This window comes from Adiantum capillus-veneris, chromosome 24 (genome assembly GCF_014529385.1).
Source record: "Adiantum capillus-veneris isolate H3 chromosome 24, ASM1452938v2, whole genome shotgun sequence".
In the NCBI taxonomy this organism is placed as follows: Eukaryota; Viridiplantae; Streptophyta; class Polypodiopsida; order Polypodiales; family Pteridaceae; genus Adiantum; species Adiantum capillus-veneris.
Window position 1 is genome coordinate 114,123,700 of NC_140954.1, and position 144,179 is coordinate 114,267,878.

A 144,179-nucleotide genomic window follows, 5' to 3' on the forward strand; every position below is an offset into this window, starting at 1 on the left:
GTATTAGTAGGGTCTCCTTCAAGTTCTATGGTGTTTTGAGATTGTTTGATGGGTGTTCAACTCTAGAAAGCGTTGTACGAAGTTTCCTCTTATGCACTCTTGAAGGCTGTGACTTAGACAATTGGTAGAGACCTTTGTAGGAATTAGTTAGGAGTCGATCGAGTGTAGGTTGACACCTTATGCTTGCTTCCACGCGCCTGCGGGTCGAGCTTCGTCCTTAGCTGACATTACATGTAGGTGAGTTCTCGTTGTGCTGATGTCTGTCGCGGCGTATCCGTCCAACATCTAGGAACCTTGGAAACCACAAAATGTCAAAAATAAGCTCTCTAGCTAACAGGGGATAATAATCACAAAGTTAATATCTACTAAGTCAAAAAGCATAATTTTTCACTTTTGTTGATCCCCACTATTTAAGTGTGTGTTCAATAAACTCATGATAGTGTTTTACAATCTTTGGGCAAGTTTAGCTCAGTCTCCCAACAATTTCTATGTTTGTAGTTTTAGAAGCAATTCAAGCAAAGGATGCGCAAGAGGAGAAGCGTTGTAGGTGAGATTAGGGAGGTGAGAGTGTAGGTGAGAGGAGACAACACTGGATATATATATATATATATATATATATATATATATATATATATATATATATATATATATATATATATATATATATATATATATATATATATATATATATATATATATATATATATATATATATAGAGAGAGAGAGAGAGAGAGAGAGAGAGAGAGAGAGAGAGAGAGAGAGCTTGTAAGATTTTGGAAATGAGCTCACGATTTTTAATTTTTGGGACTATCCTTATATTATGTACAATTGAGATGAATTTTCATTTAAGTGCCCGTTCACATGGGCGGGCATCGATGGACACATGCATAAATGCCTTTTATTCCCAACAGAGCGATCACGACCCTTTTGATTTTGGAACCTCTCCTTCTATCCTCTTATTTCCACTGACAATGCAACACTTGATGATTCACATGTGCTTCTTCTTCACGTTTCCTCGCTTGGGAGAACACCCACAACATCATCAAACTTAAGAGTATTTGTGCTAGCGATAGAGGTACTTACAACCATCACAAGGTTGTCCCAACTATCCAATAAAGAAGTTAGTATAAGGAGAGCTCGCACTTTGTTATTAAAGTCGACCTTCATAGATCAAAGTTAACTTATGTTGGTGCTGAAGTCATTTACGTGTTGTGTAACCGAACCACTCTCTACCATTTTTAGATTGAATAACCGCTTCATGAGAAATACCTTATTGGATGTCAATGGTTTCTCGTAGAGGCCGTCAAACAATTTCATTAAGTCCTCCATGGTCTTCATCTCTGAAACTTTGAAGGCCACCATTGATCCCAAGCATAGCCGGATTGTTCCTAATCCGTTTTGGTCAAGGACAATCCACACTTCATCTGCAATCATTGCGGGCTTCTTTTCAAGATCGCCTAGTAGCAAATAAAGATCCTTTTGATAGAGGTAGTCTTCAAGCTGCATCTTCCAATGTTCGTATTTTTTGCCGTTGAACTTCTCGATCTTGAGCATACGTTTCTTTGCCATTACTCCCACTTAATTCAAAAAATCCTTTCCTTAAGATATTTCAGCTATGAGCAAATCTTCCCCTTATAGTAGTTGTTAGGAATAAAGGAGTAGCTAAGTAGAGTTAGAGTGGTTTACTAAATAGAGAGAGATAATTTTCATACACAAAGAGAGAGAGAGAGAGAGAGAGAGAGAGAGAGAGAGAGAGAGAGAGAGAGAGAACACATGATATACATGGTTCATCCAATGTGGGCAACGTCCATGTGAAAGCAACCACTCAATGGCTTTGCACTTCAAACTTGAAGTAGGTCACAAAGGGATTATACCCTTAATGGAACTCCCGCTTTGCTTCACTCTCACCAACTCATGCACACACTTTGCTTCATCAACTCCACACTACACTTTGTTTGTAGAAGAGGCCTTCTTTTAAAGGCCAAAAGTGTTGTCCTCTCTCATTAGAGACACCCGTGTGTGTAACCACCATTGTGTAAAAAAGTCCAAGTTGAACTCTCTCATGTGCCCATGTGTGCCTTCCTTGAGTAGACAAGTTCACCTAGAAATTGGCCACTCGTCCATGTGTGGCCATAGACAAGTCCGCCTGAAACTCATCCATCGGCCATTGAATTCGGCCATCGGTCAAAAACTTCCGACTACTGACCACTGGCCATTGACTATACTGGTGGCGATCGAACACCGTTTTTCGACCACTTTTTGATCACCGTTCGGCCACAATAGTCTGATGAAAAGGAATATTTTGGTCGGGTGTGAATTTTTGGTTTTTTGCCGAGTGATTTTTTCTCACGCGTGCTGACTTCTCCTCATAACAAAGGCCTTACAAATGTTCGTTTTTTACACTAAAAATTATAAGGGGTGAATCAAGTTCCATACTTAACAATGCTATGACTTATCAGATCAACCGCCCGACAAAATTTTCTATAGATTTTATGCTAGAGTGATGTTCTTGCCATCTTACTACATGCAAAAGTTTAAAGAAGCCTTCTACATGGGGTTCTTCACTTTCAATATAAAACCTTTGGACCCACGGTGGAAAACCTTCATGTTAGGTTTGTTGGAGACATCAATGGAGCTTAACACTCCTATTGATTTATAGTTCCTGGACAAAGTTGACAAAAAACTACGCATCAAATACTATGATGCTTAGGATGCATTGAAGACGCAAATGAAAGCACGCTAGTCAGACCATTACCCGATCCCCTAAAGCTCTGTCTTGAACAAACCAAACTATGAGGGGGGGAAATGTTAGCACATAGCTAACATCGAAGCCTACATATATCCACCCTATGATGTAAGTTTTCACTTTTTTGATCAATCTAGACATCTGTAGTCCTAAGCATTTGTAATTCTTTGATTTTTGGATTTATTTTGTAAATAATTATGTGATTATGAGCCAGACAAAGTGGGGCTAAATGCTTCCAGATTGTATCAATGGAATCCTAGGCTGCAAAGATTTAGAATGGTTTCTCATTTTTTGAACCCAAAACCTTTGGCTAAGGTATAAAAGACAATTTTTGTAAAACATGAAGGAGTCTTTTTGGATAATAAGTGGTACAATTGTTTCTCAGAGCACTGTGTGCTTTCTTCTCAAACTCATAACTCCCTAGTGAAGTGTCAGTTTGAAGTGCCGTCTACCTCATCGCGTTCACAGGTGAAAGATTTTTGTGACATTGTGCTTTTCTTGTCGTAAAACTGTATTTTTGTTGTTCCTCACCTACTCCTTAATCTGCTCATAACTTACATAACAAAATTGCATCTTATGCATTGGAGGGGTGTAGGGGCATAATTGGTAAGCTGTAGGGTGCATTCGAGATTAAAAATGGTTAGATCAATCTACCCTGTAGATAAGAAGTGCAATTTTGGCAAGTGGTTGAAAGGGGGATTTGAGGACTCAAGCATAAGTTTTTAGGTGGTACCCTTCCTATAAGTTTCATCTTGATGGGACTTTGTTTGCTTTGTAAACTGTTGAGATTTGTCGACGGTGTTGTAGATAGCTAGTACTGCATGACATGCAGTAGAGTATAGATTTGAGTAAGATATGCATTGAGTGTGTTTTTTAGAGAGTGAAAACCTCTCATAGCTCCATGAACTAGTCAAGTTGAGTCCGCCCCACGTTATGACATTTATGTTCGTGGTTCTCACTGTCACTACAATAAGATAGCGAGGCTTGGCATTCTGGGAGCCCCACACATGAGCACTCTCTTCCCTCCATAAAATTATTAGGCTCTCCATTAAACACCATGCCAATTGATTTTCTATTTGCTCCAACCTCATGGGCCATGAATCCTCTAAAATCAGTAGGACGGTTTTTGTTACAGCAACACGACTTTCATCATTTCCTAGAACATAATTTGTGCATGCATGTCTTCCTCTTTCATCTCACATACTATAATGGTTTGCATTTCTTGAATTTTGCACAAGCATAGGGTTTTTCAATAGCTCAATTGAATGGAAAATGACTCATAGCTTGCTTCCAAAAGACTCATGTAGGATTGTACACATGTGCAACCATTGTTATCTAGCTCACAAACCTCTGTACATGATCAAAGCCAACCCAAATTCTTTGCAAGCCTCCATTCCGATCTTGTCTCATTCTATTAACTAGCTCGCCATCAAGGCCGTTGATCAACATTTTGAACACGTAACATCTTTTATTTGGATTTGTGCATTGTCTTGGAGACAACATGCCATGAAAAAACGTACACTTGCACATGTTATTGAGCCTAATCAAGTGAGACTCCACTCCTGCTTCGATCCTTGTAGCAGTGGCTTCTCTCAGCATGTGATTCGTGCATTTGCAAGAACAACTTCACCTTCTGTTTCTTGTGAGTTCTCAATCTTCTACAAGCGTTGCTTGAGAGCCACATTTTCTACCATGAGCTCATGGATTTGGGCCTCAAGAACCGAGATTTGTGCTTCTTGACGAACAACATGATCATTCTTGGGTGCAATTGCCATGGCAAGAAAGCTCTTTCATGGACAAGGGGCTGGCGTGCTAGGGGTGGATATGGTGTCAGGGCTCAAGAGGACCGTTGACAGCCAATCACTTCAAGAGAGACCAACAAGCTTGTGTGAACTGCCTCCTATAGGCCTATAAAAATGATGAAGCCAGTGAGCTGTGCCGAGTGACTCAAATGATGAGTGCACCTAATACAAAAGCCTCAATGATATGCCCGTTGATGTCGAAGGACTGACTGTGCCTTGGGGCGACATAACTGCAGGCAAGGCTGAGTGGGTTGAGGATTGATGTAGGAGGGCTGAGTGGGTCGAGGGGCAACATAGTTGCAGGTAAGGCTCCTAGTGATGTAAGCTTGGTGAGGGGCAGGGATGCACTTGACACCCCCCCACATGGCTGCCCTCACCCAGTGGGAGATAGAGTGGGAGAGTAGGGTTCGTTGAGAGAGAGAGAGAGAGAGAGAGAGAGGTGGAGGGGGTGAGATAGAGAGGGAATGCAAATTTCATTAAAAAAATATTGCCATCATTCAACTCATGTACATCTATCACTCACTCACTCTCTCTCGTCAACTTCACTTGAGGAGAGAGTGAGTGAGTGAGTGAGGGATAGGTGTACATGAGTTGAATAATGACAATATTTTTTTAACAAAATTTGCATTCCCTCTCTGTCTCACCCCCCCACCCCCCCCCCCCCTCTCTCTCTCTCTCTCTCTCCCCAATAAAAACATAGCCGCTTTTTGACCCAGTAGGCAACAGATCACTCTTTTGATCATAGCTTCTTCATCCAAACTCCTATTTGGGTGATCTATAACCTCAATCGACGAGCACAAGCCCTCTATGCACAATCACCGAGCAGGTTGAAGGAAATTGACTCTCATCTCTTATTTTACATACAATGTCTTCCGGCACTCGCAACGGTTCTTATTCTTCAACAAGATCCACAAACATTGTGGAAAATGATCTAGAATCTCCTAAGTGTGGAGATAGCAACACAACCACCCAACCAATGACAAATCGGAGACCATGATCATGGCATACTTGGTATCATTGTAAGAGACCGTAAACAAACAAGGCGAAGACTTACGAGCACTTGCAATGGAGAATGGCACACTAAGGGTACTTGTGGTTGAGAATGAGAATCTCAAAATGACACTTGAGATGCAAACAACATGTTTGATGCAACTTGAAGAGGAAGTCAAGGAATGTAAATGCTCTCTTGTGGACTTGAATTCTTTGAAGGAGGGCATGAGCAAAGCAGAGCATGACCATGTATTGAAAGAGGAAAAATTTGACACCATGAGCCCGGATATATGCGACATGAAAATGTATGCACAAACAAGTCTTGGGATGATGTATGTGGTAGCAATGTGGTTTCTAATTCCTCACTCATGCAAGATATGGTTCAAACAACGAATGTTGAGAATGTGGATGTGGAGGAGTTGAAGGAATGGGAGCGACGTTCCAAGAACATTGTTATTCGTGGAATTCTAGAAGAGAAGCTAGAGACACCTCCTTCTCTTGCCATTGTTATTGAAGATTTCTTCAAAACCCACTTTGGCATGTCCGGAGTTATGGTCTATGGAGCACATAGAGTGGGGAAGCAAGGAGCTCCTCGCTCGAGAGAACGACCAATTGTATGCACCATGCCGGATGAGACCAAACAAAAGATTATCCTTGATAATAGCTGGATGTATTTGAGGGATACAAAATGTTTTGTATGTGAAGATTACACTATTAAGCAACAATTATATGTCACAAGGTATATGATTGATATAGGGTTAACTGCACCGCCCTCTAACCTGGATTGAGAGTCTAAAGTTCTCAATTTTCGAAGCCGGGACCGCATGAACCAACCCATTCGAGGAGCCGGAGGTAAAGAAAACCACAAAAAATAGCATTTTTTCTTACTATTACTGCCGCCACCAACCCCACACTCCCTCTCATTTTTTCCCCTTTTTTTCGCTCTTCTGCCAAACCCCGCAGGGCGCATAAAATATCACACTCTCTATCCCTATAGTGGGCCGCCATGCTTTTACAAAGTCTCCCTCTCTCTCTTTCATTATTTTCCACAACTATTTCCTCTCTCTTACCCCTCGCTCGTCCATACTCCATTGGCGGGCAGCCATACCTCAACCACCCTCTCCTCTCGTCCACACTCTCTTGGCCTCACACACACCCCTCTCTCCCCTCTTGTCTTCCTTCCACCGTTGGGCCACGTAGCCTATACTCTCTCTCTTTCCTTCATACTCCATTTCTCACTTCCATACTCTCTCTCTCTCTCTTCTTTCCCTCTTTCTCTCTCTTTCCCTTACTATCTCTCTCTCTCACCATCTCTTCCTGTGGATACCACCACCAAGGCTATAATACTCTCTCTCTCTCTCTCTCTCTCTCTCTCTCTCTCTCTCTCTCTCTCTCTCTCTCTCTCTCTCTCTCTCTCTCTCTCTCTCTCTCTCTCTCTCTCTCTCTCTCTCTCTCTCTCTCTCTCTCGTGCTCTCGGCCTGTACAAGCGCAGTAAAAAATTCTCTCTCTCATAACACACACGCCTACACACACACACACACCCTTCACCCCCTCCCTCTCTCCGCGACCGCATTCTCTCTCTCTCTCTCTCTCTCTCTCTCTCTCTCTCTCTCTCTCTCTCTCTCTCTCTCTCTCTCTCTCTCTCTCTCTCTCTCTCTCTCTCTCTCTCTCTCTCTCTCTCTCTCTCTCTCTCTCGTTCTCTCGCTCTGTTTCCCTGTGCACAGTAAGCACGTAGAAAAAAGTATATATATATATATATTATATACACAAGTTTTATAAAAATCCCCCCCCCCCCCCCCCCCCCCACTCTCTCTCGTTCCCACACACACACCCCTACACAACCACAACCCTGTACATATACACACATAAACTCACGTGCACATATATAAATACATACACACACACATACGCACTTACGACCCACACACATAAACACCCTGTACATACACACACACATACCCACTTACGACCCACACACATAAACACACTCACATATAAATGCACATACGCACACATATACACCACATAAACACACTCACGCAGTCACCTATATACACACACGTCTACACAAACTCACCCATAGGGACAGCGAACACGCACGCATATACACACACACCAGAGAATAATAAAAAATCCAAGGACTCGACGCCAACAACAAAAAAGAAGACGGCCACCTCACACACCGCCAACACCAAAACAAGAAGTGGTGCCGAAGGCATGCCCCGGCCGGCACCGAGAGGAAGAACACGTACATTTCGGCTTCCCGCAACAACTACCAATTCTGGCAGCCTTAAACCTCACACCGACCACCCGAACCATCAACAAAACCCTTGTAAATTCCCCGAACTCCACTCTTCCCTAATAACCTAGCTACTGGCTAGTGGATTGTAAAAAAAACTCTCCCCATCCCCACTCTTTCCTCTCTCTCTCTCTATCTCTACCTTTTCTCTCTCTCTATCTCGCTTACGAGAGATGCATCTAGACCTTCTACAACGACCAGTGGATATTTGCAAGGACCATTGGGTAAGGACCAGCTCTCAAGCCTATATAAAGAGGCCTCCTCTAAGCACAAAGGGAGACACAAGTGAAGGAGGAACACACTAGCTGCACTCTACATTTTAGGCACCACTAAGCACATAATGCACCCCCCCAAGCTAGAGAGCTCATGGCATCATGTTTGATTGCAAGCTTGGGCATTTTAGCATTGGCGACATCACCATTTTCCCCATTATCCACCACACCATGGTTGAGTTACTAGTCATGACCACTCCATGCACATAAGGCAGTCACTACTCCCCCACAAGGCAACATGAGCACGCTAGGATTGAATGCATCCACACCATGCTACCTTGGGCCGCTTTCGATGTTGGTGATTGACGTTGTCGGTGGTTGCATTGTCTTGATGTTTTTCCTCAACTAACCTCCCCGCTAACTCCAACTTCTCCATGCACCATATGGTGCTCGCATTCCATCATGCATCCCTAGTGCCAAGAGCCAGGTTTGTAACCGTCAAGACCACCATTTGTAAGTATCATCATCGCCAATAAAAGGGTGCAATGTTGTCTTGATCTTTGGGGTCCATTCTCTGTTCTCCTTAGTTGTGTTTTCCCACATTCGCGGGATGTTTCGTGTCTTGTATATCACTCTATTTGTGCTCCATCATGTACGGCCTCTCCAATCAGTGAGTATGCTCCATTCCAACCTTGTCACATACCTCCCTCGTACACACACTCCTGACTGTTGACTAGGCATTTTCTACATGTGGATGTTTGATGTATCACCATTTCATGTTGGTTACCTAGAGGGCATTTTCACTTTTGCTCCCCTAGGTCAATGTCTGCATCCTAGCCGCACTTTTGCTAGGTGGTGTCCCTCTCTACCTATAGGGTTACTCCTACCTTGAGATGATGCTTGGGGATGTTCAGGCTATGTGTGGTGTAAAGGCCACCACATATGGATGTCATTTCCGGCTATCATTTTCTTAGCACCCCCACCAAGGATCCTTTCATGAAACCCTCCAGTTTACAAGACTGAAACCCCTAAACTTTTGTGGATGGATGACTGATTAGCAGGGTTCGCTAACTGGACGACAGAAGAAGAAGAGCTCCAAGCACAACTAGACGAACTCCACATCTCCATTGAAGCTCGAGTGCCAGGCGTAACGATAATCAATTTGTAGTGGGAGAGTCAACCAACACACCAAACTTAGTGGATATACATAGGCCAGGTGCCAAGAAGAAGAAGGAGAAAGTCGAAACCATGACCGCAACCTACAACCAACCCGCAACAACAAGATGGAGGGAGCTTTGCACAATAGAGAATCAACACTATTCTACTTCAAGAATCGGGTAACTCAAGTCACCGAGGTAATTATCACAGTCATTTCCAAGTCACACCTGATGCTGCAGCACAGATAACGGAAGCACATGCTCACGCTCTCACTACAGAGACTAGGGATCTACTGAACTTGTTTCAAGAAAGAACACCACCCTCTCCCACAAGCTTGGACAGTGACTAAGCACCTCTAAGCTTCACATGAATCAGTATAACTTACCTCAAGGCAGATCACACATTCCGATACGAGTACGCTCAATCAAGGTAATATTGGACTTGACAGCTCACTACCAGCACGTCATCGACACCATGCTGGGTGGGGAGTGCTTCTTTGAGGTTCTTGCATCAAATCAGCCATTTGTCTTACCTTTGGTACAAGGCAATGTATTGTTTGAGATTTTAATCCATGTTCTAGTGTAAAAAGGATATACACGCCTCCTTGTAAAAAAAAAACTTTTGATTGCAAGCTAAGTAGTGCGTCTTTCTAGCTCTCTCTCAGTAATCATGGCAAGTGTAGCATTTCCAACATTTAAAGGAAAGAAGGGGGAGGATTTGGTAACAGATTTCCTAAATGACTTTGAAGTAGCATGTGTAGTAAGCAACAAAGATACAGATGAATCCCGGGTTAGAATATTTAAGCATCTCATGAAGCTAGAAGCTAGATCATGGTACAACGCACTTCCACAAGCAACTAAGGATGACTGGGAGCCCTTAAAAACTAATTTTAAGAGGCGCTTTGGGGGAGGTACCACTTCAGAGAAGTTGTGGGACTACATGAGAGACTTGAAGCGGGAGGGTCTTTTAGAATATTCCACCTATGAGTCCAAGTTTGTGGATTTGTGGGAACGATGGGTTGAGTCACTGGCAAGAGGGGAAGCTGCACCCAATTTCCTAAAAAAGGACCGGTTCACGCATGGCTTGTGGCCGCTTCTCAAGGAGAAGGGGAAGGGTAGATTCCCGGCTACGTACGAGTTAGCCGTCGAGATTGCTCGCCTTAAGGACAAGAAGCTGCGGATAAAAGCCAAAGAAACTGAGTCAACAGAAGCAGGAACATCGTGTCGACCAACAACCACGACAACCACCATTCCTCCACCACCACTGGCTCCTGGGGTAAGAAATGACCAACAAGATATGTTGGCCCATATTACTAACCAACTATAGAATTTGTATGTCCACTTGATACAACAAGAAAGGAATCAAGAAAGGGATTAAGACCCGGGAAGAGCACGATGACAAAATAGGGAGCATCACTGCCACAACTGCGGAGAAGATGGTCACGGTATGTACTACTGTCCCAAACCGTGACAAAACTATAATAGAGGAGGTAGGAGGAACCAACTGTCACCCCCTAGAGAGAGAACACCCCCACCCCGAGCACCAGCCCCACCAACACAAATTCTATGTCCACCCCAAGCACCACCACAAGCACCCATTCCACCTCTCCCACCAGCACCACCACTTGATCGCCTTGTAAACATCATAAGGCTAGAAGAGAAAGGAAAGGCCGTAGTAGTGGATCCACCCAGAGCAAAGGAGAGGGATAAGGGTAAGGAGAAGGTAACCTTTGTAGAACCATTTGAAGCCATGACTGTAAAGAGAGCTAGGAGGGAGAAAGCTACACGATCTGATGATAAGAGAAGCATGAACGGAGAGACTAGCAAGAGGCCATCAAGGCCATGACGGAAATTAGGCATCACTGACTTCCAGTTAGGGGAAAGTTCTAGGCCCTATGATCTAACATTGGATGTGGTAGAGCAAGGACCAAAGATTACATGGCCATATCTGCTACATCTCGCACCAAAGGTAAGGTGGCAATGGTCCAAAATGGTAAGTACAAGGCGCTCCAAAACAAAGGTAGCCGGAGCAATCTCAAGTTGCAACATGGATGACATCCTTCCAATTGTCGATGTCAACATAAAAGGTAAGAGGGTTGGAAACACCTACATTGATGGAGGTGCACAAATTTGTGTGATGAGTGAAGCTATGATGCTTCGGCTAGGGCTTGAGGTTGACAAGCCTTCTCCAATGCAAGGCAAAGATGGCAAACAGTGCAAAAGTAAAATGTGCAGGTGTGGTAAGTGCTTTGAAGATAAAAGCTTTCAACACTGAGGTAGAAGTAGATGTTTTTGTAATTCCTACTAAGGGGGAAGGCTATCCATTAATCTTGGGAAGGCCATGGTTGATGGCCATGAAGGCAAAGCAGGACTAGGACACTGGCCTTCTACGCATGACTGGTAAGAAAGGGGAGACAATCTACTACGACACGAAGACTCGCAAGCAGAATAAAATGGACCTAGAGACATCAGCAAATGAAACCACTAGTGAGTCTTCCACTTATGAGGAGAAGACCACATCCACCAACGAAAGCGACAGTTCCATCGATATGATAGGTATCATCATGAAGGATCTACAAAGCGTAAGCACAACTGGCGGTCCATCACCAGAAGGGCAAAGCAACGAGAAGGAAAGTAAATCACTTGGCCTAGGAGAAAGTAGGTTGAAGGGTTTGTTCTCTAAGGAATTAAAAATTGAGGAGAAAGATAAATGTTTGCAAATGTTGATGGGATTTCCTGACCTTTTCATTCACAACTATGAAAGAACCATAGGTATTACAATAGTGGAACATCATATTAAGTTGAAGGAAGGGGTAAAACTAGGTGTGCAAAAGCTACGATGGCTGGGGGTCATACAAGAAAAACCACTCCTAGCCGAGGTAAGGAAGCTACTAAAAGCAGGGTTCATCTATCCTGTAGAAAACTCAGAGTGGGTGTCACCCGTAGTAGTGACGCCTAAAAAGAATGGTAAGTGGAGGGTCTGCGTATGAAATTTTAAATGAAGTGGAGGGTTTTTAATGCTACACCGTGTGTGATGGTTATTCCGGGTATTTTCAAATACGCATAGCCTTGGAAGATTAGCTAAAAACCACTTTCATTACGCCATGGGGTTGTTTTACATACAGAATTATGCCATTTGGTCTCACAAATGCACCTACCACATTCCAAAGATATGTCACATATGTCTTTCAACCGTTCTTTGGAACATCCATAAGAGTGTTCATTGATGATTTTTGTATATACATCCCTCGCATTTCACACTTAGAAAAGGTAATTGAGGGTTTGGCAAGGTTGCAAAGCCTAGGTGGGCAATTAAATGTAGACAAGTGCCACATTGGGGAAAGTAGAGTCATTCTTTTAGGGCATGAAGTTTCAGCGAAAGGTATCAACGCCGATCCAAGTAAGGTGTCCGCACTCATAGACCTACCTTCACCAACAACCGCACGTCAACTGGTCTCTTTTTTACAAAAGGTGAGGTACTTGAGTAGATTCATACATCTACTATCACAACTTGTTCTACCACTGCAATAGCTCACTCAAAGATCAACTTCACCTGGGACGAGGAGAGTGAACATCACTACAACAAGGCAAAGGAGGTCTTAGCCACCCTACCAACTATCTCACCATCTAAGTGGGATGAAAAACTCTATGTCACCTCAAGTGTGGGTGATGACTCATTGGGGGCTGTGCTACTCCAGAAGGATACCACAACATCTTTCATGAGGCCAATTTACTTCTCCAGTCAAATGATGACAGCAGACCAGAGAAAGGTTTCACCCATGTGGAACACCTAGTCCTAGCTCTTAGATTTGCAACTACAAAATTCATGTCATATTTGATGCCTAGGCAATTTGTAATTTTAACCATGGATGAGATGTTTCCCTATGTTGTACAACACATGGATGTTTCTGCTAGGATTACTAAATGGCTAGTTCGTCTGCAAAAATTTGACTACACGGTACAGGTGGAAAGCACGACAAGGGCAAGCTTGGGGGGACTCATGACCTACCAAAACTTTGAGAAGAAGGTGAAGCAATCTAAAGGGGAAGGAATTCAATCACTTCCAGAACCACCGATGGTAGAAAGAGCACACTCTCTCTACTTTGATGGAGCCTACAAACGAGTATCTGACAAAGCAGCTACTGCAGGCATAGTGGTCTCTGATGACAAAGGTATCAAGGTATTTTTGCTTGGCCATTTGTTAATATCACATCTAACAATGAACAATGAGTATGCAGCACTAACCAAGGATTTACAATGGTGCATCTCGCAAGGGGTAAAGCGCCTTAATGTATTTGGGGATGCTCTACTTTTGGTAAGGCAAGTAAATGGAGGATGGACATGCAAGAATCCTAGCTTGAGGACTCACTTAAGCTGTGTAAAAACCTTGTTGGGTAAGTTTGAAGAAGTTCAATTATACCATATCCCAAGGGCTCAAAACTATGAAGCTGATGCCCTAGCAAGCGAAAGGCTGCAGGAAGTGGTGGTTGGGGCTATAAAGCTAAAGCTCCCTCTATTTCAAGGTAGTGACGCCTTACCTGACATCATGCATTTTTTGGAAACAAGGGAATGTCCACTGGATTTAACAAAAGGACAGAAGCAATGGCTCACTCGGAAGGCCACAAGGTATTGGCTTATCGACGACGGTTTCTATTGTAAGGGTAAGGACCAAATACTCAAGAAGGTCCCTCTCTTTAATGAAATAACGGGGGTAATTGCCAGTTGTCATGATGGTGTATGTGGTGGTCACTTTGCCCTAGATATAACAAGTAGGAAAATCTTGTAGGCTAGTTTTGTATGGCCTAGCCTCAACCGTGATGTACACCACTGGTGTAAGACATGTAAGTTGTGTCAACAAGTCGGCACCAGGTCACTCATGCCTGAGCCACAGACACCTATCCTTTCATATGGACCATTTGAAAAATGGGGTATAGATGCCATAGGACCATTGCCTAGGGCCAACTCAGGGAAGTTTTACATCATCATGGGCGTCGACTATATGACTAGATGGGCGGAGGCTACAGCTACAACTAGGATCACAGCTGTAGAGGTAGCTAAGTTTGTCTATGAGCACATATGCTGCAGGTTTTGCACACCATTAGAAATCATCTCCGATAGAGGGCTACGTTTCAGAGCAGACTTGGTAGGAGAGTTAAAGCATAAACTTGGCATTACAAGGAGGCACTCCTCATCATATTACCCTCAATGTAATGGCCTAGTTGAGAAAGTGAATGGAATGGTTTGTAAAATTATCACCAATGTAAGGTCTCTGACCCAGACCAAAAAGAGCACCCTTGTACCATGAAATGAACATAATGGAAAAAGTTACTATTTTCAGCAGTTTTTCAAATTTTGTCAGTGCCATGATGTTTAGAATGTTTTAAAGCTTCGAAATGTGAATTAAAATAATTTTTGTAAAAAATTTCCAAAAATAATAAGTTTTTGGTCACCCGATCCGTTTAGTTTTGACCGTCTCAAAAAACTGCACCCGTACCTCGAATTTGAAAAAAAATGCATTTTCGGACCCCGGGGGATGCTAAATATGGCAGGTACTTAGACAGATACACCTTAGCTAGAGCTTAGTATAGCAATTTACAGCATTAAATCCCGACTCGTATGGCCCGTTTTAGCCTAAAACCAATTTTTCCTACAGTTGTGCGGGGAGGCACCGGGGCTCGAGGCTGTGTGGGAACAGGTCCCAGGCCACTCAGAGCCTGCCTTAGCAGCTAGGGGGCGCCCTCTTGTCTTGTGGGAGTTGTGGGAGAGTTTCCAAGCTTGAAAGTGAGTGTGAGAGCCAGTTAGACTAGCTAACTGGACACTTGGTAGGCAGGAAACTAGACATGCCATGCATGATGTGAGAGCTCACTCAGATGCAAATAGCAAAGCTGGTTGATTTTCAGCTTGAAGGAGCCTATTTAAGAGTGTGCTCACACACACACATGCTCACACACATACCCAGTGCACACACACACCTACACACACACCTTGGGGAGATGCTGCCGGCACACACAGTTTTTGAAGGAGAAGCAAAGGAGGGAAGTGCTACCGGATTCTCATCTTGAGAACTCATTGGATCAGAAAATCAAGAGGATTTCAGCCCCTAATCACGGTAATAATGATTTAATTTATGCTCTTCTATAATTCTCTTCATCATTCTCTTAATTCTTCGTCTACTATACTTAATCCTAGCTATAATTCCCAATAGCTGCTTTCTAATTCTCCTTAGCTATATTCCAATACATAATCATCATCCAATAGCTAATTATGCAGCCATTCATCACTCTTAATCAATGATTAATACATGATTAGAAGAGATTTCTCTCTCTATGCAGCATAGTAATTAATTGACAAGCAGGTAATGACGTAAATTTGATGAAATTCATTCTTTTACCACACAATATTGATGTAACTAAGATAGACTCAATTTTCTCATACATTAAGATGTGATTAAGGCAAAAATTAATCCATCATTAAGCCACTAAGAAGAGAATTTTCTCTCACCTATGCATGCGATAATTCTGCATCTTTCTAATTGCATTAGGAAAGTGATTGAGCTTGCTTAATTCATCTCTCTTGTAATTCAATTAGTAAAATTCATATATTCTTAATCATCTAAGCCAAGTGATTAACTTTAGAGCCGGTTCCCTAGGCCAAGTAAAGTATTATCCATAAAATTACTATGTCTCGAAGGAAAAATCTAACCCTCTCGTATAAGGGGGATCGTTCAATGATTCTGATCTATCATTTGGATTGTTATGATGCTCTCGGACATTAGCTCTTTTCTCCAAGTTTATCATTTAAGTAGTGAGTATAAAATGGCCCCGGTAAAGAGAACTCGCTTTGGTGGTGCCCACGACCACGAGGGCTGGAACAAGCAACGTGAACGAGAAGGGGAAAGCTCCCATGGACGACCAAGTACCGGCCATCTCATGAGCCATTGACGAGGAAATAGAAGAGGTAGGTCACATTTTATTCAAGTTTTTAATTTAACATTGCATACGATAAGTTAGGAAAGAACGTATCCCTAAACATGTTGGAGAAATCCGACGGAAACCTCGGCATTTGAATTCAATTGTATATTAAGTTCTAAGTAGTGAGGCGGTCCGGGGCGGGCAACAAGAAGAGCAACCTCTAGACACCCTTCAAGGCTCCCGTGCTGCTCAATGGGGCTGGGGCACAACACAACACAACCCAAAACAACAAACCCCCAGCCAAATCCCAACTACACAAGGGGTACCACCTAGTTTAAGAGCGAACTAGGACGCAAAAGAGGAGAATCGTTAGAGCAACCCACAAACAAGCAAGGAATTTACACTAACCCTAACACCAATGGAACACTCTCACACACTAAAACACGAGAGAGAGAGAGAGAGAGAGAGAGAGAGAGAGAGAGAGAGAGAGAGATAGTGCTCGGGCTGCTTTGAAACGTATCGGCAATGATCAAGCAAACACAATTATATATGTAAGAAAGAGAGAGAAGGGGGGAGGGGGTGCTTGTTGCATTAATACCTTCTTACAAATCTGTCATGACAAATCAAAGTGAGATTAGTATTTGTTCAACATAGCTTGCGTAAATTTCACCACAACACATCACAAGAAAAGCCACCCCAATCACTGTCTTAAGGCCAGGGGAGTCCTCTCCACCCTGTCGCCCTCTTACAGTATGTGGGATTTATGGCTAGATTGATGACAACACCAGAGACAAGCTATCAAGAACTTAACAAAAAACACCAAGACACTTACGCATCATTGTTGTCCATTACTTCACGTTGGAAGGGAGACAAAGTATCCAAGCTTAGTCCAAATCCACCCTCCTTGATTCAGCAAATGTTGGGCTTACACTAGTAGGAGAAATGATAGATTTCCTACTCTCAATTGAATGATCACTCTCTCTCTTACAATGGCATAGAGTTCCCTTGCTAATCCCCTATTACAACACATGCACATACATAAGACAATGAGCTTCCACTCAAGAGCTCCTTCTAGAGAGGTTGAGCTTGGCTTCTCAAGCTATAGCATAGTGCTCTTGCTTATGGCTCCCCCTTTTGTGCTAGCTACACCCTCCTTTTATAGCAATTTTCAAGGCTAGGGTTACTCCTCTAACCATGGTTGGGTTAGATTTTCAGCAATTTATCTAATTTCTTTTGCTTGGAATTATCAAGAAGTTGGTGGGGAAAGAGAGAGGAGAGAAATGGAGGTGATAGGACTTTTCATAGTGGGTTAGTGTTAGTAGAGTTAGTATTAATTTACAAATGGAGTTGGATATTTACAATGGGAGTATCCATGTAGGATACAAATAAGGAAGAAAAACTCTTAAGAGGTAAGAAAAGGTGGATTTCTTACAAGGTTGATGCTCTAAGTGTCTTGAGTAGGGCCAATTTTGACGCTTGTTGACGATCCACTAGCTTTGACGGTACATTTTTTCTCCACTCTTGACCTTCCTTGGGAGACAAGGTAATTGAAGCTGAGTAATCAACCACCATGCAGCTGTCTTTTAAGAGAAGAGGCTGAATTTTGTGGTTTTTTTTATAGATATGGGTAAATTGGAGGAGGAAAAATGAGACTAGGTGGTCAATTTTGGAATGGAATTGTGTGTGGGAGGTATGAGTTCACCATGGTTTCTCTTATTCTTCAAGGTTGAGGAGAAGGTGAGTAGGGTGCAGAGAGGAGGGGTGAGAGAGGTGGGGATGATGAGTGGAGAAGTGTGTGTGAAAGAGGAAAATGATAAAGTGGAAGAGAGAGTGTGGCTGCATAACATGGGAAAACTGGGGTCCACTAATAAAATCATAGCTCACAGCTCGTAGCTCAAAAAAATATGAAAAAATTTGAGGCAAAAGTTCAGCCCACGAGCTACAACTTTTGTTTGTATCATCTTTTCAAATTCGGAGAGCAAGTGAACTTTAAAAATTCAGCAAAACCGACCGTTTTTTTCCACTGCACAAGGTCCTTGTGGGGTCCTTCTTTGGATGATTCTTTTGAATACCTCCAAGAGTGAGCCCTCCATAGTGCATGTATGCATGCCACCTACCCTTGACCTTATTTGGTAGGTCTATAATTGAAGATATTGTTGAGATTATGATATAAGTGAATAGTACAACTAAGAAAATCAAATATTGAGGGGTCTAAAAAATATGTACATGTCAAATATAAATAATATAAGTGGAAAAAAATATAAAGGGGTCAAAAGAAATCTCTCTCATTATGAGGCTACCATAAAAAGATAAATATTTTTGGTGTTCTAATTTTTTAGAAAAAAAAACAAAATAGATGTAGGAAGGAAAAAATCACAATAGTGAAAAAATATACACATAAATAAAACTAGTTTTTTTGGATTTTTGTTGGGGTGGAGTTACACCAAATATAAGAGAAGCTTACATGAAAATATTTCTATATGGAATAAAGAATATGAAAAATGGTAAGAAAAATTGTGGTAATGGTGAGGCAATGTACAGAGCATAAATAACACACACCTAGGTAGAAATATTTAAATAAATACCAAAATAATTATGAAAAAAATCTTTTATTTAGGCCCTATATACAAAGAAATATTTACATACGCATGGGCCATAATATACTTATATTTTTTATTTTATTTTTATTTTTTTGGCTCAACTAGCCCAATGGCTAGCTAATTGAGGGTTTTTTAAGAAGATATGGGAAAAGTCCCGTGACTCACGCACGCCTATGTACAGTGAAATGGTAGGGATAGCCACAGTGTTTGGGTGATTTTGGTAGGGTGAGGTAACTCACTGTGGCAATTACAAAGAGCCAAAAAACGGCTATCATTAGCCCTCCCCCTGGATGATGGTATATTCATGTACCATCATAGAGCATCTTTTCCAAAGAGAGTGCTTCAGAGTCCTTGACGAGATCTTTATTGTTTGGCCCGTTACACTCATGCTTCATGTAACAATACTTACATGAGACAGCGGCCTTTGGACAGATCTTTGGTAGATCCTTTGGTAGAAGGCGACTCAAATAGGGCTTCAAGCGATACCCGTTTACCTTCCTGGAGTGCTCTTTACCATTCAAGTCCATAAGCTGATAGTAACTAGAATTGAAAGCCTTCTTGACTATGTATGGCCCTTGCCATCTTGTTTCAAATTTGGCATCAAAACGATTATCGAGTCGATTGTCATACCTTAGCACAAGATCTCCTTCATTGATGCCTTTGTCCTTCAGTTTCTTGTCAAGCTTCTCCTTTGTCTGTGTGGCTTTCCTCTTATAGCACTCGTATGCTGCTTCTCTTTTCCACTCAAGCTCCACTAACATAAGAAGTCGATCCATCCATACCTCTTGATCATCTTGTGCTCCTTTGCCATGAAGTCGCATTGTTGGAATGTTGAGCTCGATAGGCTGCAAAGCCTCTTGACCATAGACCAAGTGAAATGGTGTGAACTCCGTGGCTTCCCTATATGTGGTTCGATATGCCCACAAGGAACCATCCAAGAAGTCATCCCATAATTTTGTCTTGTTTTGCACCATCTTTCTAATGATTCCTGCAATGACACCATTAGCCTTCTCCACCAAACCATTTGACTGTGGGTAGTATGGTGTGCTATGACGATGTAGAATGTGAAGCTCTTCACAAACTTCTGTGAGCAAGCCCTTCCTAAACCCTGGACCATTATCAGAAACAATCTCCAAAGGTGTGCCAAATCTGCAACAAATGTGATTGTACACAAACTTGCTAACTGTCCTCTCATTCACTATTGCCACACTTTGAGCTTCCACCCACCTAGTCATATAGTCTACAGCCACTAGAATGTAGAGTTTACCATTTTTTGTCCTAGGTAGAGGACCCATAGCATCAATGCCCCACTTTTCAAAGGGTCCATTTGCAAGCACTATTTGCCTCGGGCCATGCACCAACCTTCTATTTCCATTTATCTGACAATTGTGACAGCTTTTACACCAATGTTGAACATCCACATGCAAGCTTGGCCAAACATACCCCGCAAGCAAAATCTTCTTCACAGTTGATTCTTGGGCAAAATGACCACCACATGCCTCTTCATGCAAACCTTTTAGAATGGCTGGAATCTCCTCGATAGTTGGTACTCTTCTGCACACTTGATCCTTCCCTCTTTGATAGAGGGAGCCTTCTAGGAAGAGATAGAAACTTGCCTTCTTCATGAGTCTCCTCTTCTGAGCCTTCGTGAAGTCTTGTGGAAACTCATGAGAGAAAGCATCATGAGTTCTGCCTCCGTGTAGCCTCTCTCCAAAGCATTCATGACCCTACTAGAAAAGTAGATGGGTCGCATCCTGGTACTGTGGGGATCTTGTTGTAATAAAATTGCACCAATTGTTTCCTTCCCAACACTAGAGCTAACAAAGAATGTGTACTCCCAACAAGGAGGCATGAGTGTTGGTAGCTCTGACAAAATGACTTTAATGTTACAGAAATACTGTTCAAGCTCATCAGACCATGCAAATTCTACTTGTTGTGTCAACTTTTGCAAAGGATGAAGCAACTCCGAGGCTAAGTGAATGAAGCGTGACATATACTTCACCTTCTGAATGAAAGAGATGACCTCCTTAAGACTCTTCGGTGATGGGAGCTCAATAAGAGCCTTTGCCTTTGAAGGATCCACCTCAATGCCTTTATAGGAAACCTTGTGACCGAGCAAGATCACTTCATCCTCACCTATGTGGCACTTGTCGAGGTTGAGTTGACCTTCCATGTTGTAGAGCTTCTTTAAACCTTCTTCTACCCTTTGTAGATGCAATGATTTTGAGCTATAAATGCAGAAATCATCAATGAACACCCTAATTGACTTTCCAAAGAATGCTTGAAACACCATGTTCATGAAATGTTGGAATGTTGCAGGAGCATTTGTCAATCCAAATGGCATGACTCTAAAAGCATAACAACCCCAAGGAGTAATAAAGGTTGTTTTCAATTGATCTTCCAATGCGATACCTATTTGAAAGTAGCCTGATTAGCCATCACACACAGTGTACTTCTCATGACCAGCTACCTCATTTAGTATCTCATCCTGAAATGGGAGGGGAAAGTGGTCTCTTTTTGTTGCCTCATTAAGTGGACGATAATCCACACGCACCCTCCACTTGCCGTTTTTCTTAGGAGTGACAACAACGGGAGAGACCCACTCTGAATTCTCCACTGGATAAATGAAACCCGCTGCTAGAAGCTTTCTTACCTCCTTGAGTAGAGCCTGCTCCTTAATGACTCCTAGCCTTCGTAGCTTCTGAGCCTTAGGTGTGGCCTCTGGCTTCAACTCAATCTTGTGTTGAACAATATCTACTCCACGCACATCGGTGTAGTCTTTAGCAAAAATCCTCGGAAATTTCCTTAGCACACATTTGAACTCCTCTCTTTCATCCTTTGTAAGTGTTGTAGACAACATACCTTCTAACATTCCTTCATCTTCCACATTTTGGTTCTCTTGGGAACCTACCTCTTCCAAACCTCGACAAGAGGTCTCTTGGTTGCTTGGTTTAAACCTTACCCCCATGACTTCGATGGAAGACTCCTCTTCAGTAATGCTGCTGCTACTTTCTTCTTCTGAAGTGCTATCGGTCCAACCTTCTTCCGTCTCACTTTGAGATGATTCTTCATGGAGCTCCTCTTGGCGTTGCTCCTTCATGTCAAAGACAACCTTCTTATGATTGTCATTCCTGCAAATTAATTTCCCACTCTCCCAATCCTACAAAGCTCGCATTTTCATTAGCCATGGTCTTCCTAGGATAAATGGATAACCACTTCCCTTGGTCGACATAACATAAAAATCCACTGCCTTCTTAATGCCAAAGGCCTCCACAAAAACATTTTTACAAATGCCTACGCACCTAGCCTTGCTATTGTTTGCCATTTTCACTTTGATTTCAGGTGTCTCATGGATGTGCATGCCTAGTCTTTGCATGAGCCCTTCTGTCATGATGCAAATTTGTGCACCCCCAACCAATCTTCCTTTTATGTAACAATCTAGCACAGGTGTAATATCCTCGTTCATTTCAGCATGTGCAATTTTTACAACAGGAAAACTCTCTTTTACCTTTCTCCTAGTGCTAACTGCCTTTGTTAAATCCCTCCTAACTTGTGGGCATAATGCAAGAAACTGAGGCCATGAGATATCAGGACCCTTACCTCGCATGTCTTCCAACAGGTTGTATGGAGCCATACCATGTCCAAGAGGGAAGTCTTGGAGATTGATACGACGTCGAGTCCTCTTAGCTTCCTTGGTCTCCTTTGCCTTCTTGCCTTGTCCATGGTCACTCTGTGATGAGACACCCTCTTTCTCTTTACCTTTTCCTCGGCCACGCTTAATGCCATTGGCTTCCATGTCAACCTCATTTGAATTTGTCACCTCTACCACATGCACATTCGGATCTGGCAAAGGTGGAACTCCTTCTACCCCTTGTGGAGGTGGTCTTGGTCCATTTGGCCTTTGTAGAAGCCTTGGTTGTTGACCAGCTCCTTCTCTTGCATTCATCACTGGGTAATTCAAGTTAGGTCTCCCTGGTTCTCCACGGGGCCAAGGACAATTATACATCCCATGTCCAGACTCTCCGCAATTCCAACATTGCAAGACTCTCCTAGTTCGTGGCTCTCTCTCTTCTAACTTCTTTGCTTGTCCCTTTGGACCTACAGCTTGTGCAAGGTGAATTGACAGGCTGCTTAAAGATTCATTTAACTTCTCAATCACTTCAGCCGTTACCTCAGGAAGCTCCCTAGATGTTGATGCTTGTGACTTACCTTTGGGTCTAAGACCTTCTATTGGAACCTCTCCCCTTAAGCACTTGAGTTTCCTATACTTCTCAGCAGCCCTAGTTTCAGCTGCATCAAAAGTAGTAGGTGCACCCGCCTCAACTTTTACCTTAAGGTCAGGAAAGAGTCCGGCTATGAACCTCTCCTTCTTTAAAAATTATGCACCATCACCAGGGTTAGCAACATTTCGTATCCATAGAGCCCAAAGACGTAGAAACTCTTGCTTGTATAAGTAGTAGTCATCTAAGTCTTTTTGCTTATGAGAAACAATGTCTTGCCATAGTTTTTGAATGTTTTGGGGATCAAAGAAGTATCTCTTAAAACGATTCAAAATTTCTGTGTAATTCCCCTTAACTTCCTCAGGCAAAGAGTCAAACCAAGTGCTAGCATCTTTCCTAAGGACCACCTCAAACATTTCTACACGTTCTTGATCAGTTACTATCCTCTTGATACGGCAAGACATCTTGAAATTCGCTAAAAATAATTCTGCATCCTCTCCAGGCTCTCCAAAGAAAAGAGGATACCCGGACATTTGGCGTTGGCTTTCCATTGAATTGATTTCAAAGTGACACCCGTTTTTGTTTTTCTTTCTTAAAAAGATTTACACAATAATGTTTTCTAGCTTGCAATCTATTCTACAACAAAATAAAGATATTCACATCAAACAACCTATGATAATCAATAAGAGGTAGCATGACAGGGTTTGGTGATGCGAGAATTTCTCTTACTCTTTGGGCACCAAACATGAACACCATACGTTGTTGAAAATGGATTTTCCTACTAATTGCAACGTTTATTCTAATGTGTGGAGTAAAATGAAAGGGAAAAACCTCTATTCCTGGTCCATTATCCATGGCCTATGCATGTCCTAATGCTTAAAATAACACAAAAATATAGACGTCCAAGCTAATATCGTACCTAATGAGAGGCAAAATAAAAGGATTTACCGAAGTGTTTATCTCGGCTAACCTAAGAGGACCTAAAATTCTACGAATTACTCGCTGAAATTGCAACTTAGTACTAACAATTATGTGTACCTTTTGCCTTGCAATGGGAATGAAGGGATCATACAAATTCTCGTGATTCATGCAAGCTACTTGATTATGCTAAAGGTTGAGCCTTCACAAAACATACACAAGCCTGATCCTCAGTGGGGGCACCAATTTGAGGCAGTCCGGGGCGGGCAACAAGAAGAGCAACCTCTAGACACCCTTCAAGGCTCCCGTGCTGCTCAATGGGGCTAGGGCACAACACAACACAACCCAAAACAACAAACCCCCAGCCAAATCCCAACTACACAAGGGGCACCACCTAGTTTAAGAGCGAACTAGGACGCAAAAGAGGAGAATCGTTAGAGCAACCCACAAACAAGCAAGGAATTTACACTAACCCTAACACCAATGGAACACTCTCACACACTAAAACACGAGAGAGAGAGAGAGAGAGAGAGAGAGAGAGAGAGAGAGAGAGAGAGAGAGAGATAGTGCTCGGGCTGCTTTGAAACGTATCGGCAATGATCAAGCAAACACAATTATATATGTAAGAAAGAGAGAGAAGGGGGGAGGGGGTGCTTGCTGCATTAATACCTTCTTACAAATCTGTCATGACAAATCAAAGTGAGATTAGTATTTGTTCAACATAGCTTGCGTAAATTTCACCACAACACATCACAAGAAAAGCCACCCCAATCACTGTCTTAAGGCCAGGGGAGTCCTCTCCACCCTGTCGCCCTCTTACAGTATGTGGGATTTATGGCTAGATTGATGACAACACCAGAGACAAGCTATCAAGAACTTAACAAAAAACACCAAGACACTTACGCATCATTGTTGTCCATTACTTCACGTTGGAAGGGAGACAAAGTATCCAAGCTTAGTCCAAATCCACCCTCCTTGATTCAGCAAATGTTGGGCTTACACTAGTAGGAGAAATGATAGATTTCCTACTCTCAATTGAATGATCACTCTCTCTCTTACAATGGCATAGAGTTCCCTTGCTAATCCCCTATTACAACACATGCACATACATAAGACAATGAGCTTCCACTCAAGAGCTCCTTCTAGAGAGGTTGAGCTTGGCTTCTCAAGCTATAGCATAGTGCTCTTGCTTATGGCTCCCCCTTTTGTGCTAGCTACACCCTCCTTTTATAGCAATTTTCAAGGCTAGGGTTACTCCTCTAACCATGGTTGGGTTAGATTTTCGGCAATTTATCTAATTTCTTTTGCTTGGAATTATCAAGAAGTTGGTGGGGAAAGAGAGAGGAGAGAAATGGAGGTGATAGGACTTTTCATAGTGGGTTAGTGTTAGTAGAGTTAGTATTAATTTACAAATGGAATTGGATATTTACAATGGGAGTATCCGTGTAGGATACAAATAAGGAAGAAAAACTCTTAAGAGGTAAGAAAAGGTGGATTTCTTACAAGGTTGATGCTCCAAGTGTCTTGAGTAGGGCCAATTTTGACGCTTGTTGACGATCCACTAGCTTTGACGGTACATTTTTTCTCCACTCTTGACCTTCCTTGAGAGACAAGGTAATTGAAGCTGAGTAATCAACCACCATGATGCTGTCTTTTAAGAGAAGAGGCTGAATTTTGTGGTTTTTTGATAGATATGGGTAAATTGGAGGAGGAAAAATGAGACTAGGTGGTCAATTTTGAAATGGAATTGTGTGTGGGAGGTATGAGTTCACCATGGTTTCTCTTATTCTTCAAGGTTGAGGAGAAGGTGAGTAGGGTGCAGAGAGGAGGGGTGAGAGAGGTGGGGATGATGAGTAGAGAAGTGTGTGTGAAAGAGGAAAATGATAAAGTGGAAGAGAGAGTGTGGCTGCATAACATGGGAAAACTGGGGTCCACTAATAAAATCATAGCTCACAGCTCGTAGCTCAAAAAAATATGAAAAAATTTGAGGCAAAAGTTCAACCCAAGAGCTACAACTTCTGTTTGTATCACCTTTTCAAATTCGGAGAGCAAGTGAACTTTAAAAATTCAGCAAAACCGACCGTTTTTTTCCACTGCACAAGGTCCTTGTGGGGTCCTTCTTTGGATGATTCTTTTGAATACCTCCAAGAGTGAGCCCTCCATAGTGCATGTATGCATGCCACCTACCCTTGACCTTATTTGGTAGGTCTATAATTGAAGATATTGTTGAGATTATGATATAAGTGAATAGTACAACTAAGAAAATCAAATATTGAGGGGTCTAAAAAATATGTACATGTCAAATATAAATAATATAAGTGGAAAAAAATATAAAGGGATCAAAAGAAATCTCTCTCATTATGAGGCTACCATAAAACGATAAATATTTTTGGTGTTCTAATTTTTTAGAAAAAAAAAACAAAATAGATGTAGGAAGGGAAAAATCACAATAGTGAAAAAATATACACATAAATAAAACTAGTTTTTTTGGATTTTTGTTGGGGTGGAGTTACACCAAATATAAAAGAAGCTTACATGAAAATATTTCTATATGGAATAAAGAATATGAAAAATGGTAAGAAAAATTGTGGTAATGGTGAGGCAATGTACAGAGCATAAATAACACACACCTAGGTAGAAATATTTAAATAAATACCAAAATAATTATGAAAAAAATCTTTTATTTAGGCCCTATATACAAAGAAATATTTACATACGCATGGGCCATAATATACTTATATTTTTTATTTTATTTTTATTTTTTTGGCTCAACTAGCCCAATGGCTAGCTAATTGAGGGGCTTTTAAGCAGATATGGGAAAAGTCCCGTGACTCACGCACGCCTATGTACAGTGAAATGGTAGGGATAGCCACAGTGTTTGGGTGATTTTGGTAGGGTGAGGTAACTCACTGTGGCAATTACAAAGAGCCGAAAAATGGCTATCAGTAGGAAAGAATGATTGATGGATATACTGTTTGAAATAGGAAAGAATGTTTGCTAGGGAAAATTTAGCTCGGCATGTTCATTTCTATTTCCAATGTTGATACTAGTCCGAACCCCCTCCTGATCACAGGGGGCAGAGTTCCTGGTTAAGGGCTCTTGAATCCATGACTGGTGGTTAAGCGGTGGATACCCACGACTGCTAGTTAAGCGGTGGGAACCCACGTCTTGCTTTCTATGCGGTGGGAATGTCCATGTCGTTCTTTCTATGCGGTGGACATACCTAGTTGTATGGGCAACTAGGCGACAACGGGAGGAGTAAACTCTCGCTGGAGGGGGGATGTTGTACCTCCAGAACATTGGAATTTTAATGAATAAGTTTGAGTAGAATTTTTACTAGAAATACTGATTGAAGGGCTGCCTTAACGAACATTGTGAATCGAAATCTAATCAAGGAACTTTTATGTTGAACAACTTTTGTGGTAGTAATTAGGACACACAAGGAAGTGTGAGTGTGGGGGTGGAAAGTGGGGGCTTGGCTCAGGTTGCCAATGCCTATGAGAAGGGTGGTCCCGATTGGTCGAGAAATCTCTGTCCCCATAGTGTTAAAATCGATACTAGTAATACTCATTGCCCCTAGAGCGGCGAAGTCTCAAGTGTACGTGCCTCTGAAACATGGGGACAAAGGCACTCGGGATTTCTCTCCTCATTGAAGGTGGGTCTTAGGATCGCTAGATAGGTTAAGTACGCTTCCCCTGTGAGGTGGAGCTAGATCTCATTGCTAGTAGGCTCGAACTCGACTCACTTTGTGATGAGAGATCGTCCGCTAGTTGAACCCTGAACCACTTTGTTTGCTTCCGTTATAGATCTAGTGGCCACCAGGTTCACCACCATTAGATCCGCCGTTTGATACGGGGGGTGGGGACCTTACAACCAAGCAGGTTAACAATCATCCTGGAGATTGGGATAAGTATCTACTCCCAGCTTTGTGGGCCTACAGAACCTCATTCCGTACATCCTTGGGGTTCACCCCATACCATTTGTATTTGGCAAGGAGGCAATCTTGCCTATTTAGGTGCAACTACAAAGTCTCAGAGTGATGGCAAGCCAGCTTCAATGGCCCAACATGCATTTGAGAGATCACATTCTCGACTTGGAAAGACTACAGCTGGACAGAGAAGAAGCAATCAATTATTATGCGGCACAGGTAGAGCATAGACGACTTAGTTTCAACCAGCATCTTCGGTGCAAAGAATTAAAGAAAGGCATGTTGGTGCTCCGCTACGACAATCACTTTGACATACACAAAGATAAGAAGCTCCTACTCTGATGGGAGGGCCATTTCATCATCAGGAAAAAGTATGCCAATGGGAGTACCAGCTTATGGAAGCCGATGGCAAGCTTCATAAAACCAGAGTAAATGGTTGGCGGCTCAAACCGTATTTTCTTTGATTTGAGCACACCCCACCTATCGACATTCCTGATGATGATACACCATCAACCTCCACCTCCGACGACAATGATAAAACAGATGAGTTAGAGGCATGAATGCCCTTAAACTTAGGGGGAGGGCTAATGATACCGGGTTAACCGCACTGCCCTCTAACACGGCCTGAGAGTCTAAAGTTCTCAATTTTTAAAGCCAGACCACATGAATCAACCCATTCGGGGAGTCGGAGGTAAAGAAAACCACAAAAAAGGTAGCATTTTTTCTTACTATTACTGCCGCCACCAACCCCACACTCCCTCTCATTTTTTTCCTTTTTTCGCTCTTTCGTCAAACCCCGCAGGGTGCATAAAATATCACACTCTCTATCCCTATAGCGGGCCACCGTGCTTTTACAAAGTCTCTCTCTCTCTCTTTCATTATTTTCCACAATTATTTCCTCTCTCTTACCCCTCACTCGTCCATACTCCATTGGCGGGCAGCCATACCTCAACCACCCTCTCCTCTCGTCCACACTCTCTTGGCCTCACACACACCCCTCTCTCCCCTCCTGTCTTCCTTCCATCGACGGGCCACGTAGCCTATACTCTCTCTCTTTCCTTCATACTCCCTTTCTCACTTCCATACTCTCTCTCTCTCTTCTTTCCCTCTTTCTCTCTCTTTCCATACTCTTTCTCTCTCTTCTTTCCCTCTTTCTCTCTCTTTCCCTTACTATCTCTCTCTCTCTCACTCACTATCTCTTCCTGTGGATACCACCACCAAGGCTAGCAATAATACACTCCCTCTCTTTCTCTATCATAACCCCCTAACCATTACCCCACCCCGTTGACACACAAAAAACCCCCCTCTCTCGCTTGTTGTCGACCAAGCCAGAGGCCTCTCTCTCTCTCTCTCTCTCTCTCTCTCTCTCTCTCTCTCTCTCTCTCTCTCTCTCTCTCTCTCTCTCTCTCTCTCTCTCTCACGCTCTCGGCATGTACAGGTACAATAAACAATTATTTCTCTCTCTCTCATAACACACACACACACACACAAGCATGCACTCACACACACCCTTCACCCCCTCCCTCTCCCCGCGCCCGCATTCTCCCTCTCTCTCTCTCTGTCTTATAAAAATCCCCCCCCCCCCCCCCCTCTCTCTCGTTCCCACACACACACCCCTACACAACCACAACCCTGTACATATGCGCACATAAACTCACGTGCACATATATAAACACATACACACACATGCATGCATACGCACTTACGATCGACACACATAAACACATACACACACATACATGCATATGTACTTACGATCGACACACATAAACACACTCACATATACATTCACATACGCACACATATACAACACATAAACACACTCACACAGTCACCTATATACACACGCATCTACACAAACTCATCCATAGGCACACCGAACACACACGCATACACACACACACACACCAAAGAATAATAAAAAATCCAAGGACTCAAAGCCAACAACAAAAAAAGAGGACGGCCACCTTGCGCGCCGCCAACAACAAAACAAGAAGTGGCTCCGAAGCATGCCCCGGCCGGCACCGAGAGGAAGAACACGTACATTTCGGCTTCCCGCAACAACTACCAATTCTGGCAGCCTTAAACCTCACACCAACCACTCGAACCATCAACAAAACCCTTGTAAATTTCCCGAACTCCACTCTTCCCTAATAACCTAGCTACTGGCTAGTGGATTGTAAAAAAAACTCTCCCCACCCCACTCTTTCCTCTCTCTCTATCTCTACCTTTTTTCTCTCTCTATCTCTCTTACTAGAGAGGCATCTAGACCTTCTACAGTGACCAGTGGATATTTTCAAGGACCATTGGGTAAGGACCACCTCTTAAGCCTATATAAAGAGGCCTCCTCTAAGCACAAAGGAAGACACAAGCGAAGGAGGAACACACTAGCTCCATGCACTCTACATTTTAAGCGCCACTAAGCACATAATGTAGCCCCCCAAGCTAGAGAGCTCATGGCATCATGTTTGAGTGCAAGCTTGGGCATTTTAGCATTGGCAACATCACCATTTTCCCCATTATCCACCACACCATGTTTGAGTTACTAGTCACAACCACTCCATGCACATAAGGCAATCACTACTCCCCCACAAGGCAACATGAGCACGCTAGGATTGAATGCATCCACACCATGCTACCTTGGGCCGCTCTCAATGTTAGTGATTGACGTCGTCGGTGGCTGCATCATCTTGATGTTTTTCCTCAACTAACCTCCCTGCTAACTCCAACTTTTCCATGCACCATATGGCGCTCGCATTCCATCATGCATCCCTAGTGCGAAGAGCCAGGTTTGTAACCGTCAAGACCACCATTTGTAAGTATCATCATCGCCAATAAAAGGGTGCAATGTTGTCTTGATCTTTGGGGTCCATTCTGTATTCTCCTTAGGTGTGTTTTCCCACATTCGTGGGATGTTTTGTCTTTTGTATATCACTCTACTTGTGCTCCATCATGTACGGCCTCTCCAATCAGTGAGTATGCTCCATTCCAACCTTGTCACATACCTCCCTCGTACACACACTCCTGACTGTTGACTAGGCATTTTCTACATGTGGATGTTTGATGTATCACCATTTCATGTTGGTTACCGAGAGGGCATTTTCACTTTTGCTACCCTAGGTCATGTATGTCTGCGTCCTAGCCGCACTTATGCTAGGTGGTGCCCCTCTCTACCTATAGGATTACTCCTACCTTGAGATGATGCTTGGGGATGTTCAGGATATGTGTGGTGTAGAGGCCACCCGATATGGCATGTCATTTTCGGCTATCATGATGAAAAGAATAAGAAAAACAAGGAGATCTCTCATGAAGAAAATATGACCAAGGAGGAGACAAGCCCCTTAAGCAAATAGGGATGTGTGACCTATGAGACCGAGTGACAATTGAAATTATGCTTTGGAATTGTAACGGATACCCATGGAATGTTAGGATTGATGAACTAACAAGCACAGTCAATGTTGTACTTCTTGTTGAAACTTGGGAGTATGATACACAAAGGATTAACAGCTTGGAGGATTACAATGTACATTCATTGATGTGGTCAAAAAATCTCAAGCAACAAAGAGGGCAAGGAGGGGTAGCATGTATGGTTAAGAAAGGATTGGAAGATTTTGTATCAATTGTAAAAGATGACAAGTAAAAACATTATGTGTGGCTGAAAATTATGACACCAAAAAGAGCACCCATTTTTGTAGACGGTTGCTACATTCCTCATCATGATTCCTTATTTTATGCTTGCATGGATAGAGATAAGACATTTTTTTATTTAGAAGAGGACATTGCTTATTTCAAAGACAAAGGTGATGTTATTGTATTTGGGGATATGAATGCTCACACAAAAACGTTGCAACATGATACTCAACAATTTGATATACCATACATTTCAAGGGAGTTGGAGGAAGTTCACTTGTATGATCATACTTCAATGGATGAGAAAGACTCGGATCACTATGGATAGGTACTTTTACACATGTGTAATAGCACGGGTATGCTCATTGTCAATGGTGTATCTTTATGGAGTGGAACCAATGGATTTACATGTACAAAACATAATAGAGACAATGTGATTGACTATGTGCTACTCTCTGAAGCCATCATGTATCCAATAAAGCGTTTTAAGTTTAGCCAATGGACCGCGAAATCTGACCATCGGACCTTATGTATTGACCTTTCATGTGGAGAAGCAACTAAGCATGATAATCTTAGCCAAAGGAAAGAGAAATTATCATTATCTATGGATTTCAAACGGGCACCAATGTACATTGAAATGGTTGAGCAAAATTTATGGATGATAAAGCTTCAATATGACGCACCATTGGAAACTATATGGGAAGCTTTCAAGAAAGTTATTTGTTCTTGTGTCGAAGAATTATTTGCCATAAAGCATCTCCATGGTATCAACAAAGTTAGATCATGCAAAAGGTGGTTTGATAAAGAATATCATGATGCGCAAAAGTCCTTGATAAAGCTTGATGCAACTATGGACAAAGACAACTATCAAAGTCATTTGCATACAAACAAGGCATTGACTCAAAAGAAGAGAAGAAGATGGGAAGTAAATCAACGACTTTTTCAAGTCCAAGAAAAGGCACATGCATGTGGAAGATTTTGGAGAAACCTGAGGGACAAGCGGGTTGAGAATTTTGGTAACTTGAGTCTTGTGGAATATATGAGCAAGAAAATGCTGAAAAAATGCCATTTTATGGTTCACTCCCATGTATACCCTCTTTTTTTACTATTGAGGATATATATGGTGGGCTTGAAAAGTTGGCCACTCGCAAAGCGGGGGATCTTCAAGGTATCAAGCCGGAGATTATCAAATGGACGGGAGATTTTACCCATGAGTGGATGTGTGATATGTTCAACCTTGCACTTCAACATGGTATACCTTATGATTGAAGTACTAATTGGGTTAAGCCTTTGCATAAAGGAGGGGATGTAAAAAATGTAAACAACTATCAGACTATAATGATTGGATCTCTTATCGAAAAGTTGTTTGGGTGCATAATGGAGATGAAATGGAGTGATTGGGCTGAAGAGAATGACAAGCATGCAAAATAACAAGCAGGTTTTTGTCGACGCCATAGCACCATTGATCGTCTTGTCATTCTTCGTGTTCTCATGGAGGAAAGTCGATTGAAAGGCAGTCGATTGTATTGTTGTTTTGTGGACGATTCCATTCCATGGTCGATCTCGACACCAACAAAGTGAAAGAAGTCGAAGCCAAGGCCATTGAAACCCACTCGGCAACAATTGCAAAGGTGAAGACATGTGTGACAGTAGAGCTTCGAGAATGATGACTCAAAGAAGAAAATGCCTCAAGGTCCGCATTGGTGGGCTACCTTAAGCATGGGAGACGAGCAAGAATGACTTCTCAGAGCGCATCAATTTCCTCAACAAAACCCTCAAGCCGATCAAGCCCAACTACAATGCAATAGATTGCATCACCTCGAGAGGCCCTTACAGGCCCATACCAAGTGAGTATGCCATCCTTGAATTTGGAAGTCAAGAAGGTCAGCTCAAGCTTCTTCAACAATCACATCTTCTCAAAGATACCAAGTTTTGGATTGCAGAAGAACTCACGTCGCTACAACTCAAACACAAAAGTGAAGAGCTTAAGAAGGTACCTGAAGCCCGCAAAGAGGCAAATGGGTAGTCTATCGAGGCTGTAAAGCTATCATCCAAGAGTTTCAAAATCCCAAATCAGCTCTCCCCACAGTTGACCCCCCTAGGGTTTTTATTTTTCTCCTTTCATCTTCCCAATGGACCCTCAGTCCTTCACTGATATGTATCGTCGTCTTTCGCTTAAGGTGCAACCACTGTAATGTCTGTTTTCGGTCCCATATGTCATATCTGACCTCCATGGATGAAAATTCAATCTATCTATTGTTAGGAAATAAGACGTAGCTAAATAGATAATTGAGTAGATTACTTAATGGAGAGAGACAGATTTACATACACGAGATTATAGAGTAGAGAGAGAGAGAGAGAGAGAGTACACACGATATACGTGGTTCACCCAATGTGGGCTACGTCCACGGGAAAGCAGCCACTCAATGGCTTTAGTACTTCAAAACAAGAAGTAATTTACAAAGGGATTATACCCTTAATGGAGCTCCCGCCTTGCTTCACTCTCACCACCTCACACTCACCTTGTTGCATCAACTTCACACTATAAAATGTGTGTAGAAATGGCCTCCTTTTATAGGCCAAAAGGGCTGCCCTCTCTTATGAGAGACCGCCATGTGTAGCCGCCCTTGTGCGAATAAGTCCAAATCGGACCCTCCAATCTGCCCATGTGTGGCCGCCCTTGAGAAGACAAGTCCGCTTTTGAATTCGGCCACCGGCCATTGAATTCGGCCACCGGCCACCGGCCATTGACTTCCGACCACCGGCCATCGGCCATTGACTACCGGCCACCGGCCAACCGACCGGTTGTTTTCCGACCACTTTCTGGCCGCCGTCCGGCCATAATATTCCGGCGAAAAAGAATCCGGTAAAAAAACCTCGGGGCCCCCGAGGCCTTTAAAGTTGCCCCTGATTCTTGTCCGTGAAAATTTTGGTTTCCGGTGAGTGATTTTCCTTCACGCACGATGGCTTCTCCTCATAATGGGGGCCTTACAAATGTGCGCTTTTACCACAGAAAATTACAAGGGTAAATTAGGCTCCATACTTAACATCTATCTCTCTCTCTCTCTCTCTCTCTCTCTCTCTCTCTCTCTCTCTCTCTCACTCACACACACACACACACACACACACACACAATCCCTCTCAAAGTCTCTCTTTCTCCGTCCCTCCTTTCCTATGGACCTCCCTCATTCTTCTTAGACTTTTAGAGGGATAGTGTGTGTGTGTGTGTGTGTGTGTGTGTGTGTGTGTGTGTGTGTGTGTGTGTGTGTGTGTGTGTGTGTGTGTGTGTGTGTGTGTGTGTGTGTGTGTGTGTGTGTGTGTGTGAGAGAGAGAGAGAGAGAGACTTTTAGAGCTCAACTAGGAAGTAAGGTGAGAGAGAGAGAGAGAGACTTTCAAAGGGTTGTGAGAGAGAGGCCACTTTAGGGAGAGAGGGATGGAGGGAGAGAGGAGGGAAAGGGTGAGGGAAGGAGTGAGACAAGGGGCATGAATGCAGAGTGAGAGAGAGGAAGAGGGCATGCCAAAGGTTAACTGTTATAAATTCCCTCTCTCTTTCTCCCTCTCTCTCACTCCACTCTCAAACTCTCTATACAAATGTATAGTGCAATCACTAATTGTAATGCTTCTTTAAAGATATCTTTGAAGTGGATTATAATGGCCCTTGCAAAAAGAAATCTTATGTTGGAGCTTTCGCTGAGTTCATTTACAACGGGGAAGAAATTGGACAAGGTCAAATTAACAAGATATCAAAACCTAGCTTGTCTTCATGTAAGCAGACTACCATATTGTTGCTGTGATTGAATTATATGATGGCAAGGATGCGCCCCTTCCTCATTGTTGGAATTAGGGTTGCAGAGAAATGCACACAGCTTGGAGAAGATGAAGGAAGCTCAAGGCACACAATAGAGAGTATTTTACTTAGTGTGCAATGGAAAGATAGATAGCCCTAGAGTGATGGGCGTATATACAATGCTCGGGGGAAAAAACCTCCTAAAGAGGGAAAAAAATGCCCCAACAGTCCTATTGTGTTTACACACATCACTACCACATGTATATGGTAACAAATCCCCCCTGGAGTGATGCGGTGAACGAGAGCTGGCACATGAGTAAAGGGAAGTGCCAGGCCTTGAGGACATGATCAATCCATAAAGAGGAGTAAGCCCAAAGCTTTGCGGAAAGCTTCAAGCTTCTCACGAGACAATGCCTTTGTGAAAAGATATGCAAGGTTGTCTTGTGTTGGCACATAAGCCAAGTTGATCTCTCCTGCTGAGAGCCTCTCCCTGACATAGTGGTAATGCACCTAATGTGCTTTGTGCAAGCATGAAAAATTGGGCTCCTTGCAACTACCAATGAGCTCTGACCGTCAGTGTAGATAGTGTTGGCAGTGTCTTGTCCAACACCCAAATTAGCCATAAGGGGTCTCAGCCATACACACTCAACCGTAGTTGTGAAAACTGCCCTGTACTCAGCCTCACAACTTGAAGTGGCCACAGTAGGTTGCTTCTTGCTCAACCATGATATACATGAACTGCCAAGCATGAAACAAAAACCACTTGTGGACACTCGCATGTCAAAACAACCAGCCCAATCTGAGCCCTAAAAAGCATGTAAGTATGGCGGCAATGATCCCCCCTTGGAATTAAACAAGCCCAGATGTAAAGTGCCACTAAGATAGAAGAAAATCCTCTTGACAACCTGCTAATGCTTAGACCCTGGGCTATGCATAAATTTGCTGACCGGTGAGACTAAAACTGAATATCCAGCCATGTGTTTCATACATAAATGAGGCAGCCAGCAACAGTTTCATAAAGAGTGACATCATCAGGATCGCCATCATCATGTAGACTCAACTTCAAACTTGTTGCCATAGGAGTGCCAATAGGTTTGCAATCCTCAGGTCCAAACTTACATAGCAATGTCTCTATGTAACTTTTCTGACACAAGGCAATACCACCATCACACTGCTTAAACTGTACACCCAAGTAATGATGCAACAGCCCCAAATCTTTCATCTTCAAAGTAGCATTCAAATGAGCCTTAAATTCAACAATATGTAGCTCATTTGGTCCAGTGATCAGCAAATCATCGACATAAAGAACCCTCACACTTTACATACAATGTGCTTTCTGTTGGACTGTTACGAAAGCCTTGTTTGACCAAATGAGTGTCAGCTTTCTCATACCAAGCACGAGGAAATTGCATCAACCCATACAAAGCCTTGTTACATTTTCACACTTTGTCCTCTTGTCCTTTTATGACAAAACCGCGAGGCTGCGTTACATAAACTTCCTGAAATATGTCACCATTCAAGAAAGCAGTAACAATGTCTAATTGATGTACATCCCAACCAAAATGAGCTGCCAATGCACATAGAAAACGCACAGTAGTCATATGACAAGTGGGAGCAAAAGTCTCTTCATAATCTATGCCTCTTTGCTGTGCATAACCCTTTGCAACAAGTCGAGCCTTATGGCGATCGATCTCACCATCCGACTTGCGTTTCAACTTGTAAACCCAGTTCGTACCAATGGCCTTTTTGCCAGGAGGCAAATCACATAAAGTCCATGTGTCATTTTCTATAAGTGCATCATATTCTGATTGCATGGCAGCCATCCAATTTTTTGAATTGTGTGCTTCATCAAAAGACAAAGGCTCCTCAACATCATGTAAGCTAGACACAGCCAAAGCATAACAATCTGATGCATAAGATGCATGGCGAGAGCCTGAACGAGTACGACTAGACAAAGGTGCATCCAATTTACTGTCACGCAAAGTGTGCACCAGCCATTTTGGCATACCTCTAGCCTGCTCATTTTCAGCCCTTTCCTCATCAAGTACATCATGTACATCTGCATCAATAATAGGCTGATATGTAGCATTTTCAGAAACCCCCATAGGCTGTACATTTGCCTCATTGGAACTTACATTCATATTTCCACCACTGAAAAGAGGCAACAAAGTGTCATAAATGTCCTGTGAGCTTACATTATTGTTTCTAGTACATGACAGCAAGGGCTGAACAGAATCTTCCACAAACACTACATCCCGAGAAACCAGAATACGTTTTGTTTGCGGATGATACAACCTGTAACCTTTGCTTTCAGCACTATAACCAACAAAAATACATTTGACAGCCTTATCATCCAATTTTTTGCGCTGCACTTGTGGCACCAAAGCATATGCCAAACAGCCAAAAACACGCATGTGCTCAATAGAAGGCTTTCTATCATGCCATGCTTCATATGGAGTAATAGACTGCAAAGCTTTCGTAGGACACATGTTAAGTACATAAGTGGCACACATGATGGCCTCAAACCAAAAAGAATGCGGTAAAGATTGACTTTTGACCATACATCGTGCCATTTCCGTCAGTGACCTGTTTTTCCTCTCCGCAACACCATTTTGCTGAGGTGTATAAGGCACTATACATTGGTGTTTTATCCCACGACTAGCCAGAAATGCATTAAATTCATGAGACATATACTCCCCCCCTCGATCGGAACGAAGGGTGCCCATAGTACATTTCGAGACATTTTCAACCATAGTCAGAAATTGTTTGAGGCACATAAAAACTTCGGACTTCGCTTTAAGCGGAAATACCCATGCATGCCTGTAGTAATCTTCAATGAAAGTCACAAAGTAAAGGTAATTGCCCAAGGACAGAGTTTGCATGGGCCCACAAACATCACTATGCACAAGCTGCAACCTGCATGTGGCCCGAACTGAACCATCCTTTGGAAATTTAGAACGCTGCATCTTACCCAAAATACAGCCTTCACAAACATGTTTGACAGGTGCTTCAAGAGGTGGCAAAGAAGCAACCATATCAGATTTCTGCAAACACAGCAAACTGGCAAAATTCAGATGACCAAAACGTGCATGCCAAAGTTTTGCATCTGAAATAGCCCTTGAATCTGCAACAGCATTTGCAAAATTTTGTCCACACTTGTCATACAAAGTGAGCTTATACAGCCCACGGCACAAAAGCCCAGAAGCAACAATTTCATCACCAAAACTGAGATCATGAACTGTACATCTGTCATCCACAAATTTGACTACAAGTCCAAGTCTAGCAAGTGCGGATACAGACAAGAGATTCTTCTTGATCCCAGGTACATAAAGTGCATCAACAAGTGTGAAGGAACTGCCATTAGCAGCAGTGAGCACAATCTTTCCAACTCCTTGAACTGGATAAGAGGTGTTGTTGGCACAAGTGACTGAATTCCCATGAGGGACAGACTCAAGAGAGGTATACAATTTACGATGTGAGGTAATGTGCTTTGTAGCACCACTGTCAAAATACCACACATGTGAATCTGCAGCAACTGACAAGCATGCATCATGGATAGTAGGATTGTACGTGCACTCTGCGCTAAAAGCCCATTCTGCATCAACATCAGCAACAAAGTCTCCTTTCACAGAAGACTCAACAATGGCTGCATTTGTAGTGGAACCAGCATTTGCAGTGGAACCACCCTCTTTCTTCTTAGCCTCTTTGGCCTTCAACTTAGGACACGACTTGATCAAGTGATCATTGGCTTTACAATAATGGCAACGCATCTTCTTTTTGCCCTTATCACCAGAATTGCCAGACGAAATGCTGCCAGCAGAAGCATTAGGAACAGAATTTTTTCCACTCGCAACAGAACCATAAAAAGTGGCTGCATTACTGTTACCACCCTTTCTTTGAGAAGCAATAAAAGCATGTTCAACTGCACACTGCCTAGTCCTGTTTTTTCTGGAAAGTGACTCTTGCAACAGCAATGTGCATAATGCATCAAACTTGACAACTTCAGGATTTTCTTGGGTCATCAGTCTCCAAGTACTAGCAAAAGTCTGGTAGGAATCTGGTAAGGCATCAACAACAGTCTGCACAAGGGAACTGTCTGAAATGACTTTACACGCAGAAATAAGCTGCTCATTGATATCCTTGACACTAGCAAGGAAAGTGTCCATATCATCTTCCTCATGCATAATCTTCGACTCCAGCTCTTTACGCAGCAAAGCAATTTTAGCCTCATTGCAGCTTGCATAAAGACCTGCTAAAATATCCCAAGCCTGTTTTGCAGATTTTGCTGAACGGATATGAGGAACAATGGTGCGCTTCACAAACAACACAATCAATGCATGAGCCTGCGCATCCTTAACATCCCAACGAGCTTGTTCTGCAATAGGCAAAACAAATCTAACAGTTGCAATCCTTGCAGCAAGACCTGCAACATCCTAAACATTGCCTACATCCTCAGAACCAGGACGTACATCAATGCCCTGCGCAATGTTCCAAACACCCTTTGACACAAGAATGTGTTGCATCATATAAGCCCACATAGGGTAGTTGTCCCCATCCAACCTGTCCTCAGCAGCAAACGTCTTGAACACATCTGTGTTGTTGTTGTCAGCCATGGTAAATGCTGCACCTGATGTGAAAATTGCCCGAAAATAGGAGAAACGGAGCGGGAACAACCTGTGCTATATAGCACAAACCGTAGAAGACGATAAGGCACCTGTTATGCAAAAAACGGCACTGACAAAAATTCTGCACAAAATGATGAAATAGCCTGTGCAGTACTGCCTGTAGTGGAAATGGAGGCCGAATGAGCCCAAATCAAAATTCTGAGCAGACCAAGCTCTATGAGCTATGCCAAAGAATTTGTCGACCTGCGAACGCTTGCCAAAGCTCACTGAAATTGGAGAAAGTGAGCAGGCGTGTGCTGGAGCAGCTAGCGACTAAGCCCGAGAGAACGTGACCTGCTCTGATACCAATTGTTGGAATTAGGGTTGCAGAGAAACACACACAGCTTGGAGAAGATGAAGGAAGCTCAAGGCACACAAAAGAGAGTGTGTTACTTAGTGTGCAATGGAAAGATAGATAGCCCTACAGTGATGGGCGTATATACAATGCACGATGGAAAAAACCTCCTAAAGAGGGAAAAAATGCCCCGGCGGTCCTAGTGTGTTCACACACAACACTACCACATGTATATGGTAACAACATCTGCACACTTTGTCCTCTTGTCCTTTTATGACAAAACCGCGAGGCTGCGTTACATAAACTTCCTCAAATATGTCACCATTCAAGAAAGCAGTAACAATGTCTAATTGATGTACATCCCAACCAAAATGAGCTGCCAATGCACATAGAAAACGCACATTAGTCATACGACAAGTGGGAGCAAAAGTCTCTTCATAATCTATGCCTTTTTGCTGTGCATAACCCTTTGCAACAAGTCGAGCCTTATAGCGATCGATCTCACCATCCGGCTTGTGTTTCAACTTGTAAACCCACTTCGTACCAGTGGCCTTTTTGCCAGGAGGCAAATCACATAAAGTCCATGTGTCATTTTCTATAAGTGCATCATATTCTGATTGCATGGCAGCCATCCAATTTTCTGAATTCTGTGCTTCATCAAAAGACAGAGGCTCCTCAACATCATGTAAGCTAGACACAGCCAAAGCATAACAATCTGATGCATAAGATGCATGGTGAGAGCCTGAACGAGTACGACTAGACAAAGGTGCATCCAATTTATTGTCACACAAGTGTGCACCAACCATTTTGGCATACCTCTAGCCTGCTCATTTTCAGCCCTTTCCTCATCAAGTACATCATGTACATCTGCATCAGTAATAGGATGATATGTAGTATTTTCAGAAACCCCCATAGGCTGTACATTTGCCTCATTGGAATTTACATCCATATTTCCACCACCAAAAAGAGGCAACAAAGTGTCATAAATGTCCTGTGAGCTTACATTACTGTCTGTAGTACATGACAGCAACGGTTGAATAGAATCTTCCACAAACACTACATCTCGTGAAACCAGAATATGTTTTGTTTGCGAATGATACAACCTGTAACCTTTGCTTTCAGCACTATAACCAACAAAAATACATTTGATAGCCTTATCATCCAATTTTTTGTGCTGTGTTTGTGGCACCAAAGCATATGCCAAACAGCCAAAAACACGCATGTACTCAATAGAAGGCTTTCTATCATGCCATGCTTCATATGGAGTAATAGACTGCAAAGCTTTTGTAGGACACCTATTTAGTACATAAGTGGCACACATGATGGCCTCAAGCCAAAAAGAATGCGGCAAAGCTTGACTTTTGACCATACATTGTGCCATTTTCGTAAGTGACCTGTTTTTCCTCTCAGCAACACCATTTTGCTGAGGTGTATAAGGCACTATATATTGGTTTTTTATCCCACGACTAGCCAAAAATGCATTGAATTCATGAGACATATACTCCCCCCCTCGATCGGACCGGAGGGTGCCCATAGTACGTTTCGAGACATTTTCAGCCATAGCCAGAAATTGTTTGAAGCACATAAAAAATTTAGACTTCGCTTTAAGCGGAAATACCCATGCATGCTTGGAGTAATCTTCAATGAAAGTCACAAAGTAAAGGTAATTTCCCAAGGACGGAGTTTGCATGGGTCCACAAACATCACTATGCACAAGCTGCAACCTGCATGTGGCCTGAACTGAACCATCCTTTGGAAACTTAGAACGCTGCATCTTACCCAAAATACAGCCTTCACAAACATGTTTGACAGGTGCTTCTAGAGGCGGCAAAGAAGCAACCATATCAGATTTCTGCAAACGCAGCAACTTGGCAAAATTCAGATGACCAAAACGTGCATGCCAAAGTTTTGCATCATAAATAGCCCTTGAATCTGCAACAGCATTTGCAAAATTTTGTCCACACTTGTCATACAAAGTGAGCTTATACAGCCCACGGCACAAAAGCCCAGATGCAACAATTTCATCACCAAAACTGAGATCATGAACTGTACATCTGTCATCCACAAATTTGACTACAAGTCCAAGTCTAGTAAGTGCGGATACAGACAAGAGATTCTTCTTGATCCCAGGTACATAAAGTGCATCAACAAGTGTGAAATAACTGCCATTTGTAGCAATAAGCACAATCTTTCCATCTCCCTGAACCGGATAAGAGGCATTGTTGGCACAGGTGACTGAATTCCCATGAGGGACAAACTCGAGAGAGGTGAACAATTCACGATGTGAGGTAATGTGCTTTGTAGCACCATTGTCGAAATACCACACCTGTGAATCTACAGCAAACTGACAAGCATGCATCATGGACAGCAGGATTGTAAGCGCACTCTGCGCTAAAAGCCCATTCTGCATCGACATCAACATCATAATCTCCTTTCACAGAAGACTCAACAATGGCTGCATTTGTAGTGGAACCAGCATTTGCAGTGGAACCACCCTCTTTCTTCTTAGCCTCTTTGGCCTTCAACTTAGGACACTGCTTGATCAAGTGATCATTAGCTTTACAATAATGGCAACGCGTCTTCTTTTTGCCCTTATCACCAGAATTGCCAGACGAAGTGCTGCCAGCAGAAGCATTAGGAACATATTTTTTTCCACTCGCAACAGAACCATAAAAAGTGGCTGCATTACTGTTACCACCCTTTCTCTGATGAGCAATAAAAGCCTATTCAACTGCACGCTGCCTAGTCCTGTTTTTTCTGGAAAGTGACTCTTGCAACAGCAATGTGCATAATGCATCAAACTTGACAACTTCAGGATTTTCTTGGGTCATAAGTCTCCAAGTACTAGCAAAAGTCTGGTAAGGCATCAAGGACAGCCTGCACAAGGGAACTGTCTGAAATGACTTCACCTACAGAAATAAGTTGCTCATTGATATCCTTGAAACTAGCAAGGAAAGTGACCATGTCATCTTCCTCATGCATAATCTTTGACTCCGGCTCTTTACGGAGCAAATCAATTTTAGCCTCATTGCGACTTGCATAAAGACCATCCAAAATATCCCAAGCCTGTTTTGCAGATTTTGTTGAAAGGATGTAAGGAACAATGGTGCGCTTCATAGACAATGCAATCAATGCATGAGCCTGCGCATCCTTTACATCTCAATGAGCTTGTTCTGCCATAGGCAAAACAAATCTAATAGCAACAATCCTTGAAGCAAGACCTGCAACATCCTCTACATCACCTACATCCTCAGAACCAGGACGTACATCAATGCCCTGCACAATATTATATAGCACAAACCGTAGAAGACTGTAAGGCACCTGTTATGCAGAAATTGGCACTGACAGAAATTCTGCACAAAATGATGAAATTGCCTGTGTAGACCTTCCTGTAGTGGAAACGGAGGGCGAAATGAGCCCGAATCAAAAATCTGAGCAGACTAAGCTCTCCCTAAATATTTGTCGACCTGCAATCGCTTGCCAAACCTCACTATAATCGGAGAAAGTGAGCACGCGTGTGTTGGAGCAGCTGGCGACTAAGCTCGGGAGGATGTAACCTGCTCTGATACCAATTGTTGGAATAAGGGTTACAGAGAAACACACACAGCTTGGAGAAGACGAAAGAAGCTCAAGGCACACAATAGAGAGTGTTCTACGTAGTGGTGCAATGGAAAGATAGATAGCCCTAGAGTGATGGGCGTATATACAATGCTCGGGGGAAAAAACCCTCCTAAAAAGGGAAAAAATGCCCCGGCGGTCCTAGTGTGTTCACACACATCACTACCACATGTATATGGTAACACTCATGTCCCTCCAATGAATAAGGAAATAAATACTTTGAAGAAGGCATAAAAGAGCTTCATTGCATGACTTAAAAATGATTTGGTGAGAGTTGTCAACCCCTCTATTAGCTTTATATTTTTTGTTAATGTGAAATATAAATGCTTCAAATAAGAACATTGGAACGATTATCACTGCAAGGCAGATTTCAATCAATTATAGGACATACAAGGGGGGACATGGATAGCTCATATCTACATACCTCAAAACTATATCATGTAACATATCTATGGAAAGAGCTCGGCAATGTGGTCCAAATACACTATTGTTTGACAAATTTTGAAGTTAAAATGCTCAAGTTATGGCCATTAAAAGAAAAAATGCAAAAACTCATGAGACTGTGGCCACAAGCCCATTCTCATTGGTGTAGAGAGTATATTCCAAAAGCATTTTTGACCTTAAAGGGCCCTTTTGGGGTTCATATTTTCCATAATGGAGTTTCAAAGACGGCAAGGGGAGAACTGATGTGTCTCCCTCATCTAGTGTTTCGATTCCCCAAATGAACCCTATCAGTATTATGCCGTCTCCACCTGTTGTGGCACCTAAAATTGCACCAAAAAGGGCTTCAAAAATAAAGGCAAAAGTGCACGAGGATACTTCCTCCAAATTTGTGATAGACATAGAAGATTTAGGAAAGGGAATTGATGATAGAGAAATGGAGGCATACATGTCGACTGGAGCTAATGCTGGTGATGACTTCTCAATAAATGAGGATGTTACTATACGCCAAGATATGTTGTCCAAGCACCTCAAAAATCTCAAGGTACTTAGGTGTTTTTTGGAGTTTACTAAAGCAATATTTCTATAAAAAAATGATATGTAACATTGTGCAAACCTATGAAAGAGTGCCAGACTCCATTGCCATGGCTTTTGTTATGTCGATTAAGAAAGCTTGAGAAAGCAAGATAGGTGAGATGGGACCCTAAATGATTGAAATTGTTAGTGGGGACACATTCTTACTTGAATGTTACTATGAGCCAAAGGGATCTTTCTTATGCTCATTGGATGCACCGGGGCACCCATCCATCAATGTCAACAATGAATCTTGAAGACATGGATCTACTATGGAAAGAATTGAATGACAAGTTTGAAGCAAAGATTAAAGATACATGTTGAGATGACTTTCTAGTAAAATGCTATACACTTACATTTTGTATGTTCCTCTGTTTGCAGGTGTCTCTTATGAGAGAGATATCAATCTGCACCCTAGAGTTTGGCTGGTGATTGTGGACTCCTTGAGCGAGACATACATGATGAGCATAGTGATGTGTATAAACAAGTACAGCCCCTTTTGCTTGTTGAGAAATATTTTGCAAATAAGAAATCAATATATTCTTTTACCTTTTTTTCCCACATTTTTGTAGATTAAACGACACAGTTTATGTTGCCACATCTTACACAAAGATGTTGTGGATGGTGCTAGCAATGGGGCTTGCTTCCAAAGAGGCCATAATGGTGAAGCTGTTGTGTGTTGTCTACAGCTAGATGCAAGCCAACACCCCAGAACAAAAGCATGGTACAATGTTCTTGTGGCTTTGATGTTGCAGTTGTTACATCTAGTAAGTTATATCATTGTTCATAAGTGACCTCTAGAGAATTTTTGCATCAAGTGGTAAACATGCAAAAAATTGATGTGTCGTGTAGGACAAATATGCTCTTGCCTTGAAGAAGATTATGGCCAAAAAGGAGTCAATGCTCCCCTCAGAGTTCTAGGCCCAGTACAAGAAAGCATTTTTGAAATAGATGAGCCCTCTAGAAGAATGACAAAACACGCTTTGGCCATTGTTGATGTAGCTCTTGGAGATGATTGGTGGAGGTTAGTTTTGTTTGATAGGTTTATAGTGTCCTCATACTATCATCGAGTTTGATTTTTACTGTGAATTTGCAGGATTGGAACACCCGCTTGAAATGGGTTCAAGAAGAGCAATTGTATGGATTGGCTTGTGCCGACCTTCCCACAAGAAGGGACGTACTGTCTTCGAGCCAAGGCTTTAAATGATCATGCTGATGTGAAGAGTTTAGATATCCCTCAAACTAGTTAGTGAACATGCTCCTATAACTTGCAATGATTGTTTGGATTTTGAAAATCCTTACACCCTAGAATGTTATGTGAGACAAGAGAACAAGATATCTTCCAAAAATGGTAATGGATTGAGGTTTTATGGTCATCTATTGAAAGGGAGGCTGAAAACGTTTATAACTCTATCATGAGCCTTCGTTTATAACTCTATCATGAGCCTTCATTTAAAATTGATACCTGGTTTGAACCTTGACTCGTTCTTTGAAGATGCAAAACAACAACATAGGTGCAAGTCCTTCGCTTACAAGCTCAGTTTAATGAAGGAAGGAGCGGTGTGTTGTCTGAGGTGAGCAAGGCATTATTTGATGAAGGTTCCACTCGGGAAAACATTAGTGTTTTAAGAAGAAGTATCCCACTTTCTTTTGGAGGAAAAAAACACTTCTCCAAGGGGGAAGGAATGTGAGGCCAACGGTCAGGGGTATGGCCCTGTGGGGAATCAGTATAGGGGTTTGTCCATAAGAATAGATAGGAATGGCTAGGAGGAGCTTACGGTTCCCTATCTCTAAGCCTCTCACATGATCTATTAGAAAAAATAATGTTTTGAAAAGGGTCCATTTTTAGATTTCTTTAAGGGAGGACACTTAAATAGGAAAGAAATACACATATGCTTGTTCTATGTTTTAAGGTCTAGAGCTAGGGGAGCTTGTAGCTCTGTGATTTATCTTGCATTAGCGAGTCAATGATGGCTCACAATGTCAACAAGCTTCCCCCTAGTAGCATGTGCTCTTCTTGAGTACCATATATAGCTTGGAATGCCTAAACATAGTGGTCAAGTTGTCCTTTGATAAACAAGATATATTGGGCTTGTTTTTTTCTTGAGAAACTTTGAGGAGTGAAAGGGAGAAAAAAAAAACAAAGGGAGGTTGATGTGGTCATGCATTATGTTGCTAGTTGGAATGGTGCTTCAACCAATCTATTGAAAGGAAGAGATATTAGTGGGACATGACCTATACATATTTTTGCAATGTCGATATGTTGAAGGTTAGTGAAGTAGCTTGTTTTGTAATATCTACAATCTGATCTCCTTTTAGTTTTGCTTGGAAATATCTTTTTTATTCCAAACTCACAATAATGAGTGTATTTATTATATTAACCAAAATAATGTACAAAGAAACCTTAAGCTCATGATGAACCTTGAGGGACATCAGGTTACATTAGGCTTCCTAAAACAACAACTAACTACCTTGTTAGAACGAAGTTGATCCCAATACCAATCATCTGAGTTTTTCCTTTTACCAATGGAGACAATCAATTGCTTACTTTCAAGCACTATCTCCGTGAAGCTAGCAGTAACAAGAGCATTCTCAAACACCTTGCAATTCCTAGCCTTCAAAGTTTCCTTGGAGTAGCAGAACCTAACAATTTGAGTACTTACCAGGAGCGTTGTCGTGCCACTTTGCGAGCACGTGGTGAAAAAAGAGAATTTGCAAGCATTTTCAAGGTTTTGCCAAACTTATGATTTAAGTCAAAACCTGTTATGACATCGCGAATGTACACCAATTGTAGGTTTTGGGGCCAAGAAATGAAGTTGCTGCCTGCAAGCCGAGTTGCAGTGATGCTGCCAACATGTTATTTTATAAGCCAAATTTGTAAGGTGTTTGGTCCTACCATGGGATGTGTGTTGGGAACAATGAATTAAGTTTAACAGGGGTTGGTTGCTAGTGCCTCGCACGAGAAGAAAGTTAGCAAAGGGTTTGCATGTGAAGAAAGGAGGGAGGGAGAGGAGCGCCGGAGGAGGAGGAAAGGAAAGAAAGGAAAAAAAAGAAGAGAAAGGAAGAAGAAGAAGAAAAAAAGGAGGGTTTTGGGGGGAAGGCATGAGCAGAACAAGCGTGGCTGGGAAGTGTGAAAGAGGAGATTGGAAGCCAGGGAAGAAAAGCTCAATCAGGGCAAGGACAAAGCTTGGTTGAGTTTCAAAGAAAAAGGATGGAGTGTCTCTCTCACTCACTTGACATTGGTGAGCTTTCTCGCTTGGAACCCATCAACAAAGCAAGCAACAACAAGAGGGGATCTCTCTAGCTTGAAAAACTTGGAGAAGGCTTTTTTTTATCTCTCACGAATGACCTTGGTGAGAGGAGACACAAGCCAATCAAAGAAAGGTAGATGAATTTTGACTGAGCACATGGTGGACGGTTTTTTTTTCATCTTAGAATTTGATAGGCAAAGGAGCTATACAGGTTGCAAGTTGCCTAGCAATTCTGGATTGTTTCTATTGGGGCTGGATAATCTAAATAGGGGTTTGCAAATCAATAGGCATACCGACGATGGCGTATGAACCTGATTTGTATCAAGGGTTTCAGTAATCGAATTGATGGAAGCATCTATTGGTTGCCAGTATCATTCAAGTGTCATTATCTTCTTTCAATTTGTGTTACTTGAAATTGTGTTCCCATTGTGTCTGCCTCTCTCTATTTATTCTTTGAATGCTCTTATTTTCCCTATCCGCACTATATTCCCTTGGTTTGAGGCTACTATGATTATCCGTCTATAGTCAGAAGCCCAGTGCTTTCCCGATTGACCTTGGAGAGACGTGCACTCCAACAATTTGGTGAACTTGATGCGAATCTGACCGCGATAGATGGAGCTTGCCATGTCGACAAGCCAAGAGAATGGTGTACAATATATTATGGGCTAATGTCTGTTATTTTGCAGCAACAATATTCAAGTCAAGTGCGTGTTATGAACCAAAACTTGAATACTAGTGTGGAAACTGAGAATTGAGAGTTGCAACAGTCAGTAGCTGATTGTTTGTAATTGATCTCCATCACCTTTACTGAAAGTAACCTAGTTTTGTTGATTCATCTGCTCTATTTCCAGGGCTATGTGCTGGTCACTCACTTATATAACTGTTTCTTCAAATTTAGCCCAGTCGTCTGCATATATATCGATAAGCTTCTGGATATGAGCACGTAATTCTGGAGCTACTAATCAGCCAAACTCCTTGATCATATGCTTAGTTGGAATACCCAGTCAAACTCCTTGATCATATGCTTAGTTGGAATCCTCTTTGCCAAAATTTCAAACCTCGGCTCGCTTCGCATCGGGTTCATAAAAAAAGTCGGGGGATTTGTGTTCAAAACGTGATCCAGGTAGGAACCGGGCATGTAGCTATAAGAGATGTGAAAGAGAGAGAAAAACAAACACTAAAAGACTTGGTAATCACCGGAATCATCAATAAATTCAATTAAAACTTTGAGTACATCTTAATCCTTAGCCAAGGCGGACTGTTAACAGCACCGTCACTTGGATTATTTGGTAACTAGGAGTTTAAGCTCCCATTTTACAGAATTAACTGGGCCGTTAACGATCGCAAAACTTAACAAGATGATTAATCAATCTTCAAGATGATGATGATGATGGAAATTCTCTCTTGTCTCTTTATCTGCTTCAACTACCTTCAAGATTCTGCAAACTTCATTTAAGTTCACTGTGTCAATCATCATGCTTTAATTTTTCTCAGATGTTTTGCAACTTCCTGCTCTATTTGCTTTGCACTGCCTTAATTTCCGCTCACAAGCTTTGACTTCTCCTTTAATCGACTTTCTTTGCTTGCCTTCAATTTTCCTTAAAGGTTTCTACCAAGCTCGCCGATAGCTTAACCTTTAATAACTTTTGTTATCCTTCTCTGCTCGCTTAATTGCTTTTCTTTCTTGCTCATCCAGGTCGAGAGAAAGCACATCTTTGAAGCCTTCAATATTGAGAGAGAGAATGAGAAAGATCCTCAAGAATCACCTCTCCGTTGCTTTCTCTTGCTTCCCTTTTGTTCATGCTTCATCCCTCAAAAGAAAAAGAACGGTGAGGTTTTTCCCGAGAGAGAGAGAGAGAGAGAGAGAGAGAGAGAGAGAGAGAGAGAGAGAGAGAGAGAGAGAGAGAGAGAGAGAGAGAGAGAGAGAGAGAGAGAGAACTCCATTCTTGTCCAGCGAGAGAAAGAGTGGCTTCTTCCTTGCTTGTGTCCAAGAACGAGAGAAAGAGTCTCTCCTTCCCTTCATTGAGTTACTTGCTCACCATCTCGTCCTTCCTCTTCGTCGTAACCCTCCCACATTCATGCCATTGCCCTTCACGTTTATGGTTTGGTTCATGCAAGCCCCATCTTAAAATAGCCCCCTTTTCCCAATTTTAGCAATGGCGCCTCCATCATTGTGTGGGACGTATAATGCTGATGTGGCATGTGGATGGATGGAGGTTCACCAAAGCAGGCAAGAGTGGAGCCGAAAATGGGCGCCAAAGGTTGCTAAGTAAGTTTGCCTCTTGCCCGACAGCATCCAAGGCTTGCTGCTCTTTCTACGACCTCTTCTTACCTTTCCTGCACTCATCCTCGCTGCCTACATCCCTTTTCCCACTTCCATGCTTTATTTTTCCTCACATTAACACCCCTTCATACTTTAAAAAAAATACCTTGCTTGGGCGGCCACCCTTTGACTCATATGGGTGGCCATCGGAAGGCTTCAAGGTGCAAGCAATGGTGATTGCATCAGAGGAAAGGCCCTCACATTGCATTTGCTCAAAACAGAAAAAAGCGCCTGCTCACCTCTGTTGTTCTCAACATATCCTGAAATGAGTGCATTCCAAGAAGTAACATCCCTCACAGGAAGCTCCTCAAGCACTTTGTGTGCTTTTGATAAAGCGCCCAACTGCTCGCATGATGCCAAAGGCTCTCTACGTGCAAGCACCGATGATAGCTTTTGGAGAGAGGCCCTCACAATTTCCGTCTGCTTAAAACTACCCACAGTTCCTTGCCATAGCCATGTTGGACATTTCCAGTAACCAATGCGCTCCAAAAGACAACCTTTTGAACTAAAAGCTCATCAAGAATTTTATGTGCTTATGCCACATTCGACCATTTTTGACATAGATATCGACCAAATCAGTGCTAAGCACGGAGTTTACTTTCAGAAGCTCCTTAACCGGCATTATCATTGTGAATTTTATTGCCCAAAAATTCCTAGATGACATACTAACCGAGCTGATCAGACTGCTATAGAACCGGTCCCCGTTGAATCTTTAACGACCAATATCTTGGTAATTAGAACTCCAGTCGCTAATCTAAAATGGGTGACGCGCTCCACAAAGTGAGCACTTCAGGCCCATGCATTCATATCAACTTTGACCCTTCATCAGCAACTGCCAATCCCGTACGGATTTGCAAACATCTCAACTTCAAACTGCCATAACTTCTTTACCGTAGCTCCAATCGACGAGCCATAAAGACAGGCCGATAAAGCACTTCAAGCACTGTAGTTCTAGATCATAAAATCCCATCTGTGTTCACTTCAAGCATACTCCTTTTTAGCATCATCAAGTCATCTGTTGGCCCTTTCAAGCCGCATCTGACATACATTTAGCATTTAACGTGCTTGTTATCAAACCCTTATTACTATTGGATAATCATATAGGCTTTATATAAACTTTATATGAATCTCGTTGCTCTTTTTCCCATCATGGAAGCAGAACTGCACAACAACGTATGATGTTTGTATATCTGTGTACGCACACATCGATATTGAGTTAGTGACATATAAAGAAAAAATGTATACATACTCATGGATAGTTACTCAGAATTCGAAGGGCGGCAATGTCATGTGAGTACCCATAGGGTCTGGGAAACTGTCTGCCAATATATCTTAAAGGAAGATAAAACTCCCGTAGTATGGGGAGAAGAATCTCTTGAAAAGGTAAGGGAAAGAGCTAGCTACAAACAAAAAAGTTATTACAATTTTGTAGCCCCCAGATCCAAAACAATGAAAATGGAAAAGAAAAGAGGGAAAACAAAAAAAATCCAAGCAACCAATGCCGAAGTAATCAAGCGGCTTTCTTTAAAAAACACATGGGACGAGGTTTTAAAAGATGAGATACTAGGGCCTTGCTGTGTAACCAATTACTATAATATGCATTGGCTTTTTAGGGATTTGCAGCTTTTCAAACTTCGAAAAAGTATTGACCTTTACCTACCAAGCCCAATAATTCATGTAATATTTCCTTTTATTCGTGCTTCTTATATTAATCAAACCTATATTGTGTCCTTTTTTTTCATTGCGCTCATTAGTTGTTTTCTTGGCGTAGACTTCTATATATTAAATAGATTTGACTATATACTAGAAAAATTTAGGGAATTAGACTTTTTGACACCTTTTACAGCCGAGTTTGACTTTCAAATTCAAACATGGGATTTTGATTTTCTTAAAACTAAACCACCTGTGTTAAACACAGATGAACACCCAAGTATAGCATCCGACACCGATCTTAATTCTGATCCTTGTGGTTTTCAATTATTTTTACTATATGCTTTACTCTCTATTATTTTGAGGTAAGAAAGAATTAAAAACCGACAACGCTTAACATACAAGCTCCTGTGGATTCAAAGCCCGGTTATATATAAATTACCTCTAGCTAAAGACCCTATTCATTCGAAATCTGTTGAATTAGTTTTAGTCCTTTCTCTTTTTATAGCAAGGTGTGCAGGGTATTTAGTATACAGTCACTGAAAAAAAGGCAAAGATAAGGACGATGGATCTAGCGAGAGTAGGTTACATGCAACACAAGGTATAATCAATTTATTAAATCCACTAAAACAAAAGTATAGTAGCTGTCGTGTTCATGTTCCTTATGTTAGTGTAAAAGGTGTAGTGAGTGTCGGTCAACGCAATGTTGGCCGATTTGGCCTAATTGCACCTGTTACTTACAACTTGTGTGATCATATGCTTAATCCTGGTATTGGCAAATTCTTTTATGGGCCTCTCTTGCAAAGTGCTTCTCTCTTGAAGTATTGAATCTGAGTGACAATGGGCTAACAGGATACTTTCCTGGAGCTATTATAAGCTATTGCTTTCCCAGCTAAGCCCTATTGTAGCCGCAGGCTGGCCATTGGGATCATCTTGTTTTTTTTTGTTGCCATGAATTATACAAGCTGCCATTTTCCATGTACTCATAGGTCGTGCCATGAAGCTACTTATACAAACTGCCATTTTCCATGTACTCATAGATGAGCAACCTTTCATTGTCTGTCTGAGAATACCCCCACAAAGAGACGAGGTTAGGGTGCTTGATTTTCCCTATTGTTTTTATATTTGCCTGGAAATCTCTTGGCTCACCCTTCTCATCAATCTTATGGATGAGCTTCTTAACCGCTACCACAGTTTGATCGTCTAAGGTGGCCTTGTAGACTATGCTAAAGCCTTCACTGCCTATCCTGGCCTCTTCACAGAAGCCCTTGGTGGCCTCCTTGAAGGTGGTTATGGTCTAGGTGGTTTTTGGAGCATTGGACCAGGTTGCCTAGGCTGAAAGGGATGGTGCCAGTGAGGTTGTTATGTAATAATGAAAGCACCTGGGTGTAGATTAGGCTACCATAGTCCTCTGGAATAGTGCCTGTAAGCTTGTTTTGGCTAACATCAAAGAATGTTAGGCTGCCTTCACCGGATCCTGGAGGGTTAGGGATGTAGTATGGTGCAATGTCTGCATAGAAACACTAAGGTTGCATCTCTGCTCTGGAAGTTTAGAATTTTGCTTAGCCTTAAAAGGTGAACTCTTCTCATGGTAAGCACTGAAGCCAAGCCATACTCTGTGCATAGATCTCCGTACAGGTACTTAAAATACCAGAATCGCAAACCAGTGCTGAGCGTTCCTTTTATCACCTTCCCTGCTTGCTCGGTCAGTTCGCAGGGTATGATGCCCTCTAGCTCATTGCTGCTAAGATCCAACCACACCAGATACCTGCAGTTTCCAAGTGTGGGTGGAATTGTGCCTGATAATGAATTGTTGCCAAGGTGCAGAAAATTGATTCTTGGCATAAGCCCCAGCTCCGGCGGAATGTAACTTGTGAGACGGTTGTTTGAAATAGTTAGCCACTCTAGGCTGCTGCAGTTTGACAGGGTGGGCGGGATGGTGCCGTACAAGGGCCCAGATGCAAGTAATTGATTCGCCAACATGATACCACTAAAGGAATGTTGCCTATGATGTAAAGAGGTTGCTTGTGAGGAGAGCGAGCTACTCTAAGCTGCAGTTTGCCAAGGTGTGTAAAGAATGAGGATGCAAGAGAGCTACACAAGACAAGCACAAAGCACACAGAGATGGAAAGCTTCTTCTTCTTCTTCACAGAAAAGAGAGTACAAAATGACTAAGTGCTAAAGCTGAAAAGTAGCACATATGTACATGCGGTCACTAAGTGTGAACTCGCTAGAAGCGTACTAGGCTGGCACTATAAGTGTAGTCCAGCTGTAGAATCACTAACAGAGATCCTCTGTGTCGGTCACCTAACGTGCCAGTGAGTAAATGACGTAAGCGGCCAAGACCCGTAGTGGATGCCAGCTCAAGGTGTAGAGCTCGACATCTCAACACTCCCCCTCGAGCTCTGCATGTCGCAGAGTCCAAGCATAGTTCGGAAACGTCGAAGCTTCTTAGCTCCCAGGGCCTTGGTAAAGATATCCGCTATCTGCTCCTCTCTGCTGACATAGACCAAGTCGATGTCGCCCACCAACACTCGCTCTCGAACGTAGTGGTAATGGACCTCTATGTGTTTGGTCCTGGCATGGAACACTAGGTTCCTGGCCAACTGCATGCTGCTGAGGTTGTCACAATGGATGACAATCTGCTGGTCCACCTGCACTCCCAAGTCCTCAAGTAATGTGCGTAGCCAAGCTACCTCGCACGCCGCAACTGCTGCACCTCTGTACTCGGCCTCTGTGCTCGATAAAGCAACCGTAGGCTGCTTTTTGCTGCTCCAAGTAACAACAGCACTCCCAAAAGAGAACATTAAGCCACTCGTAGATCTCCTATCAACAACGCTACTTGCCCAATCTGCATCTGTATACCCATACAATGCTAATGGTGCATCTGCTGCATAGAACAATGCGTAGTCAAGAGTCCCTTGCACACACCTAAGTGTGCGTCGTACTCCATCCAAATGTGGCTTCCTCGGAAGCTGCATGAACTGACTCTCCAAGCCTACTGTGTAGCTCAAGTCTCGTCTCGTGATAGTCAAGTAGATTAGATTACCCACAATCTTCCTGTACATGTTGACATCCTCAACAACATCACCCTTCTCTGCACTCGGCTTTGCATTCACATCCAAGGGAATAGAAATTGGCTTACAATCAGCCATACCATACTTTGACAACATGTCCAAAGCATACTGTCTCTGTGATAGCCATACACCCTCTGGAGTCCTGATCACCTCAATGCCAAGAAAGTAGCGCAACTCTTCTAAATCTTTCATTTCAAACTCCTATTTGAGAAGACCCTTCACATGGTCAATCTCCATAGCATTGTCACCAACAATAATAAGGTCATCTACATATATGGTAATGACCACAATCCCCACATCACTCTCACGTACATAGAGTGAATGATCAGCATGAGCTCTCCTAAAACCAATACTGACAAGATACTTGGCAATCCTGTCATACCATGCTCTAGAACCCTGCTTCAAACCATACAAAGCTTTGAGAAGTCTGCATACATAATCTGGGTAACCTGGATCGACATAACCAGGTGGCTGATCCATATACACTTCCTCTTGCAACTCACCATTCAAGAAGGCATTCTTTACATCCATTTGATGCATAATCCATCCTCTAGATGCAGCCACTACTATGACAGCTCTCACAGTCGTCATCTTTGCCACTGCAGCAAAGGTCTCCTCATAGTCTATGCCATACGTCTGTGCATAACCCTTTGCGACCAGCCTTGCCTTGTGATGCTCAATGTTACCATCAGCCTTATGCTTGGTTTTATACACCCATTTACAGCCAATAGCTTTCTTGCCACTTGGAAATGGCACCAACTCCCATGTGTCGTTTGCTTCCAATGCAGCCATCTCTTCATTCATTGCATCATCCCAATGCACATTTCCAACTGCATCCTCAAAACATGTGGTCTCCACATCCTGTATCACCTTAGCCATGTAGGCTTGGTGATGCTCTAGATACCCATCATAAGTCAATTTCTGAACTGGATTTCTGACTCTATTAGATCTGTGCGGTCCTGGGTCACTCCTTTGCCCTCTAGCATCTTCTTGTACTTTCCTTACACCAGGTGTCCTGACAGCCGGAATTCCAAATTCCTCATCAAGACTTTGTTCAGAACCATCTGAATCCATGTCTACATGTGAAAAACTTGATGATGCATCAGCCATAAAGGGAGGTTCATCAACCTTTTCCTTTCCTTTTCGTGATACATTCCCTGTACCTGTTGGTGGAGTAACCTGCGTACGTAGTCTACCATTCCATGGTTTCTCAACAGAGCCACGAGAAGAGGACTCTTGTGGTCCACTCAAAACCTGTGACTGTGGCCTCACATTTTGTACAACCACATCATCTTTTACATCAGCCCCAATCGTGCCATGTGCATTACTGTACCAGCTGCTCATCTCATCAAAGACTACATCTCTGCTCACTCGTAATTCTCGTGTAGTAGGATTGTAGCACCTGTACCCCTTTTGTTCAAGGGAATATCCCACAAGAATACATTTCTCTGCTTTAGGATCCAATTTCCTATGCAACTCATCTGGTACATGCACGTAAGCTATGCAGCCAAACACTTTCAAGTGTGCCAAATCAGGCTTTGTACCTGTAAACTTTTCCTCAGGTGTTACATCATGCACCGCTGCTGTAGGTGTCCTGTTCATAATGTACACAGCTGTATTTACGGCTTCAACCCAGAAATGATGAGGCATGTTCTTCTCGTTCATCAATGCACGTGCAACCTCTGCAATGTGCCTGTTTTTCCTTTCTACGACCCCATTCTGTTGTGGAGTATATCTGCATGTAAACTGCCTGCGTATACCATGCATTCGCAGAAAATCTAAAAAATCATTGGAGAAGTACTCTCCCCCTCCATCTGACCTCAATGTCTTGATTTGCATATCTGTCTCCTTCTCAATCATGACTTTGAAGTCTTGAAAGTGACCAAACACTTCACTTTTGTTACGCATGAAGTAGACCTATACTTTCCTTGTATGGTCATCAATGAAAGAGACATAATACCTGCAACCATGTATACTTGCAGTATTGGTTGGACCCCAAACATCTGTGTGCACCACCTCAAGTGGCTTTTTACATACATTGCGCTCATGTGGAAATGAACCCTTTGACTGTTTTCCAAACTGGCATGCTGCACACACTTTATGCATACCATCCACCTTGAATTTGGGCAAACCTTTTACAATCTGTTTTGATTGCATGCTGCGCAATCTCTGCTCATTGACATGGCCAATGCGTTTGTGCCAAATGTCAACATCAGCCACAACACCTGTGCCCTGTGCAAATAATGCACCTTTTATCTCAGGCATGTCTACATTCAGCGTAAACATTCTGCCCACACATTTTCCCTCTGTGATCAGCTTACAGCCATTCTGGAAATCTTCTACATAACAGCCATTCGGATTGAAGCGAACTTGCAAACCCTGCTCAACCATTTGTCCAACAGAAACAAGATTCTTTGTAATGTTTGGGACATGAAGTACATCTGCTAAGTACTTTGATTTCCCACTCTTCGTATTTAGAGGTATGTCCCCTACATGAGCAATGGGGTGAGCTGTGTCATCTCCTGTCTGCACATAGACTAACACATCTGGTTTGCGCATATCTCTAAACCACTCTCCACGAGACGTCATGTGATTAGAGGCACTTGAATCCACATACCAAACATCATCTTGGGTGGAATTCTCTGCAATCATTGTATTCATTACATGCTGCATAACAAACATGCGCTCGTTTTTGCTGTCATCTGCATCTCTGCTAGTAGATTCATAGTTGCCCTGTTCTCTCTTTCCACTTGCTTTTCCCTTTGGACAGTCACGTGACATGTGACCTCTTTCACCACAAGTCCAACATTCTCTGCTATCTGGAGTATGTTGCTGCCTACTTGATCCTGCACAACGACCTCTTTGACTCCCCCTGCCTTGAGACTGGTTTCTCCTGCCACCTGTATTGTTTTGATTTGATTGACCTTCCAGAAATTGGACCCTGCAACCCCTTGGGCCTCGACCACAACCTCTATCTCTACCTCTGTTGGAGTTAGAATAGAAGGCCTGTTCAGAATTATTTCTACCATGAGAAGAAGATGTGTCAAGGTTCTTCTCCTCAAGAATAAGCATAGAAATCAAATCTTGGAACACGGGGATGTCGTCTCTTGTATTCATGGAAGACCTAAAATGTACATACTCATCTCCTACACCATCCAAGCATGCACGGACAATGTCATCGTCTTCCACTGAGACTTTAATAGATCCAAGAGCCTCAATGATACTCTTGATCTTCAAGGCATAATCATTGATTGAGAGGTTGTTCCTCTTAACCTGATTTAGCTCCGACTTTAGTTGAAGCTTCCTGGCCTTGGTGTTCACCTCGAACACTCTGCCTAAGTTTCTCCATGCAATGGCGGGGGTTTCAGCATCCTGTAGATAGCCCATCATGCCATATGTGATGCTCATAGAAAGCCAATACATCACTTTGCTCTGGCCTTGTTGCCAGTCCCTCAAAGCTTTCCTTTGTTCTGCTGTAGCATTTGCCTCGGGAATCTCTGGTTCCTTTTCATTGTCTCCTTCTACATAGTCCCAATAACCTTTTCCTTTTAGGAAATTTGTTATTCTGAACTTCCATGCAGGGTAGTTTTTTTTCTCAAGCTTCTCAGTAACAATCTGACTGAAACCGTCAGACATCTTGAAGCACTAAGACAAAATAGCTGCAATCTGCAAAAACCTGCAAATCTGTTGAACCTGCTATCGTGGTACCTGTAATGCTTTCTACACTCAACGAGTGTCCACAATCAAGCGTACATACAACCACTATACTTGTACAGTAAATCTCTGTATACTGCACTTTGGAGACCTGTTCAGAAACTTGTGCGAAAAACCCCTCTGGTCGTGGATTGCGAACGAAGGGATTGTGATGCTCTTGCTCTCTTAGCCTCTCTTGCCTGCACCAGGCTCTTATACCATGTAAAGAATGAGGATGCAAGAGAGCTACACAAGACAAGCACAGAGATGGAAAGCTTCTTCTTCTTCTTCACAGAAAAGAGAGTACAAAATGACTAAGTGCTAAAGCTGAAAAGTAGCACATATGTACATGCGGTCACTAAGTGTGAACTCGCTAGAAGCGTACTAGGCTGGCACTATAAGTGTAGTCCAGCTGTAGAATCACACGCAGAGATCCTCTGTGTCGGTCACCTAACGCGCCAGTGAGTAAATGCCGTAAGCGGCCAAGACCCGTAGTGGATGCCAGCTCAAGGTGTAGAGCTCGACATCTCAACAAGGTGGGTAGAATTGTGTCGTGCCGTTGAAAAGGTGAGAACCAGCGACCACAGTTGGCTTGTCACTGAGCAGATGTCAGGTCTTCTCCCTCAATGAAATGAGATTGGCCCACTCCTTCCTACAGGTAAGGCAAGACGGGCAGTGGCTTTGCCCTTCACAAAATTATGATATCTAATGTGACAAGGTTAAACCATCGAAGGGCACTGCCCCAGACAATTCATTATCTGCAAGCAGCAACTTCTTGAGAGAAGGACCACAAAAGAAGGGCAGGATGCTTTCTGTGGTATGGGATAAAAAGTAAGTTTATTTTAGGCTAACAAGAGAGAAGAGAGCAGCTCCCTTCAGTCCAAATTAACATGATAAGATATCAATGAAAGAGATCCCTTCAATCCAAATTAACATGTTAAGACGACATCAATGAAAGAGCTCCCTTCAGTCCAAATTAACATAATAAGACATCAATGAAAGAGCTCCCTTCCGTCCGAAGTAACATGATACATCAGGAGCTTCCTTCAATCCAAAGAAAAGTAGCTCCCAAACCAAAGGAAAGCTTTCTTGCCAACTTCCTTCAGTCCAAAGGATACTAAATAGCTTAGCTCCCTTCAGTCCGAAGTAACATGATAAGACATCAGGAGCTTCCTTCAGTCCAAAGAAAAGTAGCTCCCAAACCAAAGGAAAGCTTTCTTGCCAGCTTCCTTCAGTCCAAAGGATACTAAATAGCTTAGCTCCCTTCAATTTAAGGTGAGGTGGCTTCCTAGCCTAGGGTAGTTCTCTCCCGTCCAAGGAGAAAGAGTTCCCTTCAGTCCAACGTTTATTTTAGTTCAAAGCTCCCTTCAATCCAAAGAAAGTATAATGAAATATTTTCCTTACCACAAAAAGCTTTCGGTGTCGCATAACCACCTCACCAGCACCATCTAGCTCGTTGCCGCTGAGATCAACCCACGATAGATACCTGGAGTTCCCAAGTGTAGGCAGTATTGTGCCCGACAATGAATTGTTGTTGAGATGCAAAAAATTGATTCTGGGCATAAGCCCCAGCTCCGGCGGAATGTAACTTGTGAGACGATTGTTTGAATTTGAAATAGTTAGCTACTTTAGGCTGCTGCAGTTTGAGAGGATGGGCGAGATGGTGCCGTTGATAAGGTTGAGGTTGAGCACCAGTAGCCATAATTGCCTTGTTGCACCGCGGATGTCAATGGGGATTTCCTATTCAATAAAGTTGCCCTACATAACCATCTCTCTCATGTTAGGCATAGCCAGTAGCGGTGTCGGGAAGGCGCAAGTCATAAAGTTGCAACTGACATCTATTGCAGCAAGGCTGCTGCAGCTCTCCAAGGGCACCACCCCAGACAAATCATTGTCTGCTAATAGCAATCTGCAGAGCGAAGGACCACAGATCTTGCCAGGAATACTTCCTGTGAGGGCATTTGCACTGAGGTCAAGTACCCTTAACCTACTGGAGTTGGGGAGGGATGCAGGAAGAGGCCCCGTGAACTTGTTGAAGCTCAATACAAGCTTATGCAGAGCCGGCAATTGGGATTATCTTGTTTCTTCTTGTTGTCGAAAGATCCAGGTTCTTAAGCTGGTGTAAAGAATCCCCAAAATCGTGTAGTATTGCGCCTGTGAGATTGTTTTTGGAGACGGAAAGCACCTCTAGGCTTACTAGCTGGTTGAAGATGGTGGGAATATTTCCAGGAGTTCAAGGAGATGTTGACATGGCGCAAGCTTTGGTAGGAGCTGAGGGATGTGGGAATTGGGCCTGTTATAAAAATTTTAGAGAGATCTAGCAGAGTTAGGTCTGAGCAACTAGCAGCTATGGCAGTTGTGAGGTTCTAGGTAGATAATAAGAAGGCTTTAAGAGGTATTTCGCCAGTTCCTTGATTAAAGGAAATGTTACGATGTTTAAGTGTCCTGCATTGGCAGATACCCATCGGGAGGCTGCCTGAAAGGCTGTTGTTTGAAACGTTAAGCCATGAAAGAAAGGGCGCCGCAATGGAGGAGAGAGAGCCAGATACATGTCCATACATCTAAATATGTGTGTGTGTTGACACGTACACATGCGTACTCATCCACATATGTAAAATAATGTGTATGATATACATATACATATAAACTATGTGTGTGTGCGCGCACACACACATATGCACATATATCACCATTCACATGCACACAAATGTATGTATCTTACTAACTATCCCTACATATATTTTCCCTTTGCCTATTTGTGCCCCCCCCCCCCCCCCCCCCTCCCTCTAAAAAAAACACACCAAAAAAAAAACACACACACACACACACACACACAAAACAAAACCCACCCCCAAACACACACAAAAAAATTTGTATGGACATGAACGTATGAATGTGTCAACGCCCATCTCTTTCTCTCTCTCTCTCTCACACACACATATGTACAACCACATACTTATACACAATTATTTTGCACATACAACTTACATATAGTTAACTTAGACAATGTTACTTCTCCGATTTGGCAACATTACTTATAAAGATATAAAGAGATCCTGGAAAAAGAACATTTCAATAATGGTAGACACCAACTAGAGAAGTTTTGTTTTTGTAGATGAGAATGAAAGTTCATTAACTAATAGAAAAGGAGACATGAACAAGCATGTTTGCAGCATCAAGGAAACTGGAAGACAACAAACAAAAAGTGGTAGGCTATGATGTGCATAAAAGGGTTTCATTGTCTAAACCACTAGCGAAAGGCTCTATAGATGGTATGCTAAAGGCTTGGAATGTGGGGAGGAACAAAAGGGGAAAAGAAGAGGGTGGGGTCCATGTGACGTCAAGCAATGTGGCAAGAGGGCATGGGACAAATGGGGTCAAGCAATGTGGGGAGGGACAAATGGGGTCAAGCAATGAGGCCGGACGATGTGTTGGCATGGCAAGCGGTTGCATTAAATGACTCACTTGAATCTCTCCAACTCCTTGAAAGTTTTACCTTTCATATATTAAAATGATTGAAAAAGGGCCCTTTCCATAACTACCCACCAGACCTTCGGCCACATAGTCCATTGGCTTCATGCCAAAGCCTATTGACTCACTTGAATCTCTCCAACTCCTTGAAAGTTTTACCTTTCATATATTAAAATGATTGAAAAAGGGCCCTTTCCATAACTACCCACCAGACCTTCGGCCACATAGTCCATTTGCTTCATGCCAAAGCCTATTGTGTGCCCCTCCTCCTCCCTACTTTCTTAAAGTTTGTTGACATTTCATACTTGCAAAGATGCATATGCTTCTCAACAATATGACGCACATTCCTCTTGCTACACTGGACCAAGAAGTTGGTGGATGGTACCTTCTTTCTCCTCTTAGGAGTCTTTCTCCTCATTAGAGCAAAAGAATTTGCAAATACCTCTCGCTTTTGGTTGCACCGTGGCTCATGATATGTGCTCACAATCTTTGAGTTCATGTTTACCACACTTCTCTCAAAATAACACACACACACACACACACTTGGGGAGTTCACTATGTGTAAACTTGCCATATCACGTGCATTCAAGGCCTCTTTTGACACCCTTTAATTGTGAATCTATTTAGTAATATAATGCACCTTTTTTTTGAGATTTGTAGTTTTTTTTTAATTTGAAAATTTGAAATTCTCTCTCTCACACACACACATATACACACACCACACACACACATATGTGGGTGTATGTATATATGTACATACATATATACATACATACATACATATATATTAGTACGGCCGGTCGCCTTCGGCAACCTCTCTCTCTCTCTCTCTCTCTTGCACATGGGCTTCTCTCAATTTTGGAGTTTAGCCTTCATGTCATAGATTTTGACATGTGTAAAGGGCTCCCCCTTCCCCCATATTATGTTAGTTTAGATGTAAAAACACACACACACACACACACACACACACACATATATATATATATACACACACACACACACTATGTATATATATATGCTTCAATAACTTTTAAGAGCTTTCTATACCCTTTGTTGAACTCACATGATAGGTACATTTTTTGTATGTGACCTCTCTAAGACACACACACACACACACATACATGCAAACAAATAAACCTTTATTTGTAAACCCATGAAACATCTCCACACGTCTCTATTTTTCCATCTTATACGTTTGTATCTACCTATCTTGACATAAGTGTTTGGGCATCTACCACCTATGTAAATAAAACAAGATAATTGTGACATTGTTCATTGTCGTCAATAGGACAAATATGCGGGAATGTTTGGTAGGCACTTAAGATAAGCATCAAAACAAAGGAGAGTTGGCTAGTGGTAAAGGCAAGGAGCTTTAAGCATGCATGCTATGATTCAACCCTTGGGACATGTGGGTGTGGGTGTGTAGGCACAATCCTGTAAAACTAGTTAATGAAAAGTATCAGGTTGCAAAAGAAATAAGGTGATGATAATGTAGGCATGTTAAAACATAATAGCCTCTCAAAAAGTGTCTCTTAACTTAAAGTTGAACTGATTAGAGCTGTGCAAATGGGTCTAAAGTACATGGAAGATAGGGTGCTATAAGAACAATTTGTTTCTTGGAGGGAAAGCAATGAAAAGCCAAGCACTACTGATATATACTCAAACTGTTAGGTTTTGCTATTTTTAGAACGTTTGGAAGGCTAAGAACCATCGGATCTCCGAGAATGACACCTCGTTAGATAGCTGCAAGGAAATTATCCATGAAAGCAGGGAATTGATTATTTCCATGGGACAAAAGAAGAGCTTGGATGAGTGGAATCAAGCAATTCTAGCCTTCATGACCTCTTGCAGTGAGTAAAGTAGCATGAGTAATTGCTGGCGGATACGCCGCAAGCGGACGCTAGCATAGCGAGAACAAAACCAACAACTCTATGTCAGCCAATGATGAAGCTTAACCTGTAGGCGCATGGAAACAAGATATAGCATATGTAACACCTCTGGAGATGGCTATTTTGACAAATAAAATGTCATTGTGGTGACAATGTCGCCTGTTGATGGAGGGTTGAGTCCGTAGCTTTGGACGGTGCGAACACTTCAATGCAAGCCAGGAGGGTTTTGCATATTTTCCTCATCATCACACATGTCAAGTTAGGGGAGCCAGTGAAAGTCTTAATGGTTCCCTTCGGGGTTTTCACCATATAAGAGACTTATTCTCTCTCCTTCCTTGGGTGGTGACAGAGATGGGGAATCAAGCCAGTTGGGATGTCTCTTCAAGATTCTGAAGTGGTTTTCCCAAGTGCGTACACAAGGGATTGGGCAGAAAAGAATGTCATCCCTGACAATTTTTGGGGCTTCCACCAAGTACTTCAGAAACTCGGGGTACTTGAGGAGCCACGCTTTTCTCCACCTTGGTTGGGAGTCCATTATTTTCTTTGCAGTCTATGTATTTTTGACATCTCCATCATATATTGGCTCCGTTGCTTTTGCTTCGACTCTCTTCCTGATCACCATCACTCCATACTTTAGGAGAGGATATGGGAGTGTAGGTTGCATCCATTCCTCCTTGAGCATATTTGTGGCAAGCCCTTAGGCTCCTACAGAGTGTAACATTCTTGTCTCCCATTCCAAGGCTGCCTTGTGGTACTCCGTTGTGGACTTTTCCATCAAAATTTGGAGGCGTGTCTCCTCCTCTGCAGTCACTAATCGCTCTACTTCTTCTTATGTCCCTATCTGTTCTTCTTGGTGCGGAAAATATTCTGCATCCTCAAGAACTTCCATGGGCTCATCTTTGGTGTTAGTCCCTAGATCACTGGGCCCTGATTCCGTTTGTTGTGTCCTTGCCTTGGCTATTTCTTTTTGTAATTATGTTATTTGTTGTTGAGAAAGCTTATCTCATTTAGTTGCTTCTTCTGCTTGGTCCACCAACATCTCTTGCAGTGTAGCCAATTGTTGCTAGAGCTCTTCATGTTCTTTTTAAAACTCTTGGTGTTCAGCTTTCATTCTTTCCTCCGCGGCTAGAGATCCTTTTGCCATATGCATTCTTTGTCTTTGTTCTAGCCGTAATTCCTTTTGGAGGGCAGTGATTTGTGCTTCCAAGGCTTGGACAACTTGACTATCTTCCCCTGCATTTGCCCGTGCTGCCCTCGGGGTTGCCCTTAGTCTCTTGATTGTTAAGTCTTGGAGCTCTAATTTTGCTCTCCAACACTTCGTATTTTGCTACCTCCAGCTCATCTTCTACTCTTTATTTTTCTTCTTGGAGAGTCTTGACTTCTCTCGAAACCTCTACCATTTCCAATGTTAGACTGTCTCGTTTGCTCTCAGCCCCTCTTAGTGTTGCATTGAGAGTCTCAAGCTCTTTTTCGGCTTTCTCAGCTTTCAAGTGGGTAATTTGGATCAGGCTCGAAAGGTTATCATGTTCCATTTGCATATTTTCTTCTCTGGTATGCAACATACTATTTTCTTTAGCAATTGTTAGAGACCGCGTTCTGACTCTATCAAGTATCTGATATGCGGCTCTTACGTCATCTTCATTTGTTGTTACCAAGTTTCTGGTTGATGGCCTATTGATCGGGATAGAAAAGGGAACCTGATGTCCCATACTTAACATGACCCTTGCTGGAGGTTCTCTCCACGGGCTGGCCAATGGTCTCCATTGTGGCGCTTGTGGGATGTGAACTAACCCTGGCACTCTAGGCTATGGGGAATGCCTTTCTTGATCTCTTCTCTGTGTTTCTTGATCTAACTGTGGTCCTTGAGATATATCAGCTCTTATCTATTCATTAGACATCTCATGTTTCTCTAGTTTCTGTCTACCAGCCCATGGTGGAATTGGAGCGCCGTAAACTATTGTTGAAGCCTCTATCATTGTGTATCCCGCTTGAAGAAGGTCTTTATAGGTATCCCTTTCTTCTTTTTCTTTGTCTTTTGGTGGAGGTGCTGCCTCTTCTGTCCTTCTAATGAGGGTTGTGGTTGGGGTGTACAGGGTTTTGGACTTGGAGGAGGAGTGGAGGAGCTTGGTGGTGAAGTTGGTGGAGTTTTGTTTTTTGCTTGGTCATCATCTTGACCTTCTTAGCTAGAGGCTCCTGTGTTTCTTTTGGCTTCTTTTAATGTCTTGTACCTCGTCCATTGTGATGGGCTCTAAATTCTATTGTTCGAGCACCTTTTATATTTCTTCATATGCCCGGATGTAGTGATCAAACTGATCCTCTAGAGGTCTCAAGGAGCTTCCAACGACTTTTGTTGGGTTTGGTACCAGTACTTCTCAAAGTCTCCTTTGAGTGCTTGTTCTGCCATGAACTGCTCAATCAACCTCTCAATCCGAGCGGCGTTTTGGTTGTGTGTCTTTTTGGGCCTTGTTTCTTTGGTCACTACCATTTTACTTCTAGAAAAGAACTCCATTACTTCCTTGGCATCCAGTTCACCTCTGTTTGTAGTGATCTTTCCCACACAACCATAACAGCAAATCACCTCATCAAGAAGAAATCTGCATACAAATTCTGTGGTTTTAGCTCTTAATGCTCGCCCTTCAACCTGGTTAGTTAGGTCCTCGCATGCAGAAACTAAGTATCTCATATGCCAGAGTCCTAAAGGCATTGTGACTAGATCCACAACCCATTTATAGTGCATGGCTAGTGATATGTAGGGTGCAATCCATCACGATGTCGGACATTTGAATACATTTGACAAGTTACACATGACTCTACAAATTGAGATACATCTTTATACATACCCTTCCACCAGTATTTTTCTTTCAACTTGGAGAAGGTTGCCCACACACTGTTAACCCTCACGGCTCACAGACACCCCATCACCTACGACGGACGTGTATTATGTATTTGGTAGAGTCAAGTACCGGGCTTGTCGGACCAATAGGAAAAGGGTAAGAGTGATCGCCGATGAGAGGCGCACTCTAACTGGGACATTCAAGGGATTAGTTGGCTAAGCATGGGCGCCCAAGTGTGAATGGGGTGAGCTCATATAAAAGCCAACTAAACCTAAAATTCACTTATTCTCTCATTTGTGCAATAGAAGAGTGCTCTTGCTCCATCTCCATCTCCATCTTCTTCTTCTTCACCTCCTTGTGTGTGTGTGTGTGTGTGTGTATGTGTGAGAGAGAGAGAGGGAGAGTGTGTGTGCGATCGAGCATTACGAAGGCACGACGGCAGCGAAGCGGTTGAGCGCGGCACGACTGCAGCTTCTTCTTCATCGCGGCGAGGAATCCACCACGAAGGCGAGCGTAGAGCGTTGAGTGACACACCCTTTGCTCTCTTGAGCTTGCTAATTTAGGCTTGTTGTGTGCTTGGAGCCATTTGTGGCTCGCACACGGTGTATCGGCAAGTCCCTTGCTTTGACAGTGCGGCAAGGAGCGCACATTTTTGGCGCCGCTGCCGGGGAAATGCCCTACACTAAGCTCGGTTAAGCACTTTACGCTTTCTTGTGATGCAATTTCAATTGAAGGATTTGTGAAGAAGGAAGGTGTGTGGTTGTGTGGAGAAGGATTTGTGAAGAAGGAAGGTGTGTGGTTGTGTGGAGAAGATTTTTGTTAGAGTGTACTGTCTTTTTTGTTTTCTGTAAAGAAGGAGTTACAATTTTTTTGCAATGTCCTGTTAGAATTAAGGTATTAGCTATGGAATGTTAGTTCTGTAAGGTTCAATGTTAGTTCTGTAAGGTTAGTTTTGTAGATCTGTTAGCTACTGTAGTACTGTGTAAACAGTGTTAGAGTGTGTGTGGCAGTATCTTAATTAGTTGTAAGTAGATAAGTTAGGTGAAGGTTAAGTGTGTGTGTGCGCGCGTGCGCGACGCGGCCGCGGCGATTTTTTTTTTTTTATCTTTAAAAAAAAATTTAAAAAGAAGGATCGGGCTGTGGATCATTCCCCAAGCCCAAGCTCAAACCCAGACCTCAGTCCTCAGTTTTAAAATGTAGTTTATACACCTTTTTATATTTAAAAACTATTTTTAGGATTTCGAGGACTATAAAGACTATTTTTAGGATTTCGAGGCCTTCACGTAGCCGAATAGGGAGCTGTAAAGCACGGCACGTTCCTTTAGCCAAAACACTCGTCTTGAGCTATTACACGCCATATTTTGTGGCTTGGTTACAAAAAATAACCAAGAATAACGAAAAACTTGGGTTATAAACACCTACAAAAAAAAAAAAAAACTAAGTGAGCGGCCTTCACGGGCACTCACCAACGCGCTTAGAGTGTGGAAGTCATATGAACCTACGCTCTGGACGAGTGTTAGAGCACGAGCATATTGGTAGTGCCTCCATTTACGCGGGCACCCATTATTCCTCCACCCTAGGTTCTGGACCTTCGGCCGGGACTCAAGGTAGCGCGACCCAAGATCCTCATATCGCGTCTAGTGATTCTTCCTCTGACTACGAAGTCATGGAGGGGTATCCTACACCAAACCCTGATAGTTCAAGTCAAGACATGCATGCCATGGGCCCACGGCCCGGGTCCAGCGTGTTTAGCCGCTTAAAAGAGACCCTTAGTAGAGCTACTCGCTCCGAACATGCGGTTAATGAAATAAATGAAGGGAGTGGGGAAGTAAATTCGTCATTCATGCCTAAAATAGACCCTATGCTTCTTGAGAGTGTGCATGTGAATGTTCCATCCACTGCACCTCCTGATCCTTCAGGACTATCTCCCTCTGAGGTTTTACTACCCGATGGTAGGAGTCTTGCCGAAGTGCAAGAGATCGAACGCTATATGCAAGCAACAAGGGAGAGGGAAATTGAGAACCTACGAGGGCTAGAACAAAGTCGAGCCCTGAAAGCAAAGGCTCCTATGACAACAATCATGCCAGCCAAGCAACCGAGTGCTCCCAAGGTAGCAGTCACGGAGGGGCAAGCTATGGGGAGCAATAATGCTTCCACTTCCAGGGAAACCTCCAGCACGCCAGGCCTAGATGGGATATTCCTAAACGAAAATTGGGAGTATGACCTACAAGCAGAAGCTTTAACTGATCGGTACACAGGACACACCTATCATGTGGGTTGGTTAGATGTTCTACAATCCACATCGGGTGCTACTAGCATAGATGAGCAACAACAGAAAGTCTGTGATGTCCTCCATAGGATTGTCGAGTTAGAAAGACAGAACACAGGGATCAACATGCCTTCAACAGGCCTAATGAGATTCTTGGATACGGGAAAGGCCAACCAACCAACCCTATCACAAATGGAGACTCCCTCAGTGAGCCACATTGATCCTCCATATGTTGTTTTGCCGGGAGCCTCAGTACAATCTGAGCCCACAAGTGGCAGCTTTACCTTCCCAGATCTAGCTCATCTTTCTCTTAATGACACTACGGCTACCATGCATATCCCAGTGGTGAGCATGACAAGAAGTACACCATGGAGTTCATTTGTTAACACTGCTCCGATGCCTAGTAGCACAGTGCCCCCAACTATACCTACATGTATGTATCAATCATGTGCACCTGTCGTACCTCAGCCTCATGTAGCTCCTACACCTCCGATTATTCCAAGAGCTTACAATCCACAATGGAATTATCCAAGCTCTTATACAAGTGGAGCCATGCCATTTAATAATAACATGCCATATCAGGCACCCCCTATGCCTAGGGCCACGCCTGTAAACTTCGGACCACCATCTGGTACACCACCATACGAAATATGGGACCCAAGAGCCGCGCGTATGCCAAGGCCAAGGCCAACTCCCATCTCACATGTGGTTCCAGGAGCACATACACCCATTATACCTGCTCAAATAGGAGATTTGGTAGCATTTGCTCAAACTATCGGTCGCTCTATTGCGGAAAACATGCGTAGTGCACCTGATAGAGAGCCTAGGAGCAAGGCAGTTCAAGTAGCTAAGCTCACACAGAAATTTAGTGGAGACGAAGATGCTAGAAAGCATATGGAAGTCTTTGAACATGTGTGCGATTCCTTGGAAAAGCACAATGAGCTACATAAGTGTAAGGCTTTGAGTTTGACCCTAAGCGGAAAGGCTGGAGATTGGTATGGAACCTTAAGAGTAGAAGAGAAAACGATCTACTCTACTCTTAGGAGACTGTTCTTAAAAGAATACATACGAGAGGGAGTACTTTGGGGTGTAGCCTCTCAGCTCCAGAAAGCCCAACGAGAAGAAGGTGAATCCGTGAGAGACTTCATTAGTCGCCTAAAGAATTTGAATTCTCGATGCAATCCAAACGAGCGATTCAACAACAACCAATTGCTCGATAGATTCATTAGGGGACTACGACATGAAAGTATCTATAATGGCCTAGTCATTAGAGGTATCACTACTTGGGAAGCAGTCACCATGAATGCAATCCAATTGGAGGATAATTTAATGATTGCACGAGAAAGAGTGTCCGCCGAGCCGAAGTCTAGTAGCTCGCAAGCGTCAGGGCATGAGCCAATGAATATAAAGCCAATCGTGAAAGAGCAAACGATATCTGAGATGACTTTGGCAGATCTCACTAAGGCCATCCAAGAAAGCCTTAGGGGTAATCGTGCTCCACAAAACACTCATATGTATCCAAGAAGGGAGCAACAATGGTGCTCAATTTTCTTGGGCCCACATACTACGAGTGAATGCCCTACTTTCAGAGTAAAGTTTAACGGGACTTGTAACGCGTGTGGTAGGTATGGCCATCAAGCGAAGGATTGCCGAATGCTTAAACGCATCATGGAAAATAGACTGCCTATAGCTTGGGCAAACTCACCTCGAGTTCCTGCATTGATGCCTACCCCACCCATGGAGCAACAGTTTCCATTACAGCACATGGTCCCTAGAACCCAAAATGTGGTCCAAACCACACCATTGCCACCTCCAGTTCTAGGACCGCAACCCCCTCCTCCAAGAGTTACACCTATGAACCAAATAGGTTGCGAGTCATCTAGTACTTATGTAGATTGCAAAGAGGACATAGACTCTAGTATCACCTATGGAGTCGACATGCTTGAGGAGTGTCCCATGTACTATATGGAAGACCATTGGGGACAAATCAAACCGGTATATCAAGCTATTGTGCTAGCAGCAAGAGGCCAAAACATTGATAGTTTTGCCAGGAGACCACCTCTTCAGTGCTACGAATGTGGTGGACCACATCGAGTAGCTGAGTGCCCCATTAGAATGCAAAAGAATGTTGCACTAATGCAAACAAGTCAAGGGAGTGCATTGGCAATGCCAATACTCATTTGTAATCGTTGTGGCATAGATCATTTGATTGCACAGTGTCCTAACAATCCAAACGCGCCGAAAATCACACCATTGAACTTAATAGAGATTGTTGATGGCACACCACCAACTATAAACATAGCACCAGTGAATGCACTCACACGGTCGATGCTCCAAAAGCAAAATTACATCCTCGAAGAGAGAGATGCTGCATCCATTGGCCGGGCGAGAAAGAAGAAAACACGAAGAAAGAAATCCCTTATTGCTTCTAGCTCAAAACCTAGTTCCAAGACTAACATAGGGACAGGAGAGGATCCCGTGTATATGAATGACCCTGAGGATGACTCAGATTCGATAGAGACCACGGAGACCAAAACTGTTACTACAAAGGAAAAAGCCAGTGAGGAGGATCACGAGAGGGACTTACGACGAACACCAAAAGAGTATTCAAAGTTAAACCACCCAGTTGCGAACCCCCAAGATAAGCCACGAGAGACAAAAAATGAGGATTGCAAGAGAAATATTGGAACCTATCCAAACCCAACAGTGGAAATTGAACGAGTCCAACAATTGAGGGGTTTGGTGGAAGAAACTCAACGAACATTAGAACCTGAACCCAAACATATCCAGATGTCGGACACAGTGTTTCCCACACAAGTTCAACCTCACAAGAGCTACAGGCCGTTAGCTATACCCAGTATCATTCGGGAAGAGAGTGAGGGTAGGACATCTGAAAGTGGACACACCCTTTCCTACTAGAGAGAATGTTTGGCGAGGGAATGCCCGACCCCCTTGAGAAAGTGGAGATTCCATCTTCACCATTCTCTTGTCAGGGTCCTACGTCCCACAAGATGCCATTAAATGTTGCCAAATTGATGGATTTCATGTCTTCAGAAGTTAGAACCACCATCATGTCCAAACTATATAAAGACCCCGAGCTAGTCTCAGCTCTTCGAGCCTTCCTCAATGGAGAATTACAGGCCGGATTACCAGTACAGTTTGCACATATGAACAAGCCTGACTCGGTAATGAATGATGAGGAACATTTAGCACCACCATCTGACCTAGCGGGACATGAATCTGTAATTGAAGTACCCATTAACAAGTTGGGGCAATACTTTGAAGGTGATGAATCTAATGCTACTCTACCAATCACTACTAAAGGATTAACTGTAAAGTGGGTCCTTGACGGTGGTGCGGGAGTCAGCATGGTGACAAAGAGTTGTTGGGAGTCTATGGGGCGACCTCACCTTGAAGCCACAAGCGTAGTGGTAAAAATGGCTAATGGATCTATTGTTACGCCTATTGGAATGCTAAAGGATCTCAGAATCAAGGTCTTGGGACACAAGGTAAGGCAGATTTTCATTGTTATGGATTTTTCCAAGCATCCTATGTCATTTGAGATGATCTTAGGGCATCCATTCATGGAATGCTAAAGGATCTCAGAATCAAGGTCTTGGGACACAAGGTAAGGCAGACTTTCATTGTTATGGATTTTTCCAAGCATCCTATGTCATTTGAGATGATCTTAGGGCATCCATTCATGAGGGAAGCAAAAATGGTGCATGACTGGTCCAAGAACCACATCTACTTACAGTTCCAAGACTCTGTCATTCGAGTTGATCTTTTAAGTGGTCGAACGCATCCTCTAGGAAATAAATTCATCATTGATAATCGATCAGACACAACAATTCACTCAGCTCCATTACAGTATTGTTACACATGTAACGAAGACACGGATATTGGGGAGAACTCTCCTTATATGGATATCCTACCCGGAATGGCTGAGTCAGACAATGTCGATTGGGTACACCTAGCGGCAACTATAGATACATGGGGAGCTAGAGGAACAACCTGGGTAACACCAGATGGGGAAGAGATACCACACATTGCACCAGTAAACATGTTAGGTGTAGCGCATGTAACATCCGATGATAAGAAAGAGGCACACCTACCTGAGAGTGAAACTGATGATTCCTCAAAGGCTTCAGGCCAATACACATCGGAAACGGAATCTCAGAAAGAAATGGATTCAGAACCTGAGGAAACATCGAGTGAACCAAGTATAGAAACTGAACACTCAAGGCCTAGTACGACCATCTATGGTAATTCATATGAGAGTGAAGAAGATACAAGCGAAGACCTATCAGGCGAGTCGAGTTCAAACATTTACCAAAATCAAAACCTTAACAAGAAACAAAGGTCATATAAGAGACGACGATATCGAGCAAATGTGAGAGCTACGATAAACAAGGAAAGATCTACTGCAGAATGGCTTAGCTATCTAGGGGCATGTAATGCTCATCGAAAGCTAGTAGACAATTGGGGTGAACATCTCCAGAGTGTCATGTGGTGCAGCCCGCGACCCATTGACCTCGCTCAATTGGAGGTTACAGAGCCGAAATTGAGTCGAACTATAAGAAGGTCAAAACCGAGAGTTAGCTCAACAACAAAAGGAGGCAGAACTAAAAGAAAGGTCTCTGTCAGGACAAGAGTCTGCTGACTTACATACGGCTCCTGAACATTTTAAATCTTATACCACGGGGGAGCGAAAGGTTGTGTATGCCAAAGCCCAACGAATACCTACCAATGGAAGCAGTGGAGTCTATGATGGTCTAGCGGTAGTTAAAGAGATAGAATTAGCAGAACCAGGTGAGGAGTCTAAACCAGTCTTTATTGCTCAAGACCTTACCGAAACTGAAGAAGCTGTACTTAAGGAGCTCCTCAAGGAATACAAGGATATCTTTGCTTGGACATATCATGACATGAAGGGCGTTCCACCTTCTGTGGTGCAACATACAATTCCCATGATCAACACTGCTAAACCCGTCCAGCAACGACCCTATCCAATGAATCCTAAGTACGCCAAAATTGTACAAGAGGAGATTGAAAAACTTATCCAATGTGGATTCATATACCCTATTGAGGACTCAGAATGGGTTTCTCCAATAGTCATTGTGCCAAAAAAGAATGGGAAACTAAGAGTGTGCGTGGACCTCAAGAAAGTTAATGCAGCCACTAGGAGAGATCATTATCCCTTACCATTATTCAGAACATGTGCTTGAAAGAGTTGCGGGCAAGGAAGCTTATAGCTTTTTAGATGGGTACTCTGGTTACAATCAAATCACAATTGCATTAGAGGACCAAGCTAAAACTGCTCTTATCACAGAGTTTGGAGTGTTTGCATTTCGTGTTATGGCTTTTGGCTTAACAAATGCCCCTGCTACATTCCAACGATTAATAAACACTACGTTTAAAGAATTTCTAAGGGAGTTTTGTGAAGCTTTCCTAGACCACCTTTGTGTTTATTCTTCTTGGGAGAAGCATTTGTTATATCTACGAAAAATATTTGAAAGGTGCAGATTTTATCGCCTCTCATTGAACCCTTTCAAATGCCAATTTTGGGTTAAGCATGGAGTCATTCTAAGGCATATAGTGTCCAAGAACGGGATATCCACATATGAGAGTAAGATTAAATCCATTGCCGATTTTCCACCTCCTACGAACTATAAAGGAGTTCAAAGATTTATGGGCCATGTTAGTTATTATCGAAGGTTTATTTTAAACTTTGCCGAGATAGCGCGTCCATTGTACAAGCTTCTTATCGAGTTTCACTAGACGGAAGAATGTCATCAATCTTATGAGTTATTAAAGAAGGCCCTAACAAGTGCTCCAATCTTGCAAACACCTGATTGGAATGTACCTTTTCATGTGCATATTGATGCATCAAATTTTTCTATTGGGTGTGTTCTAACTCAACCAGGAGAACATAAATTGGACTACCCTATTAGCTTTGCAAGTCGCCAATTAAATGATGCCGAGATGAACTACACTACTACAGAGCGCGAAGGTCTAGCTATGATTTACGCAGTAAAGAAATTTCGCTATTTCCTTCTTGCTACCAAGTTTGTGTTTTATGTTCATCATCAAGCATTGCTATATTTGGTAAACAAGCCGTGTTCCACAGGTCGAATTACATGATGGTTGTTAATTCTTCTTGAGTTTGACTTCACCGTTGTTGTGAGGCCTAGGAGGAAACATGTCATGGCGGATCATTTATCTCGTATCCCTAATGGCCAAGCTCCTACGGGGGTTGATGATGAATTGCCTGATACTCCTTTGTTCATTGTTGAGACAATGCCTGAATGGAGTGAAAAGATTGTTAACTTCTTAGTTAATGGTTTTCCACCCAAAGAACTGCGAAAAGATATAGCTCGAAAATTAATCAAGGAATGTGAACCCTATTGCTTACTGGCTGGAACTCTCTAGAAGAGAGGAAAAGATTATGTTCTTAGACGTTGTGCCCGCGAGGATGAGTATTTATATATTCTACAAGAGGCACACATGGGCGTAGCTGGTGGTCACTTTTCAGAAAAGTTTACTGCCCGAAAGATCTTACAGTCAGGCTATTGGTGGCCCACTCTGTTTAAGGATGCATCACTTTTTGCAAAGGGATGTGATGAATGCCAACGCTTCAAGAAGCCACAAAGAAGTGATAGGATGCCTCTACATCCCATCAAGGTAACCCAACCATTTGAAAAGTGGGGCTTAGACTTTGTAGGACTGATTAGTCCGGCTGCACGTAACACGCAATCACGATATATCATTGTGGCTACCGACTATGTAACCAAATGGGCTGAAGCAAAAGCAACACAAAAGGCGGATGTAAAAACAACAGCTAAGTTCCTCTTTGAGAACATTATCACACGTTTTGGATGCCCCTTTGAACTTGTGAGTGACAATGGAACTCATTTTATAAATGAAGTAATAAAAGAACTCACATCAAACTTCATGATATCTCACTACAAGTCTACACACTATTATCCCCAATCAAATGGCCAAGCTGAGAGTACCAACAAAACTCTCATCTCCATTTTGACAAAGACAGTCGAGGCTCATCGCACTGATTGGGACCTAAAGCTTACATCAGCTTTATGGGCTTATCGTACTGCGTATAAAGTTGCTATTAATTGCACACAGTTTAAGATGGTGTATGGCCAAGAAGCAGTTATGCCATGGGAGTTTGTCATTCCTAGTCTTCGAGTAGCTTCTCAAGAAGGTTGGGATGGTAACCCCTTAGTGGAGCGATTATATATCCTGGAAAGGCTAGATGAAGAAAGGAAATTAGCTGTGCGAAATGCTTTAGTGGAGAAGGATAGGAGAAAGAAGTGGTTTGATAGCCATTTAAAGGATAAAGACATCAAGGTTGGTGATAAAGTTCTTATGTACGGGGTACGTAATGAAAAGAAGAAATTGAAATACGCTGGTAAGGGACCATATCGAGTGTGTGAAATTACCCCGCAAGGGACCATTCGTGTGGAGACTCTAGATGGAGTTGAAACCATTGGATTCCTTAATGGGAGTAAATTCAAAAGATATTATGATCCTCTAAGCCAAGAAGAGTTGCAAGCCATCCATCAAAAGAAGGCTGCCAAGGAACAAGCAGAGCTTAAAAAAATCCAAGCAAGAGTTGAGGCTCGAGAACGACAACAACGTCTTAGACTCCAACGAGAGGCTAATTTGGGAATCACGCAAGCATTTTTCGAGGACACAAATGACGACTCATTAGAATCTGAGCCACCCCTACGATACCCAATTGAGCTAAGTAGCCCCTATGGGAAAGTACTATACGGGAGCTAAACACAATTTATTGTCCTATGGAGTTTGGTGTCAATTAGGGAAACCGACCCTATCCTCAAGTACGATGCGAGTCAAGGGCATTAATAAAAAGAAAACTGCTATTCTTGGAGTCCTTCAGACCCCTGTTGTCTATGACAATGGAAGCATAGTGCAGAGGTTTCTAGTCATGCCCGCGGGAGCTATGGAAGGCAACATAAACCTGGGACGCACGTGGATGTTGGCAACCAAATGCACTATTGATTGGGATACTGGTAGTGTCACAACACGACCACCGACTCTTACCCCTATCATTCAAGCAAAGTCACCTACGTTGCAAACTCTAGCAAAGTTGAAGGATAGCCAACATTCACAAGCCAAGGTGGTTAACTCGTCTTTGCCAGCTACCCATGAACCTAGCACTTCAACACTTGTAGTTGCAGAAAGCAGTAATATTGCAAGTACTCAACCTGCACGACCTAAGAGTACATATCAATGGGTCCCCAAGGCCTTACTTCCAACTACCTCAACCCTCCCATCCATTCCAAGAAAAAATTTCCCTGGAAAACCAAGAGCGCGCCCTAGGAGAGTCAAGACCAAATCACAATGGATTCCAAAACAACTATTAGAAGCCCAAGGCTACTATGATGGAAATGAGCAAATTTGGGTACCTAAACGTAAAATGTGTCCTTCCCTATCGACAACAAACCCATATGATTCAAACAGTGTAACACTACCAATGGCAGACCGTGGGAAGGGAAAGATCACAGAATGCTACACACCTAGTCCAGAGCTAGTTTGGGCTCCAAGGCAAAACCAATTTATTCCACCTAGCTCAGGAAGGGGGGAGTTCCCTGAAGCTTCTAGCTCCTCATGTAATTCATCCATAGAGGTAAAAGCTTCTACACAGCCTCCATCTATAGTAGTGGACCTCCATGAAGCTACAAAAGAATCCACACCTCCCAGTGTTCAAGAATCACCTGATGAACCACTTCAAGTTCGATCATGGGAAAGTACCTTACCACCCTTGCAACTTGACGAGGCACCTAGGGTAATAGAAAACTACTGGCCAAAATCCTCACCTATTACCAACTGGAACAATTGGTTTCAAAGGGTGACGACATCATTTCAAACGTTATGATCTACCCAAGGAAGGGGGGAGTGTTTGTGGACATCCATCATTCACTTGCTTCCCTCTCAACCTTTCTCCCTAACCTCTTAATCTCCAATCTTAGGGAATGTATATATAAAGCCTTATACTCACAAAAACAAGATAAAAAAGTAAAAGAGCAAGAGCTATAACACAAATCATAAAAACAAATTATGCACAAGAACACGACCCTTGTAATATTTTCACTCTAACCATCATCTATTTGCGTGTACAGATATGGCTAGTACGCTAGAGTCATCCACTCCTGCCTTGGGTGAGAGGTACCCTCGTTACTTTTCAAAAATATTTCACATGGTCTTTCCAGTGCTTGCATGTGAATGGGATTTGATAGGTACGCTAGCATGTGAGAGGAATTTTGAGGAGTTAGAATGGCTGATACGTCTCTTGACCACGTCTGATCCATACTTAGTAGAGAGCGTTTCTCCCATTGCACAAGCCTACCCTTTTGACCAAGATGACTATAGGCGTCTAGTGACCTTCTTAGTAAACATGGGCACCTATGATGAAGAAGAAAATTTACAGGACTACACGGATGGCACATATGGTCTCATGGATGATGACTTTGTTTATCTCGACGACGAGGATAGGGGTTTAGCCTTAGGGTTTCCTCCCAACCTCTACAATATCCTATTCCCTTGACTCTCTAGGGGAGTGCAAATAATTAGGTTAGGGTTCCTTATGTTTTTTGTTGTGTTCAATAAGTGTTGGTACCTTTTCCCACTAATGTGCCTCCTGGAGGTATTCCTTTTGTTTCCTAGTGTGTACAGGAGCGTGTTGCGATTGATAGGATTTGGACCTTCATGGAATCTTTATCTCGACTCACTCTTCAAATCAAGCGCGACCATCGACACAAATAGGTGTTTCTTGTCCATTAGCATTGCCCCTTATCTTTTTTGCATCTATGATTGTCTGCTTTAATTGTGATTGGTAGGATAATATCCAGCACATTTGCTTAGTAACAAACATTTAATTCAATGTAATTTTTTGTCATAATCACTTGTCTAGGTTTAAAAATCAAGCAGTCCAACTAAGCTAGTTTGACCAAGTTAGGTGTTAGAGATCTTCTCTTAATACCATGGGGAATGCCTTCCTAATAATCAATGGTTACTTAGGTTCTTAATCCGATTTAGGCAGCATTGTGTGAAATGTACTAGGTCTTTCTAGTGGGCTTGACCCTATTGACCTTTAGCTTAAGTATTATAAAGGGAGTTTACTAGTGTGATGAGCCTGGGGAGGTGTATCAGTGTTATATGACCCCCCAAAGTTACAAAATTAAAATGCTGAAAATGAACAACAAAAAACCAAAGTGCCACACTGTAAAATCTTAAGCTAGAAGAGAAATCTCAGCTTGATTTGGTACTTCACTCACATGTATTGCCTATGGTACTAGAGCCCTAGAGGTTCCCAGTGTGGGCGCTTTTCCTTGAAAAGCAAAAAACCCAAGGCATACAAAATAAGCACACACATCAAATTGAATCACTGTGAAAAGACTTTGGGGGGTCAAAGAAAAACTAATCAGTCAGGCGATGATTTCATGAGAAATTCCTTTTATGGTAGCTTAACTACAAGGTCTTCTAGATATAGCCTCTAGTCAGCCCTCGAACATGAATACTTGGCTCTCGCGATTAAACAACTTAATTGACCACAGAAAATTAAGAAGCTTATCCATGGTATTAATATTCGATCTCTAGTGCCTTTCGACCGTCAAATTAGTGACCCCAGACTTGTTTAATTTTTTACCTTTACATCTGTTTATGCATTTGATTACATTGCAATTTAATGTTCATTGCTGACAAATTGTTTGAAATTCTTTTACCAATCAATTTGTCTACCTAAAACTGCATATTCTTTTTAATCACTTATGAGAATGCAATTACTGTGCCAATGTTGTTTGATTTTGCAGTGACTGAAGAAGGCTAAGGACATTCATCTCAAATGCTCTTCCACCTCCGCGAACGAGCTTCAACTCAATAGCTTCCGAGGACGGAATCTACATCAAGAAGGGGGGCATGTTAACCCTCACGGCTCACGGACACCCCATCACCTACGACGGACGTGTATTATGTATTTGGTAGAGTCAGGTACCAGGCTTGTCGGACCAATAGGAAAAGGGTAAGAGTGATCGCCGATGAGAGGCGCACTCTAACTGGGACATTCAAGGGATTAGTTGGCTAAGCATGGGCGCCCAAGTGTGAATGGGGTGAGCTCATATAAAAGCCAACTAAACCTAAAATTCACTTATTCTCTCATTTGTGCAATAGAAGAGTGCTCTTGCTCCATCTCCATCTCCATCTTCTTCTTCTTCACCTCCTTGTGTGTGTGTGTGTGTATGTGAGAGAGAGAGAGAGAGGGAGAGTGTGTGTGCGATCGAGCATTACGAAGGCACGACAGCGACGAAGCGGTTGAGCGCGGCACGACTGCAGCTTCTTCTTCATCGCGGCGAGGAATCCACCACGAAGGCGAGCGTAGAGCGGTGAGTGACACACCCTTTGCTCTCTTGAGCTTGCTAGTTTAGGCTTGTTGTGTGCTTGGAGCCATTTGTGGCTCGCACACGGTGTATCGGCAAGTCCCTTGCTTCAACAATGCGGCAAGGAGCGCACACACACCCATGTGTCCAGCCCATAGACTCTCATGAAACTCTTGCATGAGCGTTACCTGAGTCTCTTTTTTACATAAAACCCGTTGTGGTGTAGCACCCTTTTGTTTAGGATGCTTCCACAGGTAACCATCCCTCAAAAAGTACCCATATGCTTTCCTGTGTGTCCTCCTAAATTTTTGTTCGGACCAATCATCTTGTTTTGCTAGAGTACTCAAGTAGATTCCATTAAGAAGCCAATCACCTTCATAAAGCTCCTTCAAGAACAGTTCAAGTGGAATAGTCATGCAAACATTGTTACCTTTGACATGAGAGATAGAATAGAACCTTTTGCCTACATCATCTCCCTCATCAATCATATGTGACTCATCTTCATAGCTTGCCCTTGAAAGCATATCTACCACTGTATTGTCTTTACCTGCAATGTGCTTAAACTCGGAATTTAAGGACTTCATGTAGGCAATCCACCGCAACATAGCAATGTCTGGCATTGAGCAGCTTGTAATCATCCCAAGAAGTGGTAGACAATCTATTTCTACAACCACACATGCACCGATTAGGTACTCTTTCCCATTTTTCAAAGTTGTAACCATACCGCATAACTGTCTCTTTATCTGTGGATAGTTTCTTTTGGCGAGCACTTAGTACCTTTGCTCCAAATGTCACCAAATACATGTGTCCTTCTTTGTCATCTTGCCCTATTGCCCATCCAATCCATGTAGTACTGGTGTCTACGATCACAATTACTGACCTTTGATACACATAGTCTACCTTTCTCAAAGTTGGTGCTGACTGGCGCAACTCCTTTAGCTTTTTCATGGCTTTTACATGTGCTTCTGTCCATTTAAACTTTTGATTCTTTCTAAGCAATTGATAAAGAGAATCAGCTACATGTGCATAATGTGGAATTGATAAGCAATTGATAAAGAGAATCAGCTACATGTGCATAATGTGGAATCCAAATAACATAAAAGACACATGCTCCCAGAAACCTTCTAACCTCAGTGATGCTAGTGCATGTTTCTTTCATTCGTTGGATGGCATCTACCTTTGTTGGACACAATTTCCTACCATATGGCCCGCTCATGTGCCCCACAATGAACACTTCATTGACACCAAACATAGACTTTTCCCTGACAACGTAAGATTCACTTCTTCCAACCTAAAAATTTTTATCACAATCATTTATGTGATTTACCACAAACCTGCGACATCCTCTGAGATCCAAAGCTTCATCTTTGTCACTTTCTTCACATCCTTTGATAGTTAAATCATCAATGAAAGGCATTGTGATTTGAGGAATAAAGTCACGTAAGACCTTATTCATCATATGTGCAACCAAGTTGGTCTCTCTCTGTGGCAAGGTACACATCCTTACCAAACCCAAAGGTGTCCTCATGGTTCCAAGCCTCTGCTTTTGATTGCAAGCTGAAATTGATCATACCTTGAGTAGAGATCCCCCATTGAGTAGATTTCCCTCCCTGCAAATGCCTCTACAAACTCATCCACAATTGGTCATGTACCTACATTTCCAATTGTCACGTTGTTCACTGGTTTCATATCTTGGATGAAGTGTAGAGCACCATTCTTCTTCGGAATTGTGAACCACCTATTTGAGTATGGAGCACAAGAAGGCTCTAAAATCCCCATTTTGATCTGTTCATTCAATAGCTCTACTAACTTGGGCAAATGAACCTTTGGAACTAGAATAGGCCGTATATTCCAAGGCACATGAGATATTGTAAAAATTACCATAGGAGCTACAACAAAAGGATCAACACATCCTAGCTCATGTGGCTCAAATGCAAAATCCTTATCATGCTTTGAAATCATTTCTTTAAAGCACTTTGTCTCCTCCTGTGTTAGAAACTCCTCACCACCAACTTGCAACTTTTGAAAAGACTCCTTTGTGAAGGTGTGGCCAATCTTTTTAGGATTCCTCAAACTTGGTTGCAAAGCAGCTTGCTCAATCTTTTCCCTATTGTTGGGTGGTAAGGGTGAAGCTACTGGTTTCACCTTCTTTGCTACACTCTTGTATTTAGTTTCAACATGGACTTTTGGGCCAGCTGTTTACTTAAAACATTGGTTTTCTTTAAAGGCTTCTATGACTTGATACATTTCCATACAGCATACTTCCACAACTTCATTTTCAAGATGCAAACCAGACTCCATTATAGCATCAAGATCACCCATAGTATCTACAAAAGAAACTTGCTCACACAAACCCAAAACATTTTCAGTAGGCTCTAGCAACCCACTCTCTTTAATGCCTATTTGTACATTATGTATATATTGCCTCTCACATCTCTTCAAATCTTCAAGTTTTGTAAAACATACTGATCCATTCCTTGTTACCAAGGAGCCCGTTGAGAAAGTTTCACCTATTTTTGGATCAGGCGAGACCCTTTTTCTTTCTGTACCACTCCAATCCCTCTTTACAATAGTACTTGGCCAAAACCCAACATTTCCCTATGATCATGAAACTCTTTGTTCACCTTTGGTAGAGGATCTTCTCTGAGGCTGTCACGATTTCTTTCACGGTTTACACAAATTGTGAGAAATTGGACAACATGTTTACCATCTTTGCTGCATATCTTAGCATATGATGAACCATCATCCATTACCTTTGTTTCCATTTGAACTCCCACAATGTAGGGCTATCCAAGGATGAGATTATATGAATATATATCCTCTACAAAGAAGTTTTGGTTAATCTTTACATCACCTATTGTGACCTTCACACCTGGACATGCTGCATACAATTCACCGGATGAATTGTTTGCCACTTTTACCATCCAACCATGATCTGTGTCCATAGGCCATTTGCACTTGTTGTAGAGATTCTTTGATATTATGTTTATTTCTGAACCATGGTCAATCAAGGCAACAAATGGCTCTTCAAGATCACCTACCTTGACCAAAGTTTCTGTAATAGCCCTTGCCTAGTGACTTCGTGGAATAGTAGCTCCTAGGAATAGCTTCAACTTCTTCATCATCATTTGAGAAATGCACTTGCTTCACTCTCCCACTAGATTGGTAGCATCCTACCACACCTCCATCATCCTCCTTATTTCGCAACTGCATCCCTTGTGTCTTCAAGGTTTCCCCTTCAACCTGTGGACGAGACACTTTAGCAAGAGTTTGCCTCTTTCTCTTGATGATGTCAATGATCTCCTCATGGAATTCATGCTTTGCAATTCCAAGAACTTCTCCCAAAGTAAACTCAACCTTGCTATTAAAAATCCTATCCTCTAATACTTTCTTTAAATCTGTAGCAACATCAATATCAGATTGTAGTCTATAAGTTGGGCCTTTTGTCTTACCTTTTGTTGGCTCTTTATTCTTTCCTATTGTAGACTCCTCCATGAGTACCTTAGGTGGAGATACTCCTTGTGTCGGGGGTGTTTGGGAAGGCATTGAGTCGCTTCTTCCCCCACTTCTAGAAGCTCTTTTTTATGGTCCTTCATCAACATTCTCACATCTGCGCTTCTCTTCTACAATAGCCTCATCTTATTGGCATTTTGTAATGTAGGCATGCACTGGCAATGAGTCCATTGGATCATTCCATCCTATTTCTAGACGTATGCAATCACCTGCTTCATGTAGAATCTCTTTTGTAAGCTTTCCCTTTTTAGCTAATTGCATGACATTTAGCCAAAGTTGACCATGATGGTTATTCACCTCTTCATCACTAAGATGCTCAATTTTTACTCCATAAGTAGCTGCCTCAACTGAAGAGGTGGCATGGTTAGTTGCCATATCTTCAACTAAGGTTTTCATTCCCCCCTTCCCAAAGTTAGTTCTCAAGGGTAGACCTATCTCTCTAAGTGGATTTTACCATCCTTAAAAAAGACAACATCTTTTGTCAAAGCATCACTAAAACTATCACAATCCCTTCTTACATGGTCTGTACTATCACACCAAATACAACTATTAACAAACCTTCTTTTGGTTGTTGTCTTTGCCTAGGAAGTGTCCCTAATGGTTGTCCTTTTTCTTCAAGCTTTGCAAGCTTCACCTTCAAGTCACGCATTCCCTTTACAAACTCATCTAGCATAGACTCATCAAACTTAGGAGCTATAAAAGTAGGCTTTACCATTTTGTCAGAAGTTGAGGTGAAAGGACTTGTAGTGTTTACTGCCATCTTGTCCCTTCTTCTTTGTCGTTTGGCAAGCAATGAGACAGCACCTCAACTTCATTCGAGTCGGTCTTTAGTCCTTGCTCAACATCTTTATCTTCAAGAAGAATCTCCAAATTTTTTTAAAACTCTTTACTTGTAGCTTGTAAGAAAAGATATGTCTTCTCTGCATCTAGTGTGGCCTTTTTTGTCCTAGTGAGTTGTGCATAGCATCGCTCAAATTCCCTAAGTAGCTCTATTATTGGTAGTCCTTGCTTTGGCTTGACTGTCCATTCTAAGAATGTTCTTTTGGTCACTCTCTCAGAGTCCTCCATGAAATATTCCTCCTTTAAAGCTACTTTGAGTTCTTCCTAGTTTCTCCCATGCCCGTCTTTAGCTCCCCTAACATGTTCTCGAATTTCTGGATCAACAACCAGATCAAAGCTTTGAATCATCTCACCTTCTGACATGCGATGCAACTCTATCTCCTTCACATACTTGCGTAAGTACTTGGTTACATCTTTTCATCGAACTGATCCATTTTGTTGATGATCGCTTGTATGGCCTTGGTTGTTGAAATCTCCCTTCTTTCAGTGGCATGTTGTTTTTGCATAAACATTGCAAATGCTTGAAACATTTGCATTGTTGCTGGGTCAAAATTCATACCATGTTTCTCAACATGATCACCCATGGTTACCCAGAAAATCTCACCCTCACAGATTTGCATCAGGTCAACCAAAAATTGAGAAATTTGCGGTCTTGCCAAGAAAGCATCGGGCTTTTGGCTGTGAGAGTTTGTGAGAGAACTCCAAAAAACTTTATGAAGGAGTTATTCCATAGATGCCATGAAGTTTAAGCTTTAGAAGGAGTGCAATCAAAGAAGCCCCACTCTTTGTCTCTTGCACTCACACACACAAAGAAAGAACACAATAAAGAATATCAAAACAACGCAAAGATGAAAACATCAAGGCTATGGTCATATCGTATCATGGGTAATATGAAAGGGTTAATAGATGAGTTAATGGCATTTAATCTTTGCCGACCAAACAGGCTACGAATTGTTCTTTGGAATTGTAATTTTGTGCTTACCATAATATAAATGTTTTGTCTAGTGATTGGGATTAATTGTGTGAACAAATCCTTCCGGTTCATAGCAAGATAACTATACTTTCATCAAAAGAAAATTTATAGTCTATAAGGGGTAGTATGATGGGATCCAGTGAAAGAAGTATTTCATTGAGCCTTTTTGGGCCAAAGAGAAATACTAGACGTTGTTGAAAATGTATTTTACGACTAATCCATACGTTAATTCTAATAGGTCACACAGAGTAGAAGTGATAGAAATTCACATCATTTGGATTATTTATCTAGGATATTATGTGAGAAATGTAGATATGAGAGAAGTGAAGAGATGAGAAGTTTCCCTTCCAAGCCCTATTCTTGCCCGTAGGCAATAAGGATAATGCGGGGAGAGATATACCTATAGCAAGGAGAACCTAGAATTTATAGAAAGAATGAATTTCTAGAGTGAGAGAGATAGGTTTAGTTAGAGAGGGAGATGAAATTAGAGATAAAAAAGAAAACAACAAGAAATCAATAAAATATCAAAGTAGAACACATCTTACTTGACAAACCCTTCGGGAGTTTTTCACCATTTTTTATGGGGAGAGAAGAAGAGGGAAGACTTCAAGCCTTGATTGATGCACCAAGTTCAAGTCCTTATTTGATTACAGCTTATATTCCAAGGATAGCTTACAAGATTGGCTAGTCTTCCTCTAGGGGTTATACAAATTGGCGAGCAAGTATTTCCAAGCAACCAAATATTCGAGCAAGTCCCTTCAAACATTCTTAAATACTTAGAGTGAATTGCAGAAGTTTAAGACGGTTTTCCATTGTTGAAAATTAATCCCACAATCAAACTCAAATCCCATGATGACTAATCCCATGGAACCAAGATTGGAGTCAATTTAAAGGTTGCCTCCCTCCTAGCTATGCTATGTGTGCATCTACTTCATTCAATGACCTCAAGCCAATGTTAGTGCTCTCGCTCTCATCACCACGAAGATCATTGTCATCAAAGTCCTTTGTGGCTAATATGGAGCACACATGATCATTGCATAGAGGATCGTGAGCAAGAGACCCTCTTCCTTTTCTTTGAGAGACTCTCCTACTGGTAGGACTACACCCAAATTTTCAAAAAATAAACAACCCCTTAAACCACTGTGTTAGGAAATAAGACGTAGCTAAATAGATAATTGAGTAGATTACTTAATGGAGAGAGACAGATTTACATACACGAGATTATAGAGTAGAGAGAGAGAGAGAGAGTACACACGATATACGTGGTTCACCCAATGTGGGCTACGTCCACGGGAAAGCAACCACTCAATGGCTTTAGTACTTCAAAACAAGAAGTAATTTACAAAGGGATTATACCCTTAATGGAGCTCCCGCCTTGCTTCACTCTCACCACCTCACACTCACCTTGTTGCATCAACTTCACACTATAAAATGTGTGTAGAAATGGCCTCCTTTTATAGGCCAAAAGGGCTACCCTCTCTTATGAGAGACCGCCATGTGTAGCCGCCCTTGTGCGAATAAGTCCAAATCGGACCCTCCAATCTGCCCATGTGTGGCCGCCCTTGAGAAGACAAGTCCGCTTTTGAATTCGGCCACCGGCCATTGACTTCCGACCACCGGCCATCGGCCATTGACTACCGGCCACCGGCCAACCGACCGGTTGTTTTCCGACCACTTTCTGGCCGCCGTCCGGCCATAATATTCCGGCGAAAAAGAATATTCCGGCAAAAAAATCTCGGGGGCCTCCGCCCCCGAGGCCTTTAAAGTTGCCCCTGATTCTTGTCCGTGAAAATTTTAGTTTCCGGTGAGTGATTTTCCTTCACGCACGATGGCTTCTCCTCATAATGGGGGCCTTACAAATGTGCGCTTTTACCACAGAAAATTACAAGGGTAAATTAGGCTCCATACTTAACAATCTCCCGCTTCGAGACTGATCTCCAAACCAAACCTGTGATTGCTTTCAATTCTGGCTTCTTATCCTTGAATGCCGATTGAAGATGAGCAAAAGCTCAACTTCTCCTTGTTGACCACCTTTGTAAACATGTCTACAGGATTTTCACTTGTATGCACCTTTCCTAGCTTTAGTTGTCCCTCTTCCAAAAGAGTGCGTATGAAGTGATATCTCACCTCAATGTGCTTTGTCCTTGAATGAAAGGCTGAGTTCTTCGCAACATGGATAGCGCTTTGGCTATCACTGTACAAGACACAATTGTCTTGTTTGAATCCAAGCTCTTCTAAGAATCTGTGAAGCCACAGAATTTCTTTGCTTGCCTCCGTCATTGCTACATACTCTGCTTCAATGGTAGAAAGTGAAACCACTTTCTGCAGCTTTGAAGCCCAGCTTACTGTTGTGCCTCCAACCGTGAACACATAGCCAGTAGTGCTCCTTCGAGTATCTTTGTCACCTGCCATATCTGCATCAGCATACCCTTCTAGAAAAATATCAGTTCCTCCAAAATACAAAGCATTTGTTGTTGTCCCTTTTAGATACCTAAGTATCCACTTCACAGCTTGCCAATGCTCTTTACCTGGGTTGTCCATGAACCTACTCACAACTCCCACTGCATGTGCAATGTCTGGCCTTGTCCAGACCATAGCATACATTAGAGAACCTACCGCTGCAGCATATGGAACTTTAGACATATAGGCTATCTCCTCTTGTGTCTTTGGACACATATCCTTCGTTAGTTTAAAATGACTGGCCAAAGGTGTAGAAACTGGTTTTGCATTTTGCATTGCAAACCTTTCTAGTACCTTCTTGATGTAATCTTCTTGAGATAGCTTTATTGTCTTCTTCGTCCTGTCCCTTGATATTTTCATACCAAGTATCCTCTTTGCAGCACCTAAATCTTTCATTGAAAAAGATTTGGACAGCTCCTCTTTTAGGTCTTTGATGTCCTGCATGTTAGCACTTGCAATCAACATGTCATCAACATACAACATTAGGATGATGAATTTCCCATCTCCCAAATTCTCTGTGTAGACGCAGTGATCCGAGTTGCATCTTGTGAATCCGTGATCCAACATCCATCGATCAAACTTCAAGTACCATTGTCTTGATGCTTTCTTTAAACCATACAAGCTCTTCTTTAATCTGCAAACCATTTTCTCCTTACCTTTTACTTCATACCCCTTTGGTTGAAGCATGTAGATTTCCTCCTCTAAGTCACCGTGAGGGAATGCCGTATTTACATCCATTTGCTCGAGATTTAGATCATGAGCAGCTACAAGGCTTAAGACAAGCCTAATTGAGTTCATTTTTACAACAGGAGAAAATATTTCATTGAAGTCAATACCTTTCTTTTGAGAAAAACCTTTTACCACAAGCCTAGACTTGTACCTTTTCTTCCCACCTTCTTCTTCCTTTAGCTTGTACACCCATTTGTTTTGAAGTGCCCGCTTACCTTTAGGCAACTCAACCAACTCCCATGTTTGGTTGCGATGTAGTGAGTCCATCTCCACTTGCATGCTCTTCGTCCATTCTTCTTTGGATTCATGTTGCATAGCTTCTTCATATGATTCCGGCTCTCCAGAATCTGAGATCAAGAGATGGTTGAAGGAAGGAACAAACCTTTCTGGAGGTCTACTTGCTCTTGTAGATCTTCGGGGAATAGGTTGAGGCTCCTCATTTGGTTGACGTTGTTGCACATTGTCACCGTTTGCAGTCCTTGAGTCTTCACCGTCCTCAAGCTCCATATACTCATCATCTATTTCTTTTGTTTGTTTTCTTTCCAAGTAATCTTTGTACATATTTTGTTCGTTAAAAATTACATCCCTACTCCTTAAGATTTTACCATCTTCAGGATTCCATAGGCGATACCCAAAGTCTCCTTCTCCATAGCCAATGAAGAAACACTTTTTGGACTTTGCATCTAACTTTGATCTTAGGCTTCTATCTATGTGCATGAAAGCCTCACACCCAAACACTTTGAGAAATGCATAATTCACCAGTTTACCTGCCCATGCCTCTTCTGGAACTCCCCCATCCAATGCCGTTGAGGGTGACCGATTGATTAAGTACACAAACGTACTTACAGCTTTCGCCCAAAGCTCAAGCGGTAGGCCTGCATGTAGCCGCATGCTTCGTGCTCGTTCCATGATTGTCCTGTTCATCCTTTCCGAAATCCCATTTTGTTGAGGTGTCCTTGGGGTTGTCCTTTGCCTCCGAATGCCATTGCTAGCACAAAAGCTTTCAAAAGCTTGGCTGCAATATTCGCCTCCATTGTCGGATCTGAGGCATTTAACCTTGGTACCTGTTTCATTCTCCACAAAGGCTTTCCACCTTTGAAATATGGAAAATACATCGGATGTATTCTTCATGACATAAACCCATGTTTTTCTAGTCGCATCGTCTATGAATGTTACATAGTACAATGAGCCACCAAGTGATGGTGTACTTGCAGGACCCCAAACATCAGAATGAACCAACTCAAGTTTTTTATTTTTTCTTTCATTTCCTGATTTTTGAAATTTTACCCTCTTTTGTTTACCATAAACACAATCTTCACAGAACTCTAAGTCCACTTCTTTCAAACCTGGTAGAAGCTTCTTTGTTTGAAGGATTTGCATTCCTTTGGCACTCATATGCCCAAGTCGGTAGTGCCACACCGCACTGTCAACTTCTGTAGTTGCTGCATAAGCTGAAGGTTGCGTGCTAACAGTACACAAGTAAAGTGTACCGACTTTTTCACCCTTGGCAACCACCAAAGATCCCTTTGAGATCTTCCACCGTTTGTTTCCGAATGCAATGTTGTGACCTTCATCGTCCAATTGTCCTGTAGAGATCAAATTTTTGCGAAGAGAAGGAACATGCCTAACATCTTTAAGCTTCCATTCATTTCCGTTAGCAGTTTTGACAGAAACTGTACCTTTGCCGACAATCTCACAAGCTTCATCATCTCCCAAGTATACATACCCAAAATTACCTTTAGTGTAGTCTTGGAAATGTTGCTTGTGTGGTGTCGCATGTAATGAAGCCCCGGAATCTACTATCCAGGAATTAGACACATTGTCTAATGAGAGAATTAAAGCATCTTGCTCTACTTTACCTGCCACATTGGCCTCCGATGTTGGCTTGTTGTCTTGAGACTCTGTCTCCTTCTTCTTCTTGGACCAGCAATCCTTCTTGACGTGGCCTTTCTTGCCGCAGTTCCAACATTCAAGAACTAACTTTGTGCGTGACTTGCTCCGCCTTGAGCGATCACGACCCTTTTGGTTTTTGAACCTCTCCTTAGGCCTTCCTCTTGTTTCCACTGATAGTGAAACACTTGATGATTCTCTTGTGCTTCTTCTTCGCATTTCCTCGCTTAGGAGAACACCCACAACATCATCAAACTTAAGAGTATTTGTGCCAGAGATAGAATTACTTACAGCCATCACAAGGCTGTCCCAACTATCCAATAGAGATGATAGTATAAGGAGAGCTCGTACTTCGTCATCGAAATTGATTTTCACTGATCGAAGTTGACTTATGTTTGTGTTAAAGTCATTTAGGTGTTCTGCAACTGAACCATTCTGTGCCATCTTTAGATTGAACAAGCGCTTCATAAGAAATACCTTATTGGATGCCGATGGTTTCTCGTAGAAGTCGTCAAGTGACTTCATCAAGTCCTCCGTGGTCTTCATCTCCGAAACATTGAAGGCCACCGTTGACGCCAAGCTTAATCGGATTGTTCCCAGTGCCTTTCGATCAAGGACAATCCATGCTTCATCTGCCATTGTTGCGGGCTTCTTCCCAAGACCGCCTAGTGGCAAATAGAGGTCCTTCTGGTAGAGATAGTCTTCAATCTGCATCTTCCAATGTTGGCAGTTTTTGCCGTTGAACTTCTCAATCTTGAGCTTCCCTTCCTCCGCCATAACTCCCACTCAATTCAAGGAATCCTTTCCTTGAGATAATTTAGCTACGAGCAAACCTTGCTCTGATACCAGTTGTTAGGAAATAAGACGTAGCTAAATAGATAATTGAGTAGATTACTTAATGGAGATAGACAGATTTACATACACGAGATTATAGAGTAGAGAGAGAGAGAGAGAGAGAGAGAGTACACACGATATACGTGGTTCACCCAATGTGGGCTACGTCCACGGGAAAGCAGCCACTCAATGGCTTTAGTACTTCAAAACAAGAAGTAATTTACAAAGGGATTATACCCTTAATGGAGCTCCCGCCTTGCTTCACTCTCACCACCTCACACTCACCTTGTTGCATCAACTTCACACTATAAAATGTGTGTAGAAATGGCCTCCTTTTATAGGCCAAAAGGGCTGCCCTCTCTTATGAGAGATCGCCATGTGTAGCCGCCCTTGTGCGAATAAGTCCAAATCGGACCCTTCAATCTGCCCATGTGTGGCCGCCCTTGAGAAGACAAGTCCGCTTTTGAATTCGGCCACCGGCCAACCGACCGGTTGTTTTCCGACCACTTTCTGGCCGCCGTCTGGCCATAATATTCCTGCGAAAAAGAATATTTCGGCAAAAAAAAATCTCGGGGGCCTCCGCCCCCGAGGCCTTTAAAGTTGCCCCTGATTCTTGTCCGTGAAAATTTTGGTTTCCGGTGAGTGATTTTCCTTCACGCACGATGGCTTCTCCTCATAATGGGGGCCTTACAAATGTGCGCTTTTACCACAGAAAATTAAAAGGATAAATTAGGCTCCATACTTAACATCTATCTCTCCCTCTCTCTCTCTCTGTCTCTCTCTCTCTCACTCACACACACACACACACAATCCCTCTCAAAGTCTCTCTTTCTCCGTCCCTCCTTTCCTATGGACCTCCCTCATTCTTCTTAGACTTTTAGAGGGATTGTGTGTGTGTGTGTGTGTGTGTGTGTGTGTGTGTGTGTGTGTGTGTGTGTGTGTGTGTGTGTGTGTGTGTGTGTGTGTGTGTGTGTGTGTGTGTGTGTGTGTGTGTGAGAGAGAGAGAGAGAGAGAGACTTTTAGAGCTCAACTAGGAAGCAAGGTGAGAGAGAGAGAGAGACTTTCAAAGGGTTGTGAGAGAGAGGCCACTTTAGGGAGAGAGGGATGGAGGGAGAGAGGAGGGAAAGGGTGAGGGAAGGAGTGAGACAAGGGGCATGAATGCAGAGTGAGAGAGAGGAAGAGGGCATGCCAAAGGTCAACTGTTATAAATTCCCTCTCTCTTTCTCCCTCTCTCTCACTCCACTCTCAAACTCTCTATACAAATGTATAGTGCAATCACTAATTGTAATGCTTCTTTAAAGATATCTTTCAAGTGGATTATAATGGCCCTTGCAAAAAGAAATCTTATGTTGGAGCTTTCGCTGAGTTCATTTACAACGGGGAAGAAATTGGACAAGGTCAAATTAACAAGATATCAAAACCTAGCTTGTCTTCATGTAAGCAGACTACCATATTGTTGCTGTGATTGAATTATATGATGGCAAGGATGCTCCCCTTCCTCATTGTTGGAATTAGGGTTGCAGAGAAATGCACACAGCTTGGAGAAGATGAAGGAAGCTCAAGGCACACAATAGAGAGTATTTTACTTAGTGTGCAATGGAAAGATAGATAGCCCTAGAGTGATGGGCGTATATACAATGCTCGGGGAAAAAAACCTCCTAAAGAGGGGAAAAAATGCCCCAACAGTCCTATTGTGTTTACACACATCACTACCACATGTATATGGTAACAAATCCCCCCTGGAGTGATGCGGTGAACGAGAGCTGGCACATGAGTAAAGGGAAGTGCCAGGCCTTGAGTACATGATCAATCCATAAAGAGGAGTAAGCCCAAAGCTTTGCGGAAAGCTTCAAGCTTCTCACGAGACAATGCCTTTGTGAAAAGATATGCAAGGTTGTCTTGTGTTGGCACATAAGCCAAGTTGATCTCTCCTGCTGAGAGCCTCTCCCTGACATAGTGGTAATGCACCTAATGTGCTTTGTGCAAGCATGAAAAATTGGGCTCCTTGCAACTACCAATGCGCTCTGACCGTCAGTGTAGATAGTGTTGGCAGTGTCTTGTCCAACACCCAAATTAGCCATAAGCGGTCTCAGGCATACACACTCAACCGTAGTTGTGAAAACTGCCCTGTACTCAGCCTCACAACTTGAAGTGGCCACAGTAGGTTGCTTCTTGCTCAACCATGATATACATGAACTGCCAAGCATGAAACAAGACCACTCTATACACGAGATTATAGAGTAGAGAGAGAGAGAGAGAGTACACACGATATACATGGTTCACCCAATGTGGGCTACGTCCACGGGAAAGCAGCCACTCAATGGCTTTAGTACTTCAAAATAAGAAGTAGTTTACAAAGGGATTATACCCTTAATGGAGCTCCCGCCTTGCTTCACTCTCACCACCTCACACTCACCTTGTTGCATCAACTTCACACTATGAAATGTGTGTAGAAATGGCCTCCTTTTATAGGCCAAAAGGGCTGCCCTCTCTTATGAGAGACAACCATGTGTAGCCGCCCTTGTGCGAATAAGTCCAAATCGGATCCTCCAATCCGCCCATGTGTGGCCGCCCTTGAGAAGACAAGTCCGCTTCTGAATTCTGCCACCGGCCATTGACTTCCGACCACCGGCCACCAGCCATTGACTTCCGACCATCGGCCATCGGCCATTGACCACCAGCCACCGGCCAACCGACCGGTTGTTTTCCGACCACTTTTCGGCCGCCGTCCGGCCATAATATTCCGGCGAAAAAAAAGTCTCGGGGGCCTCCGCCCCCGAGGCCTTTAAAGTTGCCCCTGATTCTTGTCCGTGAAAATTTTGGTTTCCGGAGAGTGATTTTCCTTCACGCACGATTGCTTCTCCTCATAATGGGGGCCTTACAAATGTGCGCTTTTACCACAGAAAATTACAAGGGTAAATCAGGCTCCATACTTAACAATCTCCCACTTGGAGACTGATCTCCAAACCAAACCTGTGACTGCTTTCCATTCTGGCTTCTTATCCTTGAATGCCGATTGAAGATGAGCAAAAGCTCAACTTCTCCTTGTTGACCACCTTTGTAAACATGTCTGCAGGATTTTCACTTGTATGCACCTTTCCTAGCTTTAGTTGTCCCTCTTCCAAAAGAGTGCGTATGAAGTGATATCTCACCTCAATGTGCTTTGTCCTTGAATGAAAGGCTGAGTTCTTCGCAAGATGGATAGCACTTTGGCTATCACTGTACAAGACACAATTGTCTTGTATGAATCCAAGCTCTTCTAAGAATCTGTGAAGCCACAGAATTTCTTTGCTTGCCTCCGTCATTGCTACATACTCTGCTTCAATGGTAGAAAGTGAAACCACTTTCTGCAGCTTTGAAGCCCAGCTTACTGTTGTGCCTCCAACCGTGAACACATAGCCAGTAGTGCTCCTTCGAGTATCTTTGTCACCTGCCATATCTGCATCAGCATACCCTTCTAGAAAAATATCAGTTCCTCCAAAATACAAAGCATTTGTTGTTGTCCCTTTTAGATACCTAAGTATCCACTTCACAGCTTGCCAATGCTCTTTACCTGGGTTGTCCATGAACCTACTCACAACTCCCACTGCATGTGCAATGTCTGGCCTTGTCCAGACCATAGCATACATTAGAGAACCTACTGCTGCAGCATATGGAACTTTAGACATATAGGCTATCTCCTCTTGTGTCTTTGGACACATATCCTTCGTTAGTTTAAAATGACTGGCCAAAGGTGTAGAAACTGGTTTTGCATTTTGCATTGCAAACCTTTCTAGTACCTTCTTGATGTAATCTTCTTGAGATAGCTTTATTGTCTTCTTCGTCCTGTCCCTTGATATTTTCATACCAAGTATCCTCTTTGCAGCACCTAAATCTTTCATTGAAAAAGATTTGGACAGCTCCTCTTTTAGGTCTTTGATGTCCTGCATGTTAGCACTTGCAATCAACATGTCATCAACATACAACATTAGGATGATGAATTTCCCATCTCCCAAATTCTCTGTGTAGACGCAGTGATCCGAGTTGCATCTTGTGAATCCGTGATCCAACATCCATCGATCAAACTTCAAGTACCATTGTCTTGATGCTTTCTTTAAACCATACAAGCTCTTCTTTAATCTGCAAACCATTTTCTCCTTACCTTTTACTTCATACCCCTTTGGTTGAAGCATGTAGATTTCCTCCTCTAAGTCACCGTGAGGGAATGCCGTATTTACATCCATTTGCTCGAGATTTAGATCATGAGCAGCTACAAGGCTTAAGACAAGCCTAATTGAGTTCATTTTTACAACAGGAGAAAATATTTCATTGAAGTCAATACCTTTCTTTTGAGAAAAACCTTTTACCACAAGCCTAGACTTGTACCTTTTCTTCCCACCTTCTTCTTCCTTTAGCTTGTACACCCATTTGTTTTGAAGTGCCCGCTTACCTTTAGGCAACTCAACCAACTCCCATGTTTGGTTGCGATGTAGTGAGTCCATCTCCACTTGCATGCTCTTCGTCCATTCTTCTTTGGATTCATGTTGCATAGCTTCTTCATATGATTCCGGCTCTCCAGAATCTGAGATCAAGAGATGGTTGAAGGAAGGAACAAACCTTTCTGGAGGTCTACTTGCTCTTGTAGATCTTCGGGGAATAGGTTGAGGCTCCTCATTTGGTTGACGTTGTTGCACATTGTCACCGTTTGCAGTCCTTGAGTCTTCACCGTCCTCAAGCTCCATATACTCATCATCTATTTCTTTTGTTTGTTTTCTTTCCAAGTAATCTTTGTACATATTTTGTTCGTTAAAAATTACATCCCTACTCCTTAAGATTTTACCATCTTCAGGATTCCATAGGCGATACCCAAAGTCTCCTTCTCCATAGCCAATGAAGAAACACTTTTTGGACTTTGCATCTAACTTTGATCTTAGGCTTCTATCTATGTGCATGAAAGCCTCACACCCAAACACTTTGAGAAATGCATAATTCACCAGTTTACCTGCCCATGCCTCTTCTGGAACTCCCCCATCCAATGCCGTTGAGGGTGACCGATTGATTAAGTACACAAACGTACTTACAGCTTTCGCCCAAAGCTCAAGCGGTAGGCCTGCATGTAGCCGCATGCTTCGTGCTCGTTCCATGATTGTCCTGTTCATCCTTTCCGAAATCCCATTTTGTTGAGGTGTCCTTGGGGTTGTCCTTTGCCTCCGAATGCCATTGCTAGCACAAAAGCTTTCAAAAGCTTGGCTGCAATATTCGCCTCCATTGTCGGATCTGAGGCATTTAACCTTGGTACCTATTTCATTCTCCACAAAGGCTTTCCACCTTTGAAATATGGAAGATACATCGGATTTATTCTTCATGACATAAACCCATGTTTTTCTAGTCGCATCGTCTATGAATGTTACATAGTACAATGAGCCACCAAGTGATGGTGTACTTGCAGGACCCCAAACATCAGAATGAACCAACTCAAGTTTTTTATTTTTTCTTTCATTTCCTGATTTTTGAAATTTTACCCTCTTTTGTTTACCATAAACACAATCTTCACAGAACTCTAAGTCCACTTCTTTCAAACCTGGTAGAAGCTTCTTTGTTTGAAGGATTTGCATTCCTTTGGCACTCATATGCCCAAGTCGGTAGTGCCACACCGCACTATCAACTTCTGTAGTTGCTGCACAAGCTGAAGGTTGCGTGCTAACAGTACACAAGTAAAGTGTACCGACTTTTTCTCCCTTGGCAACCACCAAAGATCCCTTTGAGATCTTCCACCGTTTGTTTCCGAATGCAATGTTGTGACCTTCATCGTCCAATTGTCCTGTGGAGATCAAATTTTTGCGAAGAGAAGGAACATGTCTAACATCTTTAAGCTTCCATTCATTTCCGTTACCAGTTTTGACAGAAACTGTACCTTTGCCGAAAATCTCACAAGCTTCATCATCTCCCAAGTATACATACCCAAAATTACCTTTGGTGTAGTCTTGGAAATGTTGCTTGTGTGGTGTCGCATGGAATGAAGCCCCAGAATCTACTATCCAGGAATTAGACACATTGTCTAATGAGAGAATTAGAGCATCTTGCTCTACTTTACCTGCCACATTGGCCTCCGATGTTGGCTTGTTGTCTTGAGACTCTGTCTCCTTCTTCTTCTTGGACCAGCAATCCTTCTTGACGTGGCCTTTCTTGCCGCAGTTCCAACATTCAAGAACTGACTTTGTGCGTGACTTGCTCCGCCTTGAGCGATCACGACCCTTTTGGTTTTTGAACCTCTCCTTAAGCCTTCCTCTTGTTTCCACTGATAGTGCAGCACTTGATGATTCTCCTGTGCTTCTCCTTCGCATTTCCTCGCTTAGGAGAACACCCACAACATCATCAAACTTAAGAGTATTTGTGCCAGAGATAGAATTACTTACAGCCATCACAAGGCTGTCCCAACTATCCGGTAGAGATGATAGTATAAGGAGAGCTCGCACTTCGTCATCGAAATTGATTTTCACTGATCGAAGTTGACTTATGTTTGTGTTAAAGTCATTTAGGTGTTCTGCAACTGAACCATTCTCTGCCATCTTTAGATTGAACAAGCGCTTCATAAGAAATACCTTATTGGATGCCGATGGTTTCTCGTAGAAGTCGTCAAGTGACTTCATCAAGTCCTCCGTGGTCTTCATCTCCGAAACATTGAAGGCCACCGTTGATGCCAAGCTTAACCGGATTGTTCCCAGTGCCTTTCGATCAAGGACAATCCATGCTTCATCTGCCATTGTTGCGGGCTTCTTCACAAGACCGCCTAGTGGCAAATAGAGGTCCTTCTGGTAGAGATAGTCTTCAATCTGCATCTTCCAATGCTGGTAGTTTTTGCCGTTGAACTTCTCAATCTTGAGCTTCCCTTCCTCCGCCATAACTCCCACTCAATTCAAGGAATCCTTTCCTTGAGATAATTTAGCTACGAGCAAACCTTGCTCTGATACCAGTTGTTAGGAAATAAGACGTAGCTAAATAGATAATTGAGTAGATTACTTAATGGAGAGAGACAGATTTACATACACGAGATTATAGAGTAGAGAGAGAGAGAGAGAGAGAGAGTACACACGATATACATGGTTCACCCAATGTGGGCTACGTCCACGGGAAAGCAGCCACTCAATGGCTTTAGTACTTCAAAACAAGAAGTAGTTTACAAAGGGATTATACCCTTAATGGAGCTCCCGCCTTGCTTCACTCTCACCACCTCACACTCACCTTGTTGCATCAACTTCACACTATGAAATGTGTGTAGAAATGGCCTCCTTTTATAGGCCAAAAGGGTTGCCCTCTCTTATGAGAGACAACCATGTGTAGCCGCCCTTGTGCGAATAAGTCCAAATCGGATCCTCCAATCCGCCCATGTGTGGCCGCCCTTGAGAAGACAAGTCCGCTTTTGAATTCGGCCACCGGCCATTGACTTCCGACCACCGGCCACCAGCCATTGACTTCCGACCATCGGCCATCGGCCATTGATCACCAGCCACCGGCAACCGACCGGTTGTTTTCCGACCGCCGTCCGGCCATAATATTCGGGCGAAAAAGAATATTCCGGCGAAAAAAAGTCTCAGGGGGCCTCCGACCCCGAGGCCTTTAAAGTTGCCCCTGATTCTTGTCCGTGAAAATTTTGGTTTCCAGTGAGTGATTTTCCTTCATGCACGATGGCTTCTCCTCATAATGGGGGCCTTACAAATGTGCGCTTTTACCACAAAAAATTACAAGGGTAAATCAGGCTCCATACTTAACACACTGCACAATCACTATCAACGGTCGTATTTTACACATTTATCGTGTAATCAATATACTCACTGTAATTAACACACTCATTCTATTTTGGAAACCAAGCATGAGGTAAAGTCTAGCTATGAGCAAGCCATGATAACAAAATAAGTATCATATCTTGATTCTTATGAGAAGATACCAACGATGAAGTTGCATTATTATAGTATCAATGAGATTTTCTAGTGGTTTTCCTCCTCCTTCCCTTCCCTTCAACGGGCTGTTTTGATTTTTCAACTCGCTCAAGGATAAAGCTTTTTCCCGAGCACTAGGCCGCCTTGAAGAGCAAAGTAATATAAACTATGCCCACTTTGGTTAACATACAAATATTCCACCATGCCCTATTGGATCAAACGTGCAGACCTTCTATTCTAAACACCCTCGATAGAGCATAGCACTCTCTCTCTCTCTCTCTCTCTCTCTCTCTCTCTCTCTCTCTCTCTCTCTCTCTCTCTCTCTCTCTCTCTCTCTCTCTCTCTCTCTCTCTCTCTCTCTCTCGTGGCGCTCGCCTCTCCTCCTATGTTCTAGCACCACAGAGCAGATAGGTACAAGAGGTTGCGGCAAGCAGCCTTGTTGCATTACTGATGGGAGGACTTTACGCCAACCGCACTTGAAGGAGGGTCACAAGCTGGGGTAGAGAAGACGCTACCTAGTGGGGGGATTGCGTGATGGCAGTGAGGGCCGGGTCACCAGAGCAACATATGATAGGCTTGATGAAGGAGTAATCTTCATACTATGGACATTTTAAAGAGTTATTATAGGAAGTAAAGTATTGAGGGGTGAGGAAGAGGCTCATGCTCGTGAGGCCCACACCCAAGCCGACTCTCTCTCTCTCTCTCTCTCTCTCTCTCTCTCTCTCTCTCTCTCTCTCTCTCTCTCTCTCTCTCTCTCTCTCTCTCTCTCGTAAGACATGTCTCATACATCTGCTATTCAAATTATATAAGAAATTAAAAACCCGTAAGAATGACAACTTTGATCTCTGCGTTGTGAAATTTCTAGTCAAGCTACTAAGGGATCATTGCGAAACCATATACAAGTTTTGAAAGGCACCTAAGTTTAGCTATACCTTGATGATGAGCGAGGCCTATGGCCACCCTCAAATTCCGTACGGAGGATATGGCTTGTTAGGATCTGGCTTCTTAAGTGAGACCAGAGCTACCGCGAGTCACAACACGCACTGTAACCTCTTGTCCAGGCTGGAATAGCTGCCACAGTTTCTCCAAGCCACCCAAGAAGCACTAGGCATGGTGACCCAATATCCCACAGGAATCGCTTTTTGGATGGTCTCTTGGAATGTGTTTGGGTCTCCTGGTTTGAGCATCTTCTCAGAATCCATGTCCACCTCAATGTCATCATAGTATCTACTACTGTTGGTGTTGAACCAATTTTGAAGGGAAGGACCAGCTCGCAGAAACTCTCTCTCTCTCTCTCTCTCTCTCTCTCTCTCTCTCTCTCTCTCTCTCTCTCTCTCTCTCTCTCTCTCTCTCTCTCTCTCTCTCTCTCTCTCTCTCTCTCTCTCTCTCTCTCTCTCTCTCTCTCTCTCTCTCTCTCTCTCTCTCTCTCTCTCTCTCTCTCTCTCTCTCTCTCTCTCTCTCTCTCTCTCTCTAGGGTGGCACGGTCTGCAGATCGGAAAAATCCTCTGCGGAAATCGCTCATAGAGACTCTCTCTCTCTCTCTCTCTCTCTCTCTCTCTCTCTCTCTCTCTCTCTCTCTCTCTCTCTCTCTCTCTCTCTCTCTCTCTCTCTCTCTCTCTCTCTCTCTCTCTCTCTCTCTCTCTCTCTCTCTCTCTCACACTAAGGGTGGCATGGCCTGCAGCTCGGCAAAATCCTCTCTGGAACCCGCTCATAGAATCTCTCTCTCTCTCTCTCTCTCTCTCTCTCTCTCTCTCTCTCTCTCTCTCTCTCTCTCCACTGAGGGTGGCACGGCCTGCAGCTCGGAAAAATTCTCTCCGGAACCCGCTCGTAGAATCTCTCTCTCTCTCCACTTAGCGTGGCACGGCCTGCAGCGTTCACTTGAGAAGATTTATCATTTCACTCATAGAACAACTTTCAAAAAGGTGACGACCCGCATGAACGTACCTAGCCCTGGTTTGCTGCTGCAACCAGTCCGCGCCGGCGCGGACTGGTTGCAGCAGCAAACCAGGGCCGGGTATGGTCATGCGGGTAAGGTCTTTTATTTTAAAAAAAACTTCAAGCATACCAAATGGGAGCTAAATAACTTCCAGAAGGGGAAAGTCGTACAAAATTAGATCTCTTGCATGGCCGGGTTCTGGAATCCAAGGGAAGCGACCTCAACAAATACATCTACAGATGCGCATGAATGGTGCAGCTAAGGTGTGCCGCCAAGGTTGTTAGGCAGAGGATGGGGCACCAAGTGTTTAAATGCTGCAAATTCTTCAGCGACTTAGAGAAGTGGTAGAAGTTGATAAGCGTGCATGTTATTTGCAGGATCATACCAAGGTCGAGAGGCTGGGTGGGCACGGCTCATAACGTACAGGCCACGCTCGGGCAATCTGGACCACTGGAGTAGGTGCTTTGGTGAATTGCGCCACATGAGAAGAAGCAAGAAGCTGATGCTCTAGGCGGCGCCACATGCACTGAGGGTGGTAGGGCTTGCAGCTCGGAACCCGCTCGTAGAAACTCTCTCTCTCTCTCTCTCTCTCTCTCTCTCTCTCTCTCTCTCTCTCTCTCTCTCTCTCTCTCTCTCTCTCTCTCTCTCTCTCTCTCTCTCTCTCTCTCTCTCTCTCTCTCTCTCTCCCCCGAGCCACCGAGCGTGGCACAGCTTGTAGCGTTTAACTGAGAAGATTCATCATTCCACTCAAAGAACAACTTTCAAAAACGTGACGACCCGCATGAACCTACCAAGCCCTGGTTTGTTGCTGTAACCAGTCCGCGCCGGCGCGGACTGGCAGCAAAACCAGGGCCGGTGTAGGTCTTTTCAGGATTTTCTTCGGCACTAAAAAGGTATGATTATTTCTGATAAACTGGTTTAGAATTCGCTGCCCCGCCATCAAGAAAGTTTTGCATTAACAAACAGCCAATGATCACAATCACAAGTGGCAACTGCCGGGCTACTCGAATCGGTAAATATTGTAGGCTGCTCTTGCCAATCGCTCACTTGGAGGCAAGCTTGAGCACTAGCCTCTAGGGTATGGTTGCAGGAATAATATTTCGGTGACGGTTCATAACTATATATAAAGGGCATGTTCATCGACTACACACAAAGTTACAATTAGCAGGATCAATTAGTCAGGGGTTGTGAAGGTTAATTACATAACATATATAGGTAGGTTCATGCTGTTAAGGGTTTTTTTTTAAAACAAACTTCAAGCAAACCAGATGGGAAAGTCGTACAAAATTTGACTCTCTTGCATGGCCGGCTTCTGGAAACTAAGGAAAGCAACATCAACAAATACATCTACAGCTGCGCATGAATATCTTTTTCTTTCACTATTGTTGCCATTGTATCAATTTGCTCGGTTTTATCTTCGCTCGGATTTTTTGGCTCGGTGATTAGAAACCCCCTCCTCTAGGAGTAAGTCTAGGCTTAGACTTATCTTTTTGGCTAAGTACAATTAGGCATTACTACTCTCACTCCCTCATGAATTCATCTCATGAATGGCTTGAATAGTTTTCAAGGAAGAAAAGGTCCCCTTTTATAGGTAAAGGGAACCCCCAAGGGTTTACACAAGAAGAGAAGAGACAGTGTGAACAGAAACTGGAAAAGTTTAAAGGAGTTGTCCTTGCATGATGTGGGCAGACCGGGGTCCAGTATTTTGATCATATCTCCTCAATCATGGTTCCAAATAAAAAATTAAAAATAGGGACAGAGAATTCAGCTCATAAGCTATGCCTCCCATTTTATATACTTTTTCCAATTCGGATTGGAACCTTGTGTAAAAAAATCATCAAAATATGATAAAGTTTTGGCAGCAAAAGTCTTATGGTGGTTCGCTTAGTTTAGACTTTCATTTGATTCCAATGGACACCTCATGCAATATGAAAGCATGGCATTGCTCCTTGACAAAGTTTTGTAATGATGCTTGCAATAATGTATTAAAATAGGGGTATCTTTGAAAATCATGCAAACTAGTGTCCCAATAGGGTTTGATTCCTTCCTATTAGCTATTAAAAATAAATATAAGAAAAATATATATATATATTAAAAGTTACCATATATATAGAATCTAGCTAGGGTGTGAGATAATAATGAGATTGTAGAAAGAGAGAACAAATTCTTTTTGCCCCGAGTTAAAAAGGCGGACCTATTGACGATTTTCCCTTAGTACTTTTTGATGGTAAAGTAAGAATATGTTACCCTTGAGATAAATAATAGAATGAGATAGAAAGCTTATTATTATACTTATATATGCATATGTTCATTATAGGAAATATATTTATGTATCTAAAAGGTTGCAAGATAGATCTTTTAGCATTCGTTCCCACTATGTACGTGTCACAGGACGACACGGACTCCTTTTGGACCCCTATTGAGATGCAACCATTTCTCCTTTTGGTCCCCTGTTGAGATAGGTCTAGAAGGATTTATTACATATCGCTCTTTAATAGACCGTCTCCTTTTGGACCCCTATTGAGATATAATCATCTCTCCTTTTGGTCCCCTACTGAGATAAGTCTAGAAGCACATGTCTCTATTCTAGCTCTTGTTCTCATTTATTCTCCCATATTAAATGATCAATTTAATATGAGAAAATCATTTGGGTTAGCTAGATATTAGATTTTATGACATTACCTCTCTCTTGAAATCATAGTCGTCCTCGACTATGAGATTGAGAAGATAAAGCTTAGTCATTAGTCCATGTTTCTTAGCGGATAGAGGATCCCTTTTTACCCTGCGACATCATTCCAAGATATATGACTAATCCATGGGAGACTTAGCTGCCGTAAGCAAGCCTGCTCTTTAGTCCATGTCATAGTTCCAATGTAGAATGAAAAATTATACTTGGTGTTTGAGAGACGTCGTCACAAACATGATCCTAATCATCCATACTATTTAAATTTGTGCACAATAAAAAGAGAACTAGTCTTATAAGACAAAAACATTGTTCATTTAAAATGCATTTTTATTTGCTTACTCTAAGCATTGGCAAGGTTCATATTATCCTTAAGATACGTTCCTTACATCCATCTAGCATCTTTAAAAGAAAAATTCTTAAACTTAACAAGATATCATTGGATAATCTTATCGTTTCTTAATATCTTGTCTTCATGTCGTAGGATGGACTCAGATTAAAGTACTTCTTCTTGATCTTCGATTTTTGGAGAGTGTGCAACTATTGCTTCTTTTGGCGGCACTCCTTTGTAAGGCGTACATAGGCTCTCATGGAAAACATTGTGCATGAGCCAATGGTTGGGCAAATTTAACTAATAAGAAACCTCATTGATTGGCTTAAGAATTTAAAAAGAATCATAGTATCTTTTTGCTAGTATAGCATAATACTCTTGGTGGCCCGTAAGATTCTTGCCCGTAGTATGCCTTAGATGAGCCTTGAGAAACTTTAGCAAGACCCAATCATTCTCCTTAAAGGCTAAGGCTCTTATGTGCTTATTAGCAGAAGCCCGTTTTGCCTTTTCTTTGAGATGGATATAACCTCTTCAATCTTTGGAAAAGATTCTTGTCAGTCTCGGCTATATTCATCAGCAACGAAGATCTTCCCATGTGAAGAAGTAAGAGCGGAAGTGCGACGCAAGAGAGAGTGCGAGAAGAAGAGCACGACGATATGGTGAACTCTCTCTACTGTAATGTATAGAGCATAGTGAGTTCTTATTAGGTTTTTACAAAAGAATATGTGTACATACCTGGCGGCCCGCCCACTTACCTGGGCGACCACATTGGGCTTTATACCCCAACAACCTCCCACTTAAAGTCCAATGTGGTACTTTAAGTGTGAGAGAAGCTACTATACAAGCTAATATACAAGAGATGTAGAGAAGTGATGTACTACCCTACACCTAACTGCTTGCGGAAATGCGCAAAGCTCTCTGAGGGAAGTCCTTTTGTGAGTAGATCAGCAGGATTTTTTGTGGTGTGAACTTTGACAAGCTGAAGTTGCTTATCCTCGAGCATTTCCCTGATGAAATGATACTTCACATCCACATGCTTTGTCTTTGAGTGATAAACTGGATTGTGAGCCAATTGTATAGCACTTTGACTATCACAATATAACACAGGCATCTCTTCTTTGATTCCCAAATCTATTACTAGTCGATTAAGCCAAATTGATTCTTTGCATGCCTCTGATGCTGCAACATATTCAGCCTCTGTAGTAGACTGAGTAACACAATCTTGTAATCTAGAACGCCATGATACTGCTCCACCAGCCAATGTAAAGACATACCCTGATGTAGACCTTCGGTTGTCTAAGTCACCTGCATAATCTGAGTCTGTAAAACCCTTTACACTTAGCTCCTGACTCCCATAGCATATATGCATACTCTTTGTAGCTTTCAGGTATCTCAATATTCCTTTCACTGCCTCCCAATGTTTCTTGCCTGGGTTTGACATGTATCGACTTACTACTCCCACTGCAAATGCAATGTCTGGGCGAGTAGCAATCATTGCATACATCAAACTACCCACTGCAGACGCATATGGAATCTTATCCATTTCAGCCTGTTCTTCCTTAGACACAGGACAATCTTGTTTGCTAAGTTTCACATATGGTGGCAATGGAACACTCAATGCCTTTCCGTTCTTTATATTGAAACGTTGCAAAACCTTGTCAATATACTCTGTTTGAGATAACCAAATCAACTTCTTTGATCTGTCTCTCTCAATGCGCATACCAAGTATATGACTTGCCTCACCCATGTCTTTCATGTCAAACGATTTTGCCATCTTTGACTTCAAAGCTGAAATTTCTTCCAAGTGCTTGCCAGCAATCAACATGTCATCCACATACAAAATAAGGATCAGCAAACTACCATCCTTAGCCTTCTTTGTATATAGACAGTGATCGAACTCACTACGTTTGTAGCCTTGAGAAAAAATAAACTTGTGGAATTTATGGTACCATGCCCTCGGTGATTGTTTTAAGCCATAAAGACTCTTTAACAACTGGCATACCCAATCTTCCTTGCCTTTCTCAACAAACCCTTATGGCTGCTGCATGTAAATTTCCACATCTAAATCACCATGCAAGAACGCTGTCTTGACATCCATTTGGTGCAACACCAAATCTAATATGGCAACCAATGCAAGAAAGCATCTCAATGTAGTCATCTTGACCACCGGAGAGAAGACTTCATCAAAGTCAATGCCTTGTTCTTGCTTAAAGCCCTTGGCAACAAGCCTTGCTTTGTACTTTGGCTGACTATCATGAGCGGTGATCTTATACTTGTAAACCCATTTACAAGGTAGAGCCTTTTTGCCCTGTGGTAATTTAACTAGCTTCCATGTCTTGTTTTTATGCAGAGCTGTCATCTCTGACTGCATGGCCAATTGCCAATTCCCGGAGTCCTTCATTTGCACTGCTTCCTTGTAACATGAAGGCTCATTGCAATCAGTCAACATGACATAGTTCATAGATGGAACAAACCTATAAGGAGGTCACGTGACACGTCCAGATCTACGCACAATAGGTGGCTCAAGCTCAGCCACAACCTGTGGTTCCACTCTATCCTGTCCTTGCTCCTCTTGAGCTCTGACATTTTGTCTTGCACGTGCAGGTCCATCTTCTTGGAAGACAACTCTTCTAATCTCCTCAACCCTCTCTGGTTTAGAATGATATTTGGATTCATTAAAGTGAACATCATTGCTGAGGACAACCTTTCTGGATTCGGGATCCCAAAGTCTGTACCCCATCTCACCAGAATTACCATAGCCTAGAAAGATGCACTTTCTACTCTTTGGCTCAAGTTTGTTCCTAAATTCCTTTGCAACGTGAGTATATGCCTCACAGCCAAAGACTCTGAGATGCTTGTATGAGGCCATTTTGCCTGACCATACCATCTCTGGCACTGAATCCTTCTGCAAAACCATGCTAGGAGATCTATTTACAAGATGAACAGCTGTTGATACAGCTTCATCCCAAAACCCATTAGGCAGCTGTGCATTAGAAAACATACTTCTGACCTTCTCTTGTATGGTCCTATTCATCCTCTCAGCAACACCATTTTGAGGAGGATTGTAAGGAGCAGTAAGTTCACGTTTTATACCTTTTGACTCACAAAAGTCCTGAAAGGCCTTTGAAACATACTCTCCACCATTGTCAGTGCGTAAGCATTTAAGCTTCTTGCCACTCTGATTCTCCACAAGTGTCACAAACGTTTTGAAAGCACTAAACTCTTCATCCTTGTGCTTGAGAAATTAAACCCATACTTTCCTCGAGTAATCATCTATAAATGTCATAAAGTAAGAAGCTCCCCCTAGAGATAGGTTAGGCATAGGTCCACACAAATCACTATGAACAAGTGCCAACTGTGTATCTCTTCTAGTGCTTCTATGCTTATGTGGCTGCTGTGTTTGCTTACCATACAGACAATGTTCACAGAATTCAAAATCATTAAATGAAAAGCCAGGAAAATAACCAGAACGAGACAAGATTTCCATTCCCTTCTTGGACATATGTCCTAACCGGCTATGCCACAAAGAAACGTTCGGCTGCTCGGTTACATTGATTACATTTTTAGAGACATTTGATACATAAATCATGTAAAGTCCTCCAGACTTTACTCCATGTACTACTGTCATAGAACCCTTGGATATCTTCCACATGTTCTGTCCAAAAGTGGTGACGTAGCCAGCATCATCAAGTAAACCTGTGCTAATCAAGCTCTTTGTAATTGCGGGAACATGTCTCACATTCTTCAGCGTGAAAGAAGAGCCATTCTGAAACTTCAATTGAACATCTCCAACACCTAAGATCTCACATGTCTGCCCATTGCCTAGCCGAACATGATCTTTAGTGGTCACATAAGAGGTAAACCACTCCTTTTTTGGAGACACATGAAGTGATGCCCCTGAGTCTATAATCCAGTCACTCAGTGCATTTCCATCAGATGTTGTAAGAAGAGCTGAGTCCATTGTATTCTTCAAGAAGTAGATGTCTCCTGACACTAGACTGTCATCCTGTGCAACAGTGTTTGTCACATTTATTTCTTGAATCTTCATTGAGGACTTGTTCTTCTCACCATGGTCTTCAGATTTCTCTTTGCCTTTTTCTGCTTTCCATTCTCTGCAGTCTCTTTTCATGTGACCCTTCTTGCCACAATGGTAGCATTCTATGTCACTCTTGCCTTTAGCACTGCGGGACTTGCTATGAGACTGATTCCTCTTTCCACCTTTGTACTTTTCTTTGGTCCTTCCCCTGACAACTAAGGCTGTTCCTTTGCCTTTGTCCATTGTCTTTCTATTGGTTTCTTCAGTAAGCAGACTTCCTTCTACACCTGCTATGTTCAAACCATCTGGAGGTGCAGAATTACTCAAAGCTGTGCGAAAAGTGTCCCAACTTTTCGGCAATGTGATCAACAGGAACATAGCTCTAACAAGTTCATCAAACTTGACACCTTGAGCTGACAACTGACTGTAGAAGGTGTTGAATTCATTCAGATGATTGGACATAGGTGTCCCTTCTTTCATCTTCAAGTCAACAAGCTTCTTAAGCCAGTATACCTGTGAAGCTGCACTCTGCTTCTCATAAAGATCACTCAGCTTTAACCATGCTTGATAAGCCGACATCTCGTCTGCTACATTGAAGTAAACGCTTTCTGCCAAAGTCAGCATAATGGTAGAAAGTGCCAATTCATCCATTTCGCTCCATTCATCTTCGTCCATATCTTCTGGTTTTATCCCCTTGAGCTTTATAGGTTTTATCTGCTTCTTTTGTACCAACACGTCCCAAATCTGCTGCTTCCTTAATGGGAAATTGGTTCCATCCAGCTTCTTGATATTGTAAAGAGCAGTGTCCTGTGATCCAGCCATAGCTACGCTTCACAATGGTTTACTTTCCTTGGAAAAATTCGGCAGAGTTTCCCCTGTAAACTGACCTCTGAACCAATATCAATCTGTCAAATGAACCAAGAAAGCTTCAGATTCTGCATAAATTTCGGCAGAGTCTCCTTTGTAAAATGGCTCTGGTGTACTAAAAAACAGACCAAAAAACAGCTCAAAAAACACTGTCTCTCTGACACTGTAAGCTGTGGGTAAACCTGTCCTGCACCTGTACTGTGTCTGGCTATCCTGTCACTGTCCTGTAAGCATAGACTGCGAAAATGCCTCAACGGCAGTAAAGCAAAAATGCAATCCCAACTGTCTAACTCACAGTCAATACATCCTAGCTGCCTATCTAAGGGTGCTCGAGGGATCGCTCCAAGACCTGTATCACCGAAAGGATCTCAACATTCGAGAATCCCCCAGCTCAATAAAACCTCACTCGACCCTCAACAAAGGCTGCAGTAAATCTAACAGTACATCGACTTCCCACAAAGTCATACATCCATAAATTTCCCACTATATGTTGTAACCGCTGCGGCGGTTGTTTGCTGTGTGACTCACAGCCAGCAAACCCTCAACAAACATACATCATCTCTGACAATACATCCCATGTGGAAGTACCTGCAATGTCAGGATGAAATCTGGAATATCAAGCAGCAAACACAAGCTACCTGATGAACTAGTGGATGTCGCCTACAGTCTGTGTGTAGATGCGTCCGTGTCGTATGTGACACGCCTCCAAGAACTGTGAGCCGTCCTTCGATGTGTAGAAAGCCACAAATCAACACTCTGGGAGTGTCGATATCCTCAGCACCTGCAGTCGTAGGCCAAAAACCCCAAATTTGCAGAGTCGGATCTGCACCCGCCGAGACCACGTAGTCGAAAATGGCCTGCGCAGACCTTTGTCGAAGCCGAATGGTGGCCGAGATGACCTCCAATAGGATTTGGGGCCGTGTCTTCGCCTATCGAATTTCACTCCAATCTGAGTTGGTGACTCTAGCCTCCTGCAGTGCTACCCCGAGCCTCGATCTGAGCTCTGATACCAGTTGAAGGAGTAAGAGCGGAAGTGCGACGCGAGAGAGAGTGCGAGAAGAAGAGCACGACGATATGGTGAACTCTCTCTACTGTAATGTGTAGAGCATAGTGAGTTCTTATTAGGTTTTTACAAAAGAATATGTGTACATACCTGGCGGCCCGCCCACTTACCTGGGCGACCACATTGGGCTTTATACCCCAACACCATGTACTTTAAGTAGTAAGGGACTTTTGGATCTTCCCTCTTTAACCTTGAAAGATGATTTCCCCATAGAAATATGTACAATATCATTGTACACATACTCTATAAGAGGTAGGTACTTCTCTCATTGAGAACGTTGATCTACTTCCATGACATAGGCTTTTAGTAGATCTAGAATCATTAGATTAATTATTTCACTTTGGTCATCCGTTTGTGGATGATAGGCCGAAAGAGAAATTTAATCCACTTCCTAGATTCTCAAAGAGACCCTTCTAAAAATTACTGGTCATTCTAAGATCTTTGTCCGACACTATGGATGTTGGCAAGGCATGATACTTGAAAATTTGATCTGAAGAGGGCTTCCATTTGATGTGCCTTAATAGTCTTTTTGACAACCGTAGAGTGTGTTTTCTTGTTAAGCCTGTCGACTAAAACAATCCAAGTTGCTTCCCCCATTCAAATTTTGACTTTTGGCATACCACACAATTTGAAACATACTCTTCATGGTAGGCCAACATAAATACATTTCGACTCCTTGAAGACTAGATTATAACATCCTTCTTTTCCCTGCAGGATTCATACATGACTTTCTGATTGTATGGGTGAGTAACACATAGCCTATTTCCATTTGGAAGATAGCCATCCTTCTAGGTGAATGTTTCTTTTTTCTTCCCTAATGCAAAGGCTATAATTACATACTTAAAGCCTCGGTCAGTAGCATACTCATCTATCATAAAAGATAGATCATTGTGGGTTGCTATAGACACCACATTTACCCTTGGTCGTTGTGAAAGTGCATCAGTCACTTGATTGTGCTTGCGAGCAATGTGAGCAATATGAAATTTAAATTGCAAAAGAAAACTTTCCCACCTCATTTACTTGTCGGCGAGCTTGGTTTGCATCATGAAGTTCTTGAGGCTTTGTGATCCATTTGTAGGATGGATGGTGTCCCAAAAGATAGTGTTTCCACATGTCTAGGGCATATAGAATAGCTAGTAGCTCTTTTTGGCATTTTCCCAATACTCGCTTATCGAAGTTGATTCTTTGACTCTCATATGCTATGGCATGCCCTTCTTGAAGCAAAATAGCTCCAAGGCAATCATCACAAGCATCACATTGGACCGCCAATGGCTTTGAGAGATCTAGTAGTGTCAGCACACATTGAGAGATAAGCTTCTCAAAAGCTTCTTGCACTTTTGCAGTCCACGAATACTTAGCATCAATTTTTGTTAAGTCATGTAATGGGCCTCCTATTAGCAAGAATTTTTCAATGAAGCATCTATAGGATGTACACATACCTATAAAGCTTTTTAGATCCTGTAGATTACTTGGATTAGGCCATCCTTTTATTACCTCTAACTTTGTTGGATCCATGCGGGTGCCACCTTTAGAGATAATGTGACCTAAATATTGAATCTCTTGTAGGAAAATTTCTCTTTTCTTTTGATTAATGAAAAGATAATCCTTTCTCACAACTTGAAAGATTACCTGGAGGTGTCGCTTGTACTCCTCAAGACAATTTGAGTGGCCCGTGGCACATGAAATCTATTTTTGATAGTTATCTTATTTAGTGCTCTATAGTCGACACACATGTGATATGTGTCGTCTTTATTTTGCACTAAAAGTAATGGTGAATAGAATGAAGAGAAGATAGGCCTCACCATCCCTTTTTCCACCAATTCATGCACTTTACCTCATGATCTCCTCTTGTTGTGCTTGAGATACTCGATAAGGAGATTTCTTAGGCGGTGAGCTTTCTGGTAGGAGCTCAATTGCATGGTCATCATCCCTCATTTTGGAGGTAGCTCACTAGGGATGTCATCAATGAAAACATCTTGGAATACATTTAGGAAATTAGACAACTCTAATTCCTCTTGATTCCCTTTATTGCTACTTGTGAAAACATTAGAATCATTTACAGATTCTCTAACAAAAATCATATACGCAGAAGTAGATCTTTTCATGGAATTATCAAAAGAAAGTGTATTTACCAAGGATATGGTGTTCCCCGACTCATTAGCATCTATTTACATGCTCTTTTCATTGTAGGTGAAGTAGATTCTCTTTTCAGGGAACTTCATGTTGGAAACCTTGCGTTAAACCATGGTGCCTCAATGATAATATCCTCATGTTTGAGAGGGGAGATGAAGAAATCCTCTTTGTCCACATAGCTTTGGACATGAAGCCTCAATTTTCCAATTAAGGGAGTAATTGAGATGTCTTGTCCCTTGATAGTTCCATCGGCGTTCAATGTATCTTCCATCTCGTGGGCTTGTATGCCTAGCTTGGTGGTCAACTCTGTGGATATGAAGTTGTGAGTTGAACTAGGGTCAAACAAAATAAAGGCATCATACTCTTACATTTTTTTCCAAACATAGGAAAGGAGAAATCCTTGGCAATGAGCATCCTCTTTTGGAGCTTCAACCATAGAGGCTCTGGGCGGCTCATTGTGCATGTTTCTTTGGGGGCAAGCACGATAGGCTTGTCCTTGCTCCCCGCACTTGAAGCACCGGTTATCTTTGTGATAACGCTCTAGCTCCTCGAGAGAAATTTGGTTATTGCCTTTGTAGACTCCTTTCTCCTTAGCTTTATTGTTGTTTATAGAGTTGCCTTGGGAAGAATTTTGAGCATTGTTCTTCCCCTTTGCTTCATTTCAATCTTTGTTTTCCATGGGCTTGGCATTCCTTTTAGCCCCTTATTGGGAATTGATGTGCAAAGCAACCATAGAGTGGTGGATTACTTTTGTGATAGAACCAGGCCATTGAGAGTTGACATACTCGGCCATTTCTTCGGGTAATCCTGCACATAATTGTTGCTTTTGCTCGGCAAAGTCTTTTTTTTTTTTGAAAGAGAGTAGCCTAGAGATGTAAATCGCAAAACTTGTCAACATATTTGTGAATAGACTCATGGGGAGAAGCTAATTCAAACTCCACCATTTGGTAAGCATTTTGTCCTTTGCATCGCTTGCAAGGAATTGCTTCATTATGGATCAAACTCATAGAGTTTTCCATGTCTTTGGGGCTTTGCCATTGCCACGAAGGCTAACCCACCATTGACGAGCACATTTCTGGAAGTGCATAGCTACATGACATAGCTTGGAGGACTTCGTGAAGCCCTCATCTCCAAAGACTGAATCAAATTGTTGAATGAAAGCCAATACTTTGTTGGTAGAACCAAAGGTGCCATCATAGGTGAGAAAAGAGATACTCTTTCCTCCCTCTTTGAACTTCTTGAGCTTTTGTGACCTTCGCCATGCAGGGTAAGATTTGCGGTGTCCTCCCCTCTTGTATTCTCTAGGAGAATAGCCGTAGCTTTCATCACGAGAGGAGGAATTTGAAGAAGAAGGAGAAGATGGTGACCTCTTTCTTGCCCTTTTCTTCCTTTGTTTCCTCTCTTCCCTTTCGGAGTGACAAGGAGGAGTATGGGTTGACTGTTTCCTCTTGGGAAGAGTTGGAAATCTTTTAGTTCGTCATCTTCATGGAGCCACATCTTCAAAGGAACTTAGGGATTCATTACTTTCTTGTTCTTTGTATTCCTCCTCTTGTATGGGAGAAATTCTTCTTTTGGGGGTCTCATCAAGAGTCCTCCTAAGCTCTCTCTCATCTTGGAGAGGAAATGAAATCCCATAAGCACAAAGTTGTTCAGTAACTTTGGCTTGCAAAGCGGGGTTGCCCATAGCTTGTTGCAACCTAGTAACAAGATAATTAACAAACATGGAGACATCATCATCAGCACCTTCATGTGAAAAATCAAAGTTATCAATGTTCATTACTCTCTTGGTTATTGTCAGCCATGTTAATTAAACTTAGTGTATGCTTTGGCAATTCAAAATCTTAGTTGATACTCCTCTTAGCCTTGGAAAATCAGCACTTAAGTATCTACACCCATGGCTCAAATTGGTTAATTATAGAGAGTAGTGGAGTGGGTCTAACATAGCAGAGCTGCCGAGGGATAGCTCCTTTCGGACTTTTTATGGCTCAATAATGGTAAAGCCATAGGCAAGTCTAAAAAGACTCCATTATTAAGACCAAAGCTCCCAAGGTGTGCACCATATCCCACATAGTGGGTTCAACAACTTATCAATAATAGATCCCAGTCCCACTTACCCTAATATAATTAACAAACCAACCATTAATAGGCTACTTAAGGACCTCTCTGATTATGCAAGAAAAAAGAAACCAAATGCTCTGATACCAATGTAATGGAAATGGCCTATGAACTTTGAGAGTAGCAAAATTAGGAAATTAGATAAAGTACTTTTGTGAGATTACGTTGTGAGCATAGCGGGTGAAGTTAATTGATGGTAGCAACATAAACATGGTAGTTAGTTAACTTGGCATGCACAACACTTTTGCAAGAAAGAGAGAGAGAGAGAGAGAGAGAGTTTACAGAACATGACAACCATTGAGGACCGGATTTATGCAAAGCCGGTCCCCCCTCCAATAGGCATTTGTATTATAGTTTCTCCCATCAAGAGGCACTTGGTACAATACAATGTTTGTGCTCCTTGTGATCTAGGTGATGCAATGAATATGGAGAGCTTCATGCATCATGAGCATATCATAAACTTTGGAGAAAGCATTAACTATCCCAAGCCTTAGTCCCAAGGCCTCAAACACCTTCGAAGGTGGAGACAGCTAGCAAGGAATGAGGGTAGGGAAGAGGAAGAAGAAACGTTCCATAGGAGAAAGAAATAGTTCCTCACTTATCATCACTCTTCTTGCTAGCATACATAACAGCATAGTAATGAAGGCCGAGAAGATGGCAAGCTTAAGCATTGAAGCATGGCTCTTGGTTGGATTTGCATTCTATAGCCAAGACTATTGGTGTAGGCACTCAACTTCTCAACAAGCTTGGAGAAGGAGATGGAGTTCCTCTACTTTCAACAAGTGAGAATCTTTAACAAATGAGTGTGTGAGAGGGTGTATACCCCCAAGCCCACCCCTTGCTTGCTTTGGTCGACCCCTCCTTTTTGCTCAAGCTTGAAGCTCATTGGACCCCTCTAAGGCTAGCCAATCGCATACATTTCAAGCAACATGGGTAGCATTAGGACAAGTGTCCTCCTTACCTATTTGAGAGAGAGAGCTTGAAAATATCTAGATATTTGTTGAATTGAACTAGAAGCTCATTGGACCCCTCTCTAGCCAAGCCAATAGGATTCAAGCACACCATGTGGCTGAGCAAAGGGAGAGCTTGACATGTGTCCATGTGCCCCTTGAGAAAGGGAGTGCTCTTTGGGTGAGTGGGAGGTTAAGTCAAAGATTCCCCTAACTTTGGAGATTTCCCCCTCCTTTGTAGGGTCTCTTTTTTACTCAAGCACCTTACCCCCCATGCATGCGAAGCTTCTCAAGCACCTTCCTCATCAAGCATGACAAGCACCTTAGTCATCAAGCACCTCAAGCACCTTAGTCATCAAGCACAACAAGCACCTCAAGCTTGGGCCAGGTTCCCACCTCAAGCACAACCCTGCCTGAGGTCTAAGGACTTTTAACACTAACCTTTGGAGATCTTTAATGAATCTAACCCTAAGGTCTTTTAAGCTCTATTAGATGCACGTTGCTCTTTGATAGACTACCTTCTTTTGGACCCCTCTTGATATGTAACCATCTCTCCTCTTGGTTTCCTGTTGAGATAAGTCTAGAAGCACTTATTACACATTGCTCTTTGGTAGACCGTCTCCTTTTGTACCCCTATTGAGATACAACCATTTCTCCTTTTTGAGATAGGTTTAGAAGCACTTATTACATATCGCTCTTTGGTAGACCGTCTCCTTTTGGACCCCTATTGAGATATAATCATCTCTCTTTTTGGTCCCCTGCTGAGATAGGTCTAGAAGCACATGTCTCTATTCTAGCTCTTGTTTCTGTTTATTCTCCCACATAAAATGATCAGTTTAATATGAGAAAATCATTTGGGTTAGCTAGATATTAGATTTTATGACAACAAGTATGTTCTAGGCACGGATTATGTAATGTTAACTGATTGTGGTGAGACTTCTTGATATAAAGAAGTTATGAAAGCTAAGATAGCAAGAAACGGCATAGAGCCATGGTATCTGAGATGGATTCCTTGGAGAAAAATTTCACATGGAAGTTGGTACCATTGCCACCCGGGCAAAAGGTGTTGCCATGAAAATGGCTATACGAGATGAAAGTCAGTTCTAATGCTTCTCCCAAGTATAGAGCACGTTTGGTTGCAAAAGCGTACAACCAGAAGAACGGAATTAACTTTGATGAAATAGGGATGAAATCTTCTCCCTGGTTGAGAAATTGACTACTTTGTGACTCCTCCTTGCTTTGGTTTCTAGTGAATACATGGAACTCATGCAAATGGACGTAAAAACAGCATTCTCACATGGTGATTTACATGTAACCATTTATATGCACATCCCAAGGGTTTTGTAGTTGCTGGAAAAGAGGAGATGGTATGTGAGCTTAACAAAAACTTGTATGGATTGAAGTAATATCACGTGAATGGTATCATAAGTTTGATGCATTTATGAGGTCCCAAGATTCAAGAGATGTCATGCAAGTCACTACTTATACACTAAAAAAGCTAAATATGGGAGTCTTTTATTGTTGGCTTTGTATGTCAATGATATTCTTCTTACTGGCCGAAATGTCAATGAACTGAATATGTTGAAGCAAAGTTTACACTAACACTTTGAAATGAAGGATCTTGGTGATGCAAGTCACATTCTTGGTATGCATATCATGAGAGATAGAGATAAAGGCCTTCTTTATCTATCACAATAGAAATATATGTGCAAGATCTTGCAAAGTTTCAATATGGAGGGTAGGAAGGCAATTAGCACATTGGCTCCATATGTGAAACTTAGTGGAGATGATAGCACTACATCTGATGATAAGTAGGTTGAAATAACCAAGATTCCGTATGCATCAGCCATTAACAGTTTAATATATGCTATGGTTGCCACACATCTAGAAATTGCATTTGCGGTGGGAGTGGTGAGTAGATACATGAGTAGTCCTAACAAGAAACATTGGGAAGCAATGAAATGTATTCTAAGATACTTGAAGGGCACAAAGAATTTGTGCTAATGTTTTGGGAAGCACAAGACATTTGTTATTGGTTTTACAGATGTATATTTTGTTGGTGGAAATTTAGATTGCAAGAAGTCTACTTTTGGATATGTTTTTACTTTCACAGGAGGTGCAATCTCATGGATATGTAGACTACAGAAGTGTGTTGCTTTGTCCACCACATAGGCTAAATATGTGGCTTCCATGGAGCATATAAGGAAGCTTTATGGCTGAAACATTTGGTGGGAGAACTTGGTATTGTTGAAGAGGTTAATGTGCTGCATTGTGATAGCAAGAGTGCTATTATGCTTGGGCAAAATCAAGTCTTTCATGCCAGACAAAGCACATAGAAGTGAAATATCATATTATTTGGAATGTGTTTGATGATAAAGCCATCAAGTTAGTCAAAGTACATAAGGATGACAATCCTGTAGATCTTTTGAAAGAGTTTGCGAGCAAAGAGATTTGCATATTGCCACCAGATGATGGGCATTGGATGACTACATGTATGCGATCATCTTTTGTACATAGATATGATTCTTTCTTCTATTTTAAAGACACATTGCCTTTAAGTGGGAGGTTGTTGGGAATATAGTCATTTATGCATGTGCCCTATGCCCGCCCATGTGAACGGGCACAAAATTTAAAATTCATCTCAATGTACATATTATAAGGGCAGCCCCAAAAATTAAAAATCGTGGGCTCAATTACGAGCTCTCTCTCTCTCTCTCTCTCTCTCTCTCTCTCTCTCTCTCTCTCTCTCTCTCTCTCTCTCTCTCTCTCTCTCTCTCTCAGCCCGCAACAATGGTAGATGAAGCGTGGATTGTATTGACCGAAAGGCATTAGGAACAATCCAACTATGCTTAGCGTCAATGGTGGACTTCAAAGTCTCAAAGATGAAGAGCATGGAAGATTTAATGAAGTCGCTTGATGGCCTCTACGAGATACCATCGGCATCCAATAAGGTATTTCTAATAAAGCGATCATTCAATCTAAAAATGGTAGATAGTGGTTCAATTGTAGAACACCTAAATGACTTCAGCACCATTATAAGTCAACTTTGATTGGTGAAGGTCAACTTGAAAACGAAGTGCAAGCTCTTGTTATACTATCATTGTTTGAGGACAGATCAAACGGGCGTCCACCTGGCCGGACACGTAGCCGGACACCACATTTGTACTTTATTATTTTGCCGAGCTAGTGTAGTGATACTCTATGTAAATCCTAATTCCATAGTTGCACACAATTCCTTCAGTTGTCATTCTGTCATGACAATTGTAAAGGTCCATGTGAGTCAACCACTGTCCATTTAGAATGCCCTTGGTATAAAGGTCAATAACCTTAATGTGAAAGGAAGGCTTATCTTTGGAGAAGAAAGAGCTCTATTGTACATACGCTCAAGCTACGAGCTGCTCAAACTTGTAATCATCGCAGCTAATGATTTGGTAATCCGTTTGCGGACCGAACACAATGCAAGTTTCTGAATTGAAAAAGGATTACCAAATCATTAGCTACGATGATTACAAGTTTGAGCAGCTCGTAGCAGCAGAGCTCTTTCTTCTCCAAAGATAAGCCTTCCTTTCACATTAAGGTTATTAACCTTTATACCTAGGGCATTCTAAATGGCGAGAGGCCGCCAACTCACATGGACCTTTACAATTGTCATGACAGAATTACAACTCAAGGAATTGACTGCTACTCTGGAATTAGGATTTACACAGAGTATCACTACACTAGCTCGGTAAAATAATAAAGTACAAATGTGGTGTTCGACTATGTGTCCGGCAAGGTGGACGCTCGTTTGATCTATCCTCAAACATTCCTCCCTTCCTAATTCATGTCGTCCCTTGACACGACCTTGTGCAATCTTGTCATAGGGTTGTCTTCAGCTTTGTCTGCAAGGTTGGACTTCAACTTGGGAAGTGCTTTGTTGTTGATGACGCTCCCCCCTTCCTTGAGTGATTCATATCTGCCGTGTTGTTGACACGTGACTTGATCTTGATTGTTCAGGCAATTTATCTTCTTGTTGCACCTTCTCCGCTTTGTTGCCAGTCTTCGCCGCCGTGAAGGGGGATTTTCAGGTTTTTGAGTTTGTAGAACGGATTCCTTTGTGGCATGGACTTTATGTTGTGTTTGTTTTCCATGTCCACTACAATTTGAGTTTTGTCTGCAATAGGCCACCAATGTTGAAGCACTATGGAGCTACTTTTGATTGTTGTGGATAGCTCGCTTGCTGAATTTTTCATTGCTTGTTGTTGTAGGCCAGTCTTTGACTTGCCATTGTTTGATGGAGTATTGTCGTAGACCGTGGAGGAGATAAAAGATTCTCTTGAGATAAGCATATGGAGACCTGCAATTTTTTCTCCAAGTCATTGTTGATTGATTTGGGTAGACATTTCCTTATTGTTGATGTAGAAGAAATATATACAAGGAGTCGATGATGAGGGTTTCTAGATTAATACCAGGATGACCAAAGGGAAAAAAATCCGGTGGGAAAAAAGTGCCTTTCGTATACGCTCTTATTGGAGTTGAGCATTTGGTCTTGAAGTACCTGCCATGCAAGGTAAGTGCTTGGGAGAAACAAAGGAAGAGTGCCTAATGCAAGTGCCAATTATGGGACACTCTGTATGCATACAAGAAATTTGTCAAACAAAAGCATGTAGTGTAAGAGATAGAGTTGATGGGTGCTTCAAGGAATAAATGTAGCAAATGTGACATCAAAGGATGTCTCAATAGCTTCCACGTTTCTAAGAAGGGTTTTTGATGTAGAAGCTTCTCCTCTCATTTCTCACTGTGTTGAGTGTGTGAGCGTCTTTTGAATGTCCTCCTTCACTTACCACTATACTACAATGACTTCGACTCTTATGCTCACCTATACCAGCATGAGCGACACATCGTAATTATGCTCCACTCTTACAGCTTGAGCAGTACCTAGAATAACTAAGACGCTTAGACCACATAGAATATTGCATGAAGTTTTGGGACTAATGCCTCGCTCATTTAGTGGCTTAGCTGCCCGACTCTGACTTTTATGCCATATATTTTTAATGGCGACTTAGACTTACCTGTTCAAGGCCAGAAACCCAATTCCATAAGTTTTGGAAATTTAGGCCTTTTCCATTGTGTTGATCTTTGGATGCCACCATTTTGTCCTCTTGACTTGCTTGTTGTATGTTCACATTTCTTTGTGAAACAAGTCCTTCAGCTCTTGTAGAGACTGGTGTAGTTTTTGCTTTATCGCCTGTGCGAAGCGGTTGTTAAGATGTGTGGGTTCTCTGTAATTGAGTTTCCACGATCGATTTCGGAACCCTTCTTGTTTTTGGTCCTTGTGTGACCGTCTTTTGTATTTGCCCCTTTTGCTTGATGACTTGATGGACACTAGGCTTCGGTATTTAGATTTGATGATTTCCCTTTGTAGAAGCCTTGATTTTGGAGTTGATGATGAGGTATCCATCTAGAAATTGCAGCAACCTTGGTTGCAATTGGCTTCTGTTGGATGTTGGTTGTCTTTGCTTGCTTTGGGGTAGAAGCTTCTACTGCATGATTTTTCTTGGTTGTTCCAGACTGAGCTACAATTTTTGGTAACCATATTTGAGTGTTACCTACATAAAATCCTTGTGCTTCAGTAGCTTGACTGGAATCATCCACTGCTTCACTTGTTTGTGTTGGGTAGCTTCACCGAGGTCTGACTTTGGTACCCAAACTTGTCACATTGCTTGCTGCTTTGATGTTTGTTGTTTCCTTTTGTGGTAGTTCTTTCTCTTGGTTGAGTTGTTTGTCTTGCGTTTATAGCTCATCTTGCTCTTTGTAGAACTCCTTGGTTGAGGCAAGTAGATCCAGGATGTTACTTTAGGCTTTTTGGCCCAAACATTAGCATTTCTTTGGAAGTAGCCCTGAGCAGTGATTGACTCGTTTGATGCTACCCACCCTGTCACCTTTTGTTGTTGTGGTTGAACTTGTGCTTCATGTATCCAAACTGGGTCTTTGACTTTGATGTGCTCTTTGGATACCAACACTTGGTTGACATTCTTTGGCTTCTTCTGGATGCTTTTTTGTGATGGAAACTTTGGTTGGTAGACTTTGTGCTTTGATTTCCATTGCATTGTTGATGGGTTGGCTCTTGATGTAGAGTCTCCACTGAAATTTTTATGGAGGCTCGTTGAAGATAAAGTCGTCTTCCAAGGTTAATATACTTCAGTGCTTGCCTTAGCTTTACCTTTTCCTGTTATACTTGGCAATTTCTTCTCTGCATGGAGTGGAGAAGCTTCATGGAGCCTTACTGTTGTTGTTGAAGCTTTTGATTGTTGCCGAAAGAAGATGTTCCTCCAGCTTTTTGTCAGGACCAAACTCTCTTTGATGTGATGGGAGTCGATTATGTGGAAAGTATCCTTATACTCCCCGATATTCAACTTGAGTACAGCTTCTGCCATACCAAAGCTAAGAATCGGCATTTTTGAACTTGTGTACATGATCTCCTCTAGCTCAGTGATTGGTGGCTTTCCTATCATGATCCACGTTTCATAAGTCATTAGATTCTTTGTCGCTTCTGGATCTATCACAGCTGGACATGTGATGTTGAGTCCTATTTCTCCGCATATGCTAAATTTGATTGTCGTAGGAGACAGTCGATCTTCTTCCTTATTCCTGTTCTTGTCTTGATCTTGCGTTTGTTGAAGATTTGCCATTGAACTTGGAAACTTTTCTCCTTCACCTTCTTTCATTTGCACTTTTTCTGGAGTCGGCTTTTTTGAAACACCTTTTGCCAATTCTTCAAGTATCTCAATGATTACATATTTTGGTCATTGCTTTGCTTCTTTCATGTGCACTTTGGCATCATGATCCATGATGTAGCTATCTGTTTCACCTTTTCTGCTTTCACACTCACAAACCTTGTTAGCTTCCTTCAACACGTTTATTGTAAATAAGGGAGTTATATCATAGCCATCTTCATCGCAAAATTTGGTGTATGTCATCTCATTTATGCAAACATCAAGAGTCGCCAGTATTTGATCCCATCCAAAGGGTTCAAATAACTCCTCTGGAAAAGGCTCTAGTACATATATCTCGTCTTGTACTGACCTATCATAAATTCAATCCTCTTTTTTCAAACTACCACCCTCAGAAGCTCCACATGTCCAATTGTGAGCTTTGTTTTGCAGCCAAGAAGGTATTTCTCCTTCTTGGTCAGTTGTGGAGTTTAATTCCTCTCCAGGGGTTTGTTTCACATCTCTATAACTATATTCCATGACACTGATCTTTGTAGTGACATCCTTGTGTCTTAGGTATATATAGTCATAGCCCCAGTCTTGTACCATTTTGATCTGACGCATGAATGGTATGCCCAATATGATGTCAAAGTTGTTGCTCTTGTCAAAACTCATTATGGCACATGTGTGCTCATACTCTATGCCACACAAGGATACAATGATTTATTCTAATATTCCTATCAATCTCTCAACGTATCCATCTGGTAATTGTAGTTTCATTCGAGTTTTCGTAAGAGCAGGCTTTCCACATATTTTCCATATCTCTTTGGTTGCAATGGCAATTCCTGCCCCACTATCTAATATAGCAACCATATTTAATCCTTTGTACTCAAAAGGTAAGGTGGTGTTTCCTTCTTCTCCTTGACAGTAGTCATCCATCTTATTTACTGATACTGGCTTTGTATGTGGCTTCTTAGGCAAGATGTCATCCGTGGTTTTGTCCGCAAGTTGGTCATGTGAAGGGATTTTCAACCCCATCTTTTCCAATTGTTTGTCCATTTAGCCCCATACGTGTGGTCTAATTTTTAGTAGCTCTAAGAGATAAAGGGTGCATTGTATAGGAGAAGACATCAATTCATGCAAGCTCTTGGTATCCATCATTTTTGGTGTGGCTTTCCATTGAGAAGGTACCATTTTAACCTCCGATTTTGTTTCAAGGAGTTCTCCTATGAAAGATGGCAAAGTCTTTGGAGAGCGTGGTTTACTCTCTTCAGATGTGAGAGACCTGACATCCCCCTATAAAGATCTTATATCCTCTGGAAAAAATTCATGTTCCATGTTTATCTCCGAGATAGGTGCTGACTTTAAAGTAGCACTACCATCTTTTTGGTTTCTGATCGATTCCCACAAGGATTGTGGCCACGGTTCTTCTACCTCCGAAATAGGCATCATTACTTGTGAGCCCACCCCATCTGTGGTATTGGCTACTTCCCTTGTATCTAAAGGTGCCTCAACTTCTGGATCTTCCTCTTTGTTTACAATACCACGACTTTCCAATTCCTTGATTTTTTCGCGGACTAGCACCTCCATTTTTGGAGCATCTGGAACTGGTTCCATAAGAGCTTGGGTCTTCTGAATGAGCTCCTTGCACATTTGAAACCTCTCTTTTTCATACCCTGGATGAGGATATGTTAGCCATCTATCCTCTTGGGTTTGGTGGTTTTTAACCTAGCATCATAAGCTTTCAAGATTGCATCCAAAGGTTCAAAGACTTTGTCAAACAAGACTGAACCTCTCGAGTTAGTCTTTGACTCTTTAGGTCCCTTTGCGTTTTTATTGCTTTGTTGCTCTCGTCTAAGTTGTTCTTTTGTTTGATTTAGTTCAATTTTCAAAGTTGTTTTCTCCTTCAGCCTGTTCGCTTTCATTTTGTCTCATTTGGCTTTCCATGATCTTGTTCCTGTTCTCACCGATATGTTCTCAATTTTTGTTTGAACAGGTAATGTGGCTTCCTCCTCAACGATTGCGTTTTTGGCAGCTTCTTGAGCTTGAGCTCAAGTCATCACATTTAAAGGAATGGCTGGTTCTACCTCGGATCTGCTTGAAGAAGAATCATGCCTACAACATTCATTGTTGCTTTCCCCTTGTAGTTTGGATTTTTTGCACAGTGTTGGCATAGATAGTCTATCCCATAACGTTCACAGAACACAAATAATTCTATTTGTGGACCCTTTTTTGGACAACTTCGTGCCCAATGATCACCTCCACACTCATAGCATGGACCTTCTTGTTTCATAGTAGTGATCCAGTCAATGGTTGTTCTGGCCTGGTAAAAATGTTCTTCGAACCATATTCTTGATTGGCTATGAACATGAGCGTATTCGCATCCATGGAGTACTGGTTTTTCACGAGTTGTGGAACATATGTTGGTTGAGTGTAGTTAACTACTACTCTACCATCATCCAAAAGAGGTCTTTGTTGCCCTAACATATGTTGTGTTTTTGGTTGAGTGCTACACCATGGAGTGGGATGATCCCCTCCACAAGTATTGCATTTTTTCAATTGAGGTTGTCGTACAGTCAAGTTTTGTTTGTAGCCTTCATTTATTCTTCAAATCACCCCCTCGGCCACTTGATCAATAATTGGTTCCCAAGGAGTTTGAACATCCCTCTTTGTTGTTGATTCGCTCTTCGAAAATGAGGCACTACTAGTCGCGTTGTCTGTATCTTCAGTCACCTCTCCGTAGGCCTTCAATTGTCAACTAGATATAGAGCTTCTCTAGTGACTTGCTCAATCGTTGTGCATCCTTTCAAATATAGGTCCTTTTTTAGAGTTTCATTCCTCAAGCCCTCTATGAAGAGAACTGATAATCTCTAATCTTGCGGTAGCTCTCTCACAGGACATCTGTCTATGTACTGTTTGAAGCGAAGCAAAGCTTCCTTCAGTCTCTCGTTCTTTTTCTCTTTGAAAGCGTAGACCTGGGTCACTATGTTGTGTTTGATTCCTCTTTTCGAGAACTCCTCCATGAATTCTTGCAAGAGTTGTGCTATGTTGAGAAAATCATATCTATCTAGTGGTTGGAACCAAGTCAAGGCCGTTCCTTCCAATGTCAACCCAAATCCCTCATACTGAGTATGAAAATCTGCAATCTGTTCAGCTCTCAAAACTTGTTTGAAGAGAGAGACATGAGCATATGGATCCGTTGACCCATTATACTTTGTCTTAACACATTGAGCCACTTGATATGGTCTTAACCATTGGGGTTTGGTCACTAATCTAACCAATTCATGGTCTCTTGGAAAGATGTCTCTCACTCTCTCCTCTCGTCTTGGAAAGAATCCTGGTGGAAACCTCTCTAATGTGTACTCTGGCATCTTTTTTGGCTAGAAGTAAGTAGAGATTGGAGTATCCTTGTATGTGCATCATTCTAAGTCAATTGGATCAACAAGTTTGTACTCACACCCATACTTATTTACCATCAAAACTTAAACTTCATGGGCATCTGTATATAAGTGAATGCGTAGAAGTTCTTATGGGTGGTCAACTCTCCAGCATAGGGCTCTACTTACTTGTATAAGATATATGGATCTCCATTTGTGAACCTATACAAGCCCTCATAAGTGTAATTTGTAAGAACTCGCATTGCTTCATTGGCTTTGATGAATCCCACGTTCAGTTTCTTGATCAGAGGATGCCTCTCCTCTATGTATTCTCCCAATCCCCCTATTATCGGCATTGCAGCGTTTTCATGTCTCCGAGTGGAGTAGAAAACCCTGGTGGTGGGTGATTTGTCATGGTCAAGGCTCACTCAAAACTGTCAAGATAGTCCTTCACAATCTCACTTTGGCTTAGTGCAACTTATCCCTTTTTGCCCCTGGTAAGATCCCTCAAAAGTCGGGAATTTGTGACTTTTGGTCTCTGGAAACCGGTCTTGGGGTACCTTAAAAGTTTGGATTTAGAAAACCTAGAAAAATTTAGCTCTAAAACTTGACTATACCTGACTCAATTTGGAGCTGTCTATCAAAAGTTAGAGCACTTTTAGTGAACTGCACTTGAAACAGCACTCAAAACAGTCTCAGGACCATAACACAGGAACTTTGGCTTGTATCTTGGTCTCCACAAACTTGAGATTTGGGATGTTCTTAAGTATTTCTACAAGATCATCAAGTTAGATACCCCCACTATGCTGAGGTACATGGATCGCGATCCATGTTCCCTGTCGAGTTTTTCTCTTCAAATTTTTCCAGATTTTGACTGTGTGTAGACAAGGTCATGTGCAGGCTATATACCAATTTTCAACAAATTCTAAGGTTGAGGTACATGGATCGCGATCCATGTTCAACCTCATCTGGACTTGATCTCTTAGGAGTTTGTTCCTGACTATATCCACGAGCTAAATCTCAAATCTTTTTGGATTTGGAATTGGTTTGATAGGCCAAATAGCCAATACTAGGTCTGCACTGTGGTTTTCTATCTGTCACCTGTTTTGCTTTCTTTTGACCCAATTTTGCTCAAATTTTTTCACAACTAGACTTGGGGATATGTTTTCTTGTGTATACACTATTGATCTAGAAAGTTTTAGGTCAATTTTTCCCCATGGGTACATGGATCGTGATCCATGTTTGGAGCCCAAATTGACTTCTCTTGGTACCATCAGATTCAGCATGACTAGGAGGTCCTATGTGTTTCAAACTTTTTTTGAAAATGGACCTCTAGATTGAAAGCTAGTTCAATTCTGGCACTTTGTTAGAGTACTTGGCAGTTTTGGCTTTTGGTTTGGTTTTTTATATCCAAATTCAGTTTTGAGAAGACCATTAGATTCCTTATGATGTCCTCTAGCTATGGTGCAAGTTTGGTATCAGTCTGTGACAAAGGAACATGGATCATGATCCATGTACCTATGTGTCAGATGATAATGAAACTTGGCACCACACAGCTTGCCTTTGGTCTCTTGATGCCTGCTATATGGTTTTTTTGTGATTTGGACTTGTTTAGGTCAGGCAAAAGTCAATCCCTAAGTCTGTTTTAGGGTTTTCACCTCGAACTGTTTTTGGCTCTTTTCAGCCACTTTTTGAACTTTTTTGACAAAATTTCTTTGGGGACTTTTGTTCACAATGGTCTCTGCTATAGGCTAGAAAAGTTTCTATCCAAAAATTTCTCAGGGGTACATGGATCGTGATCCATGTTCCACCACTTTTGGATCTGAAAGTTTGGTGTACTAGTAGCTTGTGATGTTTGTAGCTTGCTCCACAAATCTTTTTGAAATTGGATCAGTTTTGCCCAACCAAAACTGACTGCTACAATCTGCTATGACAGTTTGACAATGTTCTGTTTTTGGCTCTTTTGATCATTTTTTGCAACTTTTTTGCATATGGTTCTTTTGGGAAAGTTGGTTGTCTATGTTTCAGCTGCCTATTGCTCAAATGTTAGCCAAAAAAGTTTCAAAAATTTTCATGAGGTACATGGATCGTAATCCATGTTTGACCTCGTTTTGATATGAAACTTGGTCAACTTGTAGTCCATGTTATGGTGACACTATTTCCCAAATCTTTTTGAATTTGGCCAACTTTTTCCTAGTCAAAAGTGAGTTTTTCTATCTGCCCTACGGTTTTTGACTAGTTTCTGTATTTAGCTATTTTGACCAACTTTTTTCAATTTTTTGATATGGTCCCTTTTGGCAAAGTTGTTCCACTAGTTATTAGAAATGTACTTGTCAAATATTAGCCCCAAATGTCAAAAAGGTACATGGATCACGATCCACGTTTGGCACCATTCTTTCATGAATTTTGTATTGCATGTTCTTTATACCCTGTAGAAGCCAAATCTCACCCCTTTTTTAATTTGGATCCCAAAATCTCAAGATTTGCCCAATTTTGTGTCTGAATCCTTGTTTTTGCTGTTTTTGCCCTAGCAATCAATTCTGATGTGATTTTTGATTTTTTCTTTTAAGCAAACTTAATCAGAGCACTATCCCGCTGATGGACAATGTCACTGGTCACTTTTCACCAAAAATGGTCTCTGAGGTACATGGATCGCGATCCATGTTCCTCCACAAAATTTGGTCAAACTTTCCAGAATGCTTGTAGAGAGTCTGTTGATGCCTTTGATCCACAAATTTTTGAATTTGGATCACTTTTGAGGTCTCTACCATCAAATTTTCATAATTTCAGAGTTATGGTATTTCGACCAAAATATGGTTTTCACTCTTTTTTCCCTCAATCTTTTAGCCCAATTTTGATGGTGGTAGTTTCTACTTACCCTACTCCTAAGTACTAAATTGAACATGAAATAAAAACAAACAAAACGGTACAAAATAAAGTCGAAACAAAAAAACGGAACAACACTCTGAAAGCATAAGAAAATCGAAGAATGAAATGCTTTTGGCTATCTCACTCACAACCATCTTTACATCTCAAGAATAGATCTAGCAAGTCCTCGACTTCTAGACTCTATCAAGCACTAAACTTCGTGTCTAACTGCTTCATTACTAAAGTGTAAATGGAATGGAGAGACAAATCTTTGGAAAAGAACGCTCTAAATACGCACTAGGTCACTCACCCTCTAAGGATCATATCTCCGGTGTGAGCGGGATGAAAACACACACATCGCCTCTAAAACAACCCGACACACACTCTTAGGAAGATACACACACACTATGGGGCACCACTCGGCTTACACAACCCACCTGGCCAAGACAAGGAACACACCTATGGAATGGGAGGAGAGAGACTATCCACTTGCCCACTCCACACACACACACACACACCCAAAAAACTCAGCTCAAAAGAGAAGAAATTCTGATAATTAGATACAAATGAGCTTGGGCCAACACCAAGGGGCAAACAGCTCTCACAATATGGGTAAAAGATACAAAATACAATCACAAATTGGAGCAGAAGCTTCGCTCATAGGAGAAACTTACACAGTAAAAACAGAAGAAAAAAAGTGAGGAATTTGGAAAAATGGACAGCACCATCGCGTCCAGAACGGCCCAAAACCCCAGTCTACAATGTCAAAGTGCTCAAATCCGACCTCGAATGAGCAGTTTACGGCCAAAACGGGCTCCAAAAACCCCAAAAACACACCTGCGGCTGTTCCTCCTCTCTTCTCCACGTTTTTTCTGGTCTTCTCTCTGTTTTTTCAGTTCCCACACTTAGCTTTATTAGTTGGGCACCCTTGGCCTTTTAGATGACCTCAAACGGACCCCGAACAGGCGAAAAACTGACCTCGCAGTGCATAGTTGTCACCTTTTTGCATCATCCGCACACCTGGCACTCATTTCTTTTCAATAATGCATCCCGCCACCACGTGAAGTGGCCCCAAAAAGTGGTCCTAATGATGACCTTTCTGCATAACTCTCACAAGAAAACACCCACGTTGTGTCCGTATTCATCCACGTGCAAATATTGACCCCGTTCGGCCTCCTGACGCCACTAGATGCCATCTGACGCACCTGCTTACCTCATGTCGTCGGCCCGCGGATAGCTTCCTCGAGAAGTTTTACGCGCTAGCAACTCCTCATTATTGTAGAAAAAACACACTGGTACTGGTAATAGTGAAAATCGATGCACTATGTACATGTTGTCCTACATGTACACATGTGGGCCCCACATAACCACCTGGCTCTGGAAAATGGGCAATCTGTTATTTGATGCACCATGCATGTGTATGTACATATGCGCAATCCCTTGCTCCAAAAAACTCCTGACATAATTTGCTCATCCCCTAGCCTACTAGATCATTCATGATCAGCAGCAACAAAGAGAGATATGAGACTCGCCGCATCACAGGTCTCCTCATCCTTCACCAACACTGCTTGATCTACAGACAACTCATCTTGCTCGACCATCATTAACCTAGCCTGATACAATTTAAGACGCAAACCATTTACCCTTGACTTATGCAGGATTCCATCCAGGTTAGCTAGCTGATATGTACCATTTGGAAAACACTCCACTACCTTGAAAGGACCTTCCCACTTAATTTGAAACTTCTTTTGGAAGGTATTGTCCAGGTTACTGTTATAGCGCAAAACCAAGTCATGCTTCTTGATACCCTTACTTTTGACCTTTTCATTTATCTTTGCCAAAGCCCTATCTTGCATCTGCCCATAATGTTCCAATGCACTTATCCTATCAAGTTGAACCTCTTGTAGCTGTAAGAGCCTCTCTTCGAATGCATCACTAGGCGGCCCAAGTAGCTTCTCTAGCATCTTTACTGCAGGCAACTCTACTTCCACAGGCAATAGTGCTTCCTTTCCATATACCAAATGAAATGGAGTAAACCCTGTACCTGTCTTCACCGAAGTACTGTAAGCCCATAATGCACTAGGCAATTCCAAATCCCAATTCTTTCCTTGGTGCTCTGTCACTTTCGAAAGAATCTGTACCAACTCACCATTGAATCTTTCATTTAATCCATTACACTGTGGGTAATAAGGAGTGGTATGCTGGTGCCTAATCTTCATCTTTGCGCATAAGAAGTCTAGCAGTTTAGCTCTAAATCCTGGCCCCTTATCTGAAAGTAGCTCTAATGGCACCCCAAACTTGCAACATATTTCATCATACACAAATTTTGCCACATCCTTTGCAGTGATCTATTTTACTCCTATAGCCTCTGCCCATCTAGAGAGATAGTCCACTGCAGTCAAAATATAGCTTTTGCCCCTGCTTGTGATAGGTAGCAGGCCTATTGCATCAATTCCCCACTTTTCAAACACATCAAATGCCATAATGGTTTTTCGTAGCTCTGGCTTCAACACTCTCTTCCCAAATGCTTGACACCTATTGCAAGACCTACACCAATGGTGAACATCCTTGTGCAAACTAGGCCATACATACCCCTCTTGCAAGATCTTATGCAAGGTGATCTTTAGAGCAAAATGTCCACCACATGCACCTTCATGATTCTCTTCCAACACTCTGTAAAGCTCCTCCCGCCAAGGTACACGTCTCAACACGAGATCAGCCCCTTTCATGTATAAGAAATCACCAATCAATTTGTACCTATATGCTCTACACACAAAACCATACTTCTTAGACTTCTGAATCTCCTTTGGAATGATTCCTGTTAGCAAAAACTCCTCTTCTTGAGCCAAACTTTCCCGGCCATGATAAAGAGGTAAAGTGGTCCTCAACACAAATAGCTCCCCAATCATGGCTTGAGCTGCTTCATGTGCCTCTCCATTTAGAGCACGTTCAATGTGTTTGATGCTCCATGCTTCAAACCTTTTTAACAGGCCTTTAATACTGAAGCAAAGTTCCTTCAGTGAGGTGTTCTTGCTCTTCCACACACCCAGCACTTGCTTCACCACTAACAAGGCATCATCTTTGATGCTCAACCTTCGAACCCCATGCTTCAAACAAATGTGTAATCCGGCTTCCAGAGTAGCATATTCAGCCTCATTGTTACTATGAGCATCCAATTTGAACCCTCTCTTGCATACTAGCTTCCCCTCTCGATCATAAAGTGCTATACCCCTTGAAGCTGCATCATGGCTCTTTCTGTATGAACCATCAAAGAACAACACATGGGCATTGCTGATCTGTGGCACTTCTTCAACTACCTTTCTCACCACCTCTTCCTTAACAATAAGGGGATTCTCCTTGTAGGTCAACAAATCAGCTAGGGTAGCCCTTGTACTATCTTCCACTAGAAAAGAGAACTCAAACTCTTGCAGCTCAATTACCCATTTCTTCACCACATTTGACATGTTAGTACCATTAATTAACTGTGGCAAAAAGGCATAACTCGTCAAGAAAACAAAAGGTCGTGGTAGCAAGTAATGACGAAATCATCGACAAGCAAATATTACAATGGCCATCACTAGCTCTACTTCCGAGAACTTTCTCTCCGCTACCAACTTCACTCGGCTTGCACAATACACTGGCCTCATATAATGGCTGCCCTTCCCTTTTTGCAATAGCATGGCTCCAATGGCATCATCCCCTACTGATGGATTTACATAAAACACTTGCTCCCAATCAGGAGCCTGCATGGCTGACAGACCCCCTAACACCTCTTTCACCTCTTGAAACACTTCTTCACACTTTTCATCCCATTGCAATGGATCATGCTTTGCCACTTGTTGTAATGGATAAAGAAGCTGCGAAGACAATGTAATAAACCGTGCCATGTACTTCACTTTGTGTATAAAGGTTGCCAATTGCTTAGTACTCGTAGGTGATGGAAGAAGAATAATAGACTTAACCTTGTCTGGATCAGCGTCAATGCCATTTTCTGACACCATGTGGCCCAATAACTTCACCCTCGGCTATGCTAAATGACATTTCTTTGGATTTAGTTGTACTCCACATTCATCATATCGAGCCAATACCATCTGTAGCTTCTCATGGTGTTCAGCCCTACTGCTGTAGACACAGAAGTCATCCATAAAAGCTTTAACACAATTACCAATGAATGGTTCTAACACCCAATTTGCTCTCTCTTGATAAAAAGATGGTCCATTTGTCAACCCAAATGGCAATAATGTGTAGCAATAGCAGCCCCATGGCGTAGTGAAAGTTGTCTTTGTGCGGTCTTTAAGAGCAATCTTCAATTGAAAATAGCCTGAAAAACCATCACACCACTGTACCTCTCATAACTAGCCACTGAATCCAAGATCTGATCAATGAATGGAAGAGGATATGGGTTCTTCTTAGTGGCTACATTTAAGGGTTTAAAATCTACACAAATCCTCCATTTTCCATCCTTCTTTGGAGTGACTACTACTGGACTCACCCATTCTATGGTCTCCACAGGGACTATGAACCCTACCTTCAATAACTTGTCCACCTCTTCCCGCAATGCTGCCATCTACTCTTGACCCATCCTTCTTAGCCTTTTCCGCACTGGCTTAGCACCCTCTTTCAGCTCTATATGCATCTCTTCACCCTTGGACCCTCTGATCTCTTCATATGAAGTAATGAACAAATCAGGAAAACTAGCCAGCATGTGCAAACATATCTCCTTCTCCATAGCTGAGAGGTCTCCACTGATCATTTGTGTCATCAATTCCTGCTTCTTTGACAATTCAACCTTCGTTTGCATCAGCCCTTCAATCACTTCATAAGGCCCTTCACTCTCATCTTCAACTTCATTCGCAAATGCAACTAAACCAGACTCCTGGATTCCTTTGTCCATCAAAAGAAATGCAACATCAGCATCCTCATCACTGCTGGTAGTGCTATCATTGTCCTCATCTGTCACCGTGGAATAGTCTTCATCACTAGACTCATCCTCATCTTCATAAAGCTCCTCTAATCGTTTCCTTGTGTCCATATTATAAAGCTTCTTGGTACCTGTCTTTCCATAGAGGCCAATCGTACCATGTCGCCAATCTTGAAAAGCTCCCACTGCACGTCACCATGGTCTGCCCAGTATAATAGGATATGCTCCCAACCCTGCTGGCATCACATGAAAATCAACCACTGCCTTTGCATCATATGCCTCCACTTCTAAGCTCTTTACAACACCCAAGCATTTTACTTTATGATGATTTGCCAATCTGATCCGGAAACCTGATACCCCAGCCACTGTGAGACCCATCTTCTCAACGCATGAGTGTGTTATGACGCATATTTGGGCTCCACCATCCACATAACCTTGTCCCAAATTTTTCCTTTTATGCCACACATCTACTATTGGACAAATGTCTGGTAGCTCATCCATTGCCAACACCTTTACTGAACCTCTCTCTGGCTCCTTCTCCATTGGGTTAACCATCCTCTTCCACTGTCACTTTAGCTTAGGCACCATCTCTATAAGCTACCCAAAAGTAACATCTGCCTTCCTGCTCGTTAGATCCTCCTTCAAGTCATAGCTTAATTGCCCATCCCCTAGTGGAAAATCTGAAACATGAAACTTGTGACGAGCCCTCCTTTTTCTCTTGGCCTTGACATCCTTGCCTTCATGGCTCTTTCCTTTCTTCTTACTAGGACCTGGGGCACTTCTTCCTTCCTTATCCTCTGTGGTCCTCTTCACAATAGGAATCACTAATGTATCCTCTAGCTTTGATGCCTTCTCCAAGGTGACTACACTTAGCACTTTTGTCTTTCCCTTTTCCTCCTGGGTTAATCCACCGGCTCCTTCATCTCCCTTAATTTCGATGCCATAATCATTTGACCTAGTTAGCACCTGTCTTGGCAATGGATACATGTCTCCCCCCATCCTTGGTGGCTTATCACATTGGGGCTGATGTGACCCAACTCTCCACAATTGTAACATGTGGGCGTCTGCCTCCAAAACCTATCATTGCTTTGTCCAACACCATTCCTAGGCCTTTCTTCACCTCCTGGCTGATTTGCAAAACTCCCTCGACCTCGATAATTTCCCACTTGACCTAGCATGTTTAGGCTGAGATTCTTCATCAAATCTACCACTTGCCTCATGTCTTGCCTTAGCCCATCATCTTGCACCGATGTAGTGACCACTGCTGGCATAACCTGAGTAGTAACAGGAACCACTGGTTCGTGATGAACCCCTGGCATGCGACCTTGTAAAGAGTCCATAGGCTGAAATTCAGACCTCATGGGCAAAGACTCCACCCCTAACTGGCTCATTTTCCTCAACTTCCACTCTTTGTTCCTTGCTACCTCCAATGCATCTTCATATGTCCTAGGCTTCTTTAGCTCCACTCTCCAACGTATATTCTCCCAAAGACCAGCCAAGAACCTGTCCTTCTTCATCATGTCAGGCGGGGGTACCTATGGTGCTAAGGCCTTGCACATCCGCTCCCATGCCAATGAAAACTTACATATGTACGCATCTACTGGCTCACCTTCCTTTTGCACCAAAGCCTGTACTTCTTGCCACACTTTGTCAGGATCTTCTATCTTCACAAACTCCACTTCCAATCCATGCCTTAGATTGTCTCAACTCAACCTTACGGGTGGATCAGCCCCACGTAACTCCTCTTCAAATGCTTTGGACCAAACTCGTGCATCACTCTTCAAACAAATTTGGAGAAGGCGTAACATCTGTGCAGGGTCATGAATCTGGTTGCTAATGCATGCAACCTCCATATTTTCCAAAAAGTCTTCCACATCTTCATCACTTCTTCCATGAAACTCCGGATAAGAGAAAGCCATGGCTACCCAAGTTACAATGCTTTGAGAACCCCTTTGAACACACGTGCAAGAACCCAAAACTTTTGACTGACTCAATTCCCACAAACTTCAATGGAGCTCAAGCTTTAGATAAGGATAAACACATGCACATCAAATGAGTTTTCATAGTTGATCATCGAAATTACAACAGGCAAAGGACATTCCAGTATCTCCCTTAATCTTCTTGGTCCGAACATAAAGACTATGCGTTGCTGGAAAAAATATTCCTGGACACATGAACATTTATCTGGATTCTTTGAGTTAAATGAAATGGAGTGAATTGAGGACCATTTTGATCATCCATGAAAGCCAACCATGCAGCTCCCAAGAAGGCACACCTGACTTATCCTCTGATTTTGCCAAAATTTCAGCAGCATAACATCATAAACGGCTCAAAAGACCAAAAAACTAGCCATCACAATTTGGAAAAATTTTGACAGAGTTTCCCCAGAAGTAGAGCAGTAGGAACCCAAAATATAGATTGTATATGTATGCATAAACTGTCAACAATAGAACTCGAGCATCAAATAGGACTCACTAGTACATAGCCTATGGCGAGGTCACGAAAAGGGTGCTCCAGCTACCTGTATCACCGAAAGGATCTCCATATTTGAGAATCCCCCAGCTCAATAAAACCTCACGCTATCGACCCTCACACGAAGGCTAATGCAAATCGCATATAGTCAAGTCTCAGAAATGACTATCTTCTAGACCAAGTCTCAAAAATGGCTGGGACTGCCAAATAAAACCATATATGGCTCCACAAAGGCGTACCATGGTAGTTTCCACAAGTAACGTACAATCCAACAGACAATGTTCTCAAACAGGTGCCAAGTGATGCATACCCACAACAACTGCAAGTGACACCACTGCTAGTATATCACTGTACTCTAGCTACCTATACCTGTGTGAATCACCTGTACCTGTACCTGTCCCTATAACCTGTAACCTATAACCTGTAACCTGGAATCTGTAATCCTGAATCTTGAAGCTTGAAGCTCGAAGCAGAAGGTACTCGAAGAAGATCCTCAATGGGGGCACCAAAAGAATGTGAGCGGGATGAAAACACACACAGCGCCTCTATAACGACCCGACACACATTCTTGGGAAGATACATACACACACTATGGGGCACCACTCGGCTTACACAACCCACCTGGCCGAGACAAGGAACACACCTATCGAATGGGAGGAGAGAGACTATCCACTTGCCCACTCCACACCGACACACAAACACACACACACACACACCCAAAAAAACTCAGCTCAAAAGAGAAGAAATTTTGATGATTAGATACAAATGAGCTTGGGCCAACACCAAGGGGCAAACAGCTCTCACAATATGGGTAAAAGATACCAGATACAATCACAAATTGGAGCAGAAGCTTCGCTCATAGGAGAAACTTACACAGTAAAAACAGAAAAAAAAAAGTGAGGAATTTGGAAAATGGACAGCATCATTGCGTCCAGAACGGCCCAAAACCCCAGTCTACAATGTCAAAGTGCTCAAATCCGACCTCGGATGAGCAGTTTTACGGCCAAAACGGGCTCCAAAAACCCCAAAAACACACCTGCAGCTGTTCCTCCTCCCTTCTCCACGTTTTTTCTGGTCTTCTCTTTGTTTTTTCAGTCCCCACACTTAGCTTTATTAGTTGGGCACCCTTGGCCTTTTAGATGACCTCAAACGGACCCCGAACAGGCGAAAAACTGACCTCGCAGTGCATAGTTGTCACCTTTTTGCATCATCCGCACACCTGGCACTCATTTCTTTTCAATAATGCATCCCGCCACCACATTAAGTATCCCCAAAAAGTGGTCCTAATGATGACCTTTCTGCATAACTCTCACAAGAAAACACCCACGTTGTGTCCGTATTCATCCACGTGCAAATATTGACCCCGTTCGGCCTCCTGACGCCACTAGATGCCATCTGACGCACCTGCTTACCTCATGTCGTCGGCCCATGGATAGCTTCCTCGAGAAGTTTTACGCGCTAGCAACTCCTCATTATTGTAGAAAAAACACACTGGTACTGGTAATAGTGAAAATCGATGCACTATGTACATGTTGTCCTACATGTACACATGTGGGCCCCACATAACCACCTGGCTCTAAAAAATGGGCAATCCGTTATTTGATGCACCATGCACGTGTATGTACATATGCGCAATCCCTTGCTCCAAAAAACTCCTGACACCGGCAATGGCGCCAATGTTGGCGGGTCGCTGCGATGGACGTCTGAAGCATAGCTTTTGGCAGTAACATAATGTCAATACTCAGGGAAAGTGACTCGGATGGAGCACGGGACTCTATAAGATCGTCAATCTCATGCAGTGAACCTAACAAGCAAACACACTAACTCAACAAGCAAACCAACACTCAATGATCAAGAAAATCTGCCTATGTCCTTTCTCACAGCTCTAGGTCATCACCCCATTTCGACACTCGAGCGGACTCGAAATGCAATGAAACTTTAGGAGGAGGTCTAGGACACCTAGGGGCACTATCCTAGCAAGTCTGGTCGCAATCCAACACGGTACCAAAATCACAATCCATCATGAAAAAGGTCCTTAAAACTACAACAGACATACCAAAAGGGTCGCCCTATGGTCTAAGAACACTCTCATATGGTCAAAACAACTATAAACAATGATTTAAGCACTCAAATTTGCATTTACAGCTCACAGACACGTACTTGCGAACCTCAGCAAAACTGACAATGCTTACACTTAAATGAAAGAGCAAAGAGAGAGGAACACAATGCAAGTTTCTGAATCGAAAAAGGATTACCAAATCATTGGCTGCGATGATTACAAGTTTGAGCAGCTCGTAGCTTGAGCATACATACAACAGAGCTCTTTCTTCTCCAAAGATAAGCCTTCCTTTCACATTAAGGTTATTGAACTTTATACCTAGGGCATTCTAAATGGCCAGTGATTGACTCACATGGACCTTTACAATTGTTATGACAGAATGACACTTGAAGGAATTGACTGCTACTCTGGAATTAGGATTTACATAGAGTATCACTACACTAGCTTGGCAAAATAATAAAGTATAAATGTGGTGTCCGGCTACGTGTCCGACCAAGTGGACTCCCGTTTGATTTGTCCTCAAACAATCATTTTTGTCGGATAGTTGGGATAGCCCTGTGATGGTTGTAAGTAACTCTATCGCTAGCACAAATAATATTAAGTTTGATTATATTGTGGGTGTTCTCCCAAGCGAGGAAATGCAAAGGAGAAGCACAAGTGAATCATCAAGTGTTGCATTGTCAGTGGAAACAAGAGGAAGGCCAAAGGAGAGGTTGAAAATAAAAAAGGGTCGTGATAGCTCAAGGAAGATCAAGTCATGTACAAAGTCAATTCTTGAGTGTTAGAACTGCAGCAAGAAGGGCCATGACAAGAAGATTGTTGGTCCCAGAAGAAGAAGAAGGAGTTGGAGTCTCAAGAGAATATGACAACATTGGAGGCCAATGTGGCAAGTAAAGTAGAGTAAGATGTTCTAATTCTCTCACTAGACAATGTGTCCAATTCTTGGATAGTTGACTCCGGAGCTTCATTCCATGTGGCACCACGTGAGCAACATTTGATTACACCAAAGGTAATTTTGGGTATGTATACTTGGGAGATGATGAATCTTGTCAGGAAAGGTACATTTTGTGTCAAAATTGCAAATGAAAATGAATGGAAGCTTAAAGATGTTAGGCATGTTCCCTCTCTTTGCAAAAATTTGATCTCTATAGTTCTATCGGATGATGAAGGTCACAACATTGCATTCGAAAACAAGTAGGGATGTAATTTTCAATGAAGAAAATATATACAAAGAGTACTTGAAAAGAAAACAAACAAAAGGTACGGGTGATGAGTACATAGAGCTTGAGGATGGTGAAGACTCAAGGAGTGCAAGTGGTGACAACTTGCAAAACGTTAGCAAGACAAGGAACCTCAACATATTCCCTTAAGATCTACAAGAGTAAGTAGACCTCTAGAGAGGTTTATTCCTTCCTTCAACCATTTCTTAGTCTCAGATTCTAGAGAACCAAAGTCATACAAAGAATCAATGCAACACAAATCCAAAGATGAATGGATGAAGAGCACGCAAGTGGAGATGGGCTCATTACATTGCAACCAAACATGAGAGCGAGTTGATTTGCCTAAAGGTAAGTGAGCACTGCAAAATAAATGGGTGTACAAGCTCAAGGAAGAAGGCAGCATGAAGAAAAGGTACAAGTCAAGGCTTGTGTAAAGGGGTTTTCTCAAAAGAAAGGTATTGACTTCAATGAAACATTTTCTCCTGTTGTGAAAATGAATTCAATTAAGCTTGTCTTAAATCTTGAGCAAATGGATGTAAATACGGAATTCCCTCATGGTGACTTGGAGAAGAGAATGTACATGCTTTAACCAAAAGGGTATAAAGAAAAGGGTAAGGATAAAATGGTTTGCAGGTTAAAGAAGAGCTTGTATGATCTAGAGCAAGCATCAAGACAATGGTACCTAAAGTTTGACCGATGGATGTTGGATCATGGATTTAGAAGATGCAACTCAGATCATTGTGTATACACAAAGAATTTGGAAGATGGGAAGTTCATCATCCTAATTTTGTATGTTGATGACATGCTAATTGCAAGTGCTAACATGCAAGATTTCAAAGACCTAAAAGAAGAGTTGTCTAAATATTTTCCAATGAAAGATTTAGGTCAAGGGACAGGGAGAAGAAGACACTAAATCTATCTCAAGAGGATTACATCAAGAAGGTACTAAAAAGGTTTGCGATGCAAGATGCAAATTTTTTTCTACACCTTTGGTTAGTCACTTTAGACTAACCAAGGATATGTGTCCAAAGACACAAGAGGAGATAGCCTACATGTCTAAAGTTCCATATGTTGTAGTGAAAGGTTCTCTAATGTATGCTATGGTCTGGATAAGGCCAGATATTACACATGCAGTGAGATTTGTGATTAAATTCATGGATAATCCAGGTAAAGAGCATTGGCAAGCTGTGAAATGGATATTAAGGTATCTAAAAGGGACAACAATGATTGCTTTGTAATTTAGAGACACTGATATTTTCTTGTAAGAGTATGGTGATGCAGATATGGCAGTGACTAAGAGACTTGAAGGAGCTCTATTGGCTACGTCTTCATGATTGGAGGCATAGCAGTAAGTTGGGCTTCAAAGCTGCAAAAAGTGGCCTCACTTTCTACTATGAAAGAAAAATATGTAGCTCTAATGGAGGCCAGCAAAGATATTCTTAGAGGAGCTTAGATACAAACAAGACGATTATATTTTGTATAACGACAGTTAAAGTGCCATCCATCTTGCAAATAATTCAGTCTTTCACTCAAGGATAAAGCATATAGAGGTGAGATATCACTTCATACGTACTCTTTTGGAAGCGGGACAGCTAAAGCTTGGAAAGGTGCACACAAGTGAGAATCATGTGGACATGTTAACAAAGGTGGTTAACAAGGAAAAGTCGAGCTTTTGCTCATCTTCAATCAGCATTCAAGGATAAGAAGCTAGGATGGAAATTAGTCACAGGTTTGGTGTGGAGATGAATCTGCAAGTGGAAGATTGTTAAGTATGGAGCCTAATTCACCCCTTGTAATTTTTAGTCTAATAATACACATTTGTAAGGCCCTCTTTATGAGAAGTCATTGTGAGAGAGAAAAAACACTCGTCAAAAAATCAAAAGATCCATTTTTGTCGGAATATTGTTGTCAGATGGCGGTCAAAAAGTGGTCGAAAAATGACCGATTGGTTGGCCGGTGCCCAGTAGTCAGAAGTCTTTGGCCGATGGCCAAATTCAATGGTCGGTGGATGAGTTTCGGATGGACTTGTCTACAGCCACACATGGGTAAAAGGCCAATTTTCTAGGCAGACTTGTCTACTCAAGGGCAGCCAAACATGGTCGCATGGGAGAGTTCAGCTTGGATTTATCTACACAAGGGCGGCTACACACACAGATGTCTCTCATGAGAGAGGGTATCCCTTTTGGCCTATAAAAGGAGGCTTTTTCTACACACAAAACATAGTGTGGAGTTGTTAAAGGAAGTGTGTATGTGAGATGGTGAGAGTGAACCAAGGTGGGAATTCCATTATGGGTATAATCCCTTTGTAACTTACTTCAAGATTGAAGTGCAAAGCCATTGAGTGGTTGCTTTTCCATGGATGTAGCCCACATTGGGTGAACCATGTATATTGTGTGTACTCTCTCTCTCTCTCTCTCTCTCTCTCTCTCTCTCTCTCTCTCTCTCTCTCTCTCTCTCTCTCTTATCTCTCTTGTGTGTGAAAATTATCTCTCTCAATTACGTAAACCACTCTAATCTCTACTTAGCTACGCCTTTATTCCTAGCAAGCATAGCCCCTAGTTTCCCTCAAGGAAAGGCATCCACAGTGTATCTCTCGGCTTTGCCTAATGGAAAGTTTGGATGCATGTAAGTAGCATCTTTGCAATCTTGGTGAACATGATACAAGCAAGACCTAGTATCTGCATGAAGATATCTACAACTTTTGAAGTGTCTTGATCATGTAGTCCTTTGAGTCTTTCCCTTTAGGTGGATTGAGCCTTGGGTAGTTGAGCCATGTTGGATGTTTCTTTCGAATCAAGTGATTGGCTTCCCCAACTTTGTACTCTTGAAACTAGATAGAAGGTTGGGTCCTTTCTGATGTCTGGAAGAGCTTGGGTGTAAAGCAGGAGGTAGTAGGTCAACCAATTTCAAAAAAATAAAAATCCTTTCAAACATCTCAAAATGAATAAGTGAAGGGTGGCTTTTAGAAAATGAAAAGTCCCACGACACCAAAAAGTCAAAGAGACTTCTCCTATCCTTATATAAAGAGGTGATTTGAGTGTGCATACATAAATTTATACTTTTCTTTTTGTTGTCCTTTACTCTAGCGTTTTTTTTTGCACTTTAGAGTTCCTTTGCACCGTGAATTTTGTATATGCACTATGTAGGTAGTGATTTTTTTTTTTTTAGAGACATTAGGAAAGTGTTTTAATGAGGTATTTAGGTGTTTCTTTAGCAAGTACATCCTCCAAGCCAGCTGTTGATCTGGATTATCTACGGCTTGATCTTTGACCAAAGGTTCTTTTACTTTGAGAATTTCATACTTGACTAATGGGTAGGGAAGAGATTGTTGGTGCCAGGTTTTAATGATTTGCTTGGATGTTAGCTGAGCCACATCAGCTAAGTGGAGGATCCGCTACTCCCAAACCATGGCCTCTTTCCATATGTCTTCTGTCTCATATTCTATATTTACTTTGAGAGCCTTTTCTACCTTGGCGGTGAAGTTGTTAATGGGCCCTTGTTCTGGGTCTAGCTCAATTGTTGAGGACTTTGGTGGCACTATAGTTGGATCAACATCCTCTTCTAATTGAAGGAACTCTAGTGCCCTAGTCTCCATTGTTGGTATGTGTCTGGCAGCTCTTCTTCTTGCACTTTTTGTTTTCCTTTCAATTGCTCTTGAGCCCCTGCTAAGGTTGCTTGTAGGTCGGCTATTTGATTTTGATAGTTCTCTTCTTTGGTCATAAAAAATATCGAGAGCTCTCTCCTCTGCATCTGCTCTAACTTTAGCTTTGTCTCCAAGTCCTTGTTTCTCTTTTCTAGTGCTTGGTATGCTAATTTGGATCCTTGCAGTGTGAGCACTCGGGGATCTTCCTTGAGTTTGTCTAGCAGCTCACTCTGATCCTTGAGTCTAGTTTTTGCTTGGGTTGCTTGGAGGTTCGCTACCTCTACCTGAGTTTGTAGCCATTGGGCATGTGCATTTGTGTCTAGTGGAGTAGCATGACCGCTTGGAGCTTCTTCTCTTGATTTGCACTAGCAGTCATCAGCTTTTCTACTAGTTTAGTCATGTTTCACAGTTCAATCAGTTGTCGAGCACTACCCTCCTTTAAGCTGGCTCTCTCTTGAACTCCTCACAGGCATCTATCAGCTGCATATCTTCTTCAAACTCAGGTAGCCCACCCCCTATAGATGTACTGGGTATGTCCAATGGGAGTAGTTCTACTCTTTTAGGCTATGTGGTTGGTGGTGTTACTTGTGAGCAGTTATTAGAGCTTTAGGTTTGATGGCACTGATTGCCAACTCTTTACTCTGAAATTCCTAGGCATTTTTGTCAGCTCGACTAGCGAGATCAACTTGTGCTTTAGCCAGTTGCTCCTTCAGCTTTTGATTTCTTGATCCTTTTGATTCTGAATGGCCATATGGTCGGTTGTCATAACTTGCCTTTCATATTTTTCCCATGCAAACTCCGCCTTTTGAACCTTGATTTCTTTTGTTAGGGTTGTTGGTGTTTGAGAAGTTGAGGTTGCAGCTGGTACATCTTGCATGGAGAGGAGTCGGCAGCATATGTTTCACCACATCATAAAAATCACTTAACTTTGTGTACCTCTGTTGCTCTCTGTTGGGGTATAAAGCCCAATGTGGTCGCCCAGGTAAGTTGGCGGG